The sequence below is a fragment of the Leuciscus leuciscus genome, assembly GCF_965113295.1.
Source record: "Leuciscus leuciscus genome assembly, chromosome: 22".
In the NCBI taxonomy this organism is placed as follows: Eukaryota; Metazoa; Chordata; class Actinopteri; order Cypriniformes; family Leuciscidae; genus Leuciscus; species Leuciscus leuciscus.
In genome coordinates this window covers 36,323,642-36,467,820 of record NC_138746.1, presented here as the reverse complement: position 1 = coordinate 36,467,820, position 144,179 = coordinate 36,323,642, and the positions used below count along the sequence as shown (strand labels likewise).

At 42.4% G+C, this 144,179-nt stretch overlaps 5 protein-coding genes and 2 long non-coding RNA genes across 16 annotated transcripts in view; 2 read left to right on the top strand and 5 right to left on the bottom strand.

Moving 5' to 3' along the window:
• Window positions 1–15,630, bottom strand: part of heatr5b (HEAT repeat containing 5B) — a 54,787-nt gene extending 39,157 nt beyond the window's left edge. For all 7 annotated transcript variants that reach the window (XR_014201542.1, XR_014201543.1, XM_082153734.1 and 4 more), the window contains exons 1-7: window positions 15,534–15,630; window positions 14,620–14,758; window positions 5,190–5,401; window positions 3,016–3,124; window positions 2,657–2,806; window positions 1,886–2,057; window positions 1,149–1,303 (exon numbers count right to left, since the gene is read on the bottom strand). Coding sequence is in view for 5 of the 7 variants with exons in the window: in XM_082153734.1 (XP_082009860.1) it covers window positions 1,149–1,303; window positions 1,886–2,057; window positions 2,657–2,806; window positions 3,016–3,124; window positions 5,190–5,401; window positions 14,620–14,745 (924 nt within the window). In the remaining 2 variants the exon portion in view is untranslated. The remainder of the gene's footprint in view (window positions 1–1,148; window positions 1,304–1,885; window positions 2,058–2,656; window positions 2,807–3,015; window positions 3,125–5,189; window positions 5,402–14,619; window positions 14,759–15,533) is intronic.
• On the bottom strand, window positions 5,915–11,269 carry LOC309486463 (uncharacterized protein). Its single transcript, XM_082153786.1, has 2 exons — window positions 10,569–11,269; window positions 5,915–10,270 (listed from the first exon to the last, which is right to left on the bottom strand). The coding sequence occupies exon 2, from the start codon at window positions 10,209–10,211 to the stop codon at window positions 9,291–9,293; it is 921 nt and encodes a 306-aa protein (XP_082009912.1). The 5' UTR covers window positions 10,212–10,270; window positions 10,569–11,269; the 3' UTR covers window positions 5,915–9,290.
• A 9,764-nt stretch (window positions 15,631–25,394) lies between the features above and the next one.
• On the bottom strand, window positions 25,395–36,197 carry LOC309486453 (GTPase IMAP family member 8-like). Of its 3 annotated transcripts, none has more exons than XM_082153774.1 (6): window positions 36,039–36,197; window positions 35,803–35,901; window positions 35,635–35,673; window positions 35,180–35,257; window positions 28,619–29,257; window positions 25,395–27,033 (listed from the first exon to the last, which is right to left on the bottom strand). In XM_082153774.1, the coding sequence occupies exons 2-6, from the start codon at window positions 35,813–35,815 to the stop codon at window positions 26,237–26,239; spliced, it is 1,566 nt and encodes a 521-aa protein (XP_082009900.1). In that variant the 5' UTR covers window positions 35,816–35,901; window positions 36,039–36,197; the 3' UTR covers window positions 25,395–26,236. The 3 variants fall into 3 exon arrangements, with proteins under 3 accessions (XP_082009900.1, XP_082009901.1, XP_082009902.1); XM_082153775.1 differs by having other exon boundaries at window positions 35,803–35,889; XM_082153776.1 differs by having other exon boundaries at window positions 35,803–35,866.
• On the top strand, window positions 32,859–34,172 carry LOC309486485. The gene is made up of 2 exons (XR_014201565.1): window positions 32,859–33,122; window positions 33,323–34,172. It is a non-coding gene; the product is annotated as an uncharacterized lncRNA (long non-coding RNA).
• Window positions 36,198–51,604: 15,407 nt separating the features above from the next.
• LOC309486468 (A-type potassium channel modulatory protein KCNIP2) lies at window positions 51,605–81,116 on the bottom strand. Its single transcript, XM_082153792.1, has 8 exons — window positions 80,979–81,116; window positions 60,028–60,152; window positions 59,772–59,841; window positions 57,703–57,773; window positions 57,324–57,431; window positions 57,114–57,218; window positions 55,938–56,000; window positions 51,605–55,326 (listed from the first exon to the last, which is right to left on the bottom strand). The coding sequence occupies exons 1-8, from the start codon at window positions 81,091–81,093 to the stop codon at window positions 55,279–55,281; spliced, it is 705 nt and encodes a 234-aa protein (XP_082009918.1). The 5' UTR covers window positions 81,094–81,116; the 3' UTR covers window positions 51,605–55,278.
• Window positions 81,117–83,130: 2,014 nt separating this feature from the next.
• tp53bp2a (tumor protein p53 binding protein, 2a) lies at window positions 83,131–135,202 on the bottom strand. Of its 2 annotated transcripts, XM_082153754.1 has the most exons (19): window positions 134,794–135,202; window positions 126,791–126,938; window positions 117,087–117,188; window positions 115,965–116,032; window positions 115,724–115,825; window positions 113,138–113,312; window positions 112,836–113,017; window positions 111,424–111,588; window positions 109,732–109,915; window positions 108,442–108,492; window positions 107,778–107,900; window positions 106,118–106,242; window positions 104,002–104,362; window positions 99,597–100,339; window positions 97,609–97,744; window positions 96,850–96,985; window positions 93,222–93,388; window positions 87,187–87,386; window positions 83,131–83,712 (listed from the first exon to the last, which is right to left on the bottom strand). In XM_082153754.1, the coding sequence occupies exons 1-19, from the start codon at window positions 134,800–134,802 to the stop codon at window positions 83,671–83,673; spliced, it is 3,219 nt and encodes a 1,072-aa protein (XP_082009880.1). In that variant the 5' UTR covers window positions 134,803–135,202; the 3' UTR covers window positions 83,131–83,670. The 2 variants fall into 2 exon arrangements, with proteins under 2 accessions (XP_082009880.1, XP_082009881.1); XM_082153755.1 differs by lacking the exon at window positions 108,442–108,492.
• On the top strand, window positions 117,409–120,776 carry LOC309486483. The gene is made up of 2 exons (XR_014201562.1): window positions 117,409–117,523; window positions 117,702–120,776. It is a non-coding gene; the product is annotated as an uncharacterized lncRNA (long non-coding RNA).
• Window positions 135,203–144,179: the final 8,977 nt, after the last annotated feature.

Here is a 144,179-nt window from a genome sequence, read left to right as displayed (position 1 = left end):
TTCACTCTAATATACGACACAATAGAGGAAGAAAAGACTGTGTCTGAATATTTTTATTCCGCTTGCATGTCTGTATGCACAAATGTTAATGGTTTCAAACGTTGGTTATGTTCTTGCAGTATTTCAGTGGCAGATCTGGTACAATCTGGTATTGTACATACATACATAATTATATGAAATCTAAATATGAATTTGTGTTTAACTTTTACTAAGAATCAAAATGATTGATTGATTGATTGATTAACTTTATTAATCCCCGGAGGGAAATTTAGGTGTCACAGCAGCACAACCATACAATGAATAAATTAAAACAACTTTAAGACAACATTCACAAACAACAAGACTCATTCTCCAGTATCAAGTCGCAAAGCATTGTGATTATATACAAAAAACATAATCCTAAAAAGTATATCATCTTGAATAACACTGATTATACAACCTAATTGCAGTTGGGAAAAAAGACTTCCTATAACGCCCTGTGACAGCGTGGATGGATTCATCTTAAGCTGTGAGTACTCATAAAATCAAGAACTATTTCATTTAGGGGATGACAATCATGATTCATCATAGAAGAGAGTTTCCCGATCATTCTATCCTGTATTATCACCTCTAAGGTGGGTAACACACTCCCTACAACAGAACCTGCCTTCTTTATCAGTTTATTTAACTTATTCTTCTCCTTTTCTAGCAGTCCCCCTCCCCAACTTGTGACAGAGTACAGGATCACACTGGTGATAGGGACAGACCAAACGAATTGCCACTGTGAGTAAGAGTGTGTGTGTGTGTGTGTGTGCGTGTGTGTGTGTGTGTGTGTGTGACACCTTTGGCAAACTCAGTTGAGTTTAAAAGACAATTAACATTCAGTAATATTATTGATTTAACTGCACTGACACTGTCAATGACAACAAAATATGAGCTGAATTGATCTGAATAATGACACTACTGTCTTGCTTTACAGGATCAGCTGAATTTGTCTCATATGTGATGAAGAACGCATCACTGATTCTGTTATTTTCCTGCTTATTACTATGAAGCGGTTTGGAAACCATTAGAAATAATCCACTGATATTTGAGTGACAGCTTGAAACAGGCTACATCTGCAACCCTGTGTGTGTGTGTGTGTGTGTGTGTGATAGCTTCAGTCTCACCTGAGTGACTCCGACGCGCACCTCTCGACTGACCGAGGCTCCTTTCAGCATCTCTCCTCCACTCTTCAGGAACCCTGATCCTCCGCGCAGGAACCCTGTGGACATCAGCTCCAGAACCTCCTCCAGAGTCGCTCGCTTCACGTTCTGACGCATCACTACACACACACACGTGGCATACAGTCAAACCAAAAGCTATTCAGACACCATTTAGACTGATATTTTTTCACTAGTGTGATCAGGACACTATAGTTAATTTATGTAAGTGAGGAGAGCAAAATAAAGTAAACTGTGACATATTATACCCGAATATTCTTCATACAGAGACTACCAGTGACATTTATACACATCTGGGAGAAAATGATTGGGACACTTTGAGCTGATCATGTTTTGCTGAAGTGTTTTGTCTTTAATTGCTAATGCTCTTTTTACACACAGACTGAACAAAATGAAGCATTGCTTGGTGATTGGTTGAGCTAAACTGGTATTATCTAATTGTGTAGTTAAATTTAACAGCTGACAGATATTCAACATAATTCATGTGTGAGACAGAAGGATGGTGTGTGTATCCGGGCAGGTGTAAGTGTGTATGCGGGCAGGTGTGTGTGCGGACAGGTGTGTGTGTCTGGGCAGGTGTGTGTGTGTGAGAGTATCCGGGCAGGTAGGTAGGTGTGTGTGTGTGTGTGTCTGTCCGGGCAGGTGTGTGTGCGGGCAGGTGTGTGGGTGCGTGTGTGCCTCACCGGTGGCCTGTTTGGGCATGAGCGCGGTGGCCATGGCGGTTCCCAGCAGTGAGGACACAGCGACACGCACACCGTACGTCGAGCCCTCCAGAGCCTTGAAACACAGAGTGGCCACGTTCTCCAGCTCAGTGGTCCAGATGAACACGGCCTCGTTCTGCAGCTCTAGCAGACACTGACCAAACACATCATCCTCATCATCATCATCCTCATCATCCTCATCATCCTCATCATCATCATCATCAGGCCCAATCACAGGCAGCTCTAGCAAACATCACTTCACAAGATCTGTGGATATTCGACTCGATAAAGAGTCTCTTCTGCTCACTAAAGCTGCATTTATTTGATCTAAAATACTAAAACCAGTGAAATATTATTACAATGTAAATCAGCTGTTTTCTATGTGAATATACAGTAAAGTGTAATTTATTCCTGTGATCAAAGCTGAATTTTCAGCATCATTACTCCAGTCTTCAGTGTCACATGATCCTTCAGAAATCACTCTAATATGATGATTTGATGCTCAAGAAACATTTATGATTATTATCAGTGTTGAAATCAGTTGTGCTGCTTCATGTTTCTGTGTGAACTGTGAGGGTGTATGAACGTGTGTGTGAGTTTGAACGAGTGAGTGAGTGTGAGTGTAAGTGTGTGAGTGAGTGAGTGAGTGAGTGAGTGAGTGAGTGAGTGAGTGAGTGAGTGAGTGAGTGAGTGAGTGAGTGAGTGAGTGAGTGAGTGAGTGAGTGAGTGAGTGAGTGTGAACCTCCTCCTCACCTTGGCGACGGCACAGCGGACGGCCATGGATCTGTCGGTGAGCATCGAGCGCGTGTTCTTATAGATGTCTCTGTGACACGAGGCCGCCGCTCCACCGAGACCACTGAGAACTTTCTGCAGACTCAGCAGGATCTCGCCTCGACCCTGAGCCTGAAACACACACACACACACACACACACACACACACACACACACACGGCAGCTTGAGAAACTGAAGGAGAGGAATAACAGGTCAGAGTTGCACTCTCACTCACACACACACACACAGCTGCTGTACCTCTGCACTCTTCACACACACACACACACAGCTGCTGTACCTCTACACTCTTCACACACACACACACACACAGCTGCTGTACCTCTGCACTCTTCAGGGCTTTCAGGAGGTTGTTGATGGTTTCAGGGAAAGAGCTGCCCAGCATTCGGCCCATCCGCTCGTAGAACGCCCCAACACACGCCACCGCAGCGCTGCACACACACACGACACACACACACGTCAGTGTGAATATATGTCAGTGAGTTAGTGTCAGTATGTGTGCGAGTGTGAGTTTGTGTGCAAGTGTATGTGAGAGTATATGTGAGTGAGTGTGGGAGTATGTGAGTGAGTGAGTGAGTGAGTGAGTGACTGCGTGAGTGAGTGAGTGAGTGAGTGAGTGAGTGAGTGAGTGAGTGAGTGAGTGAGTGAGTGAGTGAGTGAGTGAGTGAGTGAGTGAGTGAGTGAGTGACTGCGTGAGTGAGTGAGTGAGTGAGTGAGTGAGTGAGTGAGTGAGTGAGTGAGTGAGTGAGTGACTGCGTGAGTGAGTGAGTGAGTGAGTGAGTGAGTGAGTGAGTGAGTGAGTGAGTGAGTGAGTGCGTGAGTGCGTGAGTCAGTGCGTGACTGCGTGAGTGAGTGAGTGAGTGCGTGCGTGAGTGAGTGAGTGCGTGCGTGCGTGCGTGCGTGAGTGAGTGAGTGAGTGAGTGAGTGAGTGAGTGCGTGAGTGAGTGCGTGCGTGAGTGAGTGAGTGCGTGACTGAGTGAGTGCGTGAGTGAGTGAGTGCGTGAGTGAGTGCGTGAGTGAGTGAGTGCGTGAGTGCGTGAGAGAGTGAGTGCGTGACTGAGTGAGTGCGTGAGTGAGTGAGTGCGTGAGTGCGTGAGTGAGTGAGTGCGTGAGTGCGTGAGTGAGTGAGTGCGTGAGTGCGTGAGTGAGTGAGTGCGTGACTGCGTGAGTGAGTGAGTGCGTGAGTGAGTAAGTGCGTGACTGCGTGCGTGCGTGACTGCGTGAGTGAGTGACTGCGTGAGTGAGTGACTGCGTGAGTGAGTGACTGCGTGAGTGAGTGCGTGAGTGAGTGAGTGAGTGCGTGAGTGAGTGAGTGAGTGCGTGACTGCGTGAGTGAGTGAGTGAGTGAGTGAGTGAGTGACTGCGTGAGTGAGTGACTGCGTGAGTGCGTGCGTGCGTGCGTGCGTGAGTGCGTGAGTGAGTGAGTGAGTGCGTGACTGCGTGAGTGAGTGACTGCGTGAGTGAGTGACTGCGTGAGTGAGTGCGTGAGTGAGTGCGTGAGTGAGTGCGTGAGTGAGTGCGTGAGTGAGTGCGTGAGTGAGTGAGTGAGTGCGTGACTGCGTGAGTGAGTGCGTGAGTGCGTGAGTGAGTGACTGCGTGAGTGAGTGAGTGACTGCGTGAGTGAGTGACTGCGTGAGTGAGTGACTGCGTGAGTGCGTGAGTGAGTGACTGCGTGAGTGAGTGACTGCGTGATTGAGTGACTGCGTGAGTGAGTGACTGTGTGAGTGAGTGACTGCGTGCGTGCGTGCGTGAGTGAGTGAGTGCGTGACTGCGTGCGTGCGTGACTGCGTGAGTGAGTGAGTGCGTGAGTGAGTGAGTGCGTGACTGAGTGAGTGCGTGACTGCGTGAGTGAGTGCGTGACTGCGTGAGTGAGTGCGTGACTGCGTGAGTGCGTGACTGCGTGAGTGAGTGCGTGACTGCGTGAGTGCGTGACTGCGTGACTGCGTGAGTGAGTGCGTGACTGCGTGAGTGAGTGCGTGACTGCGTGAGTGAGTGCGCGACTGCGTGAGTGAGTGCGTGACTGCGTGACTGCGTGACTGCATGAGTGAGTGAGTGACTGCGTGAGTGAGTGAGTGACTGCGTGAGTGAGTGAGTGACTGCGTGAGTGAGTGAGTGACTGCGTGAGTGAGTGAGTGACTGCGTGAGTGAGTGACTGCGTGAGTGAGTGACTGCGTGAGTGAGTGACTGCGTGAGTGAGTGACTGCGTGCGTGCGTGCGTGCGTGAGTGAGTGAGTGAGTGCGTGACTGTGTGCGTGAGTGACTGCGTGCGTGCGTGACTGCGTGCGTGCGTGACTGCGTGCGTGCGTGAGTGACTGCGTGCATGCGTGAGTGACTGCGTGCGTGCGTGAGTGACTGCGTGAGTGAGTGACTGCGTGAGTGACTGCGTGAGTGAGTGAGTGAGTGCGTGAGTGAGTGTGTGAGTGAGTGAGTGCGTGACTGACTGAGTGAGTGAGAGAGAGAGTGAGAGAGTGAGAGTGAGTAACTGAGCACACTCACAGTTTGGTGGGTAAGTAAGCAGCGGTGTCATCTTTGCTCCTGATGATGTCATTGCACCGGTCGAGTGTCTGGAAGACGGTGAAAGTGTCGCCGATGGAGTAAAGCACCGCCAGGTTCTTGGAGAGCAGCTTACGAGTGGGCGGCCCGGGGGAACTACTGATCAACCCCGTCAGCTGCTCCACCAGCTGCTTCTGTTTCTCCTTCACATCCACCTACACACACACACACAGCTGATCAACCCCGTCAGCTGCTCCACCAGCTGCTTCTGCTTCTCCTTCACATCCACCTACACACACACACACACACTGCTGATCAACCCCGTCAGCTGCTCCACCAGCTGCTTCTGCTTCTGCTTCTCCTTCACATCTACCTACACACACACACACTGCTGATCAACCCCGTCAGCTGCTCCACCAGCTGCTCCTGCTTCTCCTTCACATCCACCTACACACACACACACACACACAGCTGATCAACCCCGTCAGCTGCTCCTGCTTCTCCTTCACATCCACCTACACACAACTGATCAACCCCGTCAGCTGCTCCTCCTTCACATCCACCTACACACACACACACTGCTGATCAACCCCGTCAGCTGCTCCACCAGCTGCTTCTGCTCCTCCTTCACATCCACCTACACACACACACACTATTGATCAACCCCGTCAGCTGCTCCACCAGCTGCTCCTCCTTCACATCCACTACTAATCAACCCCGTCAGTCAAGTCAAGTCAAGTTTATTTGAATAGCGCTTTTCACAATACAGATTGTATCAAAGCAGCTTCACAGAATTAAGTTAAAATAATACAACAAAGTTTGTTTCAAGAGGAATTTATTGATTGATAAAATTAGATTAAATATCCCCAAAATATCCCCAACTGAGCAAGCCAAAGGCAACAGTGGCAAGGAACCGAAAAACTCCATCAAGTGACCTAATGGTGTCCTAAAACTCCATCAGGTGACCTAATGGAGAAAAAAAACCTTGGGAGAACCCAGGCTCAGTCGGGGGCCAGTTCTCCTCTGGCATTTATGAGCTAGAGGACGGATTGTAGTTTGATCTGTAGGATTATATGAATGCCTGGCTGAAGAGATGCGACTTTAATCTAGTTTTAAACTGGGAGAGCGAGTCTGAGCAACGAACAGTATCAGGAAGACTATTCCAGAGTTTTGGAGCCAAATGTGAAAATGCTCTCCCTCCTTTGGTGGTTCTGGATATCCTAGGTATGACCAAAAGCCTTGAATTTAGTGATCTTAAAGAGCGCAATGGATTATAGGGTGATAGAAGATCCGTTAAATAGACTGGAGCTAAGCCGTTTAGGGCTTTATAAGTCAGTAGCAATACCTTGTAATTAATACGGAACTTTATAGGTAACCAATGCAGTGATGATAAAATCGGTGTTATATGATAATATTTTCTTGATCTCGTAAGAACTCTAGCGGCGGCATTTTGGTAGCTTGTTTATTGAGGATGCAGGACAACCAGCTAATAAAGCATTACAGTAATCCAGTCTCGAGGTCATGAATGCATGAACTAACTTTTCTGCATCAGAAACTGATAGCATATTACGTAGCTTAGCAATGTTTCTAAGGTGGAAAAAGGCTGTTTTTGTAACATATGAAATATGATTTTCAAAAGACAGGTTGCAATCGAGTATAACACCCAGGTCTTTTACTGTAGAGGATAAAGTAACAGGACATCCTATGATGTTAAAGTTGTATTGTGCGAGGTTTTGTAGGCGGTTTTTTGAACCGATAAGAATTACCTCTGTCTTGTCTGGATTTAATAAAAGAAAATTACGCGTCATCCAATCTTTTATATCTTTAACACACTCTGTCAATTTGGAAAATTTTGCGTTTTCATCCGGCTGTGATGAAATATATATTTGAGTGTCATCAGCATAACAATGGAAACTAATTCCATGTTTCCTTATAATATTTCCAAGTGGCATCATATATATGGAAAATAACAGAGGGCCTAATACAGATCCCTGCGGCACTCCATAGTTTACTGGAGTTATGATCGATTTTTCTCCATTTAAATAGACAAAATGGTAGCGGTCAGATAGGTATGATTTGAACCAGCTTAGTGCTTGTCCTTGAACACCAGTATAATTTTGTAGTCGATCTAAGAGTAATGTATGATCTATTGAACGCAGCACTAAGATCAAGTAAAACTAGTATTGAGATACAGCCTTGGTCAGAAGCTAAAAGTAAATCATTTGTGATTTTAACGAGCGCAGTTTCAGTGCTATGATGCGGTCTGAATCCAGACTGAAACTTTTCATAGATATCATTTTGTTGCAAGAAAGAGCCCAGTTGAGCAGACACCACTTTTTCTAATATTTTAGACATAAATGGAAGATTTGAAATGGGTCTATAATTTGCTAGATTATTATGATCTAATTGTGGTTTCTTAATGAGAGGTTTTATAACTGCCAGTTTAAATGTTCTTGGAACATGCCCTAAAGATAAAGACGAGTTAATAATATTGAGGAGAGGCTCTTCCACTACAGGTAACACTTCTTTCAGTAGTTTAGTTGGTATAGGATCTAATAAACATGTTGTTGTTTTAGATGAAGTGATAAGTTTATTTAACTCTTTTTGTTCTATAGTTGTAAAGCACTGTAATTGTTCTTGCGGGGTGATAATTGAAGCTGAATTATAAGGCGCGATTGAAGATTGAACGTTTACAATTGTGGTTCTGATGCTTTCTATTTTCTCAGTGAAGAAGTTCATGAAATCATTACTACTGAACTGTAACGGGATATTTTGTTCGGGTGACGTCTGTTTATTTGTTAGTCTAGCCACGGTGTTAAATAAAAACCTTGGATTGTTTTGGGTTTTTTCTATTAGTTTGCGGAGGTGCTCAGCCCTGGCCGCTGTTAGGGCCTTTTTATAACGTGACATACTGTCTTTCCACGCGATTCTAAAGACCTCTAAATTAGTTTGTTTCCATTTACGCTCTAAAATACGGGTTTCTCTCTTTAAAACATGCGTAGTATTGTTATACCATGGTGCTTTATTTTTCTCTCTGACCTTTTTTAATTTAATAGGTGCAACCACATCCAATGTTCTAGAGAGAATGGTGCTCATAGTGCTAGTTAGTTCTTCTAGTTCATCTGTTTGTTTGGGCTCAGGCAGCAGCTGAAACAGATTAGATAAGCAATTTGAGAAATTATCTATGGTGGATGGGAGGATTGTTCTGCCTGGTTGATAACGCGGCGCCGCATGACATATTACAGCAGTACGTAATATGCAAGTTACCATGTAGTGATCAGTGACATCATCACTTTGTGGAATGATAACTATATCGGTTGGCTCGGTTCCATGTGATATAATTAAATCGAGTGTATGATTAAGACGATGTGTTGGTCCGGTGACGTTTTGCTTGACCCCAAATGAATTTAATAAATCTGTAAACGCAGCCCCTAACGCATCATTTGGATTATCTACGTGTATGTTAAAATCTCCAACAATTAATGCTTTATCGACATTGACTAATAGGTCTGAGAGAAAATCTGCAAACTCTTTTAGGAAATCAGCGTAAGGCCCTGGCGGTCTATATACGGTAGCCAAGGCTAGAGATAATAGGGATGTTTTTCTAACATCTAAGAGCGTAACATTTAGTACAAGTACTTCAAATGAAATAAACGTATAACCCGTTTTCTGAGTAACATTTAGAATATCTTTATAAATGGTTGCAACACCTCCGCCACGACCAATCAGACGGGGCTCATGCTTATAACAGTATCCAGGAGGAGTAGACTCATTAATACCGAAATAATCATTTGGTTTAAGCCAGGTTTCAGTAACGCAAAGTACATCGAAGCTATTATCTGTGACTATTTCATTTACAATAACTGCCTTAGGTGTGAGTGATCTAATGTTTAGAAGACCTAGCTTTAGAAATAGTTTTTGTTTACCAATAGCAACATTTTCTGTTTTAATAACAATTAGATTTTTCCTAGATCCTGCAGTAGATTTACTATTTGATCTCACTAAACGAGGAATAGACACGGTTTCTATGCAATGTTCTACACTAGTATTTATATCAGTTAAATTGGTGCAGCAGAGACTTTGATTTGGACTTTTGGTTACTAGTCAAAGGGTATTTAACATTTTGGAGATGTTATCTGACAGAAGATCCGCTCCGAATCTGCTTGGGTGTAAGCCATCAGCACGGAAAAGCCTAGGACGCTCCCAAAACAGATTCCAATTATTTACAAAGAGCAGTTTCTGCTCATTGCACCATGACATTAACCATTCATTTAGCGCAAATAATCTGCTGAACTTTTCATGCCCTAATCGGTACGTGGGAAGCGGTCCTGACACAATGATCGTTGTTTCAGGCGATGTGCTGCGTACCGTATCGATTAGATTCCTGAAGTCTTTCTTCAGAATCTCCGTCTGGCGCAGCCTGATGTCGTTCACTCCCGCGTGCAGGACCACAGTTCCGACGCGCTCGTCACCGTTCAGGATCTCGGGAACGCGAGCAGCGATTTCAGAAACACGAGCACCAGGAAAGCAGTGACTGTGCACCTTACTTTTACCTAACGTAGCGTGTACGTGCCGAACGATGGAATCGCCGATGATCACAGCATCGCGTTCTGTTTCGCGTAGAGGGGAGAAGCGGTTTTGTGTGGATAACTCGAAAACCGGGAGGGTCGGAGAAAGTCTTGGTCTAAACCTGACTCGCGTCTTCCACTGCGGAACCACCCAGGCTTCGTGGTGGCGTGTTGGAGCCGGAGTGAACGAGACCATGGCTGATTGCGACCGATGCTGAGGAACGCACGGAGTAGACGCGGTCGGAGTCAGCGGGTTAGTAACGTTAAACACTGATTTGTGTGCATCGGCGCGTGATGTTTCAAGAGCCAAACACCGTTCTCTCAGCTCGGCCTGTCTCAATAAAAGGTCGTGGATCTGTTTCTCAACAGCTTCCAGCTCAGACTGCAGTGCGTGAAGCTCAAATGTGTCCTCACCTGCACCAAGCGGTAGACTAATTACATCTGATATATTCGCCATTTTAACAGATGGACAGTGACTTAGCAACGAAGCAACCAGTGATGCTATCAATATTAATACTAATTTATGACTGAAGTCTTGGATTTAATCCGTTTATTTTTATTTTTTTTATTTATTTTTTTTAGTGGTAGGGGTGTAGAGTAGACGCACGATAGGCGAAAATAAGATGTTTGTTTGTAAGTGAGTGTGGAGAAGACGCGTTCAGCCGTGATCCACGGACGTACCTTTAAGAGTATCCAGCGTTGGATCACTAATAGGCTTGAGACGCGTCTGCTCAACAGTCCGCGTTGTAACTATGAGGTTTTTTAGTTTTTTTTTTAGTGGTAGAGGTGTAGAGTAGACGCACGATAGGCGAACAAAAAATAAATAAAATGTTTGTTTGTAAGTGAGTGTGGAGAAGACGCGTTCAGCCGTGATCCACGGACGTAACCTTTAAGAGTATCCAGCGTTGGATCACTAATAGGCTTGAGACGCGTCTGCTCAACAGTCCGCGTTGTAACTATGAGGTTTGAGCAGTAGTGCTTCTCAGTGAGGAAAAGTAGAAAATGTTCGTTGTAAGCGAGTTTAAAGAGAAAAATCAAGAATTATAAATCAAATCGATAAATCAAATCGATAGAGCTCCAAAAACAACAACGCATTCAGACGCGACGCATGATAATAACAGGACAAGACATTACTCACCGTGTTTGTTGAGTGATTCTTACTCACCTGAGCTTTTATAAACTCAAAGGCGCGAGAGAAAATAAATAAATAAAAATAGCTGAGCGCACGGGTGGCGCGTTAACAGGCTAGCGAATTACTAGCGTGTTGTGCTAGTAGTAACGGAAGCTATGTCAGGTTAATCTGAGATGTTGGGTAAGCTGTATTTAGTTTTAGTATAAACAACTAGAAATTGTAGTAAATGATGGTTCAAAACAAGGAAATACGAGGCTAAGACGGAGCTTACAGCACCGAAGCAAACACACTCACAGCAGGCAGCGAGGCAGAGCAGCTCCACCAGCTGCTCCTCCTTCACATCCACCTACACACACACAGCTGATCAACCCCGTCAGCTGCTCCACCAGCTGCTCCTCCTTCACATCCACCTACACACACACACACAATGCTGATCAACCCCGTCAGCTGCTCCACCAGCTGCTTCTGCTTCTCCTTCACATCCACACACACTACTGATCAACCCCGTCAGCTGCTCCACCAGCTGCTTCTGCTTCTCCTTCACATCCACCTACACACACACACTACTGATCAACCCCGTCAGCTGCTCCTCCTTCACATCCACCTACACACACACACACTACTGATCAACCCCGTCAGCTGCTCCACCAGCTGCTCCTCCTTCACATCCACCTACACACACACACACTACTGATCAACCCCGTCAGCTGCTCCACCAGCTGCTCCTGCTTCTCCTTCACATCCACCTACACACACACACACACACACACACACACACACTACTGATCAACCCTGTCAGCTGCTCCACCAGCTGCTTCTGCTTCTCCTTCACATCCACCTACACACACACACACACACACTACTGATCAACCCTGTCAGCTGCTCCACCAGCTGCTCCTGCTTCTCCTTCACATCCACCTACACACACACACACACTACTGATCAACCCTGTCAGCTGCTCCACCAGCTGCTCCTGCTTCTCCTTCACATCCACCTACACACACACACACACACACACAGCTGATCAACCCCGTCAGCTGCTCCACCAGCTGCTCCTCCTTCACATCCACCTACACACACACACACAATGCTGATCAACCCCGTCAGCTGCTCCACCAGCTGCTTCTGCTTCTCCTTCACATCCACACACACTACTGATCAACCCCGTCAGCTGCTCCACCAGCTGCTTCTGCTTCTCCTTCACATCCACCTACACACACACACTACTGATCAACCCCGTCAGCTGCTCCACCAGCTGCTCCTCCTTCACATCCACCTACACACACACACACTACTGATCAACCCCGTCAGCTGCTCCACCAGCTGCTCCTCCTTCACATCCACCTACACACACACACACACACACTACAGATCAACCCTGTCAGCTGCTCCACCAGCTGCTCCTGCTTCTCCTTCACATCCACCTACACACACACACACTACTGATCAACCCCGTCAGCTGCTCCACCAGCTGCTCCTCCTTCACATCCACCTACACACACACACACACACACTACAGATCAACCCCGTCAGCTGCTCCACCAGCTGCTCCTGCTTCTCCTGTTGTTTATGCTCAAACAGCAACATTACACACTAACTAAAGTTAGAAAAGTGAAATCATAATCAACCACCCCTTTAAAATGTATCTGTTTATATAAAATTTGTGCTTTTACAAACACTTTTGTGCATGTATATTAAGTAAGGAATAATTGACTTCAGGCCGTTGAATTATTAGAAAAATAATGCACACCCGAGGTGGTAATGCGGTCACGACACGAAGCGGAGTGGCCGTAGAGTTAGGTAGAGTTAGTAACGGAGGATTGAGCCACTGATAGCAGACTAATGCTGAGTTAGGGTTAGGGTTAGGTAGAGTTAGGGTTAGGTAGAGTTAGTAACGGAGGTTTGAGCCACTGATAGCAGACTAATGCTGAGTTAGGATTAGGGTTAGGTAGAGTTAGTAACGGAGGTTTGAGACGCTGATAGCAGACTAATGCTGAGTTAGGGTTTGGGTTAGGTAGAGTTAGTAACGGAGGTTTGAGACGCTGATAGCAGACTAATGCTGAGTTAGGATTAGGGTTAGGTAGAGTTAGTAACGGAGGTTTGAGACGCTGATAGCAGACTAATGCTGAGTTAGGGTTTGGGTTAGGGTTAGGTAGAGTTAGTAACGGAGGATTGAGCCACTGATAGCAGACTAATGCTGAGTTAGGGTTAGGGTTAGGTAGAGTTAGGGTTAGGTAGAGTTAGTAACGGAGGATTGAGCCGCTGATAGCAGACTAATGCTGAGTTAGGGTTAGGGTTAGGTAGAGTTAGGGTTAGGTAGAGTTAGTAACGGAGGATTGAGCCGCTGATAGCAGACTAATGCTGAGTTAGGGTTAGGGTTAGGTAGAGTTAGTAACGGAGGTTTGAGCCGCTGATAGCAGACTAATGCTGAGTTAGGGTTAGGGTTAGGTAGAGTTAGGGTTAGGTAGAGTTAGTAACGGAGGATTGAGCCGCTGATAGCAGACTAATGCTGAGTTAGGGTTAGGGTTAGGTAGAGTTAGGGTTAGGTAGAGTTAGTAACGGAGGATTGAGCCGCTGATAGCAGACTAATGCTGAGTTAGGGTTAGGTAGAGTTAGGGTTAGGTAGAGTTAGTAACGGAGGTTTGAGCCGCTGATAGCAGACTAATTAATGGGGATATTTTGGGGATATTTAATTTAATTTTATCAATCAATAAATTCCTCTTGAAACAAACTTTGTTGTATTATTTTAATTTAATACTGTGAAGCTGCTTTGATACAATCTGTATTGTGAAAAGCGCTATACAAATAAACTTGACTTGACTTGACTTAATGCTGGGGACACACGACTAGCTGACCCATTCTCTGACTGTTTTCATCGACTGCAGCAGATTTTAAACACCGACTTTGAACACAGACTGAACGCGCTGAACACGCGTTTGGACATGATCAGTCATAAGTATCAAATTACATTCATTATGCAGTTATTAATGCAGTTATTAGAGAGAGATGTTGCAATAATGAGACAGAAAAGCATGTGCGTCAATATTATTATTTATTTATTAATTCAATTCGTTTTAATTAATTCGTTCATTCTATTTTTCTTCATTATTGACAGATGACAGTAGACTAGCCAAATAAATGAAACACAAAGCCCTTTTAACAAGTAGGCCTATCAATAATTATTTATTTGTTATATTATCTGCAATAAAAATCCGTGCTGCAGGACTATCCATTTATTTAGCCTATATTCAGTTTAATTTTCTATTGATTATAGATAGGACTTTATAGTTTATTTATTCAAATTAAACTGCATGTTTCTATTGATTGTGAAGCTAGACATTGAAAACTGCAGATCAAGCGCATGGGGCGAAATGCTTTTTCATGTTATGAATTGTATCCTATTTTCCGTTATTACAGTTGACTACGCGAAGTGATATGGAGCTGTAATGCGGTCGAGACCTGCCTGGAACTACTTTAGCCGTTCCCTGAAAATAATGCACACCTTAGAACGTTCGTCAACCAATCAGATTCAAGCATTCAGCAGCCCTGTAGTATAATTAGATTTAATAATTACAGCTATAGTTGTTCAGATGAGAATTTAGTCCAATTCATTTACTGAGATATTTTATAAATGATGTGCAGTTTTACGGTCCCTCATGTGTAAAAATGGCCAATGGCTAAATATTACTCATTATTTATAGGCAAACGCATGTGTTTCTCCACGATCGTTTACCTTGTTAGCAGCGATAAGAACTTTATCCAGGAAGCGGAGCCACTCGAAGATGAAGACGGCTCTCTTGGCCTCGGTGACGTGAGCCAGAGCTTCTTCATTCAGCAGCAGACTGTGGGCCAGCTCCATGCTTACTACACCACTGACACACACACACAACAAACACAAGAGGAACCAGTCAGAGTCATGAAGGAATACAATAGATAATACATTCATAAATAATAATAATAATAGATTTACATAACAAATACATAATACTGACACACACACACATTGTAAAAAAAGTCAATAAAATAAATAAGTAATTATACGATTAAATGAAATAAACAAAAAGATTAAAATACAAAATATGATACAAATAAATAACTTTAGAACATCCTCATATTAATAAATGAATAAATAAATAATAGATTCAAATGAATTATAAAAGTTACATTAAAAAAATAAATAGATTAAAATAAATAATAAAATAAATAAATAAACAAATAAACAATACACAGCACAGTGCTATAGTGAGTAAAAAAAATATAATTTCCAAATAATATTTTACACATTTATAGGCTAATATGTATCTGTCACAGTATAAATTGGGTCTTTACACATACATTTATATCTGCCTTTTAAATGTAAGAACGGGATCCCTCGCACGAGAATGATCATATGTGGCATATAAATGTTTGAACACCCTGTTCTAATATTATCAAATGGAAATATGTCAGATATTGCGTAAAACTGAACAACAATCCTTCAGTCACATATGAATGACATGCTAAACTTGGCAGCTAATATGACAAACATTCACAACTAAACACCGGGAAATGAGGTATACATTTATCGAGAACAGACTGCCAGTTATGACACACGGCGGGCTGATATAATAAACTAGATTTAGTTTATGAAGTTTGCGTTTATCTTACCTGTTTTCTTGCGGTGATGTTGTGTGCTTGTATTGATGTTGGCGGAAGGGTTAATGCAAGCGAGTCACTTCCGCCTTCACAGCCAATGAATGGAGAGAATGCTGTCACGTGCGTGGAAGTGAACGTTAAGTTCCTCCAGGGGGCGCGCGGATGTCTGGACATCATAGGATGGACGTTCAAATGTATTTTATGTTTAATAACTGAAACATAATCCTTTCCACAGGTTATTTCCAACATGAAAATCCGCCCAGCGATAACTGCAATTATTTTTTTATGAAATCCCCTACACTGTAATCGCATACGAGTGTCATTGGTTTATCAGCCAACGCTGAGAAAAATAACAGAGGCCACGTGACTACGTCATTCTGGGGCGTAATCGGGGCGCGTTCACGTCGTTTTACATGGACAGTAAAGTATCCAGCTAAAAGTGTGTTGGAGAGGTTTCATTTAGATATTGATTCATGTGATTTTTGTTCAATAAAAAAAAAAAACATCTATTATCCTTCTGTTTTGTAATTGTATTATTATAATTTTTGGGGTGGATGTGGAAAATTTTATTAGAAGGAAAGCAAATGTTATAAATATTTTTTAATGTATTTTTCCAATGAAAGCAATAATAATCATATTTAAACTTTTATTGTACAACTTTTTATTATTTTGGGAAAATTTCACATACACAAGAAGAAATGGTCTAATGTATTCGTTTTCTTCAGGAGACTAAGGATTATCGCACCATTCTGGAGAACATTGTCAATAAGAAAGCAAGAATGACTGTTGATAGTGAGATTATGACATTTGTTTTATTAATTAATCAATTTGTACACTCTGGCATGTTTTTTTTTTTTTTTTTTTTTTTGGATATAGGCTATTAATATGTGGATTCTGTTTACTATATTGTATACTATTAACGTTCGTTGGATAATAATAATAAAAAAAATAAAAAAATAAAAATAAAACCGTTCTCAGAACTTTAGCTGACTGAAACGGCTGGACGGAAAAACTGAGAACCCAAGAGCACATCAGTTCAAACTGTATTTATTGGACAAAATAATCAAAGTAAAAGTAAACAATATTTAACCAGGCAGCCGAGCAACGGGCGAAGAGATGATGACAAATACAACAATACATGAGAGGCTGGAGAGTGAAAACACTGGCAGAGAAGGAAGATAGAGGGAATCTAGTGTGAGAAATCAAGCGAGAGGGGAATCAGGAGAGAGAGCTGTGCAAGAGCCGAATCACAATGGCAAGTCAAGTCATCTTCATTTATACTGCGCTTTTAACAATATAGACTGTTTCAAATCAATACTCTCATTTTTAGTACTCTAATAGCACTTGAAGCGAGCAGTAGATCACCGTTTTACAAAACTGTAACCAAATATCCTTTTGAGCTATGATGTTAAGGCTGGCAATTTAAATAAATTCTCTACAGTAAACAGAACAAATAAAACACGTAGACAGACAGTAATGTAGACAGTAGAAGTTATAGACGAGACTGAGAAAGATGAGAGACAGAGACAAGAGAACATATAGCAATGAAGGGAGCAAACACACAAATGTCATGGCTGTGAACTGCAGAGTAACTGCAACTATGAGTAATTAAAGACATATCTAAATTATTTTAGTCACAAATATGGCGGGAAAAATCTCAAATACCAACATGATTTAATTGCTTATCACTTTTGGCCAATAGGTGGCGCTGTTACCAAACTGATGTTGAGTGGTCAGTGTGAGGAGAGATTGACACACACAAAGTTTGGTGTGGATTTGAGTTTCAGGTTTACAGCTTCAGAATCAGCTTGGCAAAAAATAAATAAAAAATTAAAGTCCCTTGTGGTGAGAATCCAGCGTTTAATGTTGTTTATGTGTCTATGTGGTGTTTTTAATTACGCTTTAAGTCGACACCATTGCTGAGTTAGCCTGGTTAAAACCAGACCCTTCTCAGTTGAAACTGAGTGTAGGGTCTGGCGAAGCTATGTAGACAAATCATTTCCAAAGGGGCTTTTGAAAGACAAGGCTGCACAACTCCCGGAGCGCCGTTCTAGTGATTGTGCCATCGAACTATTACCCGGCACCACACCGCCCAAGGGCAGAATTTTCCCCCTCTCAAACAGAGTCCGAAGCCATGAAGAAGTACATAGAGGAAGAACGAGCCAAGGGGTTGACGAGTGGAAGACGGTAGTGTTGTCACGATACTAGAATTTCTAACTTCGATACGATACCTTGAAAATATCGATATTCGATACCATTTTCGATACCACGGAGAAAAAAAACTGCCACAATATTAAGGGGGTATTTTTTTTTACTTAAAGCTAAATATAACAAGTCTAGAATATGACAATGAGGTATATTTTACATGAAAAAAAATGTCCTGAGGTAGTGCACTGGTTCAAAAGCATAAATGCTGGTTAATACATTAACGTTATTTGATGAACAGATTTAAACGCAAACGTGCATCACACGCGAAATACTGCTCACTGGATCGACATGAAGTCAAGTCACCTTTATTTATATAGTGCTTTTAACAATACAGATTGTGTCAAAGCATTTAACGGTATCAAATTGGAGGATAGTGTGTCAGTAATGTATAATAATAAGATTAAACATTCAATTTTCAGTTAAAGGCATTTCATTATTGAATTCAGAGATGTCATTGTCTAGCTCAGTTTAGGTTAATTAGTATCTGTGTAATCAAATGATAATCGCTAATGAAGGCAAATTGCAGAATTAAATAAAAAAATTTTGAATAAAGTTAAATAAGCACAAGTTAATTTACATTTGACCACAGTTAAAATATTTACTTGTCTAAGATTCCTCAGTCAGATTATATTAACTTTAAGAATTACGATGAAAAAACGAGACAACACACACTCATATCAACAACAATACTAGGCCAACTTGGTTAATGTTTCAGAAATGTTAAAATGAGAAGAGTTACCAACCTCTCGAAATTATTTATATAGATCCGGGTGTCGGTCTTTCAGGTGCTTTGCTATATTAGGCCCCGATCACACCTAACACGTTTTTCAGGTTCGAACACGCGAGGCACACAGCTGCACTTACCATCACACAGGACGAGCAGTGCGCTGCGTTTTTTATGTTGCTAGGCAACCACTGAAACAGCTGTTCTGTCAGTCAAGTAAACGTCAAATCAGCCTTTTATTAACTTTATTTACTTTCTGTTAACATTGTGGTAGTTACGGTTCGTGAAGTCGTTAAGCTCCTGTTAACCCGCGATAGCACCACAAGTTTATCCTCCATCATCGCACTCTCCGGGCGTTCAAGCAACTAGCTTTCAGCACTACAGCGGAAGGCCCGCGAGGCGCAGCAGGCGCATAAACAGCGCGCAGAACGCTCGCTGGAAACCAATTGAAAATAGGCGCCTCTCACTGCAAAAAACGCGCCAGGTGTGATCGGCCCCAGCGAATGAGACAAGTGCGCGTGTGATGTTTGTCAACCACGTCTTTCCTGGGATACATCATTAGTCCAGAGGGTGTGGCGATGGACGAGAAAAAGGTTCAGGCAGTCCTAAATTGTTGCAACGGTTCCTGGGGTTTGCAAACTTCTATCGTCGGTTCATCAGAAACTACAGTACGGTGGCCGCCCCGCTGACCGCCATGACCAAACGTCACAACAAGCGCTTGAGCTGGTCACCTGAGTCCACCAAAGCCTTTGAGCTCCGAACACGCTTCACCTCTGCTCCCATCCTGCGGCACCCAGACCCCACTCTTCAGTTCATCATCGAGGTGAAAATTGTGCCAGGTGCAACACTTCCAAGACGCCTCGTCAATTACCTGCCGGACTCCTAACTCTGTTGCCCATTCCGCAGCGCCCATGGTCCCACATCGCCATAGATTTCATCACAGATCTCCCAGAATCCCAGGGTAATACCACCATATTGCCAAGAACATTAAGGCAGACGCCCTCTCTCGCCAGACCGATGAAACACTCCAACCCACGATCACCGAGAATATTCTTTCTGAGAACCTACTCGTCGCTCCTGTGCAATGGGACATCATCACTGAGATAGAACAGTTCAAATGCCAGGAACCACCTACCTTGAATGGTCCACCTGATCGCATGTATGTCCCTGCTTCCTTACGCATCCGCCTCACTGACCAGGTACACGCGGCGCCCAGTTCCGGTCATCCTGGTATCACCACCACCGTTCACCTTCTCCGCAACCGGTTCTGGTGGCCCACTCTACTCGCAGACACAACCAGCCACATCCAAAATTGTGCCAGGTGCAACACTTCCAAGACGCCTCGTCAATTACCTGCCGGACTCCTAACTCTGTTGCGCCACGGCTGAAATCCTGTGCAACCAAGTGTTCCGTTTCTACGGCCTGCCTGATGACATCGTGTCAGACCAAGGGCCACAGTTCACCTCCAGAGTTTGGGGTGCTTTCTTCAAACACCTCAATGTGAACATCAGCCTGACCTCCGGATATCACCCCCAATCCAACGGGCAGACAGAACGTTTAAACCAAGACATCATTCGGTTCCTGCGCACATACTGTCAGCAACAGCAAACAGAGTGGAGCCGTTACCTGTTCTGGGCCGAGTACACCCAGAACTCTCTGATCAAACCCGCTACTGGTCTAACTTCGTTCCGGTGAATACTGGGTTTCCAACCTCCACTATTCCCTTGGTCCAGGGAACCCACAGAACTTCCCTCTGTCACCGAATGGCTCCAAAGGAGCGAAGAAGTCTGGGATCAAGCGCACACCCACCTGTTATATGCAGTCCGGCGCCAGGAACGCCACGCCAACTAGCATCGTCACCCTGCTCCTCAGTACCATCCAGGTCAATGGGTATGGTTGTCCACGAAGGATCTCAAACTTCGACTCCCCTGCCGTAAGCTCAGCCCCAGATATGTTGGCCCATTCAAAGCCTAAAACAAATCACTCCAGTGTCATTTCGTCTCAAACTTCCAACTAACTACCACATTGCCTCCACGTTCCATGTGTCCCTGCTGAAACCCGCTAACAGCCCAGAGAGAGTGTCGGAGGAGAGAGCCACACCGCAGACCCCTCCACCTGTCCTGGTAGATGGCGAGGAGGCATATCGGGTAAAAGAACTACTAGACTCCAGACGTAGGGGTAACATTCTGCAGTACCTAGTCGATTGGGAGGGGTTCGGCCCGGAGGAACAGTGCTGGATCAGGGCCGAGGACATCCTGGACCCCACACTCACCGAGGAATTCCACCCAGCACACCCAAATAAACCCACTCCTCGACATCGTGGAAGACCCCGTCGCCGTTTGCCTCCTCGCGCCAGGAGTCGCTCGCGGGGGGGGGGGGGGGGGGGGGGCTCTATTACGCAGGAGTTTCCTGCGTCACCTCCTCCGCACTCACAGAGGGATCCGTCTCCAGAGTATTGACTGTTGCCATGCAAGCTACATTTCCCATAATGCAGCTCTCCTGGACTGATCACACACACCTGCTCTTCACTGATTACACTCACACCTGCACTTCATTCCCACATGTATAAAAACACGCTCTCACAATAATTCAATGCGAAGTCTTGTTTTGCCCTGGCTAACATTCTGAGCAATTATCTACTTATTCTGTCTATACTGGTTTAGATCTTAGACTGTTTACGGATATCTTCGACCACTCTCTGGCTACCTCGACCTTGGACTGTTTCCTGGCTATCTGAGCATTCTCTGGCTCCCACGACTCTGGACTGTTACCTGTGTTTTGAAACCTCTCTGCCTGCCCCGACCATCTGCGCTTGTTTACCTGAGTATTCTTTGCCTTGCCCATACCATTCCTGTCTGCTAATCAATACCCTGCCTGTCTGACTCTGTTTCTAAATAAAAGCTGCAAATGGATCTCTATGACTCCGACGATTCATTACAGTCACGGTGTCACTGAGTGTAAAACGTGAAAGGTGAAGCTTGAATTTCCAGGTATGTCCCTCTTTGGCGAATGTATTTTCAAGATTTTCAAGGCTGCCGCCATTCGAGCGACTCACTCGTATGTATTATAAATGGCAGATTTTACGCTTACAAGAATACTTTATTAGTTGGTGGAAGTAATTACACATGAATGAGCACATATACTTTTGATAGAACAAAGTGTTTTTTGCTAAGAATCAACTTAAAAAGTTATACAGTGTAGCTTTAATGAAATCTGAGATATTCCTGTCCCTCCACAGTCTTTCACACAAATCTCTGATGCTTCAAAACGAGACGGTAAAATACATCCATATTGAATGGAACGCTTTAATCCAAGTCCAAGTGACACGATCACTTTATATGATTAAAAGATTTAATTTAGGCTTTTATTTACATATAAACGTATAAATATAATGTACATAGAGCTCATCAAATATGGTAAACAAACGCTCGGGAACCAATGAGGATTGTTCAAGCAAAAAATGGTTGAGCTTCCTTTTTCCATATTTGATGTGGAGTTTTTACAATCTCTTTATGAACTTTTGTAGTTTGAAAGTTTTGATTACATGGACTTTCAATGGAGGGACAGAAGTGTTTTGGATTTCTTTAAAGTCAAACTGTTAGCAGCGTAGTCGGCTCACTATCTGGACACCTGTGATGATGTGTGCAGGTTTTCTGGAGACTGTAGGTGTTTCTCAATGTCAAGGATACTTCCTTGGCAGGACTGGTCCTTCCAAGTCACTTCCTTCAGAGGCAAGGCGAGGCTCCTCTTTAGCATTCGGAGAGAACACATTTTTCAACGGCTCTGGAACAGGCTAGCAAGTGCACGTCATTGCGTCATTACGTCAGTGAAAATGAAAAACAGAGCGTTGCTCTGGACGCAGTTCTGTTCACTCAGGCAATATAATCGTTGATTCTTTGACTGTCAAGTGTGTTTAAACAGTGCAGATCAATTTGACCCATAACATAATGGATGTATTTTTTTTTTTAAACAAATGTTTGGTAACGTAAATATACTTACATTTGAAAGCATATTGCGCCGTTAACGCTCCGACTCCGTTAACGTCCGACATTTCGAATTTTTTTGAAAAAGATATCAAAGCTGCGCGCATAGGATTGTGGGTGATTTGAGAGCGCGAAGAGCGCGAAGGCTACACATATGCATCCTTTCCTGTATATGGGTATTTTTCGAACGAAGGACTCAGTCCTTGGTTGAAATTCCGAGGATCCTCGACATTGGAACAGTCCTTCGACGGATGTCGATGACGTAGCATCCTCGAAATTCTGGCTTCCGAGGATCCTTCCTTGACATTGAGAAACGGCTAGTGACGTCTGTGCTGCTGCACCCGAGTATGGCGGCTCGTCTGTCGGCTGCCTGGTGTCTGCGCTGCGTTTCTGTCGCTCTTCCACACCAGCTCACGCCTCTGCTGGACCGCTGCGCTGAGTGCATCAACAACCTGAAGAACTCGCCCGAGGCCGTGAGCGGGTACAGCTTCGCCATGGCGGCTCTGCTGGGAGGAGTCCATCAGTGTCCTCTGGGCATCCCACACTCCAAGGGCAAGGTCTGAGTCTCCACTGCCTCCCCTCCCGATCCCAGTCTGAGTCTCCACTGCCTCCCGTTGCGATCCCAGTCTGAGTCTCCACTGCCTCCCCTCCCGATCCCAGTCTGAGTCTCCACTGACTCCCCTCCCGATCCCAGTCTGAGTCTACACTGCCTCCCCTCCCGATCTCAGTCTGAGTCTCCACTGCCTCCCCTCCCGATCCCAGTCTGAGTCTACACTGCCTCCCCTCCCGATCCCAGTCTGAGTCTACACTGCCACCCCTCCCAATCTCAGTCTGAGTCTCCACTGCCTCCCCTCCCGATCCCAGTCTGAGTCTCCACTGCCTCCCCTCCCGATACCAGTCTGAGTCTCCACTGCCTCCCCTCCTGATTCGAAGCTGCTATGACAGACTCCTGTAGAGAAGCACCTGTATCTGAGCGCTATAACAGAGCCTGACTGTGAGAGGTGTGTTTTAGATGGTGGTGAGTATAGCTGAGGATCTGCTGCGATCGGCAGCGCAGAACAGCCGTCTGTCTCTCCAGCGGACTCAAGCCGGCTGGCTGCTGTTAGGAGCGCTCATGACCTTAGGTGAGTCCAGCAACCAGATCTCCTCATCACATAAGCTCTTAACATGGGCTCTTGCATCCATGTGTTCAGCGTTACAGCTGTAAACGTGTACGGGATGAATGATGTATATACTGTAATCCTGCTTATCACACGGCTATTTGCCACATTATAGCATACCTGTCAACCCTCCCGTTTTTCCCAGGATTCTCCCGTATTTTACCTTGCTATCCCGCTATCATCCCGTTTAAATATTTTCCTGTATTTCTCCCGTATTTTTAATCTTTCTATAAAAAAAAATATAAAAAAATCCCACTGGGTGCACACCAGTTAAGCAGAAATTCCACCCTGCAGCTAATTTCATTGGTTAAGGTTACAATGACGGGTAGGTTTAGGGATCAGGGGATAAAAAAAATCGCGCGAAGAAGAACAGCAGCACCCTGAGGATGGACGAACTATGCAGAGCTGCCAACAATCACGCATTCACCGTGAGACTCACGCAATTAACACTTTTCACACGCTCTCACGCCACACATCCATTTTCTCACGCACAGAAAAATCGCGAAGCAAAGAGGACACGGAGACCGACAGACTAGACAGAGCAGGTTACTTTATGATATTAAAAAATCTCAGCTCTCAGATTCTGTCGATTTTATTATGAAATTCAAACAATAAATACCGTTTTGGTGCTTGTAAATGTGACGTGACAGATCCCTAGCGCATGTGACCCGATCATCTCTACTAGCTAATAGTAAAAAAATACGAACACTGTTGAAAGATACAGTAGGCTACAACTTACCGAAATGTATATTCCTCATACATAATATCGACCAATCAGTGCTTTTTATCAGCGTGAAGAGGTCAATAACACAGCTGGAGAACAAATATGTCAGATTTACCTCAGGAAAGCCATTTAATGAACATAATATAGGCTATAGCACGTAGTTGGCAAGAAAAAAAGAGCTATAGAAAGTATTTTGCTTAATATGTGTACTATATTACATATTTATTATATTTTTACTTATATCATTAAATAAAGTTGTTATTATAATAAATAAAAAAATCCTTCCTTTTTTCCTTGGTTAAAATCGCAATTTTTTCACGATTTAAAAATAGTTGGAAACATTTGGGATATTGTAAGTAATCAACTTAACAAAATATATAACACTGGCCTTGAGATTTTGGGATATTTTAATGCAAAAATCTTACATATTGTACCTTTAAGGGATACACTTATTGACTACAGGGGGACTTTAATAAATTTTTGCCGGCATGGTCTGAAGATGATCTGAGACGATTTTATGAAATTCTGATGAACCGTCTAGTACAAGGTCAAAAAAAGTAGGGTTTGTTTTGGAAAATTCAAAATGGCGGAAACATTTCAAATGATGTCTTAATGTGCAATCAAATGAAAGGAATCAGAGGAAATATATTTTGTTTTTGAATTTCGCTAGACCTAACATAAACGTGAGTGCAAATTTGGACAGCTGATGGCGCTAGAGTGACTGAGTTAGAGACTCCAAAATTGCTGTGATTAATGTTCAGACTGTCCTCTATCTGTGTGCCAAAATTCACAACTTTTTACTATACGGTTCTATGGGCTGTCATAGACTCAAGAGCGGAAGAAGAAGATGATGATGAAGAAGATCAAGAATAAGAAGAAAATGATGAAGATGATGAAGGAGAAGATAATGAAGAAGAGGAAGAGGATTATTAAGAAGATGATGAAGAAGAAGAGGAAGAGGAAGATGATGAAGAGGAAGAAGAAGAAGGCAAGATGAGCAGATATGGCCACAAATACATCAAAAAGTGTTTTGTTACACTTGCACATCAAATGTTTTAAAAACAAAATACAAAATACAGGTTGAGAAAATTTATTTAATTAAAATGCAAGTAATTTGTAATTTGAAAATACAAAAATACAGAATATTATGTTTACAAGGAATCATTTGAAAAACTGGAAAACTCACTTCATGACTGCTTTAAGTTTTTCAGGTAAAGTATAGGTCAATTAAACAGTAGCTTTCAAGTTAGAAATAACTCAGAAATAAGATGTAAAACAGCATTGCTTGACTATATGAATATAGGCTGATCCTTATTAAAGCTACTAAAGTTATTCAGTCAAGAGCAGTGAGTGATTCATTCATTCAGTAAATTAATTCAGTTAGGAAATTAATGAAATTAATGAAATTAAGTTGATGTAAAAAAATCCCCTGGAAATGATGGCCTTACATCAGAATTTTATAAAGCTTTTATAGACGACATTCCTGTTATATGAGGAGGCCATCAACATCCTTACCAACATCACTCAGACAAAAGATAAACTATTATTAAAAAATTGGCAACCTATCTCATTATTAAATAATAATTTTGCAAAACGTTTAATAAGAATTTTATAAGAAATAATAATATATATTTAATAAAATAATAATGTCAGATCCAATCCTCCATGCAGATCAAAATGGCCAAAACCTCTTTGTGTATCTTGGCACAGTATTTGGACAGTACATTACTAAATGAACTGAAAGAAAGAAGGCTGAGAAGCATGACAGACACGAGACAGACATTCTTAGCTGGAAATGAAGAACTACACAACTACATTAATGAAACTGTACAAATGCTGATCTTATACTCCTCTTATGTGCAATAGATTCATGCACAATCATTGGGAATCACAACAGTATAGCTTACACAAGTACATTAATCCTGTTTCTTACGTAGCTTCCAAACTACGACTGCAGAAGCTAACGCTACTCCTCCTCCTACAATCAGTAGTGCTGGAAGGAAGACCATCTCTGTTACTCCCAGTGCGATGCCTCCTGCGACCATGAGTCCTGCTCCAGATCCAGATCCAGCTTTTGCTACAATGTCAACTACCACTGCTTTCATTTTTTCATACACTTTTGCTTTTTTAATAATTTCTTCAAACATGTCATTTGTGTAGTACCTCCATCCATTTTCCTCTGCCATGTTTTCAATCTTCTCCAGCAGTTCTGTGACCTGGTTCTGCTGGTTGAATGAGATGAATCTCCCATCGCAGCTGTTGATCAGTGACTGTAGGAACCCTCTCTCACCGATATACTGATCTATTGATTTACCCTTCAGACGATCAGCGTGAGTGAACAGAATGATGGTGTGACGTAAAGCATCTTCTCCAATGTTCTCCTGAATCCATTCCTTTGTGTTTTTCTCTTCATCTGTGAATCTCGTATCCAGTTTGATGACCAGCAGAAACACATGAGGACCAGGAGCAGACATGATGACAAACTTCTTTCTTTCATCCTTCATCTTCTTCTCTAATGCATCAATCAGTCCTGGAGTGTCGATTACTTTCATGCTCTTTCCGGCCACATGTGCTTCATGAAGCTCACAGGTTTCAGTAGCAGAATATGGTGAACTTCTCCACTCAAAACTCTCTCGACCCTCAATGATTTCTCTTGTTCTGCTCTTTCCTGATCCAGTTTTACCCAGCAGCACAAGCCGAGGATTCCCAAACCCTGTCAATCATAATTTCAAATAACACAATTACAATCCAGATATTGATTGTAAGACCCATATTTCATATTTCAGAATTTATATATTAATATTTGTATTATGTAAATTTGGCATAATCATTATTTTTGTTAATTATCCATTTACTGTTGAATAAACAATATTTCTGTGGTTTATATTTGTTCTTACTGCACATGTTCAGTGACATCATTTTTGTAGCGCAAGTGAAAAGTTATTGATGCATATGAATTTGGAATTCCTTTCCCAACCCATATTATAGGGAGACATTATATTAAATTATTACTCTTTTTTGATAACTGGGTTGAAAACAATATTATATTGTTAGTCAGCTTTTAAACAATGATGGAAAATTTATAAAAAAAATTCTCTGTTAATAAATTAAGAGTTAGACCTAAAGAGTTTTCTGTTGTAATGGTTGCAATCCCCCGACAAATACTGATCCTTCTGAGAAATACATCAGAGGAGGAAGATCTACATTTTACAGACATCAAGGGTAAAATATTTATTGGTTATACAAATGTTTTACAAAATAAGAGTCTCAAATCACTACATTAGAAATATATTTAATAACATTGTTTATCTCTAGTGGTTCCCAACCCTGTCCTGGAGGACCCCCAACACGGCACGTTTTCTTTGTCTCCCTAATCAAACACACCTGATTCCACTCATCAGCTCATTATCACATGGGTTAATGAGCTGATGAGTTGAATCAGGTGTGTTTGATTAGGGAGACAGTATTGGGGGTCCTTCAGGACAGGTTTGGGAACCACTTAGCTCATCTTCTGTGTTTGGAGAAGTAAATTGGTCGAACATTGGATTAATTCTACATTAATAACAAAGTAAAAGTCTCTTTTAAAATAATGCATAGAATATATCCAGTAAAACGTGTGCTGTAACGTTTTAAATTATTTTCCCATTACATACATACAAAATATTTTGGATTGATAAGGAGCATTTAACTAAGAAAAAATTGAACATTGTTTTTTGCAGCTGATCATGGGATTGAGAAAGATAAGGCATACTTCATTGTGAATATTAATAGGAAAGTTTCACATTCATAAAATGAAATGGTTTGACTCCAAGCCACATTTGAAATTTGAATTTTACTTTTGAAATAATATGTCTCATTGTATTGTTCTGGTTTATGGCATTAATAAAAATAGTACAAATTTTGTTTTGACCGTGTCTAGTTTTGTAAGATAGCATAAGTGATTAAGTACAGTATCTCAAAAAACAAGTTGTCAAGAGAAGATGTTACACAAGAGGATTATGATATAACAAGACTGAACGAAATGTGATTCTTTGTTGATTTGGAAAATAAATCATGACAGGAAACTATGGACTGCTAGTCTTGAATTCAAGATAAGAAGATGCGCTACATAACAATCACAAAAACATAAAACTTTTGATTATAATTCACACGTAGACCAAATTTTATGTAATTAATAGAGTATGAAATGAAACAGACAGTGACTGATGCAGGACTATATTCAAACCATTTAATATATTGATCATAAATATATGAAAAAATATTATGTCTCAAAAACACAGAAAGTCAAAGACACTTACAGAACTGTGCTCTGTCTAGTATCCTGCTCTGAGCGGCCTGGTACATCTCGTTAGTATAATGCTGTCCCCCGTTTGCTTCCACCATCTTCTCTATCTTCTCCAGTAGTTCAGTGACCTGAGAGCGGTTGTCCTTGATCTCATTGTTGAATGAGTGAAATCTGCCTCCACACATATCAACAAGAGCCCGGAGATCATTACTTTCTCTGATATACTCATCTAATGGTTTCCCCTTTAGTGCATCAGCGTGAGTGAACAGAATGATGGTGTAACGTGCAGCTTCTTCTCCAAAGTTCTCCTGAATCCATTTCACAGTGTTTTTCTCCTCTTCTGTATATCTCACACCCAGTCTGATGACCATCAGAAACACATGAGGACCAGGAACAGACATGTAGACACACTTCACAATTTCCTCCTTCAGTTTCTCCCCTGTCATTGTCGTATCAAACAGTCCTGGAGTGTCGATGACTGAGATGCTCTTCTCATCAGTCGTTACTTCTCCACACTCACAGGTGTTAGTAACTGACACTGCTGCAGCATCCTCCTTAAAACACACTCCACCTAAGATGGTGTTTCCAGTCGCACTCTTTCCTGAACCAGTTTTACCCAGAAGAACAATCCTGAGTTCAGATGAAGCTGATCCTGTGAATCAGATTATAATATTTGGGACTGAATAGAGCATTTAAAAATAATTACAAATATAAATTAAAACTGAGATCTGAAGTTTTAAATAAACTTATTAAAAAGCTGGGCGTAGTAGAGCGGGAAACAACCTTTATAGTGTAAATCCACTTAGGGTTCAGAGAATTTATTTTTCCCACATTCATTTCACACGTGTTGTACAAATATGTGGTTTTGTTTCATTAATACAGTGCATAATTCTTTATTTATTAACCCCGAAAGAATTGACGTGAAATGTGACAACATACCCCATAGGACATACAGAAGAGTCTTAATATCACTGTCTTACTGAAGACTAACATTTCACTGCTTAATTTTATTTTCAGTATTATTTTCCTTTATTAATGTTCATAATAATTTGAATAATGTATTTTGTAAAGTCAGAGAGATATGGGATGAGCTATATTTTGCATAGACGTATGTGTGCAATGCAACATATGTTCCACTGATGTAAAGGTTTTCCAATGATGATGATGTGTACATCATCTGTTATACAGCTGGCCTGTTCTTTATAAGGAAAGAAATGTTTTCCACTGATGCATATGTACCACGAATGTATACACTAAAGGACAGTTTTCTTTATGTGGATAGTGGATTGTGCCATGTGTAAGCGTGAGATATACGTTCCATTTTAAACATTAGCAACATGTTTTTCTACCTTACAAGGAATTTGGGTGAGACGGAAGAGATGGGGAGAGAGGACAGAGAAATGGGGAACACAGAAATCTAGAATGATTTCCCCTCGCCTGTAACCTTCCTCCTCTATGCCTGTTTCTCCCCTGTGCTGACACATAAAAATAATAATTAAGAGATCTCTTGGCAAAATAACTGGTGTAGCTTCCGTGATTCAACCATAACGAGGAAAAGCTTAAAGCTGCCGTCGGCAACCCTGGAAGATTGAGTGGACTTAGCCAAAATGTTGAATGTTTACAACTCTCATGCCCCTCCCCCACTATCAACAAGTTCGTGCTCATCAGTGCGTGTGCACCAGATTTTCTGTGAACGCACCCGTCTCATCACCATCGATCAACACCATGGAGTACTCGGAGGTATGCTGCCCTGGCTAATCTACCCATAGATTGCAATTGCTAACGTAATTTATACTCTAAATGAGCTTATTTGATTTGCTAGTGTTTTGAAAGCGAGATACAAGTCTCGGATGAAGGCTATGGCGAGGGGGGAGTGGGATCTGTGGCGTGTGCACGACCTGTGATAGTCAGATCTCACACCCTCCTGCGCTGATTGGACCCGATGATCCGGGAGCGGTGGATTTTTGCAAAACAAATAACACGCCCCAGGTGGAGTTAGAAGCTCGGCTTTTTTTCTAAAACCACCTTATTTATGTTGTTCTGTCGGATTATAGTGTCGATTTCACTGAATATGATCAAAAAAATGTTGCCGACGGCAGCTTTCATTTTGAAGTCTACACTTACATAAAGTCACGTTAAGCATTTTCTTTATGACGGATTTCTAGGAGGAAAATGTCTCGTTACGTATGTAACCCTGGTTCCCAGAGCAGGGAATGAGACACTGCAATAGAGGTCGCTATGGGAACACCTTCAGTGTGACAAATGTCTGAAGCCCTTATACCATCACGCCAATTTGACTGGCCAATAGCCAACGCTTTGCTGGGAATGAAAAGGGGTCGAAGCGACCTTAGGAACATACCCTGTCCTAGGTTGCAACAAGACTTTAACCAACCGCGGGGAAAAGTCCATACAAGGAAGGCTGATAGAAAGAGCCTGCAGATCCCCTATTCTCTTTAGAGAGGATAGAGCCACTAAATGGCTCGACCGACTGATTCCCAGCCTTTCCAAAATGAAAGCTAAATCCCAAAAGTGAATTCATACAGGACGGAAAGGCCTAAGCTGTCTAGTCCCTTGCAGAAAAAGAGAAACCAGGGGGTGACGTCCTACAGAAACACCTCCCAAGGGCACATGCTCAGCAGATATAGCGGCCACATAAACCTTAAGTGTGGCAGGGGCTGAAAAACGACTCTGTAGGAACTCCAGTATTGAACTCACAAGGCAAGGAACTGGGTCCAGGTTGTGTTGGCTGTACCAAGAGATGAACAGCCTCCATTTAAAAGCATGCAGGCACCTCGTAGAAGGGGCTCTAGAATTAAGCATAGTGTCTGTAATCTCAGGTGAGAGACTGGAATGCATTATCGTGTACCCCCGCTCAGGGGTCACGCCCACAACTTCTGACTGACTGACCACAACAGACTGACCAGGTCTGAGGAACCATATCTGATTGGGCCAAAACTGGACCAAAAGCAGCAGATTGCTGTTTCGCTGCCTGAACATTTTCCACCACAGCGGTCACGGACTTGCCAGATAGGCCGTCTTTAGATATGGGGGCATCCAGCATGAATGTTTTGTCCTTTTCTTTGATGTCTTTGAAGAGCTGCACGGTTTGGATGGCAGCCAGGGCCGTGACTTCCAAGCTGGAGCTGAAGTCGGGGCGAAATGGGCCGCAAGCGTTTCTTCAATGGCCGGCATTGCCGCATAGCCATTTTAGAAACCGTGGTAAAATCAGCAGCAGCGGGGTTTGTAATGCGTGCCCGACAATGGCAGCTTCCAAGACTTCGAAACCTCTTGGTGGAGGTCTTGGAAGAAGGGGAGAGGCTTAAGCGGCTAAGCTGGGCTGGCCAAATATCGATCTGCCAGTTTCGACTGGGCCTGAGGTTGCACGGGCTGGCACTCAGCCCCAGCTCATTGTACAACAGAGAAGTGCGTTTCTCCTGTCCGCTCGGAGGGAGAGAACTACTAAACACATCGCCTATGAGCTCCTCAGAGTCAGAGGCCGCTGAAGACATTTTACATTTAGTCATTTAGCAGACGCTTTTGTCCAAAGCGACTTACAAATTAGGACTAAATTAAGCGAGTCATCGTGAAGAGGCAAAAACAACGCAAGAAGTGCTCAAAATACGAAGTTCAGGCATTGTTCAGAGTAGCATAAGCCCGATAAGCGAGAATTAAAGGAAAAGAAAAGACATTTTTTTTATTTATTTTTTTTATGAGGTTAAGTGCTCACGGAAGAGATGGGTTTTCAGCTGTCTTTTGAATGTTGTCAGGGATTCTGCATTCTGGATGAGGTTGGGGAGATCATTCCACCAGCATGGAACCGTGAATGAGAATGTTCTGGAAAGTGATTTTGTGGCTCTCTGTGATGGAACCACGAGTCGTCGCTCGTTGACAGATCGTAGGCTTCTGGAAGGGATGTAGGCTCGTAGGAGTGAGTGAAAGTAGGAGGGAGCTGAGCCTGTGATAGATCTGTAAGCAAGGGTCAATGCCTTGAATCTGATGCGAGCGGCGAGTGGTAGCCAGTGCAGAGAGATGAACAGAGGAGTGACGTGGGCCCTCTTGGGCTCGTTGAAGACAAGACGAGCTGCAGCGTTATGAATCATTTGTAGAGGTTTAGCAGACAGATCCAGGAGAATGAGAACTGAGGATTTGGAAGCAGCTTTTGCGATCCGTAGGGCTTCTGTGACCGACAGTAATGCAGTTTCAGTTGAGTGTCCTTTCTTGAAGCTGGATTGGTTGACATCCAGCTGGTTGTTCAGAGACAAGAAGGATGTTACTTGGTTGGAAACAGCTCTTTCAAGTGTCTTCGCAATGAATGGTAGGGGAGAGACAGGTCTGTAATTCTCTACAAATGATGTGTTTAGTGTTGTTTTTTAAGCAGTGGAGTTACCCGAGCCTGCTGGAGTGCAGTAGGGAAAATGCCAGTATGTAGGGATGAGTTGATGATGTGTGTGAGTGCTGGTAGAAGTGTGGGAGAGATGGCTTGTAGAAGGTGTGAGGGGATGGGGTCTAGAGCAGTGGTTCCCAATCCTGGTCCTGGGGACCCACAGCTCTGCACAGTTTGCATGTCTCCCTCATTTAACACACCTGATTCAGATCATCATCTCGTTAGGAAAGAGCTCTGAACTGAACTGGGTGTGTCAGATAAAGGAGACATACAAACTGCGCAGAGCTGTGGGTCCCCAGGACCAGGATTGGGAACCACTGGTCTAGAGGGCAGGTAGTAGGGTGACTGGAGAGGAGAAGTTTAGATACTTCTTCATCGGTTAGCGGAGAGAAGGAGGAGAGAAGGTTATTGGCTGTGGAAGGGGTCGGTCTGGGTTCCTGTGTGTGTGGAGCTGAGAATAGAAACGGACACACGCAGCCAGTGTGTCGCCGGCCTAAATAGTATTTTTTGGGCGATGCTAAACGCTATTGGCCAATCAAATTGGCGGGATGGTATAAGGGCTTCAGACACTCGTCACACCGAAGGTGTTCCCATAGCAACCGCTATCGCAATGTCGAGAGAACCAATGAAAGGGAATGCTTAACATATAATTAAACGCGTTGCGTTCATATTCTTTGCTCATCTGCTTTTCTGTACATAATATGCTTTATTAGTTTGGTGTGTACAGAATTTTGTCTTTTATTATCACTGTCTTAATGCATTGAACTGTTTTCTTTTAAACGGTTTTCTATCGGAGGAAAACGCTTAACGTGTAATTAAAGGCGTTGTGTTCATATTCTGGCCTCATCTGCTTTTCTGTTCACATTATGTTTTATTAGTTTGGTGTTTACCGAGTTTGGTCTGTTAATGCCACTGCCTTATTACTGTACATTAAGCCACGTTAATTGTTTAAGAATGTCCCTCTAATGTCCCTTTAGAATGCATTTAACTATAGCCCTTATGCACCAGAGAAACGAGGGCGCCGCCATCTGGTGAATATTGTCTTTTAACTTCCGCATTTGCGGTCGCTCTGTATATCTCTATGGCACTGCTGTCCAGAAGTAATTAGCTTTTGAAGTGGATTTACTTAATGTAAAGTTAACGAAAGTTATCATGAGGACTGTAATGTTTAAAGCAGATGTCTTAACAAATGTCAGTCGACCGGGAAGATTTTAAAACGAGCCGTTCATTCATAAATACGCAAAATCGCTGTGAAAATACCATAGACAGTATATAAACTGGACACAGCGACCCCATAGGTTTCAACGGAGAAAAGTGAAGCAAATTAGAAGCACTCATTTCCTGATTGCCGAGCGAACTGCGCAGACTCAAACTGAGCTTGACGACGTGGATGTGACGTGAGCAGCCTGTCTGACAGTTGTAAGTCTTCTAGGAGCTGTGCCAAGAGAAATCTGAATCATTCCCTTCTGAAACTTGCAGAGACGGAGAGCGTGAGTAGGAGCTGTCCATGAGCTAGGAGCAGGAGAAACTTTACGATTCTCTATGGGCTTCTCCCTTGACTTTATCGGACTTTATGCCTCCACGTCCCCCCGATTGACTGCGTAATTTCCAGAGAGTCGCGTGGTTATGACGCAATCGTTAGCCTGTTTTTACAAAAACTGCTTCTACGGGGCCATAACGTAAGATACAAGGTAATGGAGCATTTTATACATTGTCGTGTTTCTTTAGAAATAAATAATGGACAAATGGAGATGTAAAGTTATTCGCTGTCAAAGTGACGCCAAAATGAATGGGAGTCAATGGGATGCTAACAGCAGGTGAAGGCTTGTTAGCCAATGGCGGCCGCCGGGGGTGGTACGGAAATCGAGAGCTCGATTACCCCCCTGGAAAATACAGACCGGAAGACAAAAGACAACGAGCGCAGGGCTGAAAAGGGGCGGAGCTACATAAGGTCTATAACATAACCATAAACAAAGTCACTTATTGTCATTTTATTAAAAGGACATCTTTTTAATCTTTTAAGCATTTCACTTCTAATCTATTTTATGAACTTTTACTTTCAGATTTGTGTACTGTGAATATGGATGCCTCGTATGACATGCTTGTGATGTTCCTCATTTGTCAGGTCCTTTGGATAAGTCTCAATAAATGTGAAATATGTTTATAAATCAATAAATGTGAAATATATACTTGTAGTTCTGTCTTCTGTCCATTGCTGTATCACCCCATGATTCGGTGTCCTCTGTCTCACAGTAGAGGATTTTCTTCCTAAAATGACATTGCATATCAGTCGTGACAGATGCAAGCTACATTTGATCAAATAGCAAATGTCAAATGCTTTCAGAAATAAATGTCAGTATAAGTCTAAATACACATACACACACATATGCAGTGCTGAAAAAAATAATAATTTGAAACTGCTTTCCCAAGCTACTCATAATTAAAAGTAGTTAAGCATCAACCAAGCTAGCCTTATAAAACTTCAGTTAGCCAAACTACAAACTAACAAAAAGTTGCTATAACTAAAAAACAAAACAAAAAAAAACAGCCTAATTTATATAAAACATAATGTGATGAACAGCAGCTTTCCATTAAATGATATGAAAATGTGTGATGTGAAGAAAAGTGAAACGACTGAATCTTACCTGATGAATCATTACCATCTTCTTTTGAAATTAGAGGTACTGTGAAGAAACAAATGTCTTTTTTAAAAAAAATATTTTATAAGATTATTTTATAAATAAGATTATTTATGTGTCTGATTATATCTAGGTTTTATGCAGTACTGTAGGCCTACTTGTAAATGAACATACCTCTGTCACTCATTTTCTTTCTGTTTGGTTTTGGCTTCTCAGTAAGCTGTCAATCATTCAATCACTTATTTGCCAAACACACAAGATCTGTTTAAGAATCTGTTCAAATGGAAGTGAAAAGCTTATCTGGTAAACCTTATTATTGTTTTCTTTTTTACAATATATGCAGTTAATGTAAAATAACTAAATCAGCATGTAAATTCAGTTAAGTAAAAGCTAAATAAATCAGCACAAACCAGCAGTGAGGCTATCAGGTCTTCTTCACAGGGAGTATCTGAAGCTCTTTTTACACCGTCAGTAAGACAAGAGTAGCAGTCAAACTAACTCAAGTTACAGAGAATGCTTCCGTCTTCTCACATCTTCTTCTTTTGTGGTTTCCTTGACCTCTGTTGTAAGCTGCTGTTGTAAGCTGCAGTCGCTTATGCAGTCACGCCATCATAAGAGACACCAGTAGCACGTCTTATAACATGTTTCTTATGACATTTCCTGGCATTTCCTATGCAAGCACTAAACATTTGTTGTATGTCCTGTTTAAACAAGCAAAAAACATTTCAAAACAAATTTTTTGTCTTTATTCAGTCAGGCAGAATAAGATCCTGTACGGCACACTGACAAATCCCACTTTAATAAGCCACACGAAGCACCACTCGCTGATATTCAAAGCAGAAATATATGAATTAAATAATTAGAGCTGCTGCGAAGCTTCACCTCCAATACCACACTTGAGAGATTGCAAGGTGTACTGTATGCTGACACGGAGTTTGGTGTATTATATATTATTTCTATATAATAAGCATGCATTGATTTTGGAAGTAGGTCCTACCTGTGTTTCAATGTCCCATTGATTGAAAATAGTTTATATAATATGGATAAAAGTAAAATGTTTTACTGTATGGGCAACAAGGATGGGACGTAAAAACAATGATAAACATGACCATGAGAACATGTCCATAACATTTCCCAAATTATAGTTTTTTTTAAATGCTTACACACAATTACTCATACGATGGCTCCTTTTCTCTAAACTCTAGACAAAACCATAAAACACACACACAATATGCAAAATGTCAAACATCTCTTGCAAATCAAACACTACATTCAGAACTATTTTAACTCTTCTAAAGATGATGTTTTTGTGTAGAAACTCTGATTATCCACATACACATGTACAACTACACACAGATGTGACGGATGTAAAACACTCTCTCGTGTCTTTTGCTTGTTCAGTGTGTTTATCACACACACATCTACTGTAGTTATAGCACTGTTGAGTTGAGTAATGACACTGTTTGCCTGTTAGAGCTGCTTTACAGCAGAATCTCAATTTGTGTCTATTGTGAATCTGTATTGTGTGAAGTGATAGAAATAAAGCTGACAACTTAAATGTATATTCAGTATATATTTACAAAATAAACAGAAATACAAGGGTGAAATTTTTAGTTGATTATCAAAAGATTGAGTTTTGATTTGTAAGTGATCAGTTTATGTATAAGTGTTTCACAGCTGATCGTTGGCTTTATTGGCAGTTTTGGTTATTTGAGCAAGTTTAAGAGTAAGGCGTTTAATTTAATGTAGGTATTGTAGAATTAGGCAGAATTGAATTCAGAACATCTCAGTCTTTTAACAGGAAGACATTGTGTCAGACCCTCGAGTCCCAGCGTGACCGTTAGTTACACCGACCGCTGCGGTCTAACTCTAACAGGGATAAAGTATCATAAAAGCCTTTCATATGTTTAATGCTCTGTAACTGCAAATCGCCATACATACTGTAAGCTTTGTGTGAGGAACAGGGGCTCGTTCTTCGTACGTTGCTTATTACATCCGAGATCAAATGACACATCCAAGATGATATCATCGTGCTAATCATGATCTGGCTAACTCGGTTCTTCGAACACACTTGTTGTTTATGATTAGTATCGCTGGATTGAGTTATCTGAGATAACTGCGCGTTCATGCGCTGGGTTAAAAGGGGATATGTATCGATAGTAGAAACATTGATCAGCAACGCTGCTATTGGCTGCTCAGCGTGGCCAAAGAGCGCGCTCAGTTTTTCTCCTCAGCAGAGCAAGAACTAATAGTCGAAGTTTATTCGGTTATGTTTAATTAAAACGCCAGGGAACACCTCAAAGTCTGCAAAAGCCAGGAGAGAGGGCTGGCAAAAAGTAGCAGACAATTGAAATCCGTTAGAAGTGGCCATGTTAGATGTTTTTATCACTTAATAGCCTATATTTTTGTATTTTAATAATTGCATAATTACTTTGTTCATTGTAATGTCAGAGTCACCACACTAGAACATGGGAACAAATAAAAGTGAAGTACAAAAATATTTTACATAATGGTAATTTTTAGTTATTATAGTCTCTTTTATAAAAGGAACTGTTAAATAAATGGTTGTCTGTTTATAAAAGCAATCAAGAAAAAGATCTTATAGCCTACACTGTAAAATATTTTTTGCTGCATTAAATTAAGGCCGTATAGTCATTTCAACTGTTAAATCTTGAGTAATGATGAATTGCTTTGACTTGTGAAACTGAAAACTGATAAACTTATGTTAATGTAAAAAATATTTTGCCATGAGTTATTGATCACATGTTTCCCGAGTGTAGTTCATTGTAATGACATTGTGTTTTCCTCTTTTGTGCACTTTTACATAATACACCAACACTTGTATCTGTTCCCAAGAAAGTGGTGCTGAAATATGTGCAGTAAGTGGACATTTTCTAACTTTCCAAAGGAAAGAAAGTATAAGACTTTGTAATGTCCATTTGTTTCCATTGCACTGGACAGTGAATAAACCCTCTCAGATAACTGTCATATGGAGGAACTAGCCTACCTGCAAGTGCATAAATAACTTTACTTAATTTATACTTGTATGCTTTATGGCAGCAATATAAGTGTCAGGATTCCACATCTACAGAAAGGCCTACAGAAGAGTCTGCACAGACAGAGGACACATAGGCCTACAGGTGGGCAGTGGATAGCCAACTTTTCCTTTTTATTTGTTGCATGAGGCATGTGTCTATCTAATGTTGCAGGCACTTGAACACTGGCTTTTCTTTACAAAGAACAATTGAAATAAAACTCAAGGAACTAAGCATATTTGTCTTTTATTAAACATTTAATGAAAAGGTTATTTTTTTATTTTTTTTATGTTGTGTAATATGGCACATGCAGCAATGTCACAGGCCCTGTCAGGTGTGCAAACCTCAGACTTATCAGACACTGAAATCTTCCCTTTAGTTAGCCAAAGTTCATTTCATTGTGTGCCCTTGTCCTGGCTAGAGCTGCATTGTAACTGGTTTGGGTCAGGGAATGGGGTCATAAAACACCTGTCTGCAGGAACATGTCATAATCACCTATGAAAAAATGCAGTTCTGTTAGGATCAGCATAAGTGTATGTAATACAGTGAGCTTGATATTTAATTGTGGAACTTTCCTTACCACTTTCAAATAATGTGCATAAATGTGAATCTCTGAAAATTCTTAAGTCATGCACAGATCCTGGCCATTTTGCTTTCACATTTGTGATATGGAAGATTTTAGTCAACTGCCTTTTTTAAATTTGATATAATATTATTAATCTGGAATATTAAGAATCCCAATAGTAACTGGGCTGCACATTTACATTGTGAACCCCCTTTCTGTTCCCATAATCCCCTTCATTGAGGCCTTGATGGCAGTCTATGGTAGCCTATAGTCTATGGTACCAATCACGTTAGTGAAGCCTGAGTGACACATACTGTAATCGGCATGGTCATGATTGCATGATCTTCATAAAAAATGATGATAGCCTAAAAAAAAAAACTGCTTTAAAAAAACACTGCTTTACAACATTGGGTCTTAAGTGGCTTGGAAATGCCACAAAAAAACCTAAAACTGTTTTTTAAACCTAAAAGCGCCAGGTAAACTCCGAATGACACGACAGACAGCACTTTCCATCAAGTTCTCCGCATCTCCAATAGTGTAAAGGAAAGAGCCACTCGCAAATAATCTTAGGGCAATGCAAACAGTTTGTGCTGCAGTTAAAGCCCGACTCCGACAAGTCGAAAATAAATGTGCGTTTCCAACAATTTTATAATGTAAACGACAATCTCACGAGTCACGAGAAAATATATACATCTCAGAAAGTGCACTATCGCGCTCCGCTGGACTTCCCATATCAGCTCCGCTTATGAAGCCACAGTCTAATCCTGTTAACATGAAATAAGCCTCTGCTCCCGAGCAGGTTTAAGTTTGCGCACCTGTTGCTATGACAGCAAGTCCATGATGAGCGTCGAAGAACCAAACAATCCAAGATCATGCCAAATCGTCAACAATCAAATCCAGCTAACTGAGTTAGCGACGTATGAAGAACGGGCCCCAGATCTAAACTGAATTGATTACTCACAGAGCATCTTCTCCTCTTTGCTCTCTCGGTTCAATTTAATTCATCTGCAAACGGACGTGAAACATTCAGCGCCATATAAGGAGAAAAGGGAGGAGCAGAAACTGTACTTCATGTTCATTGGCTCTCGCTTGAATCATCATCATGAGAAATGTTTAAATGCAGAACCTCATGAGAACTAACCGAGAATTGACAAGAATGTGAAACGAGCCAGCAAGCAGCAAAACAAATCAATAATAGTAACTTTATTAACTTCACGGAACTTCATTATTATTTTTTTTATTTTTTTATTTGCATAATTATACAAGCAATAATACAGTATACAAATATTTAACATATAAAGTTCTAAATGAATCCAGAGCATCATAAGATATGAAGAACATTATAGGTAGCATTTATATCAAAGATGCTAAACAGTCAATTCACACATTAAGGAAATAAAGAAAAGAAAAAAACTTCATTATTGTCTGAATGTCCCAACTGAGAACCCAACTTAATAAATTAGTAAATTGTCCAGTATGAAAGTGTCCAGGGAATTCTTTAGTTGGCACAACATTTGGATTTTTGGTTTAAAATGTCTCTGTATGTTCAAAGTATAATTCCCATTACTAGCATTTAAGATAAAAAAAAAATATATATTGATCTCTGCCTCGGTTGACAAGCGTGAACATCACTTAGCATTTAAGATTGACCTTAACATGGCTTGTTTGGTCATTGTAATGTGCGCTGTTCTAAAAGGGTAAAAGGATAATCCTGCTGCCTGAAACAGTGCTGAAAGTCGAAGTACCAACGCATGATACTGAATTGAACTACTGTAACTCCAAAATGAACAACAATGATTTTTTAAAATTATTATTTACAGGATTAATATTTAACCCACAATGAACATCATACTTTCACACACATGTGGTTCCCCTTTTTTAAACATGTCTACAAACTGAAAGTACACATGCAGCACTAGAGCCACCACCCTTTATAGGAAACACATTTACGGGCGTTTCTTCAACTAGGGGCACTTTTAGGCTTGTGAAGTTGAATTTAAAAAACTTGTTCAAAAGTCACGTAACACAGTCTCATAAGTTTAAATAATTTGTCTAGTTTTGAGGTCTGTAAGAGGACAAACTTAGATTACAATATAAATTGTTAATATTTTACATTTTTTCCGACCTGCAATGAACAAATGTCATTTCCACCACATCTCTATATACAGCTGTTATTTAAAAATAGAATAATTATGCCACTCAAGAATTGTCTAAGATCATTTTTTGTAACTAGTTTTATCAGTTTTTCCACAATTTACAATAATTATACATTTGTCAATGAGATAAATGAACTGCCCTAAGGACCAAATGCTGAACTGTACACCTGTCACTCTGAAATTTAATATTGGTTTGGGCAAGAGCTTATTAGAAAATAAATAACTTGAATTTTTATATTAAGTAGAGCATGATCTCGTAAATTGTGGATACATTTTTAATGTGTGATGAGAACTTTTTTAATATTTTTAAAAAATGTGTGTGGTGCTGGAAATGACAATGAATTAACATGAATGTAGAGAAACAGTAGATATATTTATTAGAAAAACTCTTAAACTCATCACACTCAGTAAACTCAATTCACAAAGTCATTAAACATAACCACACCTCCTGTGTTTAGTGTAGTGCTGAGTTTGATGTTTACAACTGATCTGTCTCACAGATGAACGGTTACAGTGCATACTGTAAATAACTGACACAACTGATGGCAAGGCAAAAATATAAGCAATAAATGATGCAACAAAACTGAATTTTCCAAAATATAAGCAATAAATGATGCAACAAAACTGAATTTTCCTTTATCTAAATGAAATCAATAAATATAAAAGTATAATTTAGAAATAAAAATAATATTATAATATAAATATAAATATAAAAAGTATTGTAATTTATTATAATATTATAATATAAAAAGTATTACACAAATCGCTTTATGCACAGCTGCACTACTTCCTGAACTTCAGCCAGCTCTTTGTTTCCTGTCTGCCATTATTGGACAAACTGATTAATCCAGGTGTGTCTGATTATTGCTACTGAGGTCAGGCACACCTGGATTAATCAGTTTGTCCAATAATGGCAGACAGGAAACAAAGAGCTGGCTGAAGTTCAGGAAGTAGTGCAGCTGTGCATAAAGCCCATTGTACTTTGTAACCATAAATGTCATTTCCACCACAGAGGGCAGTGTGGTAGAGGGCAGTGTGGTAGAGGGCAGTGTGGTAGAGGAGAGCGTGGTGGAGGGCAGTGTGGTGGAGGGGAGTGTGGTAGAGGGGAGTGTGGTAGAGGGGAGTGTGGTGGAGGGCAGTGTGGTGGAGGGCAGTGTGGTGGAGGGCAGTGTGGTGGAGGGCAGTGTGGTGGAGGGCAGTGTGGTAGAGGGGAGTGTGGTGGAGGGGAGTGTGGTGGAGGGGAGTGTGGTGGAGGGGAGTGTGGTGGAGGGCAGTGTGGTGGAGGGGAGTGTGGTGGAGGGCAGTGTGGTGGAGGGCAGTGTGGTGGAGGGGAGTGTGGTGGAGGGGAGTGTGGTGGAGGGCAGTGTGGTGGAGGGCAGTGTGGTGGAGGGCAGTGTGGTGGAGGGGAGTGTGGTGGAGGGCAGTGTGGTGGAGGGCAGTGTGGTGGAGGGCAGTGTGGTAGAGGGGACTGTGGTAGAGGGGAGTGTGGTAGAGGGCAGTGTGGTAGAGGGCAGTGTGGTAGAGGGGAGTGTGGTAGAGGGGAGTGTGGTAGAGGGCAGTGTGGTAGAGGGCAGTGTGGTAGAGGGCAGTGTGGTAGAGGGGAGTGTGGTAGAGGGCAGTGTGGTAGAGGGGAGTGTGGTAGAGGGCAGTGTGGTAGAGGGCAGTGTGGTAGAGGGGAGTGTGGTAGAGGGGAGTGTGGTAGAGGGCAGTGTGGTAGAGGGCAGTGTGGTAGAGGGGAGTGTGGTAGAGAGCAGTGTGGTAGAGGGCAGTGTGGTGGAGGGCAGTGTGGTGGAGGGCAGTGTGGTAGAGGGCAGTGTGGTAGAGGGGACTGTGGTAGAGGGGAGTGTGGTAGAGGGCAGTGTGGTAGAGGGCAGTGTGGTAGAGGGGAGTGTGGTAGAGGGGAGTGTGGTAGAGGGCAGTGTGGTAGAGGGCAGTGTGGTAGAGGGCAGTGTGGTAGAGGGGAGTGTGGTAGAGGGCAGTGTGGTAGAGGGGAGTGTGGTAGAGGGCAGTGTGGTAGAGGGCAGTGTGGTAGAGGGGAGTGTGGTAGAGGGGAGTGTGGTAGAGGGCAGTGTGGTAGAGGGCAGTGTGGTAGAGGGGAGTGTGGTAGAGGGGAGTGTGGTAGAGGGCAGTGTGGTAGAGGGGAGTGTGGTAGAGGGGAGTGTGGTAGAGGGCAGTGTGGTAGAGGGGAGTGTGGTAGAGGGCAGTGTGGTAGAGGGGAGTGTGGTAGAGGGCAGTGTGGTGGAGGGCAGTGTGGTAGAGGGGAGTGTGGTAGAGGGCAGTGTGGTGGAGGGGAGTGTGGTGGAGGGGAGTGTGGTGGAGGGGAGTGTGGTGGAGGGGAGTGTGGTGGAGGGGAGTGTGGTGGAGGGCAGTGTGGTGGAGGGCAGTGTGGTGGAGGGGAGTGTGGTGGAGGGCAGTGTGGTAGAGGGCAGTGTGGTAGAGGGGAGTGTGGTAGAGGGCAGTGTGGTAGAGGGCAGTGTGGTGGAGGGCAGTGTGGTGGAGGGCAGTGTGGTAGAGGGCAGTGTGGTAGAGGGGAGTGTGGTAGAGGGGAGTGTGGTAGAGGGCAGTGTGGTAGAGGGCAGTGTGGTAGAGGGGAGTGTGGTAGAGGGGAGTGTGGTAGAGGGCAGTGTGGTAGAGGGCAGTGTGGTAGAGGGCAGTGTGGTAGAGGGGAGTGTGGTAGAGGGCAGTGTGGTAGAGGGGAGTGTGGTAGAGGGCAGTGTGGTAGAGGGCAGTGTGGTAGAGGGGAGTGTGGTAGAGGGGAGTGTGGTAGAGGGCAGTGTGGTAGAGGGCAGTGTGGTAGAGGGGAGTGTGGTAGAGGGGAGTGTGGTAGAGGGGAGTGTGGTAGAGGGGAGTGTGGTAGAGGGCAGTGTGGTAGAGGGGAGTGTGGTAGAGGGCAGTGTGGTAGAGGGGAGTGTGGTAGAGGGCAGTGTGGTAGAGGGGAGTGTGGTAGAGGGCAGTGGGGTAGAGGGGAGTGTGGTAGAGGGGAGTGTGGTAGAGGGCAGTGTGGTAGAGGGCAGTGTGGTAGAGGGCAGTGTGGCAGAGGGCAGTGTGGCGGAGGGCAGTGTGGCGGAGGGCAGTGTGGCGGAGGGCAGTGTGGTGGAGGGCAGTGTGGTGGAGGGCAGTGTGGTGGAGGGCAGTGTGGTGGAGGGCAGTGTGGTGGAGGGGAGTGTGGTAGAGGGCAGTGTGGCGGAGGGCAGTGTGGCAGAGGGAGGGGAGTGTGGTGGAGGGCAGTGTGGTAGAGGGCAGTGTGGCAGAGGGGAGTGTGGTAGAGGGCAGTGTGGTAGAGGGGAGTGTGGTGGAGGGCAATGTGGTAGAGGGGAGTGTGGTAGAGGGCAGGGTGGTAGAGGGGAGTGTGGTGGAGGGCAATGTGGTAGAGGGGAGTGTGGTAGAGGGCAGTGTGGTAGAGGGGAGTGTGGTGGAGGGCAATGTGGTAGAGGGGAGTGTGGTAGAGGGCAGTGTGGCGGAGGGCAGTGTGGCAGAGGGGAGTGTGGTAGAGGGCAGTGTGGTAGAGGGCAGTGTGGCGGAGGGCAGTGTGGCAGAGGGAGGGGAGTGTGGTGGAGGGCAGTGTGGTAGAGGGCAGTGTGGTAGAGGGGAGTGTGGTGGAGGGCAATGTGGTAGAGGGCAGTGTGGTAGAGGGCAGTGTGGTGGAGGGCAGTGTGGTAGAGGGCAGTGTGGTGGAGGGCAGTGTGGTAGAGGGCAGTGTGGTGGAGGGCAGTGTGGTAGAGGGCAGTGTGGTAGAGGGCAGTGTGGTGGAGGGCAGTGTGGTAGAGGGGAGTGTGGTGGAGGGCAGTGTGGTGGAGGGCAGTGTGGTGGAGGGCAGTGTGGTAGAGGGCAGTGTGGTAGAGGGCAGTGTGGTGGAGGGGAGTGTGGTAGAGGGCAGTGTGGTAGAGGGCAGTGTGGTAGAGGGGAGTGTGGTGGAGGGCAGTGTGGTGGAGGGCAGTGTGGTGGAGGGGAGTGTGGTGGAGGGGAGTGTGGTGGAGGGCAGTGTGGTAGAGGGCAGTGTGGTAGAGGGCAGTGTGGTAGAGGGGAGTGTGGTGGAGGGCAGTGTGGTAGAGGGCAGTGTGGTAGAGGGCAGTGTGGTAGAGGGCAGTGTGGTAGAGGGCAGTGTGGTGGAGGGGAGTGTGGTGGAGGGCAGTGTGGTAGAGGGCAGTGTGGTAGAGGGCAGTGTGGTAGAGGGCAGTGTGGTAGAGGGCAGTGTGGTAGAGGGGAGTGTGGTGGAGGGCAGTGTGGTAGAGGGCAGTGTGGTAGAGGGGAGTGTGGTGGAGGGGAGTGTGGTGGAGGGCAGTGTGGTGGAGGGCAGTGTGGTGGAGGGGAGTGTGTTGGAGGGCAGTGTGGTAGAGGGCAGTGTGGTGGAGGGCAGTGTGGTGGAGGGGAGTGTGTTGGAGGGCAGTGTAGTAGAGGGCAGTGTGGTGGAGGGGAGTGTGGTGGAGGGGAGTGTGTTGGAGGGCAGTGTGGTAGAGGGCAGTGTGGTAGAGGGCAGTGTGGTAGAGGGCAGTGTGGTAGAGGGGAGTGTGGTGGAGGGGAGTGTGTTGGAGGGCAGTGTGGTAGAGGGCAGTGTGGTAGAGGGCAGTGTGGTAGAGGGCAGTGTGGTAGAGGGGAGTGTGGTGGAGGGCAGTGTGGTAGAGGGCAGTGTGGTAGAGGGCAGTGTGGTGGAGGGCAGTGTGGTAGAGGGCAGTGTGGTAGAGGGCAGTGTGGTAGAGGGCAGTGTGGTAGAGGGGAGTGTGGTGGAGGGCAGTGTGGTGGAGGGCAGTGTGGTGGAGGGCAGTGTGGTAGAGGGCAGTGTGGTGGAGGGCAGTGTGGTAGAGGGCAGTGTGGTAGAGGGCAGTGTGGTAGAGGGCAGTGTGGTAGAGGGGAGTGTGGTGGAGGGCAGTGTGGTGGAGGGCAGTGTGGTGGAGGGCAGTGGTGGAGGGCAGTGTGGTGGAGGGCAGTGTGGTGGAGGGCAGTGTGGTAGAGGGCAGTGTGGTGGAGGGGAGTGTGGTGGAGGGCAGTGTGGCGGAGGGCAGTGTGGTAGAGGGCAGTGTGGTAGAGGGCAGTGTGGTAGAGGGCAGTGTGGTAGAGGGCAGTGTGGTGGAGGGGAGTGTGGTGGAGGGGAGTGTGGTAGAGGGCAGTGTGGTGGAGGGGAGTGTGATGGAGGGGAGTGTGGTGGAGGGCAGTGTGGTAGAGGGCAGTGTGGTGGAGGGCAGTGTGGTAGAGGGCAGTGTGGTGGAGGGGAGTGTGGTGGAGGGGAGTGTGGTGGAGGGGAGTGTGGTGGAGGGCAGTGTGGTGGAGGGCAGTGTGGTGGAGGGGAGTGTGGTGGAGGGCAGTGTGGAGGGGAGTGTGGTGGAGGGGAGTGTGGTGGAGGGGAGTGTGGTGGAGGGCAGTGTGGTGGAGGGGAGTGTGGTGGAGGGGAGTGTGGTGGAGGGGAGTGTGGTGGAGGGGAGTGTGGTGGAGGGGAGTGTGGTGGAGGGCAGTGTGGTGGAGGGGAGTGTGGTGGAGGGGAGTGTGGTGGAGGGGAGTGTGGTGGAGGGGAGTGTGGTGGAGGGCAGTGTGGTAGAGGGCAGTGTGGTGGAGGGGAGTGTGGTGGAGGGGAGTGTGGTGGAGGGGAGTGTGGTGGAGGGGAGTGTGGTGGAGGGCAGTGTGGTAGAGGGCAGTGTGGTGGAGGGGAGTGTGGTGGAGGGCAGTGTGGTAGAGGGCAGTGTGGTGGAGGGCAGTGTGGTAGAGGGCAGTGTGGTGGAGGGGAGTGTGGTGGAGGGGAGTGTGGTGGAGGGGAGTGTGGTGGAGGAGAGTGTGGTGGAGGGCAGTGTGGTGGAGGGCAGTGTGGTAGAGGGCAGTGTGGTGGAGGGCAGTGTGGTAGAGGGCAGTGTGGTGGAGGGCAGTGTGGTGGAGGGGAGTGTGGTGGAGGGGAGGGGAGGGCAGTGTGGTGGAGGGGAGTGTGGTGGAGGGCAGTGTGGTAGAGGGCAGTGTGGTAGAGGGCAGTGTGGTAGAGGGCAGTGTGGTGGAGGGCAGTGTGGTGGAGGGGAGTGTGGTGGAGGGGAGGGGAGGGCAGTGTGGTGGAGGGGAGTGTGGTGGAGGGCAGTGTGGTGGAGGGCAGTGTGGTAGAGGGCAGTGTGGTGGAGGGCAGTGTGGTAGAGGGCAGTGTGGTGGAGGGCAGTGTGGTGGAGGGGAGTGTGGTGGAGGGGAGGGGAGGGCAGTGTGGTGGAGGGGAGTGTGGTGGAGGGCAGTGTGGTGGAGGGGAGTGTGGTAAAAGGGGAGTGTGGTAGAGGGGAGTGTGGTAGAGGGCAGTGTGGTAGAGGGCAGTGTGGTAGAGGGCAGTGTGGTAGAGGGCAGTGTGGTAGAGGGCAGTGTGGTAGAGGGGAGTGTGGTGGAGGGCAGTGTGGTAGAGGGGAGTGTGGTAGAGGGGAGTGTGGTGGAGGGCAGTGTGGTGGAGGGCAGTGTGGTAGAGGGCAGTGTGGTAGAGGGCAGTGTGGTAGAGGGCAGTGTGGTAGAGGGGAGTGTGGTAGAGGGGAGTGTGGTGGAGGGGAGTGTGGTGGAGGGCAGTGTGGTAGAGGGGAGTGTGGTAGAGGGGAGTGTGGTAGAGGGCAGTGTGGTAGAGGGGAGTGTGGTGGAGGGCAGTGTGGTGGAGGGCAGTGTGGTAGAGGGGAGTGTGGTGGAGGGCAGTGTGGTGGAGGGCAGTGTGGTAGAGGGCAGTGTGGTAGAGGGCAGTGTGGTAGAGGGCAGTGTGGTAGAGGGGAGTGTGGTGGAGGGGAGTGTGGTAGAGGGGAGTGTGGTGGAGGGGAGTGTGGTGGAGGGCAGTGTGGTAGAGGGCAGTGTGGTAGAGGGCAGTGTGGTAGAGGGGAGTGTGGTGGAGGGCAGTGTGGTGGAGGGCAGTGTGGTAGAGGGGAGTGTGGTGGAGGGGAGTATGGTGGAGGGCAGTGTGGTGGAGGGCAGTGTGGTAGAGGGGAGTGTGGTGGAGGGGAGTGTGGTAGAGGGGAGTGTGGTGGAGGGGAGTGTGGTGGAGGGCAGTGTGGTAGAGGGCAGTGTGGTAGAGGGCAGTGTGGTGGAGGGCAGTGTGGTGGAGGGGAGTGTGGTGGAGGGGAGGGGAGGGCAGTGTGGTGGAGGGGAGTGTGGTGGAGGGCAGTGTGGTGGAGGGGAGTGTGGTAAAAGGGGAGTGTGGTAGAGGGGAGTGTGGTAGAGGGCAGTGTGGTAGAGGGCAGTGTGGTAGAGGGCAGTGTGGTAGAGGGCAGTGTGGTAGAGGGGAGTGTGGTGGAGGGCAGTGTGGTGGAGGGCAGTGTGGTAGAGGGGAGTGTGGTGGAGGGCAGTGTGGTGGAGGGCAGTGTGGTAGAGGGCAGTGTGGTAGAGGGCAGTGTGGTAGAGGGCAGTGTGGTAGAGGGGAGTGTGGTAGAGGGGAGTGTGGTAGAGGGGAGTGTGGTGGAGGGGAGTGTGGTGGAGGGCAGTGTGGTAGAGGGGAGTGTGGTAGAGGGGAGTGTGGTAGAGGGCAGTGTGGTAGAGGGGAGTGTGGTGGAGGGCAGTGTGGTGGAGGGCAGTGTGGTAGAGGGGAGTGTGGTGGAGGGCAGTGTGGTGGAGGGCAGTGTGGTAGAGGGCAGTGTGGTAGAGGGGAGTGTGGTGGAGGGGAGTGTGGTAGAGGGGAGTGTGGTGGAGGGGAGTGTGGTGGAGGGCAGTGTGGTAGAGGGCAGTGTGGTAGAGGGCAGTGTGGTAGAGGGGAGTGTGGTGGAGGGCAGTGTGGTGGAGGGCAGTGTGGTAGAGGGGAGTGTGGTGGAGGGGAGTATGGTGGAGGGCAGTGTGGTGGAGGGCAGTGTGGTAGAGGGCAGTGTGGTAGAGGGCAGTGTGGTAGAGGGCAGTGTGGTAGAGGGGAGTGTGGTAGAGGGGAGTGTGGTAGAGGGGAGTGTGGTGGAGGGGAGTGTGGTGGAGGGCAGTGTGGTAGAGGGGAGTGTGGTGGAGGGGAGTGTGGTGGAGGGCAGTGTGGTGGAGGGCAGTGTGGTAGAGGGGAGTGTGGTAGAGGGCAGTGTGGTAGAGGGCAGTGTGGTAGAGGGCAGTGTGGTAGAGGGCAGTGTGGTAGAGGGGAGTGTGGTGGAGGGCAGTGTGGTGGAGGGCAGTGTGGTAGAGGGGAGTGTGGTGGAGGGCAGTGTGGTGGAGGGCAGTGTGGTAGAGGGGAGTGTGGTGGAGGGGAGTGTGGTAGAGGGGAGTGTGGTAGAGGGCAGTGTGGTAGAGGGGAGTGTGGTAGAGGGGAGTGTGGTGGAGGGCAGTGTGGTGGAGGGGAGTGTGGTGGAGGGCAGTGTGGTGGAGGGCAGTGTGGTGGAGGGCAGTGTGGTAGAGGGCAGTGTGGTAGAGGGCAGTGTGGTAGAGGGCAGTGTGGTAGAGGGGAGTGTGGTAGAGGGGAGTGTGGTAGAGGGGAGTGTGGTGGAGGGGAGTGTGGTGGAGGGCAGTGTGGTAGAGGGGAGTGTGGTAGAGGGGAGTGTGGTAGAGGGCAGTGTGGTGGAGGGGAGTGTGGTGGAGGGCAGTGTGGTGGAGGGCAGTGTGGTAGAGGGGAGTGTGGTGGAGGGCAGTGTGGTGGAGGGCAGTGTGGTAGAGGGCAGTGTGGTAGAGGGCAGTGTGGTAGAGGGCAGTGTGGTAGAGGGGAGTGTGGTGGAGGGGAGTGTGGTAGAGGGGAGTGTGGTGGAGGGGAGTGTGGTGGAGGGCAGTGTGGTAGAGGGCAGTGTGGTAGAGGGCAGTGTGGTAGAGGGGAGTGTGGTGGAGGGCAGTGTGGTGGAGGGCAGTGTGGTAGAGGGGAGTGTGGTGGAGGGGAGTATGGTGGAGGGCAGTGTGGTGGAGGGCAGTGTGGTAGAGGGCAGTGTGGTAGAGGGCAGTGTGGTAGAGGGCAGTGTGGTAGAGGGGAGTGTGGTAGAGGGGAGTGTGGTAGAGGGGAGTGTGGTGGAGGGGAGTGTGGTGGAGGGCAGTGTGGTAGAGGGGAGTGTGGTGGAGGGGAGTGTGGTGGAGGGCAGTGTGGTGGAGGGCAGTGTGGTAGAGGGGAGTGTGGTAGAGGGCAGTGTGGTAGAGGGCAGTGTGGTAGAGGGCAGTGTGGTAGAGGGCAGTGTGGTGGAGGGGAGTGTGGTGGAGGGCAGTGTGGTGGAGGGCAGTGTGGTAGAGGGGAGTGTGGTGGAGGGCAGTGTGGTGGAGGGCAGTGTGGTAGAGGGGAGTGTGGTGGAGGGGAGTGTGGTAGAGGGGAGTGTGGTAGAGGGCAGTGTGGTAGAGGGCAGTGTGGTAGAGGGCAGTGTGGTGGAGGGCAGTGTGGTAGAGGGCAGTGTGGTAGAGGGCAGTGTGGCGGAGGGGAGTGTGGTGGAGGGCAGTGTGGCGGAGGGGAGTGTGGTAGAGGGCAGTGTGGTAGAGGGCAGTGTGGTAGAGGGCAGTGTGGTGGAGGGCAGTGTGGTGGAGGGCAGTGTGGTAGAGGGGAGTGTGGTAGAGGGCAGTGTGGTGGAGGGCAGTGTGGTAGAGGGCAGTGTGGTAGAGGGCAGTGTGGTAGAGGGCAGTGTGGTAGAGGGCAGTGTGGTGGAGGGCAGTGTGGTAGAGGGGAGTGTGGTGGAGGGGAGTGTGGTGGAGGGGAGTGTGGTGGAGGGGAGTGTGGTGGAGGGCAGTGTGGTGGAGGGCAGTGTGGTGGAGGGCAGTGTGGTGGAGGGCAGTGTGGTGGAGGGGAGTGTGGTGGAGGGGAGTGTGGTGGAGGGGAGTGTGGTAGAGGGCAGTGTGGTAGAGGGCAGTGTGGTGGAGGGCAGTGTGGTAGAGGGCAGTGTGGTAGAGGGCAGTGTGGTAGAGGGCAGTGTGGTGGAGGGCAGTGTGGTGGAAATGACATTTCTGTAGTTTTTTGTGAAAAAATGGAAGATAGCTTCACTGATTAGCTTTGAATTTATACTTAGCATTTCATGTATGCAAAATACTTTTATTTTTAACTTTTTAAAAACACCCATGAAGGTACAGCATGTTTGGAAATGACGTACAATAAATATATTAACTGATCAAGCAATATTTACCTTGATTTTTCTTATTTTGTTCTTGATGAAAATGTAAAATTGCCTCCATGTCCAACATGTGCTCTGATGTCTCTGAACATTTCCACAGAAACCACCGAAACAATCTTTCACACAAACTTTTTAAAGGGACATTACAGTGTTGTGGTGGAAATGACACCAATACTGTGCGACAGTTATATTTTGTATAAAAAGTAATATTGATGGTTGTCTCACATTAAATACTATAATGTATTTTAATTATTTTACTAGTGCTTAATTTAGGTATATTAATAGTTACCAGATAAGTCATATTTTTAAACTGTATTTTCATTGTTGAAGTTAAAAAGCCTGGGTGTGCGACAAGGAGAAAACAGTGATTTTGACACCTATTAGGAGGTTGAAAAGTATGAAAAAATCATAATAGAAAGGTAGTACAAAGTTTTTAAGTGGGTTTTATTGTTAGTTTGAAAAAGAAAGAGGAATTTGTCCAAAATTATATGTATTTTTAAAAATATGACCAAAGTACATAAAAGTGCCCATAGTCTAAGAATCACCCTTACACGTCCTCACCGTCTCTGTTGGACAGGGTTTTTCCCATGACAGACTCTTACCATGAGCTGCAAACCTTCTTCACAGCCTCAATGTAACAGATGATAAAACAACATATTCATTATTGATATTTTCTGTGTTTCAGGGGTTTCTAGTGTGAGTTACAGTCCTTCACACATCTGAGCACTAAAGGGCACATCAGTGATAATGAATTGCACTTATACATACCCTACTGGACATCAGATCATGAAAGTGTTCTGGACCAAAGGCCCATTACAACATATACATTTATGCATTTGGCAGATGCTTTTATCCAAAGCAACTTACATTGCATTTCAAGGTACATATTTACATTCTTATCAGTTCTTGCTTTCCCTGTAAGAAGAAGAAGAAGGCACGAGACATGGCCACAAATACATCAAAAAGTGTTTTGTTACAATTCCCTTATCAAATGTTAATAAAATACAAAAAACGGGTGTGAGAAATGTATTTAAATAAAATACAAGTAATTTGTCATTTGAAAATACAAAAATACACAATATAATATTTACATGGAATTATTGAATAACTGATATTGAAAACTCAGTAATTATCTTCAAGAGGCGGGAATTAAAAGACCAAAACCTGACTTCATGATGAAGCTATATATATATAAAATAGTTCTATAAAATATAAAATATAGAAAGCAATAATTATAAACCAAAGAGTGTGTAAAGTTTTTCAGGTAAAGTATAGGTCTATTAAACAGTAGCATTCTAGTGAGAAATAATACAGAAATTGAACAATAAGATGTAAAACAGAACACTGCTTGACTGTATGAGCTAAAGGTTGATTATTATTATAACTGCTAATTAAGTCAAGAGCAGTGATTCATTGATTCATTTATGATTAGTGATTCATTCAGTGATTCAAAAGAAAGAAACCAGAAAAAGACAAACTAAATTAGCAAGTGATATGAATGGAGTTGGACACATGAAGCTAAAGCTTTCGACTTATACTCAAATATATTAGTGTTCTCCAAACAGAGAAAGGCAAGCATGTGAAACATAAAATGTGGTTTAAGAATATATGTACATTTCTGAAATGCATAACTTATACAGTTTCCTCTGATAACAGATCACTCGAAATTGTACTATGGACTCGTACATTTTCTGTAAAGCTGCTTTGAAATGATATGTATTGTGAAAAGTGCTATACAAATAAATGTGAATTGAAATTGAATTGAATTCAGTCACACCTGACCTTGACCAATGACATATCGGAGTACATATCAGTAACCAGCATTCTATTCCATAGTTCCAGGCCACCAGAGACTGTTAAACAAGTCACAAGGACTGAACCCTAAACATTGTCTGTAAATACAGCAGAGCTAACTGAAGTCAGAGTGCAACATTTAGCCTGTAAAATCTTGTAAATGTGGAAGGTGATACTCATGTGGCTGCTGCACATATGTCTGATACGGAGATACCAAGAAGTGGGAACAGCACAAGTAGAATGGCACTTCACAAACGTTGGAACTGGGTGACCAACCAAGTGATAAGAATTGGAAATGGTGTCTACCCCCCAATGAGATAGCCGTTGCTTAGAAAAGTATGCACCTCTCCGACAGGGACCAAACCGGATAAACAACTATTCAGTGATGTGCCATAATGCTGTTGTTGACACATATCGCCGCAATACTCAAGCTGGACAGTGCTGGATTAGGAGCATCATCAGAAGGGCAAATCACAGAATAGTGAGCGAACTGTGTCGACATCTTAGGCTAAAAATCTGGACTTGGCCAAAGCATAGCATGATTATCCTCTGATCACCACCTAATGCATTGTGAAATGACTGCAACTCACTGACCCGCTTGGCTGATGATATGGCCAAAAAACAAAAATCTCTCTTTGTAGAGAGATACTTAATGTGAGCTTGATCGAGAGGCTCATAAGACACTGAACACCAGCTATGAAGTACCATTAGTCATAGATAAATAAAGTGAAAGCATCAAGTGAGCTAAAGAGTTCCAGGTCATTGGTATGTCTGCATTTTGGGTTGAAACATCAAAGATTCTGTTTGAGGGCTTCATCAGGGGACTCTACAAAGGAAGAAATACATGTCTCCAATGGAGGCATACTATCAAGACCCATCTCCTGTGCATCAGCCAAAGTTCGTGCCACTCGGTCCGGTCCAGCTGCTGGGGCTGAACAAAATCCAGGAACAACATCCATACATCCTACATCCATAAAGTTGGGGCAAACCGGCATCAAGAAATTCTCTGGCAGAGAAACTGGACGGCGCAGAAGGTTTGAAGGACCTAGAACTGGGAAAGGTGAGTCTAGAGGTCGAGCCCTCATCACTATGGGACTGCTGAGACTGGGTCAATGGAGATGATGTGTCTTCTAATAAGGAATATTTTCCTTGCTTAGGCTCAACCAAGAAATCCAAAGCAGCCAGCGAGACAGTAGACACTCTCCTCTTGAGAAAAGCTAACGGATGGTTCATGGCGAGGTAACGGAGAAGTAGACATACATGTCTCCCAACCATCAACTTCTTTACTGGAACATCAACTGCCGGTAAAGCCTGGAGGCTCTGGAATGTACTTGTAAGCTCAGTCACCTGGTGGGCTAGGAGAGCCGAAGTAACTTCTTATTTGGTTAGTATGTAGCTTCTTCTCTGGATGGCTCTCAGCCCTTCTTGTTGATCGCTTGCTGCTCGGTTGGGGAAACCCCCCCGAATTTCAAGTCCAATCCTGCAAATCGTTGTTGTTGTCTCACTTTTGTAATGCTACACTCGGGACAGGGATCTGTTAGAGCCTCCTGGAGGTGGTCAATACCCAAACAGGTAGGACATTGGGTCCATCAAATCCATGGGCCCAGAGCAGACTTAGCATGCAGCCATAGTATTGATAATAAACTGAGACCCCTGATCAGCCAAATGGGGTAAACAGCCAATGGGGATGTTTAGCTAACAAGCTTGTCACTTATAATCCAAACACTCTGGAAAACAATGAGCGTTCTTAGACTCAAACACAGCAAATACAGCTAAACACAGTAAGAAGATGATCAGAACTGAGCTCTATACTACTCACCTGAATATTCTCGTATCATACGCAAGCGCGTGACCCTTTTCAACTTTAACCGTCTCTGGCATTTGGAACAATGAATTAGAATAAAAAAATTAAATAAACGTATGGATAAAACCAAAACATATATTTGCACACTGATGTTTCCATAAGAAGCTAAAATTAGCTCTTTAAAAAATTGTGTGTCTCTGTCTTCAGGGAAGATGGTCACACAAATGAAGTTTTTAAGAAAAAATAAATATATATAGGCCTATATGGCAAATGTATAACTTCTTGATGGAGAGAGAAGAATGTGGTTCTGAAATCCACAGCCGGGCAGAAACTCCTAAAAGACGCTGTCAAACAGACGCATTGACCGCATGATATTCTCATCCTCAAATAAACAGAAAAGAAAGAAGAGTAATTGGCAAGAGTCACACTTTCCTATGGGATATTACAGAAAGCAGATTTAACAACTAAACTGGGTAAGTTATCCCGGAGTAAGCTGTATACCTAAGCTTTTTAGTACCCAAAACTGGGGGAACTTTCAGGGTATGTTAGTAATCAACAACACATAACCATGACAGTCTCGTTCTTTTTTGGTTTTGTTTTCATTCTCTGTTTCGGTTTGGTAGTTAGTTCTGTTTGCTAGTAAGTTTCCATAGTTACTCATTAGTAATACACCTGTTCTTAGTTGCGTTGATTGCTTTGTGTGTATTTAAGCCCTAAGTTTTCTCTGTTCATGGTTCAGTGTCTTCTTAGTTTTCTGTATGCATTTTGTTTATTTATAATAAATAAAAAAGCTATTTAGTGTGATGCATAGGCTTGGCACAATATAGAGTTATACTGGTTATGAGTTAAAGGGACAATGCCTGCAGCTCTATAAACTCAGGATTAATGTCATGGTAAGTTAAACCTGCTTTCTGCAATTCTCCTTTGAAGTATTTTATGTCTGAATTTGTTTGTATTGCATTCGGATAACAGTAATGAGTGATAGAGATTAACCTTTTGACATGACTCCATGAACTCCTCAATGGTGACCACTCCATCACGGTTTCTGTCCATTTTCTAAAAAAAGAAATAAAAAAAAGATCAAGTTAATGATGCATTCTTTGAGCCTTGAAGTCTTACATTTACAGTCATGCATTTAGTGCAAATGCAGTTAGTCAAAGTCATTTTCTTACAATTGCTTTATTCACTATTCTATAAAATGTTCTATATAGAAGCTTAAAGAGTTCTATCAGGCGCTTCATATATAGACCCCTTTAGCGGTTCCCATCATGGGATAATTGTATGGATTTAGTTTCAGTTATTTTTAAATCCTCACATTTTATTTCAACTGGACTGGGACAGAAGAACTGATCAAATATGGATCTAACATCAGATCGTATCCTCACAGGGGAACCAGTCCCTAGAAAGGCACACACTGGCTCTGCCTCTGTCTGCCTCTGTCACGGAATGGTAAAAATAGTGAAGCAAGGATTCATGTGCGGGAAAGAAGGAATTTTAATAAGTAATCAAAAATAAAACAAAACTACAACAAAAAACTCCCCGTAGCGGAAAAACAAGACAGGCATCTGGCATAACTGGAAACACAAGGGAACATATAACAACAAACCAGCACAGGACTGCAAACACAGGGAGACTAAATAGGGAAGCAAACAAAAGAGGGTAACGAGAAAGGCAGGTGGGGCAAATTAATCAATAATCAGGTAACAAGATGGGAGGAGCTAGACAATTGACAGGAGAGCACATGGCACAAGGAAATACATGACAAGCCATGTGCTCACAACAAACCAGACTATACACAAACACATGACAAACCGGGAGTGTCAGAGCTCTGTCACCAAACCGAGAGACAGACAGACAGAAGTGACAGAACCCTGACAGCCTCTCACTCCCACCTCCTCTGTCTGTGTTAAGTCAGCCAATTGAGAAATATCTGCCTGTTCTGTGTTGGCCAAGAGTGTCATTCCTGAGAGATCTGTCTGCATCCTGGCCCTCCTGCTGGATATTCCGCCCTGGCTCCTCCCACATTATTCCCCTTGGGCCTGCCTGTGCTATGTTTTCAATGTTCCTATGTATTGTCCTTTGGACTTTGTTATAATTGAGGCGTGAGAACAAGCCTCCTTGTTTCTAATTGAAAGAATTGAAATGAACTTCCTGTGTGTTTGAGTTCACCTGAAAAAAGTGTTCCACATGTTCTCTGGGAATATCGTCATGCATGGATGGATACACGTACTTCCCCATCATATCATAAATCGACTTCATGATTTTCAACATCTCCTGAAAGACCGAAACCACATACACAGACAGATTTTTTTAAACTGGTCTTTCTAAATGCACCAATGTGATATATTCATGTGAATGCTGATGACCCCATCAACGAACCTCTTTTGTGATGAATCCATCTTTATCATTGTCATAGAAATTAAATGCCCAATTTAGCCGGTCGTACATTGAGCCTCTAAGGATGAGTGACAGTCCAGCAACAAACTCCTGTAAAATGAACAATAACAACAAAAAAATTGAAAATAGAAAAATAAATCTGCTAAATAAATACATCTTTACTAAAGAGTGTTTTAGGTTCTGCACATTTTCTCTGTCTTTCTTAGTTGAGTTCATGGAGAGTTTTCTACCAGCTGATGATCTGAATCAAGTGTGAAGACAAACAGGATCAGGACTGAAAACCACTGGTCTAGAAAGAAAACCTGGCTCTCAAATGTTCACATTATCATGCCAGTACCTCAAACGAAAGGCTTCAGCTTACCTGAAAACTCAAACAGCCATTCTTGTTAGTATCAAATGCCTCGAATAGGAAATGTGCATAATTGCTTGAATCTGAGAGAGAGAGAGAGAGAGAGAGAGAGAGGGGGGGAGAGAGGGGGGGAGAGAGGGGGGGAGGGGGGGTTGGGGGGGGGGGGGGGGGGTTGGGGGCTTTGAATAAAAAAATACTCAGCCTACTATCACAAGACTATCATTTGGGTCCAAGCAGTTTGGGAAAAGAAAGGAAACAACCAAAATTAAGGTAAAAAAGAAAAAAGAAAGAAAAAAACCCTAAAATAATTTCTAGTTACAAGTTCAATCCATCAGCCTAATTTCAAATTCAGTGCATTGCAAGCTTTGCCACCACAGCAGCATCGACAAGCCTCAAGTATCCCTTCATTCACACAAAAATGGGTGCATGTATGACAATAAGTTATCAAAAGTATTTTCATTTGCCAAATCTCTTAATAGATATAAGCCAATCATTTTTTTGGGACCCAGCTCACTTATGAACCATATCTTCTGAACATTGCGACAGAACAATTTTATAGGGGACCAGGAAATCAGAGATATGTTTTGTTCCACGTTAGGAAAAATCTAGCTTGTATAGTCGCAAAAAATAACAGCAAAAACATAAAGTTATTTACTATAGCGCCACCTAGAGTAAGATGGGTGTGTGTTTGAGAGAGCGAGAGTAATGGGGGGAATTTGGGGAATCAAAATTATTTTGATAACCTTTTGTCTTTGAAAAAGATGATACATGCAGAAAACATCACATGCATATTCCCTAGACGATACATGTAAGATGAACAGGACAAATGGCTTAGGAGGAGAATAATTTTTTAAGTTGAGGAGTTTTTTTATAGATTAAAATGGAATCAGAGATTTGCATTGTGTTGAGCATTTTTTTGTATTCTATCCCATATGGTTGTGAAGATATGCTTATTTGTTGTTTTAGCATGATTAGTGAATCCTCCTGCTAAGTTTGAGAGCTTTGTGATTTGCGGTTTTTACTCCAAGCACATTTTTTTAGGGAAGAAAAACAATGATACAAATTCAAGAAAAAACAATTGTGTTTAAGTCTTGTCGGAGCTTGGCGCCCTAAAAATCAGAGCTAAGGGGTCTAGACCTTCAGCATGTGGTACATATTGTCAGGTTTATTTTCTGTTTCCAGGGTTACTGATTATGCCATTGTTTGTTGCTATGGTTACTGATTGCTTTGCGCACCTGTTTCTTGGGGGCATTCACGCCATGATATTTCAACTTGTGAAAAGCATTCACGTCTTCAAAGAATCCATAATTAAAGCTTATAAACTGGGAATTTTCTGAAAGCTCCTACTTGACCATGTGACTGCTGTATCACCAAATTAATTTGGCCGTTGACAGTGATAGTGTTCATTGAAACGCATAGTTTCCAGTTCGAGTTGTCTTTACTTTAGTGATTTACTTTAGCGTGTTATGTTGATTCTCGCCTGCTGAAAAGCCTTTGTTTTTGTTTTATAAATAAAAGTAAATCTGCTGCATTGTGATCCTCTGCCCCTTCCTGGCCTGCACTGTGACAGATATAGACATTAACTGATTGTTATAGATATGGGCATTAATTGATAGTTCATTGAAATAAAAAAGATTAACATTATACACTGAACAAAATTATAAATGCAACACTTTTGTTTTTGCCCCCATTTTTCATGAGCTGAACAAAAAAATCTAAGACTTTTTCTATGTACACCAAAGGCCTATTTCTCTCAAATATTGTTCACAAATCTGTCTAAATCTGTGTTAGTGAGCACTTCTCCTTTGCCGAGATAATCCGTCCACCTCACAGGTGTGGCATATCAAGATGCTGATTAGACAGCATGATTATTGCACAGGTGTGCCTTAGGCTGGCCACAATAAAAGGCCACTCTAAAATGTGCAGTTTTACTGTATGGGGGTCCGGGGGGGGGCTCAGCTCATGGAAAATGGGGGCAAAAACAAAGTGTTGCATTTATAATTTTGTTCAGTATATAATTAACAAAAATATTAATAAATAGAGGTATAATCAGAAGGTATATTGGAGCAATGCTGTCTTACCTCCCTGTGGGAAGAACTGAGAGTAAATGAGTTTGAAGATGTCCTCATTCACCACTCCACTGGGACATTCCTGAAACGCACAACAGTTCCTAACATAAACACTGAAAACCTTCAACATAATACAATATACAGTGAATTAAACATTGTTATGGAATAAAATCGAAACGTAGACAATTATTTGTTCTATATGATGGTGATATTCCCTGCTGATGTACTGGCTTTCCACCTTATATTATTTTAGTAGAGGAACACTCACATTTTTGAAGGCCCTGTAGAGGAACTGCAGCTCTTTCTTGCTGAATCTGGTCTCTTCCTGTAGCATTTCCAGACCTTCAGGTCGATGGCAAACAAAGGAAATTTCTATCTCATCCTCTCTGCTCTCTGTAAGAGAAACAACCTCTCATTCAATTTATATATATATATTTTCAAGAAAATTTTCAAGCTTGATGAAAACAATATATATATGAAGTTTTGTGACTGTAGCCTCAAAAACACACGTCAACACTATTTAAGACATCCTTTGGCATTTTTACACCAGCCGTGTCTTGACATTATTCTGACCAAGTCTGAAGTGAAAGAGGACGATTTCAAGGCCTGTTGTTACACACTTCCTGCTGCCAGTTGGTGGCGCTATGACTGTGAATTACAATAGTCACATCAGACAGTCCATGTGACCAAACATACAGCTCAAGTTTGGTCAAAATTTGCTTGGATCGATTTCTCCTGTCTGTCTTGCTGCTGCTGCTGTTGAGTTGGTTTGCGTCTGTAAGCTTCGTATATCTTTCGGTTTTGAATGCGTGATAGGTTTTGAATTATTGCTAGCACAACACACTAGTAATTCGCTAGCCTGTCAGCGTGCCATCCGTGCGCTCTTTATTTATTTAAAAAAAATTTTTTTAAATACTCTCAGGGAAACACCCACTGAGAATCCTGTTGAATGTGCCCTAGTTTCCCTAGGCGATTCGTGAAAATTGAGACACCAGCCACCATAGTCACATGTTGGCTGGGAGCCAGAGTGCCTGACATCAAAGCAAATTAAAAAATGCTGGCTAATGCTAATCGTAAATTCTTTAAGATTATTATTCACGTCGGCACTAACGATGTCGACTCGAGTCGGAGATCACCAAAATGAATGTTAAAGAGGTGTGTGAACTCGCAAGTACGATGTCAGGCACTGTAATTTGCTCTGGCCCCCTTCCTGTTCGCAGGAGTGATGAAATAGTTGGTACACTTTCCTTACTCAATGGCTGGTTATCTAAGTGGTGTCCGCAGAATAATATAGGGTTCATAGACAATTGGAAAAGTTTTTGTGGCAGACCTGACCTGTTGAAAAGAGATGGTATTCATCCCTCCTGGGATGGTGCTGCTCTTCTCTCTAGTAATATGGCACATAGTCTTAGAGCTCAAACATGACAATCTGGGGCTCAGGTCAGGAAGCAGACAGACTGGCTAAACCGACCGTCTGCTAGGTGTCTCACGTCACCAAGGTCAGATAAATCCCATCACATAGAGACTCTGTCACCTAGATAACATCATATAGAGACTGTGTCTGTTCACCGAACTAGGAAATACAAAAAAAACTTCCATAAAACGTAAAATTTTAATTGATGTTCAACAAATAAAAAACAGATATAATACAGATGAACAAATGATAAAGCTTGGGTTGCTGAATATTCGATCCCTTACTTCAAAAGTACTTATTGTTAATGATATGATTGCAAATTATAACCTAGATGTGCTGTGTTTGACAGAAACCTGGCTAAAACCAGACGATTACATTATTTTAAATGAGTCCACCCCGCAAGATTACTGTTATAATCTTGCTGAGCAAGAACCACTGCTTCCTGCTCAGCTACCGTTCGGACGCTCTTGCTTACTGCTCCGCGCTTTGCTCTATCGCTTTTATATTTTATCTTCTATGTTTTTATATTTGAGCTCCTTTTATCACCTAATTTTAACTTCAGTAAATCAGCACAGTGCTCAAACGACAAAGTTTGGATTACCACAAAAACACAGAATTCTTCTACCCGACCAGCTTACATTCCAAGGAAAGGAAAACACAACTGCCTACAAGGATAAGAGAGAAAATGCCTCTTCTGGAATCTACTTGCTGCACTAACTGCCACAGACTTTTACATAGGATTGCAGTTCTTGAAACAAAGTTATTTACGGGACCACCAAACCAGACGGAACACACAACAGAGCTTCGTCATGGACACCCTCAGCATATAGCCGGTGAGTCCCATGAAACTAGTGCTCCTCGACAGGTAGAGAAACAAGCCGATCGACTTACAAATCGATGGCACAAACAGGGAGCGAGACCCAAAGGCACTCGAGACATCAGATTGTCACGAGCCCCACATATTGCCGCAGTAGCATCCTCTACCCCAGATACAGCTCTGACAAGGATTGCAAACACTGGTCTCCTACCAACACCTATACATCTTGAGAACAGATTTGAAGTACTAATGAATGTAAATGAGGAATCCCCAAACGTGATGAATGTGATCGAACACAGACTGTATCAGCCAGTAGCTAACACTGATGCTAACTGGCGCTCAAGGTCGAGCAGACAGCGGCACTCAGCTCAGAGCGCAGCCGAGCCCAGGACTTTAGCAGCAGGGATACAACTACGTGCTGTCTTCCACAAGCAACAACTTCTGATATAAACAGGGAACTTCAGAACATTCTGATGAAACATAAGACTGCAAATCGACTCATCATTCATGTGGGGAAGAATGATATTCATAAAGAGCAGTCAGAACTCCTTAAGAAGGATTTCAATGAACTTTTTGAAACACTTAAAAGACTGAAAGTTCAAACATTCATCAGTGGACCACTCCCAGCAAGAGGAACAAACAGGTTTTCACGGTTGCTTGGGATTAATACATGGCTGCAAAAAACCTGCAATATAAAAGGAGTAAACTTCATTGACAACTTCAATCTTTTCTGGAGTCAGAGACAACTATTTCATCGGGATGGCCATCACCCAAACAAACTTGGTTCAAGAGTGTTAAAGGACAATATCTACTTCTCCCTCAATCATCCTTCTGCAGTGTGTGTCAATCTGAACGACACACACACACCTGGAAACAGTATGAATGACCACAGGACTTGCAAAATGGACATGCGGTTGACATATCACACAAGGACAATGATAACACCACTGAGCCACAACAACCTCTGCTCATGGACACAATCTCAGCTGAGCCCTGCCCACAGAGCTCACCACAGACAGACACATTAGAACTGCTCCAAGATTCAGCACCCAAGGACGACTTCCTGGAAAACAGCCAGGGAAGCCAGGACAGCATATTACAGCCTCCGATAACACCTGAGCAACAGCCCCTCTCACCAGACACGTTATCCCTCTCTCCAACATCCCCCCTTCTGTGTTTCTCACAGAAAGTGGAAGAACTGGTGCATGCTGGAACCAGACTATCCCACTCTTTTGCTGCAAGCCCCCAGAAACCAACCAAAAAACGGCAAGCACCTCAAACACCGAAGCCTGCGCGCCGAGCTCGCCCGCCCCCTCCTGTGAGAGCTCTTCGGCCTCTTCGGCCAAAACGCCAGGGCCCACACCCTCCTCCATCTGCTCGAGGTGAACCAAAAACAACTGATACCAGCTCTCAGTGATGTATGTCGGGTCCCCGCTTTGATAACAGTAACTTTCTCAAATGTTTACAGAACAAGCGGGAACCCAGTGTGCCTGTATCTTTCTCTATTGCTGTTCTATTACAAGATAGAAAGTCTAAGGCCTTCAATAGCCGTACAGCAAACCCAACTAATCTGGTGCCTATTACATGTCAAACTAAGGTTGCTGTGGGGACAAAAAGTAAGACTGTTAAGTTAGCACTTTTAAACATTCGCTCACTTAAAAATAAATCACTTCCAGTCAACGACTTATTAACCACAAACAACCTGGACTTTATGTTTCTAAATGAAACCTGGCTAGAAGACAGCTGCAGTGCAACAATCCTCAATGAAACAGCCCCTCCTAACTTTACTTTTATGAGTGTCTGCAGAGCTGTTAAGAGAGGTGGGGGTCTAGCTGCTCTTTTTAAAGATATCTATCAATGTAAGCAAATATCATTTGGGAATTACCCGTCTTTCGAATATCTAGGTACTGTGTTAAAAGGTGCTCCACGCATTTTACTCATCATTATTTACAGGCCTCCAAAATACTCTCCAGCCTTTGCTGAGGAATTTACAGAACTGTTATCAACAATTACCTCAGAGTTTGACTGTTTTGCCATTGCTGGAGATTTTAACATTCACATAGATAATGCAGAAAACAATATGGCAAAAGAAATCAAAACTGTTTTAAAAACTTTTGATCTGACTCAGCATGTACATGGACCCACACACAATTGCGGACACACTCTAGATTTACTTATCAGTAAGGGTCTAAACATTTCATTGATTGTTATTAAGGATGTAGCACTGTCTGATCATTTCTGTATTTTCTTTGATATATTGATCTCTCCTGCCACTGAAGCTAGATCTGTGTCTGTCAAGAAGAGATGCTTAAATGAGAACACTAGTGTACCATTTATGAAGGCTATATCCTTAACACCAAGCATATCTGCTGACTCTGTTGATTTTCTCCTTGATTCTTTTAACTCAAAAGTAAAAAATGTAATTGATGATATTGCTCCTGTTAAAGTCAGGAAGAAGAGTGGCAGACAAAAAGCAGCTTGGAGAAACTCAACAGCAGTGCAAAATATGAAAAGACAATGCAGAAAAGCAGAGCGCATGTGGCGGAAGACAAAACTTGTAGTCCATTATAACATCTACAAAGACAGCCTGCATGCTTTCAATATGGAACTAGGCAAAGCTAGACAGACTTTTTTCTCAAATATTATAAACAGCAATTTAAACAACACACGCACTCTTTTTGCTACTGTAGAGAGACTGACAAACCCCCCAAGCCAGATTCCCAGTGAAATGCTCTCAGACAGCAAGTGCAGTGAGTTTGCTTCTTTCTTCTCTGAGAAAATCAATAATATCAGAAAGGTGATCAGCACATCCTTGAGTTGCGCTGGGGTCAGACAGATCAGACCACCTGAGAAAGTAGTTACTATGTCTGACTTCAAAGAAATTGATGGCAAAATTTTGGAAGAAACCGTACAGCACCTTAAAGCATCAACATGCGCCCTTGACACACTTCCCACATCTTTTTTCAAAAATGTGCTAAACAGTTTAGAAGCAGATCTTCTAGAAGTGGTAAATGCCTCACTTCTCTCTGGGAGTTTTCCAAATTCCCTAAAAAGTGCAGTTGTCAAGCCCCTCCTGAAAAAGAGCAATCTGGATAAGACCATATTAAGGAACTATAGACCGATCTCAAATCTTCCTTTCATAGGCAAGATCATTGAAAAAGTTGTCTTCAACCAGCTAAACAAATTCTTAAGCTCGAATGGATACTTTGACAATTTTCAATCTGGTTTCCGACCGCACCACACGATATAAAAGATAATAAACGATATTCGCTTAAATACTGATTCAGGCAAATTATCAGTGCTGGTACTACTCGACCTCAGTGCTGCATTTGACACTGTCGATCACAACATACTTCTTGACAGGCTGGAAAACTGGGTGGGGCTTTCTGGGATAGTCCTAAAATGGTTCAGGTCATACTTAGATGGGAGAGGTTATTATGTGAGTATAGGAGACCATAAGTCTGAGTGGACATCCATGACATGCGGAGTCCCTCAAGGCTCAATTCTTGCGCCACTCCTGTATATGCTCCCAATGAGCCAAATAATAAGAAATAACCAAATTGCTTACCACAGCTATGCAGACGACACACAGCTGTACTTAGCCCTATCGCCTAACGATTACAGCCCCATTGACTCCCTGTGCCGATGCATTGATGAAGTCAACAGTTGGATGTGTCAAAACTTTCTTCAATTAAACAAAGACAAAACTGAAGTTATTGCGTTTGGAAACAAAGATGAAGTTCTCAAGGTGAACGCATACCTTCACTCTAGGGGTCAAACAACTAAACATCAAGTCAGGAATCTTGGTGTGACACTAGAGTCAGACCTTAGTTTCAGTAGTCATGTCAAAGCAATAACTAAATCAGCATACTATCATCTGAAAAATATTGCAAGAATTAGATGCTTTGTTTCCAGACAAGACTTAGAGAAACTTGTGCATGCTTTCATCACCAGCAGGGTGGATTATTGTAATGGACTCCTCACTGGCCTTCCCAAAAAGACCATAAGACAGTTGCAGCTCATACAGAACGCTGCCGCTAGGATTCTGAGCAGAACGAGAAATTATGAACATATCACACCAGTCCTCAGGTCTTTACACTGGCTCCCAGTTAGATTTAGGATTGATTTTAAAGTATTATTACTGGTATATAAATCATTCAATGGCCTAGGACCTCAATATATTGCAGATATGCTCACTGAATATAAACCCAACAGATCACTCAGATCATTAGGATCATATCAGCTAGAAATACCAAGGGTTCACTCTAAACATGGCGAGTCTGCTTTTAGCTATTATGCCAGCCGCAGCTGGAACCAGCTCCAGAAGAGATCAGATGTGCTCCTACAGTGGTCACATTCAAATCCAGACTCAAAACACTTCTGTTTAGCTGTGCATTTACTGAATGAGCACTGTGCCGCTGTTCGTCCGACTGTTTGTACTGTACTGTATTTTATTTTATTTTATTTTTCTAAACTGTTTCTTATTTCTTTTAATTATTTTAATTTCTCCTATGTAAAGCACTTTGAATTGCCATTGTGTATGAAATGTGCTATATAAATAAACTTGCCTTGCCTTATAAATATGAACCTCGTCTGAGTGGCAAAGGGGGAGGTGTTGCTGTAATTTATAGTAATATTTTCAGAATTACTAAGAAGTCTAGTTTCAAATATAATTCTTTTGAAGTGAAGCTTAATGTAACACTATCTAGTGTAAATGATAAATCACGTTTGAGATATGTGCTGGCTACTGTATACAGGCCACCAGGGCACCATACAGACTTTATCAAAGAATTTGCTGATTTTCTATCAGAGTTAGTACTGGCTGCAGATAAAGTCCTAATTGTTGGTGATTTTAATATACATGTAGATAACGAAAAAGACGTATTGGGATTGGCATTTAAAGACATTCTTAACTCTATTGGAGTTAGACAACACGTGTCAGGACCTACTCATTGTCGTAATCATACTCTAGATCTAATATTATCACATGGAATAAATGTTGATGCCGTTGAAATTCTGCAGCAGAGCGATGACATCTCAGATTATTATCTAGCCTCGTGTAAATTACATTTAGCCAAGGCTGCAAAGCCGACTCCGTGTTACAAATATGTTAGACCTATCACTTCTGCCACTAAAGATTGCTTTATTAATAATCTTCAAGATCAGTTTCATCTCCTCAGCATACCAGATAGCTTAGAATAACTCGATGTTGTGACAGAAACTTTTGACTCTCTCTTTTCCAGCACTTTAGACACAGTTGCTCCGTTGCACTTAAAGAAGATTAAAGAAAATAGTCCAACGCCGTGGTACAACGAGCACACTCGGGCCCTTAAGAGAGCAGCCAGAAAAATGGAGTGCAACTGGAAGAAAACTAAACTAGAGGTATTTCGGATTTCATGGAAAGAGAGCCTGATTGCATACAGAGAGGCTTTACAAGCTGCTAGATCTGCTTATTTTTCATCCCTATTAGAAGAAAATAAACAAAACCCTAGGTATTTATTTGAAACAGTGGCTAAACTAACGAAAAATAAAGCTTCAAGCCCAGAAGTTTCCAAGCAATACAGCAGTAATGACTTTATGAACTTCTTTACTAACAAGATTGATAATATCAGCGAGAAAATTATAACTATGTAACCGTCTACTACAGTATCACATCAGGCAGTGCATTGTAGTCTCCCTGAGGAAAACTTTGATTCATTCATTGCTATAGGAGAGGAGAAATTTTCTAATCTCGTTAAATCATCTAGATCGACAACATGTATGTTAGACCCTATACCGACTAAGCTACTGAAAGAGATGCTTTCAGTATTTTCCTTTCTAGAAAGAAATGATATCTGCAAGGATTTTGAAACAGGATTTAGACCGTACCATAGTACTGACAGCTCTCGTTAGAGTAACACATGATTTGCTCTTATCATCCGATCGTGGTTGTATCTCTCTATTAGTGTTACTCGATCTTAGTGCTGCATTTGACACTATTGACCACAACATTCTTTTAAATAGACTCGAAAATGATGTTGGCATTAGTGGAATTGCATTAGCATGGTTTAAATCATACTTATCTGACCATTATCAGTTTGTAGCAGTAAATAAAGAGATGTCTCATCGATCACAAGTTCAGTATGGCGTACCACAAGGCTCAGTACTAGGACCGTTGCTGTTCACTCTGTACATGCTACCCTTGGGAGATATCATTAGGAAGCATGGCATTAGTTTTCACTGTTATGCCGACGATACTCAGCTCTATATTTCTTCACACCCTGACGAAACTTACCAATTCACAAAATTAACGGAATGCATAGCTGATATAAAAAATTGGAGTAATCCTACAACTTAATTCTAAAAAAACAGAGATTCTAATTATTGGACAAAAAACGTCCTCACTTAATAACCTAGAATACTGTCTAACACTTGATGGCTGCTCTGTTAAGTCTTCGTCGTCGGTTAGGAACCTGGGTGTGCTCTTTGACACCAATCTTTCATTTGAAAGTCATGTGTCTAGTATCTGTAAAACCGCATTCTTCCATCTTAAAAATATATCTAAATTACATAACATGCTCTCAATGACAAATGCGGAACAGTTAGTTCATGCGTTCATGACCTCAAGGCTAGATTACTGTAATGCTCTAATGGGTGGTTGCCCTGCACGCTTAATAAACAAACTACAGCTGGTCCAAAACGCAGCAGCTCGAGTTCTTACCAGAACCAGGAAGTATGACCATATTAGCCCGGTTCTGTCAACACTGCACTGGCTCCCTATTAAACATCGTATAAACTTTAAAATATTGCTGATTACTTAAAAAGCACTAAATGGTTTAGCTCTGCAGTACTTGAGCGAGCTCTTAACGCATCATAGTCCTTCACGTCTATTGCGATCTCAAAATTCTGGCCAGTTGACAATACCTAGAATATCAAAATCGACTGCTGGCGGTAGATCCTTTTCCTATTTAGCACCAAAACTATGGAACAGTCTTCCTACCATTGTCCGGGAAGCAGACACACTCTGTCAGTTCAAAGCCAGATTAAAAACACATCTCTTTGGCCTAGCATTCACATAATACATTATAGACTTCTATAATTCAATGTTAGGCTGCATAGATTAGGTCAGCCGGAACCGGGAACACTTCCCATAAATCCTGATGTACTCGTTTCATCATAAGAAGAATGGCATCTACGCTAATATTAGTCTCTCTGTTTATTCCGAGGTTTACCGCAGTCTGCCGGATCCAGGCCGTATCCAGATCTGACGAAGGACCTGCGCCTGGACGCGACGACAGCGCAGTACTGAAGTGTCAACTAGTTTCTTCCCTGTGAAGGCCTTCTTCCCTTTACCTCTGTACAGATAAAATGTGGTCGCGATAGTTCCGGTTCGCGTGGCTACGCAGACGCAAAATAATTTCTGTATTATACATTTTTAAGGCCAGACAAGTAGTTTATTGAGGGTTGATTTGTAAAGAAGGACTACTTGAAAACGTTCAGTGCTAAGGCTTGCATAAATAAACTTGATTGTTTTCTTATTATTTTCTTATTATTATCAATTTTGAAAATATCAATTATCATTGTTATATTTTTGTAGAAAAAAAACATGAAACATTGTTTTCAGGATTATTTGATGAATAGAAATTTCTTAAAGGGACAATGTGTAACTTTTTAGGTATTTTATTATCTAAAATGAATATTTTTATTCATAAATATATGTCCTCAATGGTGTACAAATACCTCTGCTAATTATCGGACTTATCCTCGTAAACGAAGAATTTATTATCTTTATATACATGGGACGGGTAGGTCAACGGAGGCTTCCATGTAGTTCCGCCATCTTGAAAAACTATGGCTGAGTCCCAATTCGCCTACTTATACTACGACCTAAAAGTATGTACTTTTTTTGTGATGAAAAAGTACATACTTTTGAGTGTGTAGCAAAAGAGTATGCACGTTCTGGGACATACTTCGATGACGTCATGCAACGTAAACGAGAACGTGGTTGCCTAGTTACGCACACCGCGACTGTTAACAAAACATTTAACATTTCATTCATTCTTATATATCCAATATAATTTTATTTACTATTCCCATCTTTTTTCCACAATACATTTTTAATGTGTTTACCAAATTGAGGAGTGAAGCAGGGCGTCGTCGTAGATCAACCAAACGCAGGTCGTGTGTGAGGCGGCTGGTTCTGACCATGTGCAAATGTGTGTAACGAAAGCTACTTATTTTCTGAGTTAAAATATTTAAAGTTTATAGTGTAACTATTGTTTAACGTATTTTATACTTAAGTATAATACTTAAAAATACCCCGATGAAAATGAACCATGCTTTTACTATAGTAAAAGTGTAGTAACCATGTTTCTTTGGTTGGACTGATAAAGTTAACATTTGTACAGCCACAGTATTACTACAAATAAGTCAGACAGAAACATCAAAAGAAATACATAAAAAAGACACTTGCATGACACTGTACTACTAGAGCCTTTTTATTTATTGTTTTGTAGCCTGCAATGAGGCGCTCAGTATCTTCATCGGACCCTACAAGATAAACACGGTACTTTTTTGGCACAACATAAACCCATTAATATTACGAGACGACAAAATATAACTTTAATTGGGGTTAAACATTTGAATTCTTAAAAACTGAGGGCGCATCTCCGCTGCATTCGACTGCCATGTTTACATCACCATCATCACCGCAAAGCTCCTCCCTCCCGCACGCAATGGGTTGTGGGCAATATTAGCCGTTAGAGTGTGCATTGATCTGCACTTCGAATTCTAACCGGAAATAGTAGACCATCCGGGTATCTTTGGAATACTCATTTCAACATACTACGATTTGGGACGTACTAATTCTAGTTTCGTATACTATTTAGGACGGATAGTATGCGAATTGGGACTCAGCACACAATAGCAGAGAGGGACAACAAGTACTAGGCCAACGCGTTTCCACAACGCGTTTTCGTTCAGAGCCAGCGTCACGTGACTGAAGCCAGCAGAAGCGGAGGAGCAGAGCAGTGAGAGGCGCTTGTCACGGCCCCGGCAAGTTTGAAAGGCTGCACTGTACGGTTATTTATAATGGAGGAGTCCACATATGCTGAGTCACAAGATAAGGAGTCCTCGTCGTCGAAAAAGTCCAAAAGAGACCGTAAAAGGAAATGTGAACGGAGATTTAAAAAAAAAAAACAAGGGTTAATGTCGGGATAGCTTTTTCCAGGTGGACAGAGCTAATGCAGGAGAAAGCTTTCTACTTTCTTCTCGACAGGCAAATCAATGTTACGGTCTTCATTACAAGCTTTTTTTCATTGCTTGGTTGTGTACTTTATTATATAATACTGGGCCGCTGGAAGTGGGATGCAGCACTCCCTGTTTTCACAGAATAGAGTTCGGGATCGTTGCGTCACGCCGCAATGCAATGTGGGAATCACGGTACGGAAGTAGATGTACTGTATAGTAGGCCCCAGCTAGCAGGGAACGTTCTCAGAACTTACGCTAACATTCCCTACAAGTTTGGTTAATGTTCTAAAGAGAACATTTGAATGTAATGTTTACCGAACATTTTAAGGATGTTTTCTCATTTAAAAAAATGTTCCTATAACGTTATATGAAAACTAAGATATAACATTTTAACTGCAACATTCAAAAGATGTTTTGGGAATGTTTCTGAAGTAACAAGTTGTACTATGATCTCAAAATATCATTGTCCCTATGTTTCATTATAACAAAAGAAAAACGTTCTCTCTGTCACGTTAGGAAAATGTTTTGAGGATATCATTGAGAGATGAGATGTTTAATGTTCTTTATAAAACGTTCTTCTAATGTTACGAGTTAACAAAATTATAACATTTTATTTGCAACATTTTGAGAATATTTTGGGAATGTTGTTAAAGTTAAAGTTTGTACAATGATCTCAAAATAACGTTGTCTTAATGTTTCATCATAACAAAAGAAGAACGTTCTCTCGGTCACGTTAGGAAAATGTTTTGAGGATATCATTGAGAGATGAGATGTTTATTGTTCTTTATAAAACGTTCTTTTAATGTGACGAGTTAACAAAATTATAACTTTTTATTTGCAACATTTTGAGAATATTTTGGGAATGTTGTTAAAGTTAAAGTTTGTACAATGATCTCAATATAACATTGTCCCAATTACACAAGTAACCTGCTCTGTCTTGTCTCGGCGTTTAGACGTTTCAGCGTTTTTTCTTTGATCCGCAATGTATTTTTCATTGCGTGACAACATGATGTGTGGCGTGAGAGCGCCATGGCTTGTTGGACATAGCAACAGTAACTAAAGGGGGCGGGTCTTTGCAAATTGCATTAACCATGGCTGCCTGTTTATTATCACTGGACTACTTCACTCTCGCATCTCCCAAAAGTTTTTTTTTGTTTGTTTTCTTGATTCCATTTTAATGGTTAAATTAAATTGCTATAACCAATTATTTAAAATGTAATGATTTAAGCAACTTTCTTCAAAGGTTAATCCAAACTTTTATTTGACGGATTGCCGTGTAGACCTTTGAGTCTCTCTGTGTTTTATGATATGATGATAGTTTTTCTCAAATGAAGCTAAAATGCTGCTGAAGTGACTCTCAGAGCGGCTGTATTGATGAAGTGCATTAATGTGCTCATATAGAAAAGACAGCAAAAACAAAATAAGCCAGAATTGCTTTTTTTTCTCAGGTTTTACTAATTTATCCTGTGATTCTGACTTTCAAACAGCCAATTGCGAGTTTATATCTCACACTTCTGAGAAAAAAAAGTTTGAATTGTGAGTCGCAATTACCTTTTTTAAAAATTGTATTCCATGGCGGAAACAAGCTTTCATATGCACAGACAGTAGCTCACATTTAACATGCAGATTGTGCGCACACAGAAACCTACTGGAGCACAGAAGGTTAGTGTCAACACTGTGCTGTGATTTCTCAATAAGAAACTGCGTAGAAACAGAAGTTATAGCATATATTTTTTTCTGCTTTTGAAGTAACTAAAACTTACAGCTTAGCTAATAGCAAAGAGACGATACACAGGTATGATTAAATCACACTAGAAATTGTTCCATCGCCAATGCATTCAAATGCAGTTCTACTTTATCTGTATCTGATTTAAAACAAGCAGAAATCTGTAAGAAATGTAACAATCCATAGACAATATAACTGATGAAAATGAGCTGTTCGTGAGCAGAGCAGTGCAAAAGCCTCGTGGGCAGTGCTGTGACATGCTGCAGCTGTGCTCAAGGTGACCTGAGTTCAAGGTTCACACTTCTCAAGCCAAGTTTGTAGTTTGTAAAAATAATTTAGCCTCTAGTTGTGTTATTAACATGTATATAATGGATTAAGTATAGGTTTTAAATTACAAAAACAAAATAGATACTCATAAGGTATCATATTTATACTTTTAAATAAACTAATCTAATTAATTTCTGATTAATAATTAGGCTGGCTAATTTTGAAAGTTTTCAAAGTCAATATTGCTTGTGATCTTAATATGTAATATGTATTTGTATTATTTTTGTTTACACTGTTGCATGATCTTCTTTTATAGGCTATGAGGAAAAACTCTACCATGCACACAGAGAATGGAGCTCAATTCTGCTAACTGGGATAGCAGCTGAAAAACAAGAAGAGAAGAACAGTAGAACACCTATTAATGCAGATGACTTTATTCTTTTTCTGCAAGAACAAAGACAACCAAATACTGATGATGAGCGCTCTGAGCAAACAGCAGTCAAGACGTGTGATTGCACATTGGACTTTACTGAGTTCTTCATGTAATGTTGGGCATCTACTGTACACAGAACTTCTAATCATTTATGTGGATGCCATTCATAATCCTGTTAGATTTTTGTTTTATTTTAGAGATTAATAAAATTGTATGTTTTAACAATGTTATAGCTAAGCATTTTTTATGTTTAAGAGAACATTTTGGGAACAAAAATAAAAACACCCCCTGAAAACTTTCTAAGAACGTTAGAGAATAATGTTGTAAGAATGTTACACCTAAACATTTTAATAATGTTTTTAAATAATGTTATCCAAACATTTAAAAGAACATTCTGGGAACAAAAATAAAACTATCCGCTTACAACATTATAAGAACGTTAGAGAATAATGTTATAAGAATGTTATTACTAAACATTTTAAAAATGTTTTTAAAAAAATGTTCTCTATACATTTAAAAAAACATTCTGGGAACAAAAATAAAACTACCCGCTGAAAACGTTCTATGAACGTTAGAGAATAATGTTATAAGAACGTTATTACTAAACATTTTTATAATGTTTTTAAAAAATTGTTATCCGAACATTTATAAGAACATTCTGGGAACAAAAATAAAACTACACGTTAAAAACATTATAAGAACGTTAGAGCATAATGTTATAAAAATGTTACTACTAAACATTTTAATAATGTTTTTAGAAAATGTTCTCTAAACATTTAAAGAAAAAATTCTGGGAACAAAAATAAAACTACCCGCTGAAAAGGTTTTATGAACGTTAGAGAATAATGTTAAAAGAATGTTACTACTAAACATTTTAATAATGTTTTTAAAGAATGTTCTCCAAACTTTTAAAAGAACATTCTAAGAAAAAAACTAAAACTAGCCGCTGAAAACATTTATAGAACAATACATGCTAATGTTCTTAGAACATTTTTAGAACAAAAAAATTCTAGCTGGGGCAGTAGGTAACGTTGATCATTTGGTCATTAATTTAGGTAATTTTTTGGAAAATGGTTCAGTATTGCTGTATTGTGAACTGCTGTAATCGGTCTCATGATCGACAGGGCAAACGCCTCATAAATCATATTAGTTTTCCCTATTTTCGTCGGATGGCTTGGGTCGCCGCTGGTCGTCAATATACTACCGGACGAAAACAGTGGATTATTGCACGTATGATAAATTACTCCTGAAGTGTAACAAACCCGCATAGACAAGCTTCGTAGCTCACAGAATCTGACAAGTGTGTGTGTCACCACTGATGCTTGGTTAACAGATCTGCACTGATCTGCACCAGCATGTACTCTAGAGGCCTTAGGCAATGCTCTTGCACCTTTCACCAGGTCTGAGCTGATCCTACTGGGCGATCTAAACTGGGACATGCTTAAGCCCCCTGAGAAAGTTGTACAACAGTTTGACTGTCTAAACCTTCACCAAATCATAAACCTGCCTACTAGATACAACACAAAAAATTGTGATAAGGCCACATTGATAGATGTTGATGCGAGGACGCCCCACTCTTGTACCAATCGGGTGTCTTTTGCAATGATCTCAGCGACCACTGTTTCATTGCTTGTGTTAGAAAACAACTTTTTGTCAAACAGCCTGTCATAATCACTACTAAGCGTATCCTAAAACATTTTGACGCTCAAGCTTTCTTGTGTGATTTGGCTTATGTGAGTTGGTATAGAGTCAGCCTGATTCCCACTGTGAGTGACGCATGGTTGTTGTTTAAAGACCTTCTTACTGCAGTGATCAACAAACATGCGCCATACAAAAAGATACGCATAAAAAACCGCAACAGCCCATGGGTTAACCGTGACCTAGCTGTTCTGCTTCAACAAAAAAATTCAGCCTGGCGCAAAGCCCGCAAGACACAATCTGCTGAAGACACCCTTTTATTTAGACAAATCAGGAACAAGGCCACACAAGCGGTGAGGGAGGCTAAAACTAGCTTCTTTAAAGAACAGTTCACACTTTGTGGAGCAAATCCAAAAGCATTTTGGAAAACGGTGAAAAAACTTGAAAACAAACCCCGGACCATTCCTTTGTCACTAAAAGTGGATGATATAGTTGTCACTAATAAAAACACCATGGCTAACGCATTCAATCACCACTTCATAAATTCAGGCTTTGTTCCCAAAGCTCCCATCTCTACTGCTATAGCTCCTGTAGCCTCTAATCCCTGCAGCCTTTCTGCACCTCCACACAGTTTTTCCATCCGCCCTGTTTTAATGGAGGAAGTCCTGAAAGAATTGACCGCTCTGGACCCCAATAAAGCAGTTGGGTCAGATGATCTTGCCGCCTTTTTTATTAAAATTGCTGCCCCTGTCATTGCGGCTCCATTAACAGCACTCATTAATCTCTCCATCCATACATCCGAGATTCCACCGGCTTGGAAAGAAGCGGTGGTGCTTCCACTATATAAGGGCGGTAATCAGGCTGATCTAAATAATTACAGGCCAATTTCAATCCTGCCTTGTGTGTCTAAAATTGTGGAGAAACTTGTCAACAAACAACTTATCAATTATCTGAATGCTTACGATATCATATCCGGGGCACAGTCTGGCTTCCGATCAGGGTATGGTTGTGTTACAGCTACCACTAAAGTACTCAATGATATTACATCTGCGTTAGATACCAAACAACACTGCGCTGCTATATTCATTGACCTTGCAAAAGCTTTTGACTCTGTGGTCCACAACATACTCATTGACAGACTCAGCAGCATTGGTGTCACTGATCACTCACTGGTTTGGTTCACAAATTTTCTCTCACACCGGGTTCAAAGTGTAAGATTAGAAAACCTTGTATCCCACTCTCTCCCGATCATCAGGGGTGTGCCCCAAGGTTCTATCCTTGCTCCAACTCTTTTTTTAATTTATATTAATACCATTCCATCGGCAGCTGGCAATTCTTTCATTCACTTATACGCTGATGATACAGTTCTTTATGCCACAGGTCCCTCCCCTGATGCGGTTCAAGCTACCCTGCAAGAAAGCTTTTACCAACTTCAACAATCCTTTACACAACTCAACCTCAGTCTCAATACCTCCAAAACAAAAATCATGTGGTTTCACCGAAAGGGTACTACGCCTCCACCTGCACTTAACATCACCACCTGTAATGGGGCTATTTTAGAACAAATCACTACATATAAATACTTGGGCATCTGGTTGGACACATCTCTTACTTATTCTACCCACATATCTAAGCTGCAATCTAAGGTTAAAGCCAAGCTTGGTTTTCTTTACAGAAACCGCTCTTCATTCACCACTTCTGCCAAACTTACTCTTATTCAAATGACCATCCTACCCATTTTAGACTACGGAGACATCATTTACAGGGTTGCTTGCAAATCCACCTTGTCTAAACTTGACACTCTTTATCATTCTGCTATCAGGTTTGCCACAAATGCTCCTTCCAACACACACCACTGCGCTCTTTACACATCTGTCAACTGGTCCTCCCTTCACAATCGCCGTAAAATTCACTGGTTCACTTTCATTTACAAGACCCTTCTTGGCCACTCACCACCTTACTTAGGTCACCTGCTGCAGCCAAAGCCCGTCACTTATGATACCCGGGCTTCACTTTATCTTCAATTAATAATCCCCAAAACCAAAACAGCCATTGGTCTAATAACATTTCAATCTGCTGCCGCTCGGGACTGGAATTCGCTCCAAAATACTCTCAAAATTGATAAGCTAATTTCAACTTCATCATTTAAATCTGTTATTTCACACCTGTTCACGGACACATGCAGCTGGTTCTCTTCATAGTCAAAAATAAAAATAATAAGGAGGAAGGGGAGAGGAAAAGGGAAAAAGAGAAGGGAAATGAGAAGGGGGATGTTTTTTTGTTTTTTTTTTAGCAAATATTTCTTTGTAGCTCCATTCATCATTTCTATATACATATAGCTGGTCAATGTGGTCTGTTGTCTACTGTGTTGAGTTTTCAATTGTATTTATGTAATTGCTTACCTGTAAGTATCTATTATGTTTTGTACCTTTTAACTCTACTTCCCCTTTCCCTAAGTGGTTATTCCACTTGTCAGGCCGCCATTGTAAATAAGAACTTGTTCTTAATGACTTGCCTGTAAAAATAAAGGTTAAATAAAAAAAATAAAAAATAAAAAAAAATAACGGTGCGAACGATTGTTTTCTCCGCGTTTACTTTGTAGATCTGCAGATCTTGCACTCATTCATTTGTGAAATGCAAGTGAGCCTCCAGTGACACGTTTTTAAATTGATCGGAGCAGAGACTTCAAACAGAAAGCACAAAGCCTTTCTTTAAAGTGAATTTCGTTTTGCATTAATTTGTATTTTAATAAATATATCTATATAGAAATGTCTACTTTTAAACAAACAATTCAAAACGAAAGAAAACAGACAGCTCTCTGCTTATGTACGTTAATCCGTATGCAATGTGCATTTCTCTCTGGCGCGTTCACTACAGCGAAGATCGCCAGTCGTCAACCTCATCTTTGCAGCCGACTGTGACAAAAAAAAAAAAAAACCCACTTGTTTATTAATAAACAATTAAAATGTGTGTGTGAATGTTGTTGCCGAGGGCACATGAAATTGTTAATCCGGCCCTGGATAGGAGAAAATATCAGGGAAACTGAGGCTTGGTAAGTTTTCATATTACTCCAGGCTTTGTTCATAGGGATCGATTCCGCCTATAATCAACTTTTTTTTAAAGTAGCGTTGTTTGGCTTCATTATGAAGTGTGTCCGTATATGGTATAGCCAACTTTTTTTTGTCACGGTCCATAACTCTTTCTGGATACCGGCCGGCTGAGCTAATATCTTATAAACAGGCTTTTGCGGTGCCTCTAAAATGGCCGCCGTTACCCACAATGCACCATTCCATAACATCTCGGTTGTTAAGTCGTGACGTAACCACTCTCCGATAATACTCTTTCCGGGTCCTCTACCGCTTTCGCTAGTGTTTTGGTCATTATTGAGTGTTTTTACAATGCCGCAGTGCTGTGTCCCGTGTCCCGAGCTAACTCACTTCAACCTCGTAAATCTTCTTTTTCATTGATGCCTGGACTCTACCCTTAATTATGCCACCTGAGTGATGAGCTACACTAACCACTCTGTTGGTGTTAAAGGAATTTAAACCCTTTTTGACCGCCAAGGGTGCCTCACTAAGAAGGACGTGATCGTAAATAAATGTACAGGTTCCACCATTGTTATTTCTGGACGAGAGGAGCGCTTGGACCCGGAAAAGGCTAAACGTCACGCGTGACGTCAGACTTAACAATCGGATTGTAAATGCAACGCATATGTTTGTTCATTAACATTTATTCATTTTTAGCATTTAGTCATTTATTTGTAATTAACACTTTAAGTGGGCTATTTAAAAAGTGTGAATTTATATGTTAGATTATGTTTTTAAAACATACGTGCAGAGTGTTACGTAATATTGTGTGTGCGGCGAAAGAATTTGTCCGCAGCTGAAAAAATAAATAAAAATCATTTCAATTCATTTCTATTTCCTGTCACTGTGCAGCTTCTTTTATTGTATGACACTGTAAACAGCCCAATAACCCTTTTCTTAACCCGTTGACCGGTCCATTGCATTACGAATAAAAGCAGAATCAATAAAGTCAAAATATGTGATGTGAAGTCCGGTTTGAGTGTGTGCGCTGTTTGAACGAGTGTTCTCACTGATAGGCTACGCTTGTGTGATTCGCAGAGTTTTGACGAGTTTTATAGTCTTGATATTGTTTCTTATTCAAAAGTGGTGATGACGCCCCCCCCTAACCCTAACCCCCCCCCACACACACACAAAAAAACCCTCAGCACCCCCAACCTAAAACCTCTTCCCGCGCCCCTGATATAATATACAAAAATATAATGAATAAAGAAGGCATCACTACTAATTACCATAGTTCATGTTTTTCACAGTCAATAATTCATACTGTAACACTCGTTTATTCGTTGAGTCAAGTTGCAGTTTGTTTGAAATAACAAACCTGTTCACCCGAAGGAAAACTCGAAGTGCTATTAGATCATCCTGTCATAGCTTTTTGGTACATAACGGCTACCATAGATGCAACACGCATTTGAAAAAGCGAGGCGATGAAGAGCACAATTTTTTTGAATGCAAAATACATTATCACCACTAGATGGGAGAAATGCTTACAAATTGTCCCTTTAAGAACAGAATTTAAAGTCCCCCTGTAGTCAATCATTTCATCCCTTAAAACTCATCTTTAATCACCAAAATTCCTGTGAAAAATTCCTGTGAAAAAATGTCTTCATGCCTTAAAATATCTTGAATGTAACTCGACACCCTTGCCTCATTTAGTATGCGCGGTTCTATGAATATGCAAATTAGCCCCGCCTCCACTCACTCACTCAGCTCAGAGATCCACTGGTTGACGATCACACGTTGATCTGATTGGTTACAAGGTAGTTTGTGACGTCAGAAACACCAGCGATTTCAAAGCGTGTGTTTGAGACTGTCTTTGGTTCACTGCAGTTTTAAGGAGGAAATACTCAGCAATGGTGTCGACTTATGAACTTACACATGGTTTGTCTTAAAGCAGATTAAAAACACCACATAGACACATAAACTACATTAAAAGCTGGATTTTCACCACAGGAGGACTTTAACATTTTAATATTTTTTAACATTATAAATGTTTGATCAATATAATGCATCCTTGATGAAAGATCTGACTGACCTGACCATTTGAATGATAGTGCATCACCATAGTGTTTCCACAATAATTATAACATTGATAATAATAATAAATGTTTCTTGAGCATCAAATCATCATATTAGAATGATTTCTGAAGGATCATGTGACACTGAAGACTGGAGTAGGCTAATGATGCTGAAAACTCAGGAATTACACTTTATATTCACATAGAAAACAGCTGTTTTACATTGGAATAATATTTCACTGTTTTCACAGTATTTTTGAGCTTTGGTGAGCAGAAGAGAGTCTTTCAAAAACATTAATAAATCTTAATTATCACAAACTTTTGTTGACCTGTGGTGTAAAAATACAGGCTTTAAACTTTTGTGCTTTTTTTAAAGCCAATAATGTGACATCTTAGCATTTATTTACAAAAGAACCACACTGACATTAAGAGAAAAACATGCTTAATATCAGAGCTGGAGCTCAGTGTGGATCCGGCTCTCGAGTCGTGTCCCGTTCCCATCATCCCTACTCTCCTGTGACCAAACCACTGTCCTCTCAAGATACAGTAAATACAGTATAAAAATAAAAAATAAAAGCAAAGACTAGACTCTCACCTCCTCCGCGGAACCAGCAGTACAGAGGGAAGAAGGAGAGCAGCATCAACACATACAGAGTTCCTACTTTTTCCTCAGGCAGCAGAAGATCGATGCCTCTGTGTTCCTGTGCCATGCTTTACTAAAGCTCTCTCTGTCTGTGTGTGTGTGTGTGTGTGTGTGTGTGTGTGTGTGTGTGTGTGTGTGTGTGTGAGAGAGAGGTTTGAACGACCTCCCTTCCAAAAACACACCCACACACTCCGACCACTTTCCACTGCTCTTTCTTTACACTTCATGAGCGTTTATAGAGCAACAAAAGCCTGCATAAGTAATTCATCACTTGTTTAGAAATGGCCTGTTTTCACAGTCACACAGAACGGGAGAATACAGTCGCCGCGTCGGCCGCTATTATCGGCTGTTTTCCTCCTGTGTAAACATTGCCTAGTTCCACTGGGAAACACTCAAAACCAGCCGCCACCCCAGCATGCAGAAAAACAACTCTTTGTATGGTGTGTTTATTTTTTAAGGAAAATATCAAAAATCAATAAAACAGTGTTCAGTGTGATTCAGAATACAGTCGCCAGTGTGTGTTTGAGTCCTTAATACCATTACATTCACACATGTGAGAACTGAACTCACACCTGTATCTTCAGGACTCAGAGATGTGGGGAAGGCCATATTAAAGTGTCCCGCTACGAATCAGGACACACTCAAATGTCATAAACTCATACATTTCACACGGTTTGTCGAATGCCTCTTTTACAGAGGTTTAAGGTGTTTCGTATGATAAGAAGAGACGTGTGAACAGCCTAATGATATCAGAGAGAAGTCGTGTGTGATTCTGTCCGGCACGGCATGAACTGATCCATCACATCTCTCAGTCTCTGATCCTCCTCAAGACTAAAGCCAGAAACTCCAGATGTGATTTCATGGCTTTAACCCTCATGTTGTGTTCGGGTCATTATGACACGGAGAGGATTTTCCCGGACCTGAAAATGCTAGTACATTTTATAGTATTGGACTGAAATGGACTGACTTTAGTCACTCAGAGTCTTGCAACTTCCCAATTGTTTTTTTGATGCTTTTTGTTGATGCCTGTGATTGACAGTCAGATCTCACACCCCCCTGCGCTGATTGGACCGGATGAAGCGGGAGCGCTGGATTTTTGCAAAACAAATTAACACGCTCCAGGTGGAGTAGAAGCTCGGGTTTTTTTCTAAAACCACCTTATTTATGTTGTTCTGTCGGATTATAGTGTCGATTACACTGAATATGAACAAAAAAATGTTGCCGACGGCAGCTTTAATTATAAAAACAAATGTCACTGTTTATCACACTAGTGTGCTTTAATGTTTAACCAGGAAATTTGTTTTGAAGGGCTTTTATTTAGTACAAAATGGCCGTCACACTTGTGATGTTCCCTGTTAAAAAATGATCGGCCTACAAAAAAATAGCTTACAAATCACATTATGCTATTTTATCAGTAAATGTTGTATTCAATCTTTTTTGTCAACTTGTTTTCTTTAAATTACAGGTTTTGTTTTGATAATGGCCTCATTGATCTGAACTTATACGCAGGACAAATTCTGCAACTTAATTTTTGTCCAGACTGTCAAACAAAGAAATGATGAACATGCAAAACCAAGAAAAATCCAACAGAATATTAAAGGGATACTCCACTTTAAAATGAAAATTCTGTCATCATATACTCATCCTCATGTTGTTTCAAACCTGTATGAATTTCTTTCTTCTGCTGAACAGAAAGGAAGATATTTAGAAGTATGTCAGTAACCAGACAGTTTCTGGTACCATTGACTTCCATAGTAGGAAAAAAATATACTATGGAAGTCAATGGTATCTAAAACTGTCTGGTTACTGGTATTCTTCTAAATAGTCAATGCATGTCTTTTTCTTTTTATATGAATATTTTCTGCATGGTAAAATAAAACCCGTAGATGTATTTTGTCTTTTTTTTGCCAGATAAAAATCTGAACCTAGTTTAATGTTTTGTTCTTCCCTCATATTTAAAAAGATTAAATATTTTCCTTGTATTTTGATGGTTTAATTGAACTTATATGGTCATTAAAAACAAACATCACTTTTAGCCAGTAAGACCACAGTATTTAGACAAACACAAGATGTTGAGACACAGTTACACACTTCACTATATGACAACTGTTCAGTGGCTTTTTATTCGTTGATCACATGACGTCACCTCCAGCTGGTTTGAGTCTGGAGATGTAAAACACAGGTGTGTTTGCAGAACAGAAGAAAGGAATGCATAATAAAATCTGTCACAATATCACGTTCATCTCAATGAGCTCTCATGATCAAGGCAGAAACTCACTGTAATAACTCCACTTTTCCAGCATGGGTTCAACACATACATTTACATTTCAGTTCCTAAACATTGTGCATACGAGAAAAACATCCAAATATTGTCCAAGATTGCCATGTTTCTCCAAAAATCCTTCAATAAAGCGCGGAATACAAAATGCAGGCCACAATAATAACCTGTGAAAATACACTTTAGTGGAAAAAGGTCTTGATATACAAATATAAAGTTCATTCTAATCAGCTAATTCTATTCAATCATATCATGAAGAGAGACAGAAATAATGAGTATCACAGTAACATCCAACAGGACTGAAGAAAGAGCATGAAGAAGAGGTTCACTGATGATGATGATGATGATGATGAAGCCTTCGCTCGGTTACGCCAGACTCCTGTGGCGAGGTTTGATTCTGGGATACAGCTGTTGAGGAGGAGAAGAAAACGACTGTAATACACAGACACTTTCTGTGGCTTTAGCATGTCAGTTAGAAACATCAATTATAGATTCACAAATACGGCATGCATGTTTAGCAATACAGGCTTTCATGAAGCGACACCAGCAGTACAGAGTAAACCACAGCGCTCAGGAGTAAACCACAGCGGTACAGAGTGAACCACAGCGCTCAGGAGTGAACCACAGCGGTCAGGAGTGAACCACAGCAGTACAGAGTAAACCACAGCGCTCAGGAGTAAACCACAGCGGTACAGAGTGAACCACAGCGCTCAGGAGTGAACCACAGCAGTACAGAGTGAACCACAGCGCTCAGGAGTAAACCACAGCGGTCAGGAGTAAACCACAGCGCTCAGGAGTAAACCACAGCGGTACAGAGTAAACCACAGCGCTCAGGAGTAAACCACAGCGGTACAGAGTGAACCACAGCGGTACAGAGTAAACCACAGCGCTCAGGAGTGAACCACAGCGCTCAGGAGTAAACCACAGCGGTACAGAGTGAACCACAGCGCTCAGGAGTGAACCACAGCGCTCAGGAGTGAACCACAGCGCTCAGGAGTGAACCACAGCGGTACAGAGTGAACCACAGCGCTCAGGAGTGAACCACAGCGCTCAGGAGTAAACCACAGCGGTCAGGAGTAAACCACAGCGGTACAGAGTGAACCACAGCGCTCAGGAGTGAACCACAACGGTACAGAGTAAACCACAGCGCTCAGGAGTGAACCACAGCGCTCAGGAGTGAACCACAGCGCTCAGGAGTGAAGCACAGCGGTACAGAGTGAACCACAGCGCTCAGGAGTGAACCACAGCGCTCAGGAGTGAACCACAGCGGTACAGAGTGAACCACAGCGCTCAGGAGTGAACCACAGCGCTCAGGAGTGAACCACAGCGCTCAGGAGTGAACCACAGCGCTCAGGAGTGAACCACAGCGCTCAGGAGTGAACCACAGCGCTCAGGAGTGAACCACAGCGCTCAGGAGTGAACCACAGCGCTCAGGAGTGAACCACAGCGGTACAGAGTGAACCACAGCACTCAGGAGTGAACCACAACGGTACAGAGTAAACCACAGCGGTACAGAGTAAACCACAGCGCTCAGGAGTGAACCACAGCGCTCAGGAGTGAACCACAGCGGTACAGAGTGAACCACAGCGGTACAGAGTGAACCACAGCGGTACAGAGTGAACCACAGCGGTACAGAGTGAACCACAGCGCTCAGGAGTGAACCACAGCGCTCAGGAGTGAACCACAGCGCTCAGGAGTAAACCACAGCGGTACAGAGTAAACCACAGCGGTACAGAGTAAACCACAGCGGTACAGAGTAAACCACAGCGGTACAGAGTGAACCACAGCGGTACAGAGTGAACCACAGCGGTACAGAGTGAACCACAGCGCTCAGGAGTGAACCACAGCGCTCAGGAGTGAACCACAGCGCTCAGGAGTGAACCACAGCGCTCAGGAGTGAACCACAGCGGTACAGAGTGAACCGCAGCGCTCAGGAGTGAACCACAGCGCTCAGGAGTGAACCACAGCGCTCAGGAGTGAACCACAGCGGTACAGAGTGAACCACAACGCTCAGGAGTGAACCACAGCGGTACAGAGTAAACCACAGCGCTCAGGAAAGACTTTTACACTGATAAACAGATCAATAACTGTTCATGTCGTAAACATCATCAATTATGAAACTAATTCAAACTGCTGTAAATCAGCTATAGAGAGACTGATTTTGTGAATATGTTGAATTATGGGGTAAAATCATACCCTATATATTGTGTTGTTATATATTGTATTAACAACACATCAATTAAATATTTACCATAGTATTCTGCATATTTAGTTAATTCTATCACTCCTTTTGAGCTAGAGCTTTCTATCCACAACCTTCTGCTTCATCAGAACAGCATAAGTTAAATGTGTTGTTCCCAGTGTGTGCTTTACACATTTACACGGAGAGAAGCAGAAGGTTCTGGGAGAGGGTTCAGGGAGAGGGTTCTGGGAGAGGGTTCTGGGAGAGGGTTCTGGGAGAGGGTTCTGGGAGAGGGTTCAGGGAGAGGGTTCAGGGAGAGGGTTCTGGGAGAGGGTTCTGGGAGAAAGGGTTCTGGGAGAGTGATCAGGGAGAGGGTTCAGAGAGAGGGTTCTGGGAGAGGGTTCTGGGAGAGTGATCAGGGAGAGGGTTCAGAGAGAGGGTTCAGGGAGAGGGTTCAGGGAGAGGGTTCAGGGAGAGGGTTCAGGGAGAGGGTTCAGGGAGAGGGTTCAGGGAGAGGGTTCAGGGAGAGGGTTCAGGGAGAGGGTTCAGGGAGAGGGTTCAGGGAGAGGGTTCTGGGAGAGGGTTCTGGGAGAGGGTTCAGGGAGAGTGATCAGCTGTTCGTGTCTTGGCAGAAAGCACGTACGGGAAGCCGATGACTGAGCAGCGTGTGTCGCACTGGACAGTGGTGGCGATTCCCCAGGCATATTCCAGTGAGGGTCATGCGCCCCCAGCTGGTTTACAGGCACACTCAAGCACGCAGGCTATCTGGCAATACAGGAGTAAGGACATCCCATAGTGAGACACTGAAACGTATGCTTGAAAGAGAACTATAGGTTACTTGTGTAACCCCAGTTCTCTAATTGCACTAAGTGAGGTGTCTCACCAGATCAGTCTTGCTGTGTGAAGCGAGAAGAGGTTTTTGAATGTCGTAATGACGTTGTGTTGCTGCTCTTACACTGAGGGATGGGGAAGCCACTCCCAGAGATTACGTCAACTGGGGCTGGCCTAATGTAATACGGCCTCTGAGGAAGACGCGGAGGGGGCGTATCCCATTGTGAGACACCGAAACGTATACTTGAAAGTGAACTATTGTTTCCTCACCTGTGTGGGCGTGTCCTAAATGCACTCTGTCTCTATCAAGCGGCAACCTTCCAGTCTCTCTCTTGAATCCAACACGGAAGAGACTTAAACTGCAATTCATCGACTGGCCACTAGAGACCGGCTGCAATCCCATAAACCCCCATGTTAAAATGCTCAACTTTACAGCGGAAAAACATGTTTACAGTTTGGTACAAAAAGTGGTTTTGGTCTATATAGCTAATGTTGCCCTTCATGACGACTGTGAGGGGGTGAATTTTTTTTAATAACTCATCCATTTAGATGATATTAAGCCTTCAAGTTCTGCATAATTAAGGGCGTGGCCACTTGAGTGACAGGTGGATTGCCGCTGACTAGCCGTTTGTCTGCTGTCTGCTAGCGTCACGTCACCTCAGCTAATCCGACTCGCTGCACATTTTCGTTTATCCGGGAGTGACGCGCGGCCAAGATGGCGACGGCCAGCTCCGCCCACTTTGGGCTTCAGAAATGCTGTTCAGAAACATTCGGGTGACGTCACGGACCATATTGTTTTACAGTCTATGGTCTCCACTCTAACGTGGGAGAGCGTGAGTGTGTGTGTGTGTGTGTGTGGTGTCACTCACCCCCAGCAGGTTTCGGGGGGCGTACCCCTCTCTGTTGCCCATGCGCACCCACCACCACTCGGTCTCGTCCTCATCCTCCCTGCGGCTCACACTCATGCTGTCGCCCTCTCTGAAGCTCAGCTCGTCGTCCTCCTCGCTCTCGTAGTCCCACAGGCCGTACACCACGCCTCGGTTCATGATGCCCATCTTCTCCTGCACACCTGTGAACACAGCGGTCAAACACACACGAGAACACAGCGGTCAAACACACACACACACCGCTGAGGACGCTTGAGTTGAGTTTATAAGTGTCATATATAATGCTGGAGTTATTACTAGCAACAAACAAAAGATTCGTCTACATGTAATCTTTGTAATCAGGCTGGATCTGATGTGTTTTATCAAACCCTGAGTTGTGCTGTTGTCTCTGAGGCTGATGTTGTGAGAACATGTTACATGCAGAAAATCAAGAAAAACTAGAGATTAAAATAAGACTGTGTATGTGACAATGATTAGAGTTTGTTGATGAACGTATCCAGACAGTTGGATAAAACGGTCTAATAAAACACATAATATATTAAAAGCGTCTTGTGTTTCCATGGTTTCTGCGGAAGTAAATCCGGGAATCGAGGTTAACACGGATATGATGTCATTGAGAGGTGAGGCAAGGCCATGGCTCGTTACACTAGTTAAAACTGCTGATTTCACTGGATTTAAAAATTATAGTCCCACAGACTAACTGTGCGTTCACACCAAATGCGAATAGCGCGTCTAATTGGACGCTTGAACATTTTGAATCCATTCGCGCGTCCAGAGCGAAATTGACGCTTGTCTGTTTGCAAGATGGCTGATGTTGATCGAGCATTCATTGAGAGAGTGACCGCATTGGAGCGAGGATCACCCTTCAGGACACGCTCTATCCCAGCTGCAGAGCGCCTGTCCATCTGTCTTCGGTTAGAAAATGTATATGAAATTTTAAATACAGTATATTAAATACTGAAAAACGATCAATGTTTTTCAAACTGTGGTACAGATACCACTGTTGGTGCTCTTTCTAGTGATACTCACTAGTATATACTCACTTTCTAGAGATACTCAGTTTACTGCTATATTGAATATTATATTCTGCTATATTGCTATACTCTATTTTGAATGAGTGACTCCGGGCGGGAGTTTATCCTGTCACTTCACCACGTGACAGCATCAAGCAGGCTCCTGATTGGTTAACGCAGCGCGAACAGACGCCAATGTTCAGACGCCAATGTTTCAACTCGGGCGTCAGACACGAATTCGCGTCAAACGCGTGAATGCACAAAAAGCACCAAATAAAATCATTCGCGTGTAACGTGCGTATCGCGCCAAATGCTTAATTGGCATCCACCGCGCCGCGCTAAACGCCTCATTCACGCCTCATTCGCACCGCAGGACCTCCAGACGTGCGTAAACGCATCTTTACACTGACTTAACATTGAAATCACTCGCACCAGACGCTCTATTCGCATTTGGTGTTAAAGCAGCATAAGAGTCTCATCTAGCCAAACCATTTGTCATTTTCTAAAAAAAAATATATATATACTTAACCACAAATGATGAGACACACATTATGTAAATCAGGTTGAAAGGTCACGCGTGTTCCGGTTCAGAAATGAAGGGAAGGGCGAAAAACTAATTTTCTCCTCCAACTTCAAAATCGTTCGACATCGTTGTTTTACCTTTTATCTTTTTATAGAAGATTTTTTTGTAAATGGCATTTGACTCAGTCTTTGCACGTTGGCTTTGTAAACACTGGGTCGGTGCTTCCTCCTATGTCACGCGTGACCTTTCAATCTGATTACGAGCATTTGTGGTCAAAAGTATATCAATGTTTATTTTGTTATAAAATGTCGGCTGGTTTGTGTGGATAAGACTCTTATTCCTCGGCTGGATTGTGTCGAGACTTTGAAGCTGCACTATTTGGACCTTCAACCCGTTGGACCCCATTGAAGACACTATATGGAGAACAATCCTGGAATGATTTACTCAAAAATTTCTTTTCGACTGAAAAAAGAAAGACGTGAACATCTTGGATGACGAGGGGGAGAGTAAATTATCAGGAAATTTTCATTCTGAATTGAACTACTCCACTAAGTCGACTGTAAATGATCCCATGATTGGTGCACATGCAGTGCCGGCCCGAGCCTTTTGGGGGCCCTAAGCAGAATTTGATTTGGGGGCCCCCTCCCACCACGCAGTCACCTGTGCTTGACGATTATTGACACAATGTCACGCTATAATGTTACATTATAAATTAATACAATGAGGTTATGTATTAATACAAAATAAATACTTAATAAAAAATATATACTTAAAGTTTTAACTTTTTCTTTACTCTTTTACTAACTCTTGGAAACTTCTGAAAACAAACTGTCACAAAACATATAAAAAAAAATATTTGCAAAATATCCTCCAACGTTTTGCAACACTTTGCAGTTTTGAATGATGTCTTGTATGAACATGACGGGAGTATGTTTTTATGTTTCTTCTGTTCGATCGCGCCCACGCCTCACACACACACACACACACAAACACACACACCATATTCCAGCTTTGTAATCTTCCACTGTGATGTTTCCAAGCACATTTTTGCGCGTGTGAAGAGGATGATTTTTTTTCGTCGATATTGGAACGTGAGTGAAGTACAACGCCTATGATAAAGAATAGTTTACCATCCAAATCCATCGCGAATGTTGAAACATTTTGATTATGAGAGAGATACGTGAACCCAACGCCGCTTACTTTCACTTTCGCTTTAAATTATTTCGTTTTGGCTTGTTTATAGTTATTTTTTTATTCTTGTTCTGTTCTGAATAATCAGTTTCATCATCTCAGCATCTCAGATAGCTTAGAAGAACTAGATATTACAACAGAAACGTTTAACTCTCTCTTTTCCAGCACTTTAGACACAGTTGCTCCGTTGCGCTTAAAGAAGATTAAAGAAAATAGTCCAACGCCGTGGTACAACGAGCACACTCGGGCCCTTAAGAGAGCAGCCAGAAACATGGAGCGCAACTGGAAGAAAACAAAACTAGAGGTATTTCGCATTTCATGGAAAGAGAGCTCAATTACTTACAGAGAGGCTTTAAAAGCTGCTAGATCTGCTTATTTTTCAACCCTATTAGAAGAAAATAAACATAATCCTAGGTATTTATTTGAAACGGTGGCTAAACTAACGAAAAATAAAGCTTCAAGCACCGAAGTTTCCAAGCAACACAGCAGTAATGACTTTATGAACTTCTTCACTTATAAGATTGATAATATCAGGGACAAAATTATAACTATGCAACCGTCTACTACAGTATCACATCAGGCAGTGCATTGTAGTCTCCCTGAGGAAAAATTTGATTCATTCGTTGCTATAGGAGAGGAAGAATTTACTAAACTCATTAAATCATCTAAATCTACAACATGTATGTTAGACCCTATACCGACTAAGCTACTGAAAGAGATGCTTCCAGAGGTCATAGATCCTCTTCTTAATATCATTAATTCGTCTTTGTCTCTAGGATACGTACCAAAAAACTTTAAGCTGGCTATGATTAAACCGCTTGTTAAAAAAATGCAACTTGATCCTTCAGAATTAGTCAATTACAGGCCGATCTCGAATCTACCTTTTCTGTCAAAGATATTAGAAAAGGCAGTATCCTCACAACTGTGTTCCTTTCTTGAAAGAAATGATATCTGCGAGGATTTCCAGTCAGGATTTAGACCGTACCATAGTACCGAAACAGCTCTCGTTAGAGTCACAAATGATTTGCTCTTATCATCCGATCGTGGTTGTATCTCTCTATTAGTGTTACTCGATCTTAGTGCTGCATTTGACACCATCGACCACAACGTTCTTTTAAATAGATTAGAACATTATGTTGGCATTACGGGAAATGCACTAGCATGGTTTAAATCATACTTATCTGACCGTTATCAGTTTGTAGCAGTAAATGATGAGATGTCTCATCGATCACAAGTTCAGTATGGCGTACCACAAGGCTCAGTACTAGGACCGCTGCTGTTCACTCTGTACATGCTACCCTTAGGAGATATCATTAGGAAACATGGCATTAGCTTTCACTGTTATGCCGATGATACTCAGCTCTATATTTCTTCAAAACCTAACGAAACTTATCAATTCACAAAATTAACGGAATGCATAGATGATATAAAAAATTGGATGACTTGTAATTTCCTACTTCTAAATTCTGAAAAAACAGAGTTTCTAATTATTGGACAAAAAACTTCCTCACGTAATAATCTAGAATACTGTCTAACACTTGATGGCTGCTCTGTTAAGTCTTCGTCGTCGGTTAGGAACCTGGGTGTGCTCTTTGATACCAATCTTTCATTTGAAAGTCACGTGTCTAGTATCTGTAAAACTGCATTTTTCCATCTTAAAAATATATCTAAATTACGTCATATGCTCTCATTGACAAATGCGGAACAATTAGTCCATGCGTTCATGACCTCAAGGCTAGATTATTGTAATGCTCTACTGGGTGGTTGCCCTGCACGCTTAATAAACAAACTACAGCTGGTTCAAAACGCAGCAGCTCGAGTTCTTACCAGAACCAGGAAGTATGACCATATTAGCCCGGTTCTGTCAAAACTGCATTGGCTCCCTATTAAACATCGCATCAATTTTAAAATATTGCTGATTACTTACAAAGCACTGAATGGTTTAGCTCCGCAGTACTTGAGCGAGCTCTTAACGCATTATAGTTCGTCACGTCTATTACGATCTCAAAATTCCGGCCAGTTACTAATACCTAGAATATCAAAATCGACTGCTGGCGGTAGATCCTTTTCCTATTTAGCACCAAAACTCTGGAACAGTCTTCCTACCATTGTCCGGGAAGCAGACACACTCTGTCAGTTCAAAGCCAGATTAAAGACACATCTCTTTGACCTAGCTTTCACATAATACATTATAGACTTCTATAATTTAATGTTAGGCTGCATATAGTAGGTGAGCCGGAACCGGGAACACTTCCCAAAAATCCTAATGTACTCGTTACATCATGAGAAGAATGGCATCTACGCTAATTTAAGTGTCTGTGTTTATCCCGAGGTTTTTCCTGCAGCCTGCCGGATCCAGGCCGTATCCAGATCTGACGAAGGACCTTCGCCTGGACCGATGACAACGCAGTGCTGAAGTGCCAACTAGTCTCTCCCTATGGAGGATCCCACTACCACTCTAGAGATAAGGCGTTGTCGGGAAAATTCGTCTCGCGGTCCTACCCCAAAGCAACAAATAAAATAAAATTCCTTATCAAAATTTATAAGGAAAGACAAGTATTTTGTTTAGGCTTGGCTTGTAGGGAATTCCAAACCTGCGTATATTCAAACGCACATAACTATAGAACCCATTCTAAATGTGCATGTGAACACCATCAGCGTTTCTCACAGGTTCGCGTTTAAAGTCTGTGTAGAGGGAATGGTGTCGTCTTAGCGGCCCCTAATTTAATAACAAATGATCGTTGCGACGGAAGCAAATCAATTAAAACTAACTTTAGATGGAAATAACTTAACTCTGCTGTAAAGCCGAAACAATCTCTGTTACCTTAAATTATACGCTTATCTCTGTAAAGCTGCTTTGAGACAATCTACATTGTTAAAAGCGCTATATAAATGAAGATGACTTGACTTGACTTGACTGAATATCATTACATTTAAAGGATAAATCATTGATCAAATCAAATTTTTGTGACATGGCTTGATGGCTTAACATTACATTACCGTGACTTTGCGCACAAATTGTCTATGCACGTGAGATTATGCGCATGACTCAAACACTGGCAGACACAGCAGCAGTTGTAGGCAGGTATATTGATCATGAAATCAGAATTTTCTTGTCTTGAATTATTAATCCTTTCATTCATTTATGTCACTTGTTTAAGTTAATTAATATGTAAAAAAAAAAAAAAAAAACTCGATTGCAAGCAGCCGCTTAGTTCGCTTATGCCTCGGGCCGGCCCTGTGCACATGTAACCACAGGGTTTGTGTGTGTGTGCGTGCGTGTAACGCACCGTAGAGGAACTGCGAGCACTGTGTGTATCCCTCCTCCATCTCCTCACACTTGTCCGCTGCCGTCTGCATGTCGCTGTAGGTCATGGCGAACACAGCGGCCCCAGACTCCACCAGGAACTTACACACTGACACGTTATTACAGGAGGCCGCGCAGTGCAGGGGAGTCCTGGAAAACACACACACACACAGGGTTACGGATGGAACACAAACACACTCTCACTCACACACTCGCTCGTCAGATTGCACATCGTTAAAACAACAATCAGCAGGGTTCGTACACATTTTTACCATTAAATTTCCATGACTTTTCCAAGACTTTTCCATGACTTAAAGGTAAATATTCATGACATAGTTTTCCATAAAACATCTGTGTATACATGTTAATTAACTCCTTGTGGGCGGGTAACGTTAGTAGCGGATGAAAAAATCTAAATGTGCTTGAAGAGCTCTTTTCCAAAATGCGATAAACGGCATAAAAAAAAAAAAAAAAAAAACGAGATTGTTAACAGATCATTAGAAGTCCTCAAAATTAGTCAAACTAATCTTATATTCTCTCTCTCTCTCAATTTTAATTGTTTATTAATAAACAAGTATTTTCTGTTTCGACTGCAAAGACGAAGTTGACTGACTCGCGATCTTCTTAGTAGTGAACACGCCGGAGAGAAATGCACATCGTTTTATTTTGTTTTGAATTGTTCTGTTTAAAAGTAGATATTTCTGTAGATAATAGATATAGGCCTATTTCAGTTTTGTTTAGGTCTGTGAGGAGAGTAGGCTACCTTTTACGCTGAGTTTCGGTTCATGGATGATCCAGTTCACTCCGGCGCCTCTGTGTCGTGATTATCTATTTTCTGCTATTTACTTTTTATTTAGGCTATTAAGCAATTGGTTAATGAAACATTTTAAAATCAAGATACAATTAATACAAAACGAAATTCGTTTAGGAAGGCTTTGTGCTTTCTGTTTGAGGTCTCTGTGTAAGTTTTAAAGTCTTTTAGTGCCGCTCTCAGAGGACTCATTACCGTAATGGAGAACGGTCACGTAACATTGTTTTTTCCTCATAAATGTGAACACGGAAAATAAAAGACCAAATAAATTTTTTAAAAGAAAAAAATCATATATATTTTAAATGTTTAACAAAGAGGCAAAAAGTCATAAACAAAAATCAGAAAATTTGTCGATATTTTTTTCTTTTTCGCACAGCATTTGGTGTAGCCTACAGTTCAAATTTAAATGTTGGCGTTCAACTTTGCGTTTTAAAAATAGCCTACTTACAACAACCCTTCATTTTTCGTTTTTCATTTGGGGGTTAAAGGAAAAACGAGTGGACACAAAAGAACACGGACCTTTTGGACAGAAAGAATACATGAAAGCCAGGGTTCCAGTGGTGTAGTCTACGTGATACGCAGGTATACGCCGTATACCCACTAGAAAAGGCCAAGGATTTGCGTATACCCACTTAAAAAAGCGTGAGGATACGTAACAACTTTGTTTTGTGTCAGAACTTTCACTTTCATTCATAAATTCACCCCGTCTGTGTTTGCGAAGCGACGGATCGAATCGCGGAATCCAGTCACAAATGGAACTTGCTATAGGGCAGAACGTCACGGATTTTGGCTATTTTTGAATGAATAAATCAAAAGTAGGGCTGTACAATGAATCAATATCGATATGGACTAGTGTCTATGAATATTAAAGCTAAAAGAGACTGCAATTGTTCTACGCGTCTCTGGGAATGAGCGCTCAATGTGTGCTCCACTACACACACACACACACAGACACAGAAGCACGGGTGACTCACGCTCGTGGTGTTTTCAGCGTTTCACTGTATTGAGACATGAATGATGTAGGCTACAGCTACACATGTGCATTTCATCGCAGAGCTGCTATGAGAGTCACTTGACGAGAATTTCACCATTTCATTTGATAAAACTATCGTCATTCATTCGTTTCATATACACACAGAAACTGTTATGTCTTTACGACAACCTGTCAAAATAAAAGATCGGTATAACTTGAAGAAATTAATTAACAGAAATATATTACTATTGCACAGTAGAGTATACTTCAGGCCTAATAATAATAATAATAATAATAATATTAGTTTATTAAAACACACAGAAACTCAAATGTCTACAACCCACCAAAATAAAAGTTCGGTCTAACTCAAATTAATTAGAAAGAAATTGCACAGTAAAATGTATTTTAAAATAACACTTTTTTTTTTTTCAAAAACACCATTTCTAAAAGTAAATTTGTATTTGTGCCTATAATGTTTAAAAAAAAAAATTTGGGTGAAAATTGTCAGCTGATAAAACCTGTGCTTCAGGGACCATTATTCATTTAACATCTAAGGCTAAAGGTAGCTCTTAACTGACTGAGTTAGATGGTGATTAACACTAAACAGTAGAAAATCAGTCCAGCCTCCCCAGCGGTAAATGTCATTGGCTGTTAAAGTTTTGTGTTGCTTATAATAAATTAACATGTTGATAACACTTAGTATTTCATAATGCTCTCAATTACATGTCGATGCATAGTATGCATATTAGTGAGTGTGGTGGTGCTTATGGGGTGACGCTCTGGGATGGGTGAGTATGCGGCGTGCGGGGGGGGGGTATTAGAGTATACTCACTACAAAAAACTAGACTACACCACTGCAGGGTTCCTTATTAAATTCATAAAAGAAACAATACAGGGATAGCCTACTCTCAAAGAAATGCCACAATCAAGGGAGAAACATGAAGAAACTTAGCATATAGCCTATGTGCCGTTCGCATAAGGGTCTTTCCCTGACATTAATACTTGGATAAGACATTAATAATAATAATTTGTAGGGCGGTGGGTGAGATATAAACCTACTAACGTCCTCCGTTGCCATGATTTTTGGAATGACTGATCGCAAAAAAAAAAAAAAAGTTTTAGTCGGTTAATGGAAACGCCATCCTTTTGCAATAGTTATTTATCGATATTTAGAAGAAAAAAAAAGTTTTGCTCAAATCTGTAATGGAAAGGCACATACGAAGCTATATGAAAATGCAAAGCAGCTTATTTTAATTTGAAGCACTGAGCTGATGACAGCAACACAAGAGCCACACAGGTGTGGCTACTTAGTCGCTGTCCTCAGTGCCGTAGAAAAGCGCTGAATGAGTTCCCCTTCATGTCCGTTTCAGCGCTTTTCTGCGGCACTGAGGACAGCGACTAAAACTAGATGGGCCAAAAGAAATGGGTCCCCTTTCATGTCCGTTTCAGCGCTTTTAGTTAATGGAAACGCGTCATTTCGCCTCTGACGCGCGTAAATTTCTAGACACGTCAGGCGCGAATTTGACGCGCTATTCGCGTCCGGTGTGAACGCACAGTAAAACGAAAAAAGTATTGCAATTTGTTTCCCCAATTTTATTAATTAAACAAATTCAAGTACACAGATATTTTGAAAAACAAATTTCAATGACTTTTCCAAAACTTTATGAGTTTATTCATTTTCCAAAACTTTTCCAGGCCTGGAAATTGCCATTTTAAAAATCCATGACTTTTCCAGGTTTTTCATGACCGTACGAACCCTGAATCAGGATATTATCGCAGACGATATATCGCACACCCCTATGTGTGAGTGTGTGAAGCCCGTCTCACCATCCGTCGCTGTCCGCCGCGTTCACACTGACTCCGTACTGAACCAGGAATCTCACGATGTCGGTATGACCGGCACACACAGCGTTGTGGAGCGCAGTGATGCCCTCGTCGTTCGGCTGACTCGGGTCCTCCACCTGATGGGTCAACACAAACAAAAAGATTCATTGTATCTATTATATTACTGTCAGGGTTCTGTCACTACTACGGTCTGTTTATTCTTGGTTTGGTGAGCGTGTGGTTCGAGTTCGCTCTTCTGTCCGTGTGTGTTCTGTGTACCACGCGCTTGTGTTTTCATGTCGTGTTTTGTGTGAACATGCGGCATCTGACTGTTCTCATTAGCTGTGTGTTTGTGTCTTCTTATGTTTGAGCACATGGCACATAGAAACAAACATGACAAGCCATGTGCTCAAACAAATCTTCTTAACTAGGGCTGTGCACGAATATTTGATCTGTAATTATTATTTGAAAAACAAATATAATACTTGAATTTAGGATACAATTATTGACTACAGGGGGACTTTAATTAACAATAACAATCTTCTAGAGCTGTTGTAAAGCCAAAACAATCTCTGTTCTATTAATGTCCTATTATCACTGTAAAGCTGCTTTGAAACAATCTGCATTGTTAAAAGCGCTATATAAATGAAGGTGCCTAATTATTCCACAGTTTTGACCAGCAATGTATAATAAAACACTAATAATCCATCAGTCACACATCCAGTATATGTTCAGGTATAAAGTGTGAAATGTGACTTTCCTTGTGTATGATGCGCTGCACCAGATCCAGCTCTCCCTCCAGAGACGAGTCCAGTAAGAGAGCCAGAGGATTGAAGTGCACTCTCATGCTGTGCTCGATGCGCTCCGATCCGGCCTTACGCAGGTTCGTCCTCTTACCCTGGACACACAACACACACACACATCGCACACTTACACTCATGCAGTTCACAGACACTGAGCGCGGGATGCGCATAATCCCTTTGCCACTCTAAATTGGATATTATAATACTTAGGAGGTTTAAACACCTGGGGCAAGGGGGCGTGGTCACTGGAAGACTGTATACACACACACACTCTCACATAGCATTCAGTGTTACTCATTTTGATTAACCGATATAGATTATTAACAGCTTGAGAACAAAGTCACATTCAGTGACCATAAACTCGATAGTTAATAACTCGAGAAATAGAAAAATAAAGAATAATAGCTCTAGAGAAGAACATTTTGATACATTTATGCACTACACATTATATTTTAGTATGTCTGAATAAATCCATCATGAAATGTTTATATTTGAGTATTAGAGTAAAAACATAATTACGACATTACATTTATTACTAAAAAAACTGCCTTGAGTGTAATTTAAATGTTTGTATTCAGATCAGCTGTTAATTGTAACCTGTAATATTACAGTAATGCAGCGACTGACAGGATTCCTGTAGAGTAACAGCTTCAGTTCACAGAGATTACTGGAGAAAAACACTGAACCGGATACATATACAAATGAATCAAAGTCAGAATTGAACTTAATCAAGATTGAAATTGAATCACATTGCAAGTCTGTGAATTGAACTGAATCGGGATTGGAATTGAATCGCATTGCAAGCTTGTGAATTGAACTGAATCGAGACTGGAATTGAATCAATTTGCAAGCCTGTGAATTGAACTGAATCGGGACTGGAATTGAATCACATCGCAAGTCTGTGAATTGAACTGAATCGGGATTGGAATTGAATCACATCGCAAGTCTGTGAATTGAACTGAATCGGGATTGGAATTGAATCACATTGCAAGTCTGTGAATTGAACTGAATCGGGATTGAAATTGAATCACATCGCAAGTCTGTGAACTGAACTGAATCGGGATTGGAATTGAACTGAATCGGGATTGAAATTGAATCACATCGCAAGTCTGTGAATTGAACTGAATCGGGATTGGAATTGAATCACATTGCAAGCCTGTGAATTGAACTGCAAGCCTGTGAATTGAACTGAATCGGGACTGGAATTGAATCACATCGCAAGCCTGTGAATTGAACTGAATCGGGACTGGAATTGAATCACATCGCAAGTCTGTGAATTGAACTGAATCGGGATTGAAATTGAATCACAAGTCTGTGAATTGAACTGAATCGGGATTGGAATTGAATCACACTGCAAGCCTGTGAATTGAACTGAATCGGGATTGGAATTGAATCACACTGCAAGCCTGTGAATTGAACTGAATCGGGATTGGAATTGAATCACATTGCAAGCCTGTGAATTGAACTGAATCGGGATTGGAATTGAATCACATTGCAAGTCTGTGAATTGAACTGAATCGGGATTGGAATTGAATCACATTGCAAGCCTGTGAATTGAACTGAATCGGGATTGGAATTGAATCACATTGCAAGTCTGTGAATTGAACTGAATCGGGATTGGAATTGAATCACATCCCAAGTCTGTGAATTGAACTGAATCGAGATTGGAATTGAATCACATCGCAAGTCTGTGAATTGAACTGAATCGGGATTGGAATTGAATCACATCGCAAGCCTGTGAATTGAACTGAATTGGGATTGAAATTGAATCACATCGCAAGCCTGCAAATTAAACTGAATTGAGATCGAAATTGAATCACATCACAAGCCTGTGAATTGAACTGAATCGAGATTGAAATTGAATCCCACTGCAAACCTGTGAATGGAAATCTTTGTAATTGAATTGAAATATGTGTCAATATCAAGTGTTCGCTAGATCGGACTTACGGGTGGAAAGCGAACCTGTCCGGTGACCTCAGGTGGCTTCATGTTGATGGTGTCTTCTGGAGGCTCCTGCTCGGCTCCGCTGGGATAGGGTGGTGGAGGATAGGGAGGGAAGTCTTCAATGAGGCTCTCAGCAGGAGGAGCAGGAGCAGGAGGAGGAGGAGGAGGAGGGCTGGCTGGCTGAGGAGGAGGGGAGATCGCAGCGTGGGGTTGTTGGGCCGGAGGTGGAGGGGAGATCGCAGCGTGGTGTTGTGGAGCTGGGTGTGGAGGCGGTGGTGGAGGAGGAGGAGGGACGTCCTCTGCTTCGGTTTCTGTCGGTTTGGGTCCCTGGAGTGATGCTCCTTCAGCTCCTGCCGGCGTCTCCTTCTCCTCGTCTCCCGCAGGACTCGCTGTTGTCTCCATCGCGGCCAGAGTGGTCTTCTGGTACAGCAGCTTCTGAATGTTGGGGCCGCCGGGGCCCTCGGGCTCCGTGATGGAGCTGCGCTTCTTCAGGGGTCTCGGCGCGTTGTAGAGTCTTTTGCGGAGAGCCTCAAGGTCCACGTCGCTCTGGTGGCGGTAGGGGTTCGAGATGAAGGGCAGGAGCTTGGTGGGACTGAGGGGTCTGGGAATGCGCTCGGGCTCCTGGGGTTCGGGAGCAGGACTGTGGTCCTTCTCGGTCTCAGGGACACTGGGAGGGTCCAGGTACGGGTTCTCAGGGAGCTGGTTTTGAGACGGCTGGCCTGTGGACGTCACTGGCTTCCCGTAAACTACATGGACAGGAATATGATGAAAAATTAAAGAAAAATTAATCACAATTTAAAAAAAGTTTTACATTCTTAAAGGTGCACTGAGTCATTTTTAGCAGCATTTAGTGGTGAGGTTGCGAACTGCACCCAACAGAAGTTAAAGTGGCCGACAGGAAGTGATGTCGTCGTCTGAGACAGCAGAGAGTAGCCAGTTAAACAACAATGTTTCTTTACAAAGATAAATTAAGAAATAAGGTTTACTTAATTATTCAGTGAAACGATGTGTTGTTGTGAATATTATTGTCACTTGTTCATCATTGTGTCAGTGTTTTATTCGCTGACTTTAGCTGAAGCTTCTGTACACGAAGAACAACATAGTGACGAAACACGCTTGTCCGTTTAGGGCCACCGTAGAAACATGCCGATGTAAGCGGACCCGCGGTGTGTGTAGAGAGAAACGCCTCATTCTAAGCTAATAAATACATAACGGTTCATTATGTAAGGTCTTTATACACCACTGAAAACATAGTTATGTTTATGATATTGCATTTCTGTCAACAGATCCTCCTAAATATTACACACTGCACCTTTAACCCTCTGAGGTCTGAGGGGTTTTTGGGGTCCTTGAGATGTTCTGACATGCCCTGACATTTGTGCTTTTTTCAGTTGCTTATAAACATATTAATGGCAAAGGTATAATTACACTCTATTTAGCACAAACAGGGCTACCATAATATGTGAGCAACATGCATGTACATGTTTGTATTTTTGAGAGAATAATGTTTATGCATGGTTATTGAAAAAACTAAAAACTAAAGTTTCTGAAATAAGGCCACAAAACACATACTAAATACGTGTCAATAAGACTTTTGACTAATTGGTGTCTTTGCCTAGAATTTTTTCTTCAAAATGATGTGAAAATCATCCTGCCCTTATCATTCACATAACACAATACATTGATTTAAATCTTGTAAAACACTTTTTGTTTGTAAAGGCAATATGCGCAAGGGGCGTCAACCATTCAACAGCATCATGCATATGTAGTGGTTCACACCTCAGGAGACAATGGGGCCCGCATACCTAATGAGCCATTCATTCAGGTGTGTCACCTATAGCCACAAGAAAGAATGCAAGAGCAATATATATACAGTATATATATATATATATATATATATATATATATATATATATATATATATATTCTACCAAATTGGTTCACAGTTGGAAGCATGTCAATTTTTTTTTTTTTTACAAATTTTGCTTGCAAATTGTATAATATCCAAGGAAAACATGTCTATTAATTGTGCAGTTAATTCTCATACTGTATTTTCAGTTTTGGAATATGTATCCTCTCCCCAAATTTGTCAATAATAAAACACAATAAAAATTATTTAAAGAAAATGCTTATATTTACCTTTTAAAATTTGTTTACATCTACCTTGTAAATATATATTTTTTTATTAAAAAGGTTACAATTACAACAACAATTGAAGTGTAATCTTTCTTTGTAAAAACTAAAGTATACATTTTATCATACATATTTCAAACTTCGAATATAGCCTACATTGACAAAACATACTATATTTAACATATTAGCAAAAATTGGCAAACAAAAGCTTATTTGAGGTGGCAGATATTTTACAGTAAAAATGTGTAATCTATCCAAAACTAATCAACGAAATGTTGTCTTTCATATGTCTGTAACATAGGTCTTTCGTTTTTATTATAAGGAATATAAATGTTAATTTGCAGTTTAATACGTTGCTTATACAAATACATTTTATTTCAACATATTTCAATCGATTTTACTCAGTATAGCTAAATAGTTTGCTAAAAGCAGATCATTTATTCACACACAGAAACGCAATTCAAATTTAAACCGTCTTTTTGCGAGTTGTGGTAAACAGCGCATCTCTGCGTTCATTCATTCACACAGAAACGCGATTTACTTGAGAATGAAAAAAAAAAACTTACTACATTATTCCATCCGTTGCTCCTCGAAATACCAGCACTTCTGAGGTAAGTTTTCCATTATTATTATTCCTCACAGCGCTGCGAGACAGTGTAGACAACTACACTTATCTGAATAAACTTGATGTGTTTTCTCGAGCTGATATGTGGGCGTTCACAGTTTGTATGGGATCGTCTCAGTCATTTGCGTTTGAATAGCGCGCGCTCTCCGTGGGCGGGGCCGATTAAAACGTAATGAGATGAGATGAGCTCGACTGGAATCGCTCTCTTTTAATACAGATTTCACAAGATTAGAATATTTGTTTTTTATATAAATTACTTCATTTAAAAGAAGAAAATTCAAGCTTCATGCCTGTGTCTCTGTATGCCTGTTTGACTGAGTATTCGCTCAGTTATTGTTCATTTTCGGACGCGTTTCAGAATGGACTTCACTGGCAGAGAGAAGGCAGAACTCGCTTCGTGTTTATTTTTCTTGATTTGGCAAAAAGCACAACACTTTGTTTTTATTGTGAGTATACACAAAAATAATACACATTTAACAGAATCGATTGATGTATGAAACTCCTATGGAAAATCAAAGTCAACAGAGTAGTTATGAGTTTCTTTTACATTGACAAAAACATTGACAAAAAAAAAGCGAGCTGCTATCGCCGGCGATACCGTAGACCTCAGGGGGTTAAAGGCCCGTTCACACCAAGAACGATAACTATAAAGATAACTTTATTAGCGTCCACACCAGCGGACGATATCGTTCTGTTTATTCGTGCTTGTCTGCCGCTTTAAACACTCGAGTTTGTTACAGCAGGATGGATTCTGATTGGCTGTCAATGTTTTTGTCGTTCATCAGCGATATTGTTTCTCTGAGCCATTATCATTATATCTGTGGTGTGAACTCTGTTATTCTTTAATATTGAGAATTATTTTTTTTATTATATCTTTATCGTTATCGGCATTAGTGTGAACGGGCCTTAAGCATTTTATCCAAAGTGACCTACAAGCAATTTGTCACGGAGCCAACAATATTCATAGTGTACAATAGCAAGCTAGATTAACAAAATCTTGAATTGACCTGTGTGATGTCATTTTGCACAAAATCAGGCCAAAACAAAGTTCAAATTGGGAGTTCATATGGAGATCTTTCTGGTTAAGTTCGTTATGGCTGGTAAACACCTATGAACTCCCATTGGTCAGTGTGGTGATGATGTAACAGGTGGGTGTGGCTCTGAGGCTCCGCCTTCTTTGAGCTGTAAACCTCCATTTCTTCTGTTCAGACGCGAATAAAAAAAATAAACACACTGGAGAGCCGCTTACATTGGTTCACCACTAAGAGGCAACAAGTGACTGTTAAATGTATTTGTTATTGAATCATTTATTCTAGAGAATGTAATATTGTATGATGCTTCTGAAATAAAACTCAGAAAGATGTGATAATTTGTTTTTGTAAATATGACTCATCTTATACATCATGTACAGTCTGTATAAGTGAATGATTTAACTTTCTCGATGGTCTAGTGTTTAAAAAAAAAAATTGCAATATCGAATCGCAATACTTGTAGAATCGCAATTCTTAAATAAATCGCAATACAAGTCGTATCGGCACCCAAGTATCGTTTACAGTATCGAATCGGGAGACAGGTGTATCGTCCCAGCCCTGCGGGATAAAGCAGTCTGCTGAATGAGAGCATGTCCTGCTGAAAGCGTGCCGGACTCACCGCTGATGAAGTTGCTGCCGCGGGTCTGCACTCGGGCCGGCGCTCCCGTCGCGCTCTGCTGCGTGTACATGCTGTAGATGGAGCTGGTGGCCAGCATCTGGGGCTTCAGCAGGACGTCTTTGGCCCCGGGAGGATCGGGACTGAAGGGGTGTACGGTGGCGGCCGGAGGAGCCTCGGGCTTCGAGGGAAGGGGTAGAGTACTGCCCTGGGGTAAAGCATGCTGGGAACCAGTGGGCGGCTGCTGGGTGGATTTACTCTTGCCTGGGAAGGTTCCGGCGTTGAGGCCCGTCTTGGGCAGGCCGGCCTGTTTAGGTTTACTGGGAACTGGAGGAGGAACCTTGACTGTGTTCTTGACGGCGTTCTGAGAGAAAAGAAACATCAGTGTCACTTTTTAAATATCAACCTGATGGTGTCGGCATATTGAGACGAAGAGACTGTGCACTACAGGCCAAACGTTTGGAATAAATTGCAATTATACATACTGCGTTTATTTGATTAGAAATACTGTAAAAAACTTGAAATATTATTAGAATGTAAATCATCTGTTCTCTATGTGAATATATAGTAAAGTGTAATTTATTCCTGTGATCAAAGCTGAATTTTCAGCATCATTACTCCAGTCTTCAGTGTCACATGATCCTTCAGGAATCATTCTAATATGATGATTTGAGTTATTTGCAATTTTCATTTGCGCTTAATTCTTATTATAGATTCTAAGATTATAATCTTATTGTTATCAATGTTGACAGCAGTTTTCACAGCAAAATATTTTTTGGAAAATATGGTTCAGGATTCTATGATGAATAGAAAGTTCAAAAGAACAGCATTTATTTGAAATAGAATCTTGGCAGCATTAAAAATGCCACTTTTGATCAATTTAATGTGTGTGCTGAATAAGTCTAAACAATTTTTTTATATATATTTTTTAAAATCTGACGGTTTCTACAAAAACACGAAGCAGTGCAACTGTTTTCAACACTGATAATAATCATAAATGTTTCTTGAGCATCAAATCATCATATTAGAATGATTTCTGAAGGATCATGTGACGATCTTGTAATGATGCTGAACATTCAGCTTTGATCACAGGAATAAATTACACTTTACTATATATTCACATAGAGAACAGATGATTTACATTGGAATAATATTTCACTGTTTTTACGTTGTTGTTTTTTTATCAAATAAATGCAGCCTTGGTAAGCAGAAGAGACTTTTCTCAAATAAAAAAAACAAAAAAACAATCACAATCCCAACTTCTGACCGGTAGTGTATAGTAAAACTCACTGATATGTGTGTGTGCACGTGTGTCCAGTATTGATATGTGAGTGTGCACGTGTGTCCAGTATTAATATGTGTGTGTGCACGTGTGTCCAGTATTGATATGCGTGTGTGCACGTGTGTCCAGTATTGATATGCGTGTGTGCACGTGTCCAGTATTGATATGCGTGTGTGCATGTGTGTCCAGTATTGATGTGCGTGTGTGCACGTGTGTCCAGTATTGATGTGTGTGTGCACGTGTGTCCAGTATTGATATGCGTGTGTGCACGTGTGTCCAGTATTGATATGCGTGTGTGCACGTGTGTCCAGTATTGATATGCGTGTGTGCACGTGTGTCCAGTATTGATATGTGAGTGTGCACGTGTGTCCAGTATTGATATGTGAGTGTGCACGTGTGTCCAGTATTGATGTGTGTGTGCACGTGTGTCCAGTATTGATGTGTGTGTGCACGTGTGTCCAGTATTGATATGTGAGTGTGCACGTGTGTTCTGTATTGATGTGTGTGCGTGCACGTGTGTCCAGAATTGATGTGTGTGTGCACGTGTGTCCAGTATTGATATGTGAGTGTGCACGTGTGTCCAGTATTGATATGTGAGTGTGCACGTGTGTCCAGTATTGATATGTGAGTGTGCACGTGTGTCCAGTATTGATATGTGTGTGTGCACGTGTGTCCAGTATTGATATGTGTGTGTGTGCACGTGTGTCCAGTATTGATATGTGTGTGTGCACGTGTGTCCAGTATTGATATGTGAGTGTGCACGTGTGTCCAGTATTGATATGTGAGTGTGCACGTGTGTCCAGTATTGATATGTGAGTGTGCACGTGTGTCCTGTACCCGTGCGTCTCTGGCGAGGTCCTCGCTGCTCTGGTTCTTGCGTAGAGAAGCTGCAGGCGCTTCGAGGGACTCAAACATGGAGGCGGGGCGCACCCTGGGGTCTCGCTTCAGCACCTCTGCTTTATCTGGAGCACAAGCACATGTGTTTCAACTCACAGCACATGTAGCAGAGGCTAAGGGGCGCTTTACACTGGTGATCTGTGATCTGATACATGTCCGATCGGGAAAAGTAAATGCCCTCCGAAACACATATTTAATTAAAAGTATATTGAATAAATATATGCTTGCATGCATAAATAATGCTAAAAAATAAACGTGTGAGCGTGTGATAGGCTATGTCATGTTATAGCCAGACATGACGGCACTATTGCAGCACAGATGAGCCGCTGAGCATCTCTTCATCAAGCTAACTATCGCTAATCAAAGTGAGTCGCAGACGCTTAACACACAATCATCTTCATTAACAGTAAAGAAACTAAATGATCTGCTGTTGCCGCTCTCTCTTATTGCGGTCTTTGAGTTTGAAATTAGCTGATAATCAATAAAACAAAGATCATATCTGTTGCTTTCGGTGACGTGACATTAAATCTGCATATAGAGCGGAAACTGAAGATCGGATTTATATCCGTTTTGTGAAAACACATTAATGTGAGCAGGTGTAAGTGGAGTGGTTTTGATGAATCAGATCGCTGTCCGATCTGAGGAAGCACAGGCGTAAGCACAGGCGTAAGCACAGGCGTAAGCACAGGCGTGAGCACAGGCGTAAAGCACAGGCGTAAAGCACAGGCGTAGGTGTAAGCACAGGCGTAAGCACAGGCGTAGGTGTAAGCACAGGCGTAAGCACAGGCGTAGGTGTAAGCACAGGCGTAAGCACAGGTGTAGGTGTAAGCACAGGCGTAAGCACAGGCGTAGGTGTAAGCACAGGCGTAAGCACAGGCGTAGGTGTAAGCACAGGCGTAAGCACAGGTGTAGGTGTAAGCACAGGCGTAAGCACAGGTGTAGGTGTAAGCACAGGCGTAAGCACAGGCGTAAAGCACAGGCGTAAAGCACAGGCGTAAGCACAGGCGTAAGCACAGGCGTAAGCACAGGCGTAAGCACAGGCGTAAGCACAGGTGTAGGTGTAAGCACAGGTGTAGGTGTAAGCACAGGCGTAAGCACAGGCGTAAAGCACAGGCGTAAGCACAGGCGTAAGCACAGGCGTAAGCACAGGCGTAAGCACAGGCGTAAGCACAGGCGTAAGCACACTCGTAAGCACAGGCGTAAGCACAGGCGTAAGCACAGGCGTAGGTGTAAGCACAGGTGTAGGTGTAAGCACAGGCGTAAGCACAGGCGTAAGCACAGGCGTAGGTGTAAGCACAGGCGTAAGCACAGGCGTAAGCACAGGCGTAAGCACAGGCGTAAGCACAGGCGTAAGCACAGGCGTAAGCACAGGCGTAGGCGTAAGCACAGGCGTAAGCACAGGAGTAAGCACAGGCGTAAGCACAGGCGTAAGCACAGGAGTAAGCACAGGCGGAAGCACAGGCGGAAGCACAGGCGTAGGTGTAAGCACAGGTGTAGGTGTAAGCACAGGCGTAGGTGTAAGCACAGGCGTAGGTGTAAGCACAGGTGTAAGCAGGCCTAACCCTGCGGTACGGATGCGGTGAGGGGTGTGGAGGGTCACCTGGGTTATTCGATGCCTGGGTCACCGAGCGAGGGAGACTGGCGGACCCGTTGTTAATGGAGGACTTCGCATTGGCCGAGCTCCAGTTAGACGGCTTTGAGGACACCTGTGCTGAGGGCAGACCTGCAGAAGTAGAAAGCAGTATGATGCTGTTTCCCCTGTTCATCTCTCTTTAGTGTGTAGTGTTGTGTTCGAGCATGAAAAAGCTCCACAAAGCTCCAGTAAATGAGTGTCACTGTTTCTGGACTCCCTGAAAGGTTTTCATGCTATGAAAATAGAGCACTTATAATATCAGTAAATTTAAAAGCACTTGTTAAGCGATGGTCATATTCCTTATATTATAAGCAAGTGCTGGTTAAGTAACGTGATGACTAGCGGCAAGAGGTTAAGGTTAACAATTAATTGATTACTTGATCGTTCATTTAAACAACGGAGGATTATAGGAATTTATGTAAATTGACATACCTACTGCATACTCAAGGTTGTTACTGTTAAGCTCCACAAAAGGCAATTATTAACACATTATAAGCACCATAAATGTTTCTGTGCACTTTATTATTGTGCCAGATCGCCGCGGTATCTCTTCAGCTAGCCGACGCGCACACGCATAAGAACCTGAAGTAAGTTGCAGAAACACAGTCATGTAGAGGCGAGGTGCTCTTACCAGTGCTGGTGCCGCTCTCTCTCCTGCTGCGGCCCTGGGTCTTGGAGTGAGCTGATGATAAATGAAACGCAGCTCATATGTGTGGCTTTCGTCGGGCAGAACAGATATAACACACGAGGAGTGTGTGCACTCTCTCCCCTCTCTGGACTTCTGAACACGAAGCGCTCTGACTCCAGAAGCGCAGGCGCGGTTTGAGCCTTTAATATTATTATATTTTGCACACTGAGAGATTATTAAAAGCGTTGCTCTGTCATATCATATCTTGTTGCCCCATTAAAAAGCTGCGAGATACATTTAAAATAAACGTCTTTTAATTTTATATAATTTGTTTTCTTAAGGCCAAGATAATATTTTATATTTATGTATAAATTAAACAATTTATATTAGATTGTTTATATATAAATCTTACAAATTGTTTAGATGTACACTACGTAGAAAAGTTTTAGATCTGTACGATATTTTTAATGTTTTCACACTGCAGAGTAATGATGCTGAAGCTCAGCTTCGGTCACAGGAATAAATTACATTTCTTAATATTTTCAAATACAAATAAAAACTGTTTTACATTGTAAAAATATTTCTATATATTACAGTTTTTGCTGTATTTGTGAGCAGAAAAGACTCTTTCAAAAACATTCATTAATCTTACCGATCTAAAACTTTTGAACGGTAGTGTATATAAATATAAATCTAATATATTGTTTTTCATGAATGCATTTTATAAGAATACAAATAGTAATTTGTATTTTATTAGCATTTTAATCGGATTGTTTATGAAAAAATGACACATTATTTGCATATAGTACTTCTCGGTGTAAAATAACTCCTCAAATGTGACCCTGGACCACAAAACCAGTCACATGTCACACGGGTATATCTGTGGCAATAGCCAACAACACATTGTATGGGTCAAAATTATCGATTTTTCTTTTATGACAAAAATCATTAGTATATTCAGTAAAGATCATGTTCCATGAAGATATTTTGTTAATTTCCTTCCGTAAATATATCAAACATGTATTTCTGTGAGTGAATGCTGCACAATCGTGAACATAAATGAACAACTTTAAAGGAGATTTTCTCAATATTTAGATTTTTTTGCCCCCTCAGATTCCAGATGTTCAATAGTTGTATCTCGGCCAAATATTGTCCTATCATAACAAACCATACATCAGGGGAAAGCTTATTTATTCAGCTTATTTTATTCACGCTGTAAATCTAAATTGTAAAAAAAATTACCCTTGACTGGTTTTGTGGTCCAGGGTCTCAGATGTGAGTGTGTGTGCAAACCTGCTGCGGGATGAGCGCTCTTCTCCTGATGCGGGACCGTTGCAGTGCCTTCTGGGTAAGTGTGTTTGATGAGCAGGTCCTGTTTGCTGGAGCCCCGGGGCATCGTGGAGGACTGGATATACGGGCCGACGGCCGCCACGCGGGACACTCCTGTCGGCGGAGCCGGCTGGCCATCGGGAGGACACTGTGGAGAACACTCCATCGCATCACAACACTGAGCACATCATCACACACAGACACCTTAGCTGAGGCCCAAACCTCATTCGGTGCCATTCTGTAGTATCAATAGTGCGAGTAGTGTGTTCACTCTGAACACTCTAAAGAGAATAGTCCCCCTCTAAAGTCCCCGGATGATTTAACCGAAAGCACTAAGAGTGGAACGTTGCAACAGCAACATCACATTGCAACGATGTGATGTTGCATCACGATGTGATGTTGCACATTGCAACATCACATCACACACTACACATCACACACTACACATCACACACTACACATCACACACTACACATCACACACTACGGCTGTCAAATAAAAATGAGAATTTCAAATATTTGTCAAATAAAAAAACAAAAAAACTGCACATTCTGATTTTTGGTGTGTCGCGTGAGACATGATGATGACGTCACTGATGCAGTTTGTGTTTGTTAGCTTTTCCAGTACAGCGCGGTGCAGCTGCGTTGTTGATGTGAACAATGGCAGGAAAACTCTTCCTGCTGACGAAAACCCTCTCAGTTTGAGGCAAAAATCATGCAAAGACACTCACTCATATCAGATTATTGCGCTCGATTGCGTCCTCTTGTGGGCATAGTAGACAATACAGTACTTTCATCCTCTAACATTAAGTATGTCATTATATTTTATATAAGTCGAATTTTACTAATATTTAAGAACGAAATTCAAATTGAGCTTTTCAGACATTCTGACGGCCCTAATAAACAGCAGAACAGATCCTCTTGAATGAGTGTGAGAGTGTGAGGAGTGTGAGGAGTGTGTGGAGTGTCAGGAGCGTGAGGAATGTGTGGAGTGTGAAGAGTGTGTGGAGTGTCAGGAGTGTGTGGAGCGTGATGAGTGTGTGGAGAGGAGTGTAACGAGCGTAAGGAGTGTGAGGAGCGTGAGGAGTGTGAGGAGCGTGAGGAGAGGAGTGTAACGAGTGTGAGGAGCGTGAGGAGCGTGAGGAGTGTCAGGAGTGTGAGGAGCGTGAGGAGTGTGAGGAGAGGAGTGTAACGAGTGTGAGGAGTATGAGGAGTGTGTGGAGTGTCAGGAGCGTGAGGAATGTGTGGAGTGTCAGGAGTGTGTGGAGCGTGAGGAGTGTGAGGAGCGTGAGGAGTGTCAGGAGTGTGTGGAGAGGAGTGTAACGAGTGTGAGGAGTGTGTGGAGTGTGTGGAGCGTGAGGAGTGTCAGGAGTGTGTGGAGAGGAGTGTGTGGAGAGGAGTGTAACGAGTGTGAGGAGTGTGAGGAGTGTCAGGAGCGTCAGGAGCGTGAGGAATGTGTGGAGTGTGAAGAGTGTGTGGAGTGTCAGGAGTGTGTGGAGCGTGAGGAGTGTGAGGAGCGTGAGGAGTGTCAGGAGTGTGTGGAGAGGAGTGTAACGAGCGTGAGGAGTGTGAGGAGCGTGAGGAGTGTCAGGAGTGTGAGGAGTGTGTGGAGAGGAGTGTAACGAGTGTGAGGAGTGTGAGGCGTGTGGTCACTCACAGGAAGGTTCTCTTTCTGCTGCAGCGCCGCCTTCTTCTTCCACAAGCGGTCTCGCAGTTCATTCACTCGTTTGTCCATGTTGGCCACCTCATGGTTCCTCTTGTTCAAGTTCTCTCTCTGCTGCTGTAGTCTGGTGTTCTGCTCCAGGTTCATGTTCTTCCTCATCTGGTGAACACACACACACACGCACACACACGTCTGTATGATATCTTTGTGGGGACTATCCATAGACGTAATGCTTTTTATACTGTACAAACACACACACACTAACCCGACCCCTAAACCTATCAGATGTCAGATGCTCTGAAGACAGGTTCAAGCGCACACACACACACACACAAAGGCAGATGCTCTGAACACAGGTTCTCACACACACACACACACACACAGTCAGATGCTCTGAACACAGGTTCACGCGCACACACACACAGTCAGATGCTCTGAACACAGGTTCACGCACACACACACACACAGTCAGATGCTCTGAACACAGGTTCATGCACGCACACACACACACACACACAGTCAGATGCTCTGAACTCAAGTTCAAGCACACACACACACACACAAAGTCAGATGCTCTGAACACAGGTTCACACGCACGCACGCACGCACACACACACACAGTCAGATGCTCTGAACACAGGTTCACACGCACGCACGCACACACAGTCAGATGCTCTGAACACAGGTTCATGCACACACACTCACTCAGATGCTCTGAACACAGGTTCACACGCACGCACGCACACACAGTCAGATGCTCTGAACACAGGTTCATGCACACACACTCACTCAGATGCTCTGAACACAGGTTCACACGCACGCACGCACAGTCAGATGCTCTGAACACAGGTTCACACGCACACACACACACGCACACACACACAGTCAGATGCTCTGAACACAGGTTCACACGCACGCACGCACATACACGCACACACACACACACACACACACACACACACACACACACACACACACACACACACACAGTCAGATGCTCTGAACACAGGTTCATGCACACACACACACACTCAATAAGATGCTCTGAACACAGGTTCACGCACACACACACACACACACTCAGATGCTCTGAACACAGGTTCACACGCACGCACGCACACACACAGTCAGATGCTCTGAACACAGGTTCACACGCACGCACGCACACACACACACGCACACACACACACACACAGTCAGATGCTCTGAACACAGGTTCATGCACACACACACACACTCAATAAGATGCTCTGAACACAGGTTCACGCACACACACACACACACAGTCAGATGCTCTGAACACAGGTTCACGCGCACACACACACACACACACACACAGTCAGATGCTCTGAACACAGGTTCACACACACACACACACGCACTGAGCTCTGTATCTCAGGCAGTACCTGCAGTTCCCTGTAGAGTCGGTCCAGCTCGGCCCCTGCGTTCGGGTCCCTGTGGAACGAGTCCATCGAGCCATGTTTCAGGCTCTCCAGCTGTTTACTCAGATCCTCCACTCTAGACACGGCCACCACCAGCTCCTTCTGCTTCTGGAGGAGGAGCCCGTTCATCTGCTCCACCTGCTCCACTGGAGCACACACACACACACACACACACACACACTGATGAGCTTCTGCTCTGTTCGGTCAAATGGTTACGCAAGTAACCCGAGATGCTTCCGCTGGAGAAGCGTGCTAGCGATGCTCACCCAGTTTCCCGTTGCTGATGCGCTTCTGCTCGACCTGCCCCTTCAGCGTTCGCACCGCCTTCAGCTGCTCCTCCTGCTTCTCCACCGCACTCCTCAGATGCTGGAGCTTCTGCTGCTCAGACCTCGCCTGCTGATGCCGGAGCTCCTGCTGCCTCAGGAGAACCACACGCTGCTCCTGAAACAACACACACACGAGGACATCCATGACCATCTGATCCCGGGGGCTTTTAACGGAAACTTCTGAACTTTTAAGACCGACACAAGCCAGAAATATACATCTAAATCATAAAATGAATGTAAAAATTATGATTTAAACAACAGTTCAAATAATACAGGCTTTGACAAAACAAAAAAGTTTTATAAAATGATCACTCACATTTCAGGCTATAAAACCTGAGGGGTGTCAAATTTATAGTCAAGTCAAGTCACCTTTGTTTATACAATACAGAGTGTTTCAAAGCAGCTTTACAGTGATAACACGAACATAATGCAACAAAGTCTGTTTCTAGAAGAAAATAATGTCATAGTCCAGCTTAAGTAAGTTCAGTGATGGTTCATTTCTGTTGTAAAAAAGTTAATTTAGTTTATATATATATATAGCCACTAAACAAACAAAAAAGTTATTTTATTATAAACCATTACACATATTAATTTAAAATGATTATATATAGCATAATATTCAAGATAACTTTTAATTCTACATTTTTTGAAACCACATCAGCTTCTTATTAATCCACCAGTTGTGATTTACAACACTAAGTGTAAGATGAGTAAAAGTACGGGTCGGAAAAACAGCAGAAGTTCTGGATGAACATGTGATTTCAATCTCTGTCAGTAGGGGGCGCTCTGTCAGCAGTAGGGGGCGCGGCGCTCTGTCAGCAGTAGGGGGCGCGGCGCTCTGTCAGCAGTAGGGGGCGCGGCGCTCTGTCAGCAGTAGGGGGCGCGGCGCTCTGTCAGCAGTAGGGGGCGCGGCGCTCTGTCAGCAGTAGGGGGCGCGGCGCTCTGTCAGCAGTAGGGGGCGCGGCGCTCTGTCAGCAGTAGGGGGCGCGGCGCTCTGTCAGCAGTAGGGGGCGCGGCGCTCTGTCAGCAGTAGGGGGCGGGGCGCTCTGTCAGCAGTAGGGGGCGGGGCGCTCTGTCAGCAGTAGGGGGCGCTCTGTCAGCAGTAGGGGGCGCTCTGTCAGCAGTAGGGGGCGCTCTGTCAGCAGTAGGGGGCGCTCTGTCAGCAGTAGGGGGCGCTCTGTCAGCAGTAGGGGGCGCTCTGTCAGCAGTAGGGGGCGCTCTGTCAGCAGTAGGGGGCGCTCTGTCAGCAGTAGGGGGCGCTCTGTCAGCAGTAGGGGGCGCTCTGTCAGCAGTAGGGGGCGCTCTGTCAGCAGTAGGGGGCGCTCTGTCAGCAGTAGGGGGCGCTCTGTCAGCAGTAGGGGCGCGGTGTCAGCAGTAGGGGGCGCGGCGCTCTGTCAGCAGTAGGGGGCGCGGCGCTCTGTCAGCAGTAGGGGGCGCGGCGCTCTGTCAGCAGTAGGGGGCGCGGCGCTCTGTCAGCAGTAGGGGGCGCGGCGCTCTGTCAGCAGTAGGGGGCGCTCTGTCAGCAGTAGGGGGCGCTCTGTCAGCAGGTGGCGTGGCGCTCTGTCAGCAGTAGGGGGCGCTTATGGACCAGCAGAAATAAATTGCGGTTCTAAGCGCTGCTTTATTAGGCTTTCATCCTTGGAATAATTACTTTGATTAACCTTTGTTTGTTTTTTCCCCACTTTCCCTCCAACCTGTAGCGCTGTTTCGTTCTGGCTTTGGCATAAAGGCCAGTTTTTGTAAATAGCACCGTACTAACAACATTTTGTTCATGATTAATTCAAGCACTTTCGAGGTGTTTGTTTTTACAGACTTTCCAGTCCTTGAATCCACATGCCTGAATTTCAAGCACTTTAAAGAGTGGGTAACCTGACTGTTTACAAGGTCACATGGGTCAAAAACAATGAAAACAATCACTTTTTTGTGCATTTTATCAGGTTTGGGATCGGTAAGATTTTGTATGTTTTAAAAACAAGTCTATAATTTATGAAATTAAAATGCAAAAAACCATAATATTGTGAAATATTATTCCAAATGTAAATCAGCCGTTTTCTATGTGAATATATAGTAAAGTGTAATTTATTCCTGTGATCAAAGCTGAATTTTCAGCATCATTACTCCAGTCTTCAGTGTCACATGATCCTTCAGAAATCATTCTAATATGATGATTTGATGCTCAAGAAACATTTATGATTATTATCAATGTTGAACACAGTTGTGTATAAAAATGTCACGATACTTTAAAGACTAGAATGTAAAAAAAACAAAACATATTCCTATTCCTGTTACTGTTTATTGTCTATTACTGGTACTGTTACTATTACTGATATTTTTAATGAAATAAATGCAGCCTTGGTGAGCAGAAGAGACTTGTTTTAAAAACATAGAAAATCTTACCGATCCCAAACTTTTGAATGGCAGTGTATATATATATAAATATTTAAAAAATGACTCATGAAATAAGCTTTTGTTCATATCTCCTAAACCGAATGCATGTGTCCTCCACCCTGAGAGGTTCTCGTGTACCTTTGAGGCCAGGAGCTGCTGCTGCGTGTCGATCTGACGCTGTTGTTTAGCCGCCATCTCCTGCAGCTCCGCTAGAGTCAAGTCCATCCGCGGGCCGCTCACCTGCGCGCACACACACACACACACACACACACACACACACACACACAACACATCAGTAAACACTCCTCTGTTTCCTGCTCGACTGCATTCCTCTCGTCACAGAGCGCCGGGTTTGTGTTTGAGAGCGAGTGAAACTCACCCCGTTCTCTGTGCGTCTGTCAGAGGGTTTCTTCACGCCGTTCCTCTTCTGACTCAAACTCCTGGAATCTGAAAGACAAGCACACACTCAAACACAGCAATACTGCACAAAACATCTGCTCTTTTAGCATCAGAGGCTATATCAGATCGGGACTCTTTCGGGAGGGGTAAATCTGGGATAAATCGGCGTAAAACCCTCCCAAAGTCTGAGCCTGGTTTCAAGGAGTAGTTCACTTCAGAATTAAAATTTCCTGACGATTTCTCGTCATCCAGGATATTCATGTCTTTTTCTCTTCAGTGGAAAAGAAATGAAGGTTTTTGAGTAAATCATTCCAGGATGTTCCTCCATATAGTGACTTCAATGGGGTCCAACGGGTTGAAGGTCCAGATGTGAGTTTCAGTGCAGCTTCAAAGTCTCGACACGATCCAGCCGAGGAATAAGAGTCTTACCTAGACAAACCAGCCGACATTTTACAACAAAATAAACATTTATATACTTTTAACCACAAATGCTGGTCTTGCACTAGCTGTGATGCGACACACATTACGTCATCAGGTTGAAAGGTCAAGCGTGACGTAGGCGAAAGAACCGATCTAGTGTTTGCTAAGCGAATGTGCAAAGACTAAGTCAAACGCCATTTACAAAAACAAAAACAAAACAAAAATAGTAAAAGGTAAAACAACGATGTCGGACGATTTTAAAGTTGAAGAAAATTAAGATACATTTTCCGCCCACATCAGGTGACCCCCTGACCTTTCAAACTTGATTACGTAATGCGTGAAGTCATGGACGTGCGAGACGAGCATTTGTGATTAAAAGTATATAAATGTTTATTTTGTTATAAATGTCGGCTGGTTTGTCTAGATAAGACTCTTATTCCTCGGCTGGATCGTGTCGAGACTTTGAAGCTGCACTGAAACTCACATCTGGACCTTCGACCCATTGGACCCCATTGAAGTCACTATATGGAGAAAAATCCTGTAGTGTTTTCCTCAAAAACCTTCATTTCTTTTTGACTGAAGAATGAAAGTCATGGACATCTTGGATGACGAGGGAGAGAGTAAATGATCAGGAAATGTTAACTCTGAGGTGAAGTACTGAGTGGTCTGAAGCGTGGCGTACCTGATGCTCTGCCATGACGCAGGAAGAACCGAACCTCAGGCCGGGCCTGTCCCCACTGTATCAGCAGATCCATCATCTTCTCACTCTCACCTACGGCACGCTCTGCACACACACACACACACACACACACACACATTTATATTAGCAATTAACATTTTAATCTAACTAATTATATGATGTGACAATCAAATTCTGCGAATGAATGAATCGCAGATCAAATTTGGCTGAGAAATAACCCCAAAAGATAAAGATATTATTGCGTTTGAGGGGAAAAGCATTAAATAAGCATTACGAAACGCAGCTTTAGAAAGACATGTTTGATCTTACACTACAGGGCTAATCATATCATCTAATCATTTACTTGTGTGGCAAGTATCCGTGTAATAAGCGGGATGTACATCCAGTCGGTTGTTATCTCAGCATAAACCTCTTCAGGGGTGTGTGTGTGTGTGTTATCTCAGCATAAACCTCTTCAGGTGTGTGTGTGTGTGTGTGTTATCTCAGAATAAACCCCTTCAGGTGTGTGTGTGTGTGTGTGTGTGTGTTATCTCAGCATAAACCCCTTCAGGTGTGTGTGTGTGTGTGTGTGTGTTATCTCAGCATAAACCTCTTCAGGTGTGTGTGTGTGTGTGTGTGTGTGTTATCTCAGAATAAACCCCTTCAGGTGAGTGTGTGTGTGTGTGTGTGTGTGTGTGTGTGTGTGTGTGTGTGTGTGTGTGTTATCTCAGAATAAACCCTCAGGCTGATGGAAGACTATTTATTCTGAGATAACAACCGGCTGGATGTAGATTATCCCTTACTTATACTATGGTGCTGTTGAATGCTTGAATCTGATTGGTTGACAAACGTTCGGAGTGTTTACTGCAGCTCAGAGGGGACATGTATGCATTTACACAGCAATTACAATGAAATAATACCATGAGATTAATCAGTTTTAACTGGGTATTAAAGGGACAGTTCACCCAAAAATGAAAATGTGGTAATAATTTCTGATAATTTGAGTAAATAATGACAGAAGTCTTTATTCTTGTGTGAACTAACCCTTTAATGTGTTTTATTAATATGAAAAAAAAAAAAAATTCTCTTAATGAAATGACACTCCAAGTAAGAGAATAAAACTGTCAGTAAGTGGCAGTAAATGTCTAAAGTCATTCATTCACTCAAATATTTGTAACACTTTTTTCCATAATTAATAAATCAAATTAACGTGTTAAATCGACAGCCCTAATTCATATACATTTCTAATTTTGTTTTAGCAAAAACCTAGCGGTGTCAATCAGCTGACATCACCTCAGATCTGTGATCGAACATTAAACAGCATAAATCATAATGTTTCTGAATGAACTGTTGACCAGGACGAGCTTTAGGACTGTGAAGCTTTGAGAGTGTTGATGGACTCGATCCCTCTGTGTTTTAATCATCGCTCTGAATCCCATCCGGACGGAGTCTCTGACAAGAACATTCTCAGCTTTGTTCAAAATGATGCTTTTTTATGAAACTTACTCACATTTAAGCGTTAATAAAAATAAAAAAGAATGAATGAAACTAGAATGTTTTTTCTTTGTTTGTTTAAAAGCAGAGGCTCTGCTCTTTCTTGTGATATATATATATATAGAGAGAGAGAGAGAGAGAGAGAGAGAGAGAGACTGTTTACATATTCACAGTCACACAATATTCCGGGAGCCATCAAAGTTTTGTGAATACAATAAAAAATTATGGAGCCGTAAACAACGCAGAGAAAAGAGTTACGAATTATTGGAATTTAAGAATAAGAAAAACATGTAAATGCACTCAATAATGATAATAAACGTTACTTTATATATCGCCTTTAAAGCAGCTTCTCATGGGCACTTTTTACACAATAAAAATTAGGGATCGACCGATATGGATTTTTTAGTGCCGATGCCGATACCGATTTTTTTTCATCAGCCTTAGCCGATGACCGATACGGGCTGCCGATTTTCTTGGGCCGATATTTGGAGCCGATACTGCTTTTGCTCACTCAATTTACATCATAAAAATGACACAATGATGATAACAAATGTTACAAGTCTCAATTTAAAATAAGGAACATTTATTGAACTTATAAAAGGAACATTTATTGAACTTCATCCATTAATTAAACAGGTATTTATGAATGAGACTGAATTAATTCGTTTTAAACGTGTTTGAATTAATGATTCAATTTTTTTTTATATAAATAGACTGGAACATGTTATTCTGTGTAGTTGTCTGATATATGTAATTGTGATCACCATTTTAAACAAAACAAAAACGATTTTAAACCAAATAGATTCTCAGTTTATTATGAATTAGGGACTGTTCACATATCGCGTCTAAAAACGTGTGGTAAGCACAGCCGCGACGCTTTCTCCTTTCTACAAGCGCTTGCACTCCCGTGGCGTCTGTCGTTGCTATGCAACTATGAACTGCACTCTACTCATGATGACGAGGAAGTAAGGATTAATTTATTTCAAGCCCTTTACGACTAACGTCACATATATTTATGGAGATGAAAAATAAAAACCTGCCCTGTCCAGCTTTGATCAGCTGTTCGGCCGAGCTTTCGATGTTGTCATGGAAAGGTCAGTTGTTTTTTTGTCACATAACCTGCGTGCGCTTGCGGCATTCTGAAAAGTTTAAATGTTTTCAACTTTTCATCTCACCACGGCATATGAGCGCCGGGACAAACGAGCGCGCTGCATCGCATGCGTGTCGCAACCGCGTCGATTCTTTTACCTCAGGGAGTGTTCTGACTGAGTTCGACCACCTCGCTGAATAAAACTCCCACAAATATCACGGAATCACGAACCAAAGTCGGCATTATTTAATCCTATGACCAGTGTTTGTAACAGCTGCCTTATGCATATGGATAGCCTCAAACTTAGCTATTTGCAGCTCCCTAAATACAATGACAAGCATATATTCGGCATTCGCGTTTTCCATTTGGACCCTCAAACTTGCTTAGCTATAGTTGCACACACATATAGAGCAACGTGTTTCCACTTTCAAAGTGTATGGCAATATTTCAGCTAAGTTAAACAGTTAAAAGATGCTTTGAAAGTTTAAAACTTAATGTTGTTTTGAAGAGGCTTCCAGCACTCAGCTAGTGTGGGAGGGGCAGTGCATGGGCTGCACGTGCAGCGTCTCCAGCAACACAAAGCTGCCTGCGGACGCCTGTCTGTAAATAATGCCGGGAAAAAACTATCGGCGAACGCAGCAGCCGCGTATTGGCCGATGCCGATACACGTCAAACCCGCAAATATCGGCCCGATATATCGGCTGACCGATATATCGGTCGATCACTAATAAAAATACAAAGAGAAAAATAAATAGTAATGTTTTTTTTTTAAATACACAGATAGAAATACAAAGCGTACAAAAAAAAAAAAAAAGAAAACACTGGAATACAAAATAATAAAAACCATTAGGAAAAAGTGAGTTTTTAGGTTGGGTTTAAAAATGATTCGATTTTGTGCATCAATGTGTTACTGGCCATTTCTCTGCAATTTAATTGTGACATTTACTAGCAGTTTACAGAGCGAAGATGTGTTCTGTGCGTGCGATCAGGGTTTGTAATGAACTTTTTCACTCACCAGCCAATTTGGCTACTAAATATTTAAGTTTCCGGCCATTCAGAACTTCTACTAGCCAAAAAAAAAAAAAAGAAAAAAAAAGGAGCATATATAATATACATATATATTAGGGATGTCAACGATTAAGCGACGATCGATTAATTGTCGATAATACATTTAATCGATAAAACTTATGGATCATGGATTAAGCAGGTTCATGCGCGTGCGTGCTGCTCAACCGCAGAACATGTATAGCGAGCGCCAGAGTTATGTTTGGGACCATTTCACATCTTCATCATGACTATAAGTTTGCGTGTGCATTCGCAGCCTTTTGTTTTGTGCAAATGTAAGTTGTAATTGTGTTTATTTTGTGTAGGCCTTTCTATATCTGATTTATCTCATATAGGATGCATTTGGTTAAGAATGAATGTAGTAAAGCTTACGGTGATCCTCTTCAGCTTCAGCGCGCGCAGCTCAAACGGCAGTGCACGACAAATAATGACTATTGGACTGTCATATTACATACCATTATAAAGAGAACAATATTGTAATAAAATATTGTGAATTATTTGGGTTTAGTTGCCATAGTCGCGTTACTCCAGGAATAGCGCGTCCACAACATGAGTCATTCTGAATGGCACGTTAGTTCAAGTTCACTTGTGCATTCGCTTCATTTTGTGCAGATATCATTTGTAATATTATGTTTATTTTGTATATATCTGATTAATCTCATTTAGGATGCGTTTCTTTGAGTTAAATAACGCGCTAGCAAAGTGCTCCAGTTTAACGGTATTCATTCAGCGCGCAGCTCTAACAGCAATGCACGGTTAATAATAACTATGATTAGGACTGTCATATTACATAACATGAGAACACTGTTTTATTAAAGGTCCCATTCCATGGATTATTTTTATTATTTTATCATGTTTCCAGGGGTGCCCTTATAATGTTAGTATGTTTTTTAGATCAAAAATTGTTATAATTTAGAAATAAAAGGCATATTTCCTAGCCTGATTTCATTCCCTGGTTTGAACACTCTGTTTGAAGGGGCGTGTCTGCTGAGAGACTTCAGCGTAAACGCCCTGTGCTGTGATTGGCTGAAATGCTTGCATATGAAATATCTGGCATTACATGTGAAACTATCTGGAAAACTTTTACTATTACAGCTATTATACGTTTTTACTATTACAGCTATCGGGATTAACGAATCGTGAGAAGTTTTTTAAGTATTTAGATCTATTTCAATCACATAAAAAATTGCAATGAGCATTGAGCAGATGACAGCCTGTTGATCGCGTGAAAAAAGATCTTATCATTGCAACGCAGTTTCAGCACTCACTAATGATTTCACCAATGCAAACATGAGGTATATAAATACAGTAAGAGCTTCGTTGTGCAGTGTAACAGCGTCATTGATTTCATAACGAGTTTTGGCAAGTGTCCATATTAAACTCGCGCTGTGTGATTGACAGCTTGGACGATTGGAAAGGGATTGTTCTTTGATCGCTTTCTGTATATTAATCACAGTTTAAGTAAGATTATTTTCATCCTACTAAGAGAAACGATGTGAAGTTGATCGCTACTTCCATATTAAATCACTACTTGTACTTACCGCTTGCTGGAATATAGTTGAAATTTCCCCCTTCGTCAATATGAAACGCTGAGAGAAGCCTGCTTGATATTATCCCAGGTTAGAAAAACAGTCCGTGGTGAAATGGACAGAGCAAACTAACAACTTCGAATTAAACTTTTGCGGTATCCGATTATAGGTAAACATCAACCGTCTGTTGACATTTCGCCATCAATACGCCTGTGTTCCTGTGGGCGGAGGTTAGTCTAAACACGGTTCTGGTGATGTCATTAATGCAGGAAGTAGAGGGGTGTAGTCCAATCCAGCCGTTTTATGTAGTCAACTTCTGTTAAATAAAATATCTCGCTTGGCATTGAACTGAGCTTTATAATTTTACAGATATTATTTATACTCTAACAACAACATTACACACTAACTAAAGTTTGAAACATGGGATCACATAGAACGGGACCTTTAAATTGTTGTGAATTCATTGGGTTTAGTTGCCATTTTCAGCGCGTTGTTCCAGGAAGAGCACGTCCACAACAGTCACATATTCCAAGCACGCATCTGAGGCGTTGGTGACACTTTTCATTAGTCGTTATATTTGATTATTAAATGATCAATCAAATTAAAACCTTTTACAATCCTACTAGCCCTTTATTTAGATTAAAAACCATTCTCATTCATTTGGTGAGGAACATATTTGCACACCCTGTCATGCTGTTGGCCATATGCAACTGCACCAGACTCATAATGCAGGGTTACGGCTAACGATTAATCGATCGTTAATTTAAACGACGATCGATCATGGGAATTTGCTAAAATTGACATCCCTAATATATATATACAGTGAGGAAAATAAGTATTTGAACACCCTGCTATTTTGCAAGTTCTCCCACTTAGAAATCATGGAGGGGTCTGAAATTGTCATCGTAGGTGCATGTCCACTGTGAGAGACATAATCTAAAAAAAAAAATCCCGAAATCACAATATATGATTTTTTAACTATTTATTTGTATGATACAGCTGCAAATAAGTATTTGAACACCTGTCTATCAGCTAGAATTCTGACCCTCAAAGACCTGTTAGTCTGCCTTTAAAATGTCCACCTCCACTCCATTTATTATCCTAAATTAGATGCACCTGTTTGAGGTCGTTAGCTGCATAAAGACACCTGTCCACCCCATACAATCAGTAAGAATCCAACTACTAACATGGCCAAGACCAAAGAGCTGTCCAAAGACACTAGAGACAAAATTGTACACCTCCACAAGGCTGGAAAGGGCTACGGGGAAATTGCCAAGCAGCTTGGTGAACAAAGGTCCACTGTTGGAGCAATCATTAGAAAATGGAAGAAGCTAAACATGACTGTCAATCTCCCTCGGACTGGGGCTCCATGCAAGATCTCACCTCGTGGGGTCTCAATGATCCTAAGAAAGGTGAGAAATCAGCCCAGAACTACACGGGAGGAGCTGGTCAATGACCTGAAAAGAGCTGGGACCACCGTTTCCAAGGTTACTGTTGGTAATACACTAAGACGTCATGGTTTGAAATCATGCATGGCACGGAAGGTTCCCCTGCTTAAACCAGCACATGTCAAGGCCCGTCTTAAGTTTGCCAATGACCATTTGGATGATCCAGAGGAGTCATGGGAGAAAGCCATGTGGTCAGATGAGACCAAAATAGAACTTTTTGGTCATAATTCCACTAAACGTGTTTGGAGGAAGAAGAATGATGAGTACCATCCCAAGAACACCATCCCTACTGTGAAGCATGGGGGTGGTAGCATCATGCTTTGGGGGTGTTTTTCTGCACATGGGACAGGGCGACTGCACTGTATTAAGGAGAGGATGACCGGGGTCATGTATTGCGAGATTTTGGGGAACAACCTCCTTCCCTCAGTTAGAGCATTGAAGATGGGTCGAGGCTGGGTCTTCCAACATGACAATGACCCGAAGCACACAGCCAGGATAACCAAGGAGTGGCTCTGTAAGAAGCATATCAAGGTTCTGGCGTGGCCTAGCCAGTCTCCAGACCTAAACCCAATAGAGAATCTTTGGAGGGAGCTCAAACTCCGTGTTTCTCAGCGACAGCCCAGAAACCTGACTGATCTAGAGAAGATCTGTGTGGAGGAGTGGGCCAAAATCCCTCCTGCAGTGTGTGCAAACCTGGTGAAAAACTACAGGAAACGTTTGACCTCTGTAATTGCAAACAAAGGCTTCTGTACCAAATATTAACATTGATTTTCTCAGGTGTTCAAATACTTATTTGCAGCTGTATCATACAAATAAATAGTTAAAAAATCATACATTGTGATTTCTGGTTTTTCTTTTTTAGATTATGTCTCTCACAGTGGACATGCACCTACGATGACAATTTCAGACCCCTCCATGATTTCTAAGTGGGAGAACTTGCAAAATAGCAGGGTGTTCAAATACTTATTTTCCTCACTGTATACAGTGCCCTCCACAATTATTGAACCCCCTGGTAAATATGATCAAAATTGGCTGTAAAAAATAAATCTGCATCGATTATCCTTGTGATTTTTCATTCAAAAAATGTGCAAAATTCTAACCTTTCATTGAAGTAAAAGAATTGAAAGTGGGGGGAAATCACATTATGAAATAAATGTTTTTCTCCAAAACATGTTGGCCACAATTATTGAAACCCCTAGAATTTTTTACGAGTAAAATATCTCTGAAGTATATTCCCATTAATATTTACCTTTTTTAGTACACCAGGGTGACTAGGAACATGAAACTGTCCAGCTATGACTTCGTGTTTCACAGGAGTTTAAATATGAGGAAACACAAAGGCCAAATCCCCTTAATCATCCATCACAATGAGTAAAACCAAAGAATATAGTTCTGATGCGTAGCAAAAGATTGTTGAGCATCACAAACTAGAAAGTGGCTGTAAGACAATAGCTAAAGAATTGAAAATCCCCATTTTGACCATCAGGGCAATAATTAAGAAGTTATAACCAACTAAAGATGTTATGAATCTGCCAGGAAAAGGACGTGTGTCTATACTGTCTTAATGCACGGCGAGTATGAAAGTTTGAGTGGCCAAAGACTCTCCAAGGATCACAGATGGAGAATTGCAGAGATTAGTTGAGTCTTAGGGTCAGAAAGCCTAAAAAAAAAATTATCAAACAACCCCTACATCCCCACATGTTGTTTGGGAGGGTTTTAAAAAAAAACTCCTCGCTCATCCAAAAACAAATTCCAGCAAATTTAATTGTCAGACACGACTGGATCTTCAAACAACACAGGGTTCTGTGGTCAGATGAGACTAAAACAGAGCTTTTTGGCAGCAAACACACTAGATGGGTTTGGTGAACACAAGGATAAAAAGTACCCCATGTGTACAATTTAATATACCACTGGATCTTTAATGTTGTGGGCATATTTTTCTGCTGGAGGTCCTGGACTTCTTGTTCAGATACATGGCATTGTGGATTCTATCAAATATCAACAGATAAAAAATCAAAACCTGACGCCTTCTGCTAGAAATCTTATAATGGGCCGTGGTTGGATCTTCCATCAGGACAACGATCCAAAACAAACATCAAAATCAAAACAAAAATTTGTTGTGGAGCACAAAATGAAGCTTCTGCCATGACCGTCTCAGTCCCCTGACCTGATGAGTGGGCTGAACTGAAGAGAAGAAGCACCAACATGGATCTGGGAATCTGAAGGATCTGGAGAGATTCTGTGTGGAGGAATGATCTCTGATCTCTTGTCAGTTATTCTCCAAACTCATCAGGCATTATAGGAGAAGACTCAGAGCTGTTATCTTGGCAAAAGGAGATTGCAAAAAGTATTTAATAAAAGGGTTTCAATAATTGTGGCCAACATGTTTTGGAGAAAAACATTTATTTCATAATGTGATTTCCCCCCACTTTCAATTCTTTTACTTCAATGAAAGGTTAGAATTTTGCACATTTTTTGAATGAAAAATCACAAGGATAATCGATGCAGATTTATTTTTTACAGCCAATTTTGATCATATTTACCAGGGGGTTCAATAATTGTGGAGGGCACTGTATATATATTATAAAATTTGAATTTCATACATTCATTTCTTATTCAAACTAAATCCTGTCGTCCAGCATCTCCACTTCCTCTCTCATCCTCATCACCATAAATGTGTTTTAGATGGACTGAAAAGGACAGAGAACATCAAACAATGTAGGATGTTGGAAATTAACTCTTTTCTGTTCACCAAATGCTTTTTAATCTTCGCTGTTGCTTCAATGCAAATGAACAAGCGTGCCGTTATTTGTTGTGTAGTGACGAGTGTGTGTTCAAGTAAGCCAGATATGAGCAGATTCTGTGCCATACGCTGTATTTAATATATCATGACGACTCAGTATTTGTGCTAAATCTGCACAGATTTATCTTACTCAGACTTTCCCAGCAAAGTGAGTAAACATCATGAGTAACACGCCGAACTGGCTGGTGATTGGATAGCGTGACCCACCACAGCTGATCTTTCCCCGCGTCAGGCGTGTGTTAATGTGAAGCCCTGCGTGTGTGTGAAGCTGTTCTCACCGGAGCCTCGCCACACCTCCGCCAGATGACAGCTGCTGTCCCCGGGGTCTCGGCACAGCTCCAGCACGTCCGCACACACCGTCTCAGGCGTGATCGGCACCTCGCTGAAGTGCTGGTCATTATTGCTGAGGTACACGGTCAGGAACATCTGAAAAACACACAGGACAGGCACAGTTACCCACCCGAACCCACACACACACACACACACACACACACACACACACACACAGGACAGGCACAGTTACCCACCCGAACCCTAGAGAGCCGCAGACACACACACACACGCACACACACACACAGGACAGGCACAGTTACCCACCCGAACACACACACACACACACACACACACACACACACACACACACACACACACACACACACACACACACACACACAGGACAGGCACAGTTACCCACCCGAACCCTAGAGAGCCGCAGACACACACACACACACACACAGGACAGGCACAGTTACCCACCCGAACCCTAGAGAGCCGCAGACACGCAGACACACACACAGGACAGGCACAGTTACCCACCCGAACCCTAGAGAGCCGCAGACACACACACACACACAGGACAGGCACAGTTACCCATCCGAACCCTAGAGAGCCGCAGACACACACACACTCACAGGACAGGCACAGTTACCCATCCGAACCCTAGAGAGCCGCAGACACACACACACACACAGGACAGGCACAGTTACCCATCCGAACCCTAGAGAGCCGCAGACACACACACACTCACAGGACAGGCACAGTTACCCATCCGAACCCTAGAGAGCCGCAGACACACACACACACACAGGACAGGCACAGTTACCCATCCGAACCCTAGAGAGCTGCAGACACACACACACACACACACACACACACACACACACACTGTTTCAGGCATCATCTCTTTCAACACAAATCCGTGCAGAATTCAACAACAAGAAGTACAGTATATATAATAGAGATTTATATATAATATACAGATTTGCGAGAAACTTTCGCGATATTTTCTAAATGTTGATAATAATCTATTGCGAAAAGACAAGTGTTTCCATTTACCGATGTTATACGACTAACTAAAAGTCCTTCCAAACATCATGGCGACGGATGTCAGCAGGTTTATGTATATCTCAGCCGCCGCACTAGACATTATTATTAATGGATGGAGACGTATGCGTGATATTCAACATTAATGTCCAGGAAAGACTCTTATACTGAGAGTGGATCATGTGAGGAGTTTCTGGGAGATTCTCCTCATTTCTGCTTCAAGCTCTTGATAAATTGTGGCTTTTCTTTGTTGTTTAGAATCCAGTATTCCTGTAATACTTTTGTCTTTTATGAGTTTAATGAAGAACTCTGTCTCTTCTTCTGTCCAAACACACCACGCCATCTTTAAAGAAGGATCATGTGACTTTTACGTACGTCAGGTGACCTGTATGCAAAACAAGTTTCCATTTCAGTTCTGCAAAATAGTCCTTTTTCGATTGTCTGTAAAACCCCCTCATGCGAGCGTTAGAACTGCCTAGCCTAGCGATATATTTAGCGACAAACTTGACGTGTTTCCATTGGGCGTATTTTCAGTTTGCGCTGTTTGAAGGGTAACAGCGACCAGCATACTAGAGGCTCGGCAAGAGCGCACATGTGTTTTTTCTAGAATACTCTGTTCTCCTGTTATTTCAGTGTTGTATTTTAGTCAAGGTAAGCCTATCTTCGATTCTCTTCTTATTTTCTATTTTTAACTTCACATAATTCTGTATTTTAGTTAGACGCGTTGCCACATTAAACAATAACAGCCGCAAGTGAAAATTTTAATTATTATAGCAGTCTAATTTGCACGTAAGCCTTTGCCTCTAGAACTTTCGATTTGGCACATTTTCGCGTTATTCACTTAATTGCCCGACCGAAACAGCTGTACTCACTCAAGCGGTGATAGCATATCTGTATATCTATGTAATTTGCGCGCTGTCGCGGAAGCGTCAGCGGAAGCGTTCAGCTCTCGTGTTCAGGCTCCTCGTGTGAAGACCGACTCGGGTAAAGACCAGCGACTCTACCTGCGCGACTCCACCGAGCAAGGACACCAGAAAGGCACTTAAGTATCTCCTCTTCACTTTTTTTTTTTCTTCCCTCTACTTATCTTATTATTCACCTCAATCAACATGTGCTTTCAAACCATTCCTGTTATCTCTCGGCAACGCCCTTTCATCACGCGCAAAAGGCAGCGCAATACTGCCAATCTGCGTCCCATTCTCTCATCCTCACATACTCCTCTCTCTCTTTCCGTGGGTCTATGGAATTGTCAGTCAGCAGTCAATAAAGCTGACTTCATTCCAGCCTTTGCATCTCATTCTACTCTTAGTATCTTGGGCCTGACTGAGACCTGGATTCGTCCAGAAGACTCAGCAACCCCCGCTGCTCTCTCTAGCAATTTCTCCTTCTCCCACTCCCCTCGCCAGTCTGGGAGAGGTGGGGGTACAGGGCTTCTTGTTTCTAACAATTGCAAATACTCCGCGCTCTCTTCACTATGCAACAACAACTCATTTGAATATCATGCTATTACACTTACAACTCCCATTAAGATCCATATTGTTGTCATTTATCGCCCCCCAGGTCAGCTGGGTAACTTCGTAGAGGAGCTGGATGTGCTGCTGTCCACTTTCCCTGAGGACGGCACCCCACTTCTAGTCTTCGGTGACTTCAACATTCATCTCGAAAAGCCACATGCAACAGACTTCATCTCTCTCCTAGACTCCTTCGATCTCAAACGACTTATCACCACAGGTACTCACAAATCAGGCAACCAACTGGACCTGGTTTACACACGCAACTGCACCACAGAGAACATTTTGGTGACACCTCTCCATGTTTCAGATCATTTCCTCATTACTTTCAGTCTACAACTCTCTACCCCTGCACCCCCACCCCCACCACCAGTCACTTTCAGACGAAACCTGCGCTCACTTTCCCCCTCCCATCTCTCCTCTGCCGTGTCATCCTCTCTTCCCCCACCCTCACAATTCTCATCTCTGGATGTGAATACCGCAACGGACACCTTATGCTCCACTCTAACCTCTTCCCTAGACATTATCTGCCCTCTCTCCTCCAGGCCAGCACGCGCTACTCCCTCTAACCCCTGGTTATCTGAGGTTCTTCGGGAACACCGGACCGATCTCAGGGCAGCGGAGAGGAAATGGCACAAATCAAAAGACGCATCTGACCTGAGTATGTATCAATCTCTCCTCTCTTCCTTTTCTGTTGATGTTCATGCTGCAAAATCTTCATACTTCCACAACAAGATCAACAGCTCCTCCAACACACGATTACTCTTCAAGACATTCAACTCTCTCATCTGTCCACCTCCACCACCACCCGCCTCCTCTTTAACTGCTGACGATTTCGCAAACTTCTTCACCAACAAAACAACAGCTATCAGCAGTCAGTTCTCAGCTCCACACACACAGGAACCCAGACCGACCCCTTCCACAGCCAATACCCCTCTGTCCTCCTTTTCTTCGCTAACCGAGGAAGTAGTATCTACACTTCTCCTCTCCAGTCACCCTACCACCTGCCCGCTTGACCCCATCCCCTCACACCTTCTACAAGCCATCTCTCCCACACTTCTACCATCACTCACACACATCATCAATTCATCCCTCCATACTGGCACTTTCCCTACAGCATTCAAGCAGGCTCAGGTTACTCCACTGCTCAAAAAACCAACACTAAACACATCATTTATAGAGAATTACAGACATATCTCTCTCCTACCTAGGGTTGGGAATTGGTTGGGTTTTATCCGATACCAGTACCTACTCGGTATTTTTCAAACGGTTCCGGTGCTTAAACGGTTCTTAAACCGGTACTTAAGAAAACGAAACTGCACACACTTTATCAAAAAAATAATATCTGTGTGTGTTTTCTGAAAAAGATTTTCTGATTTCTGATTAAATTAAAAATTGTGCTGATGTAGCCGAAAACACTTAAGTTAAGATAAAAATGTTGTCTTCTAATATTATTTATATATATATTATATATCAGTTATATTACATATTATATATTATAGACTTTTACAAAACAGAGAAATATCTGACACTGAGCAGAAATATTTAACACACAAAGTATAGCCTCATATAAATATACTTGATATACTTCATACTTGATATGCAAGATTTGCAGTTGGCATTAAAATACTAGACTTACCCGAAGAGGAACACTGCAGCTGAACTTGAACTTTAGTCAAGAATGTCAGAGGTTTTGGGTTCTAATCCGCATGCGTAGTTTTTTTAAACCGATAATGCTCATCAGTTGTTGTATATCAAGCAGGGACACTTTGTGTGCATTATATGTTGTGATTTCACCAGAACGAATAGATATGAGGCGCCGTCTAGGGCTTAAATCGAACTTCATTCACGCACACATAAAACGCTTGCATACACATATACTAAGTAGTCACACATACATGTAGCAGTATACTGCTGAATGCTCCAACTATAGGAAATGCACAACGTCACATCTAAAGTCGCTCACGCACACACACACACAAACCGCGCACATACTCATCTGAGACGCGAGCACATCACACACACACACACACACACACACACACACATAAACTCGCGCACATACTCATCTGATACGCGAGCACACACACACACACAAACAAACTCGCGCACATACTCATCTGAGACGCGAGCACGCACACACAAACTCTCCAAGCACATACTCTTATATATACGGCGCCTCATAAATAGATCGATCTCTGCAACGTATTGAAACGCGCGTCCGAGTGCGGTGTGCGCGAGCCACAAGAGAAAAGAATTTTCAGCGCTAGATCGTCTCATTTAACAAACGAACGAAACGAAATGAATGCTCTGCTGGTTAACTGGAGATGTTTTGTTATTGGATCATTCGTGCCACGAGATGTTTTATAGGGGCCGGTGAAAAAAGTCAGGCACCGAAAGTTTCGTTCTTATTCGGTCTGGTTACTACCGTTTACGTCGGAACCGGTTCCCTATTGGAACGGTTTCGGTACCCAACCCTACTCCTACCATTCATTGCGAAGACACTTGAAAGAGCTGTTTTCAACCAAGTAACATCCTTCTTGTCTCAAAACAACCAGCTGGATGCCAACCAATCTGGCTTCAAGAAAGGGCATTCAACTGAGACTGCATTACTGTCGGTCACAGAAGCCCTACGGATCGCAAAAGCTGCTTCCAAATCTTCAGTCCTCATTCTTCTGGATCTGTCTGCTGCCTTCGACACTGTGAATCATCAGATCCTTCTGTCCACCCTCTCATCACTGGGCATCACAGAAACTTCACTCCACTGGTTTGAGTCCTATCTCACAGGTAGGTCCTTCAAGGTCGCATGGAGAGGCGAGGTATCCAGAGCACATCAGCTGACCACAGGGGTTCCCCAGGGTTCAGTTCTTGGTCCCCTCCTCTTCTCCATCTACACCACACATCATGACACATCATACAGGCACACGTTTTTTCCTACCACTGCTATGCTGATGACACGCAGCTCTTCCTCTCATTTCAACCAGATGATCCCACAGTAGCTGCACGGGTCTCAAGCTGTCAGGCGGACATCTCCACATGGATGAAGGAACATCACCTGCAGCTCAACCTGGCAAAGACTGAGCTTCTAGTCCTCCCTGCCAATCCATCTTTAAAGCATGACTTCACTATCCAGCTACAGTCATCATTAATCACCCCATCAAGGTCGGTCAGAAATCTTGGAGTAACGTTTGATGACCAGCTGACCTTCACAGATCACATTTCAAAGACAGCTCGATCATGCAGGTTTGCACTGCACAACATCAGGAAGATCAGGCCTTTCCTAACTGAGCATGCAACACAACTTATCGTCCAGGCCCTGGTCATCTCTAGGCTTGACTACTGCAATGCTCTTCTGGCTGGACTCCCAGCATGTGCAACCAAACCCCTACAGATGATCCAGAATGCTGCAGCTCGTCTTGTCTTCAACGAGCCCAAGAGGGCCCACGTCACTCCTCTGTTCATCTCTCTACACTGGCTACCTCTCGCTGCTCGCATCAAGTTCAAGGCACTGACGCTTGCTTACAGATCTATCACAGGCTCAGCTCCCTCCTACTTTCACTCACTCCTACGGGGTCTACATCCCTACCAGAAGCCTACGATCTGTCAACGAGCGACGACTCGTGGTTCCATCACAGAAAGCCACAAAATCACTTTCCAGAACATTCTCATTTACAGTTCCATGCTGGTGGAACGCTCTCCCCACCCTCATCCGGAATGCAGAATCCCTGACAACATTCAAAAGACTAAAAAAAAAAAAACACTTCCTTTCCCTTGAAACATCACTTATCAGGCTTATGCTACTCTGAATAATACCTGAACTTCGTATTTTGAGCACTTCTTGCGTTGTTGTTGTTTTTGCCTCTTCATGATGACTCGCTTAATTTAGTCCTAATTTGTAAGTCGCTTTGGATAAAAGCGTCTGCTAAATGACTACATGTAAATGTAACAGAGACTTGGCTAATGAAGCACACATCATGAAACACCAGAATACAGTTACTAATCCTATAAGTATCCTAGTAAATGTGGTTATGTCTTCAGTGAACGTCAACAGTTGAGAAGGAAAACACACATGCATCAGTATATTAGATCAGTGCATTCAGTCTTAAAGTGACAGTAGCCTAATAACCCTGCTGTCGGTGTTTAGTAGAGCTGCACAACTAATCCTAATCCACCCGGAATCATGATTTTAGTGTGATTAAGAAATAGTAACGGCTGCGATTGTTTTACATTTTTAATGAGATAAATCTCAGCACAGTGTGTGTGTGAAGAGCGTCTCAGTGATCAGAAGTGAACGCTGCTCCGTCTCTGAAAGCTCTGAGTTTGAGGCGCTTATAACGTGCATCTGAACAAGCAACACGTAAAACATCTTCCCAAACTCATGAGATGTGTTTACAAACCTGTCCATCATAAGAACGATTAATAACGTGTTTTTCTGCAGTGTACGGGAGTTTATTGTTCCCACAGTGGATGATAAGAGCCTCATATTTCATATTAAAGACATTGACTCTGTTTTTGATTGTGCACACTTAAGATTTTTATTATATTGTTATATTTGTTCTTAAATACTCTATTAATAATGAAAATGTTATGTAACAGTGATACTTCTTTTGTTAAATATTATTATAGCTAAAAAATTTTTTTTAACAAAATAAGAAATATTACTGTTACAATAACATTTTCATTATTAAAATATCCATAATTATCATTAGTTAAATTAACAAATAAGCCCAAAATGTTAGAAAATTTTAATTGGAAGATCAAGCTTTGACTTGGTACATTATTAATCTTGTAAAAACCACCAATGGAACATAAACTGAAGGTAAAAATCACCTGTTCCTTTTTTTTTTCGTTGTCAAATTTTTTGATTTAATGCTATTTATAGCAGTGTTAGCCTATTTTAGTTATAATCGTTTTATTAATATTTAGAATTAGCTTTTATCTTTATATTTTTAGTTTTTATGGTAATTTTAGTTTAATTTTGTGCTTTCATTAGTTATGTGCTTTTGTCATTTATTTCAGTTTATTTCCAAAGCAACCTTTCTAATTTTTGTTTAAGTTTTCAAACTAATATGTAGCCTATATATATATATATATATATAACAAATTTCATAATTATGACATAGGCCTACTAAATCAAATAATTTAGACGAGATTAACAAGTAGAAATTGTGACTGACTTTTAAGGCATGTTATGATTTACAAAAGCATGATTTTTGGTGTGAGAAATAGTGTCTTTAAAAGATCAAATATACACTTATTTTAACAAAAACAGCTTATATTAAACCGGTTACTTTCTGAGATCGATGAACATTCATCGTGACAACAATGAGTGACAACATTACACATAATCATAATATAACTAGAGTACAGATGAGATATTAAAGAAGAAAACCTAGCTTTTATGATCTTATACAAACAAGTGAATGAAAACAAACCAGTTGACTCACCGGCATCATCTTCGCGTCGCGCCTGAGGATCTTCCCAACCCGGATCGGAATGTGTGATTGTTCGCTGTTTTAGTAAAGTTATAAATCGAGGTAATAAATATTAGATGTTCGAGAAACACACCAGTTTCATATCAGATAAAACAAGTGCCGAAGCGTGTGACGTCAGAGGCCTTCCCAAACTTTCCATCGGCGAGAGTTTCTGTTGGCGAACATCGGACGCCCGATCACGAGTGTCGAATACTGTCTTATTTCCCACAGAAGCGATCAAATGTACACGCGGAGGAGAATGTTCAGTGTCTCTTATTACAGTCCGAAGTGTTTATTTGTTCCTTGCGATGTTTGTCTCGCTCTCCGCTCTCGTCCTGACGCCTGTTGCTCCTGAGGGAGCGCGTGACGTCACGCACAGGAAGCCCATCCCTCTGGAAAACCTCGAGCCAAGATGGCGGCATGTTGTTTTTTTGTCCTTGGAAAATATATATATTGCTATATACCAGTTCAATAGTATGTAATGTAAGGATACAAGTAGTTGATGTGAGAAGCGGGGATTTTTCGCAACTTTAAAACAGTTGAATCACTTCAAACCGTCCGGAAGCGCTGACGCTCCGCGCGCTGTCGCCATCTGCCGGTGAAGACGTGCACGCGCAAAGAGGAAACGGGGTTTCATTTAATGCCCCAAACCCCCATACTTTCCCCTCATACTTTTAACATGTTCATTCATTCTACATATATGTAATATATACATAATAAATTTAACATAGCTTTTTGTAGAATCTGAGAGTTTCTATAGAGTTCAGATTCTGCCTTCACTGTTATTCGGTTATCGGTTTAATGTTTGATTGCACTAAGCTCCAGTATAAGCTAGGCACTGCTTTTGTGTGTTTATTACTTGCTTTGCCAAAATCACACAATACTAAAAGAGTTGCAGGCCAATATGTTTAATAGGCTATGCCATAGCCAGCAAAAATTAGATTTTTTATTAATTTTATTCACTGGTGTGAACTGCTTATGTCTATTTAATTTAGAGTCAAATTCTTAATTAGCAGATTATCAGTGTACAGTGACACATGAAATTGTCAGAAATTTAGAGAAATTAATGAAATTTGAAGGACTTATGCTTATGCACCCCTCAGATCACGCGAAACTGTTTCTTAAAATATGATAAATAGTGATTTTTTTTAACAACCCAATGAAAATATACGTTAACCACTTTCAAAATTGGATATTGTTAGAATTAGGCCTACATGCCAAGATTTTATTAGATTTTATTACATATGAACTCAACTTAAATAAATATTACTTTTAAATAGCTTTCACCCATTTTATGATGTAATGCTATTTATAGCAGTGTTATTTTAGTTATCATAGTATTATTAATATTTAGAATTAGCTTTTATCTTTATATTTTTATGTTTTTATGGTTATATATATCATTTTATTTTTATTTTTTAAGGGCACTTGTCATGGCAAGCGAAGCCAGACGGTGGCGCAATTCACTGTTTACTGTAAAGTCTGTGAACTGCAAAGCCTGACTGGTGAATGATTCACTTGTTTGAGTCGGTTCTATTCAATGAATCAGTCAAAACGAATTAAATCGGTTCGTGATTCAGTCTGACTCATTTGGACAGTTTATGCGCCGAATGAATCATTTGACTCGTTGTAAAAATATAACGCGATACGAGCTCAAAGTACAAAAACGCTGGATAAATTGGAATATTATAATATTATAAATTGAAAACGAGCCTGAAACGCGCGACGTTTTCCAGTGATGAAGAAGATCTTTATTAACATATTGCCTGCAGTTTGTGGCAAACGAACGACTCAGGTAAATTCATTTTTCAAACAAAATGGTGAAAATGAACGAGAGAGCACAGCACTTGATAATGACCTCTATGTCTAGCTGTTCGGAAAGAAGTATATCATCATTAATGCAGGTTATTTTTCTTGTTTGTTTTTACATGTAACGATAGGCTTACCGCGGTATTCTTTGAACCACAGTTTAGTGACTCAAAATCCTGCCTTCAAACTCTGGAATCTTTGAATTAAAATCAACCAATATTTGCTGGCATATTAATCAAAGTAAATCAGTTATGGAGACTCAATTACAGCATCATTTTAAGGATTCCAAGACAGCGTCCGAAATCGCATCCTTCTCTTCTATTTAGTGGGCAAAAAAAGTAAAGGAGTAAGTTAGGCGAAAGTTCCCGAATGACCGACTGCTTCCTGCTTAATTTTCTACGCTAAATTTGATAAAAATGTATGTATTGTATTTGTTGAATGTTGAATCTGTGTCTGCCATGTAATATAAATATGTGAAGCTGACAAACTTATAATAGTCCAGTCATTTTATTTAAAAAAAAGGTTGAACAAATTGCAACAGAAGCAAACTCAGCTGATTTTGTATCCTCAATATGTTCTGAGTAAGGAAAACAAGTCCCGAAGAATCCCATTAGGGGAAAGTTTCGAAAAAGACCCAAATATTCATGATCATGATTCATGAGCCTATTCATACGCCTATTCATACTTTTTCCTCACGTGAATAGGGTAAACATTTTTAACCTTTAGATATCACCATGAAAATGACTGAATTGATTACTTACAACAAGACAAACAAAAAATGTATTACAAGTTTTTTTTAATTGTTTGTTAACATGGACAAACGGTGCATAATCTATTAGCCTTTATGTGCTAGGGCTGGGACGGTTAGGCCTACCGCAATACCGCGGTCACGTGACGCCTACCGTGAGTCTGAGCCATAGGGTCTGAGCTCGTCACCGTCATCACCGCAAACAAAATTTAAATGTAAAAAAAAAAAAACACTGGCCTTCACATGTGTCTAATAACATTGTGTCTTACATGGATTCAAGGTTTTCCAAACAAAACTTATCATCAAAAGATGGAGCAAATCCGACCTTCCTAGCTGATCACGCCCACTCTAGTCAATGCTTGTGTTTACACCAGCCACGACGCGGCCGACACAGGTAAACACACAACACAGCTGACACAGGTAAACACACAACACAGCCGACACAGGTAAACACACAACACAGCCGACTGAGGTAACTACACAACACAGCCGACACAGGTAACTACACAACACAGCCGACACAGGTAACCACACAACACAGCCGACACAGGTAACCACACAACACAGCCGACACAGGTAAACACACAACACAGCCGACACAGGTAACTACACAACACAGCTGACACAGGTAACCACACAACACAGCTGACACAGGTAAACACACAACACAGCTGACACAGGTAAACACACAACACAGCTGACACAGGTAAACACACAACACAGCCGACACAGGTAAACACACAACACAGCTGACACAGGTAAAGACACAACACAGCCGACACAGGTAACTACACAACACAGCTGACACAGGGAAACACACAACACAGCTGACACAGGTAAACGCACAACACAGCTGTCACAGGTAAACAAACAACACAGCTGACACAGGTAAACAAACAACACAGCCGACACAGGTAAACACACAACACAGCCGACACAGGTAAACACACAACACAGCCGACACAACACAGCCGACACAGGTAACTACACAACACAGCCGACACAGGTAACTACACAACACAGCCGACACAGGTAAACGCACAACACAGCTGACACAGGTAAACGCACAACACAGCTGACACAGGTAACTACACAACACAGCTGACACAGGTAACTACACAACACAGCTGACACAGGTAAACACACAACACAGCTGACACAGGTAAACGCACAACACAGCTGACACAGGTAACTACACAACACAGCTGACACAGGTAAACACACAACACAGCTGACACAGGTAAACACACAACACAGCCGACACAGGTAAGTACACAACACAGCTGACACAGGGAAACACACAACACAGCTGACACAGGGAAACACACAACACAGCTGACACAGGTAAACACACAACACAGCTGACACAGGTAACTACACAACACAGCTGACACAGGTAACTACACAACACAGCTGACACAGGCAAATACACGTGCTAGAAGAGTATTTGTTTTGTTTGTTTCCACGATGCCATCAAGCGGTATCTCTGGTCGTAATCAGTCCTTCACTGACCAATCAGCGTTCATTAGCAGAATGCTAGCGTGTTATGGGCAACAACAACTCAACCTGTAAGAAATCGAAAGGACGTACTCGTTCATTCAACTTTCGACCTATAACCCATGTTGAACTTGCAAAACCTACAATCAAATATGAGATTTCTCAACGGCAATCGGGTGAAAGAGACAAATTTAGCCGTCTAGCCCCATAGACTCCCATTCATTTTGCACTCATGGGCGATCGCCCCCAGTGGAACTCTGGTGGAACTACAACCAAAATTCGGTACAATAGGACTTAATAGGGAGTGGGCAGGCTCTCCGTAGACGGGCTCTGGTTTCACCTGTTTCAGTTGAAACAGGCCCCGCCCTCCAAGGGGGGCCCCAACAGACCAGCAAAATCCCATTCATTTTTCTCCGTAAGATAATGATTTTCAATCATAATGTCTAAACCATCCAAGGTAGATTGACCACGAGCTACAAGGTTGTGAAACGAAAGTTTCTGCTCCTATAAAAGCCACAAGGTATGAAATAAACCTTGTTATTTAAGATCTTCTGGAGAAAAACTACTCTGCCCACAATTCTAAGCAAAACACTGACGTCTCTGATTGGTCGAACTCGCAGTTACCATGGCGACGTTTACCGCCCCCGGGAACGGCTTAAGCGATCTGAAGTATAATATCGGTAGTTTATGTGTTTATACCTTTACCTTTTTTGCCGTTAGGTTAAAATGTTATTTTGAGCAGGAAAATAATTTTAAGAGGAAATGAAACGTAGCCTACATATGCCAGTGTGTTTTTTTAAAGTCAGCCCAGACAGCTGAAAATGTACTGCGCAAATCAATTAAGCAGTGAAGTTGCCCTGCGTGAAAGGGCGAGGCTTATTCCAACGTAAAACGCTGTATAATTGTATATAGTTTTAATCAAATAAGGTTGGATTATTTCTATGTTGAGCTGCCTGTTCATGAAGCTGAAAGTGCATGTAATAAAATAATATACCATTGATGCAAACCAACAGGAATCCTTGCTTTTTCTGCTCTATTATGTTTATGTTTTATGTGGGTAGGGCCCCATATTAGTTATTGAAACGGGCCCCCAGATGCTTAAGGCCGCCCCTGCTCCCAATTACATTGCAAATGTCTTATAGCCTATAATTTGAAGCCCCAAAAGCAGGACCTCAGCTTTTAATTGCACGTGCTTATTTAACACAATCCTCTCACGTGAAGAACGCGTTAGTCAACCCTCACGGAGTCGCGGCGAGTGAACGGCACCAGAGAGGAATCTTGACGGCACTAGCAAGAAAATGGATAAGTCGCTACATAATCAAATTCACAAATATTACACCATTTAAACATTATTAAAAATACATAGGCTACTGAGTTACTAAAACAATCTTTGTCAAGGAATACACTTGTATGTTCACAGTTTGAACATTCTTGTTTCCATTTGTTTAATTTCAAGATCTGAGGTGAATTATCCATTGTTGCTTTTACAGCTACAAAGCTGGAGCACTAAACGATATTCAAAGTCACGTTGCATGCTTTTAACATTAAATAAAGCACATAAACAGTACCTGAGATTATCATCGCCACACTTTGTCTGTTGTTCCTGGGGGAGGGTGGGGAGGGGGGTTGAGGTTTAAAGCGGTTTACCACTATACCGCGGGAATTTCTTGCTTTTCAACCGCGGTAAGAAAAAATCCATACCGTCCCAGCCCTAGCTAATTTGCATAAATACCACAACAGATCTAAACATTGGGTCTTGCCAGGTGAAAATGTCTTGTTCAATCTTGTTAACACATAACAGTAAAATACTTGATGTTAAGGTCTGAGTGGAACACATTTAGGCATTGAGGCATTAACACATGAGCATTACTACATAGAGGCAGGAAGAAGTACTTTAAACCAGCCTTTATTAATTATTATTGCAGAGATGGGGTTTGGGGCTGGGTCCGTGGGACTGTGTCTGGGGATTCACTTTTTATTTTACTTACCTTTTGTCTTCTGCATTCTCCTTACCATTGTCTCCTGTTCTTCCCTCAGACTCATCCCCCAGAAACAGTCCCACAGACCCAAACCCAAACCCAATCTCTTAAACATTAATAAAGGCTGGTTTCTAAAGTACTTCTTCCTGCCTCTATGTATTAATGCTCATGGGTAGCCTAAATGAGTTCCATTCAGACCTTAACATCAAGTTTTTTACTGTTATGTGTTAACAAGATTCAACAAGACATGTTCTTCTGGCTATACCCAATGTTTAGATCTGTTGTGGTATTTATGCAAATTAGCACATACGTAATTAGATTATGCACCGTTTGTCCATGTTAACAAACCATTTAAAAAAACTTGTAATACATTTTTTGTTTGTCTTGATGTAAGTAATCAACTCAGTAATTTTCATGGTGATATCTAAAGGTTAAAATGTTTACCCTATTCACGTGAGAAAGAGAATGAATAGGCGTATGAATAGGCTATATTTGGGTCTTTTTCGAAACTTTTCCCTAATGGGATTCTTCAGGGCTATTTTTTCCTTACTCGGGACATATTGAGGATACAAAATCAGTTGAGTTTGCTTCTGTTGCAATTTGTTCAAGGTTGACCCCCATTTTGGCTTAAAATGACTGGACTATAATACAACCAATATAGTACTGAATCTCCTGATCAAAACACAGGCGAAGAAGAAGCAGAAACAAGAGATATAAGCATTGCTGACGCACATGTAAATTATAAAGCGATAATCGAACATTAAGCAGCATGTAAATCAAAACTGTCTAATGTTACTGAATGAAATGTTGAACCCAAGAAGAGGAAACGACTGTGAAGCTTTAAGAGTGTTGATGGACTTGATCTACTCCATCTGTGTTTTAATCGGAGTGTGAGTGTGAGTGTGAGTGTGAGTGTGTGTGTGTGTGTGTGTGTGTGACAGAGTATGTGAGCGAGGAGTGGAGTGGCAACAATTTTCCCTCCGAGCTCCAAGCATTTAATAATAACTCCCTCTGCTCCGGCTCCGCTTTGGGTTCACTCCGCTCCAGCTCCACTCCGGGTTTACTCAGATTCCGGCTTCACTCTGGGTTCACTCCGCACCAGCTCCACTCCGGGTTCACTCTGCTCCGGCTCCACTCTGGGTTCACTCCACTCCGGGTTCACTCACTCTGGCTCCACTCCGGGTTCACGCCGCTCCGGGTTCACTCCGCTCCAGCTCCGCTCCGGGTTCACTCCACTCCGGCTCCACTCCGGGTTCACTCCGCACCAGCTCCACTCCGGGTTCACTCCGCTCCGGCTCCACTCTGGGTTCACTTTACTCCGCTCCGGGTTCACTCCGCTCCGGCTCCACTCCGGGTTCACTCCGGGTCCACTCCGCTCCGGCTCCACTCCGGGTTCACTCTGGGTTCACTCCGCTCCAGCTCCACTCTGGGTTCACTCCGCTCCAGCTCAAGCTCCACTCCGGGTTTACTCCACTCCGGGTTCATTCCGCTCCGGCTCCACTCCGGGTTCACTCCTCTCCAGCTCCACTCCAGGTTCACTCCGCTCCAGCTCCACTTCGGGTTCACTCTGCTCCGGCTCCACTCCGGGTTCATTCCGCTCCAGTTCCGCTCCGGGTTCACCATCTTTTTTTTGTGTGTGTGACTACTTGGTACTTTTAAAGCAAAGTATTTATGATGACCCATAAAGAATTTACATCCAATACTTCCTATATTCATTTTATTAATAAAACAAATGGAAGTGATTTGGCAAGTCAACTGTAAGGTTACATTTGCCAGCATATGTCCCAACATTGCAAAGAACCAACAGGAAAATAAATGTATGCCTGTACTAGCAGCGTACCTTTTAGTAAATGAATACACACTTCAGCATATTCTGAATCTCTAGCATTTAATAATAGACTTCTAACCAACATCCTCCTGTTATTTCCAATGAGCAATATAATCCTTCAGACAAAAAAACACTTTGCTGTAGCAAAATCACAAACAGTTTTTGTTCAAAAATATATAATTATGTACCAGCAGCTCTCATTCAAACATAATATTTGTGGACTTACGCATATTCTGAATAATTTGTAACATACAAAGCCGCTCTTATACACAGCTAAATAATAAAGAGTTATGACTTGAAATGTTTGCTGTTTACCACAATCAAAAACAGCTTATACAAAAAAAGTGAATGAACATCTGCAGAGAGCACAGTCAAAATGTAACTTGTTGTGACTGGTATTGCACTGATGCACACTGTGTCTGTGGAGGGCCGTATAACGTACGTATAACAGATCGGTTTACAGCATATTGATGTGAAAACTAAACAATACAGAAAGCAGCTCTCATACAAAAATACTAAATGGGTCACAATGAAATTGCCATTTTCCATACGTTAGCTTTTAACGAAGAGGGTGCCGTTCGCACGCCACAGACTGTCCGTGCACTGCACGTCCACTTTAGAGTTCCGCCTCAAAAAAATCGATTTTTGACATTTGTGATTCGATTCAGAATCGTCCACGTCCGCATCTCGATGCATCAAAAAATTGATTTTTTCTCCCACCCCTAGTCTTCACCGTATTAAAAATAATGAATGTAATTAATACAATTTATCTGTGTTAAAGCTAAACGTGATTTTCTGTTTCTATTTTGTTGTTTGATTAACATTGGATTAACAAACAGCTGGCAGCGTGGAAGCTACTGCCAAATATATCTCAATGGGTCCTGCGAAAAGGGTTACACCATTCAGTTCAGGTCTCGCCCTCCCAGGTTCATGGGGGTCCTACCCACAGCGGTGGCCCCCGAGCAGGCTCTGGTCATGGAACAGGAAGTAAAGACTCTGCTGGCGAAAGGGGCCATAGTATGTGTACCTCTTCCCGACAGGGAAACCATTTTTTACAGCCGTTACTTTATCGTTCCCTGAAGGATAGGGGGCTGCATCCCATTTAGGATCTGCGTCTGCTGAATCAGTCGGTCATGCAACTCAAATTCAAAATGTTAACCTTGAGGCAGATCGTACCACAGATCAGATCAGAGGACTGTTTTTTTTACGATAGACCTCAAAGACGCATATTTCCACGTTTCCATCCATCCACAACACAGGAAGCTCTTCAGGTTGGCTTTCGGGGGCAAAGCTTACCAATATTAGGTTCTTCCATTCGGTCTAGCTTTATCACCCCACACTTTCACCAAATGCATGGATGCAGCACTGGCACCATTGCGTCTACAAGGCATTCACATATTGAACTACATCGACGATTGGTTGATTTTAGCTCAGTCGCATCATCTAGCGGTTCGACATCGAGGTGTCGTTCTCACACACATGGAAAGATTGGGGTTGA

Bases quoted from the DNA above. Each gene is read 5' to 3' on its own strand.
- LOC309486463 (XM_082153786.1), bottom strand. From the start codon at position 10,211: ATGGCGAATATATCAGATGTAATTAGTCTACCGCTTGGTGCAGGTGAG.
- LOC309486453 (XM_082153774.1), bottom strand. The intron at 29,258-35,179 runs GTATATATTTCA...TCTGATTCACAG, and splicing joins GACAGAAGACAGAACTACAA to GATCAGCTTCATCTGAACTC. The intron at 27,034-28,618 runs GTAAGTGTCTTT...TATGATTGACAG, and splicing joins ACTAGACAGAGCACAGTTCT to GGTTTGGGAATCCTCGGCTT.
- tp53bp2a (XM_082153754.1), bottom strand. The intron at 104,363-106,117 runs GTACAGGACACA...CTTTTCTCTCAG, and splicing joins ACCTCGCCAGAGACGCACGG to AACGCCGTCAAGAACACAGT. The intron at 96,986-97,608 runs AGGAAAGTCACA...TGTTGACCCATC, and splicing joins GGTGCAGCGCATCATACACA to AGGTGGAGGACCCGAGTCAG.
- LOC309486468 (XM_082153792.1), bottom strand. From the start codon at position 81,093: ATGGCACAGGAACACAGAGGCATCGATCTTCTGCTGCCTGAGGAAAAA. The intron at 60,153-80,978 runs GTGAGAGTCTAG...TTTCTCTTACAG, and splicing joins CTGCTGGTTCCGCGGAGGAG to AGAGCAGAGAGGATGAGATA. The intron at 57,219-57,323 runs GTTCGTTGATGG...TCGGTCTTTCAG, and splicing joins ATGGATTCATCACAAAAGAG to GAGATGTTGAAAATCATGAA.